General features: G+C 45.2%; 1 protein-coding gene across 11 annotated transcripts; it reads right to left on the bottom strand.

Moving 5' to 3' along the window:
* Positions 1–27,292: 27,292 nt before the first annotated feature.
* Positions 27,293–94,100, bottom strand: LOC122929100. Of its 11 annotated transcripts, XM_044282558.1 has the most exons (10): positions 94,060–94,100; positions 93,785–93,931; positions 81,055–81,238; positions 77,317–77,349; positions 63,770–63,811; positions 60,658–61,025; positions 59,120–59,192; positions 42,641–43,002; positions 32,469–32,550; positions 27,293–29,460 (listed from the first exon to the last, which is right to left on the bottom strand). In XM_044282558.1, the coding sequence occupies exons 3-10, from the start codon at positions 81,114–81,116 to the stop codon at positions 29,409–29,411; spliced, it is 1,074 nt and encodes a 357-aa protein (XP_044138493.1). In that variant the 5' UTR covers positions 81,117–81,238; positions 93,785–93,931; positions 94,060–94,100; the 3' UTR covers positions 27,293–29,408. The 11 variants fall into 11 exon arrangements, with proteins under 11 accessions (XP_044138493.1, XP_044138495.1, XP_044138494.1 ...); XM_044282560.1 differs by lacking the exon at positions 32,469–32,550 and having other exon boundaries at positions 93,785–94,094; XM_044282559.1 differs by lacking the exon at positions 77,317–77,349 and having other exon boundaries at positions 93,785–94,094.
* Between the last annotated feature and the right edge of the window lie 50,079 nt (positions 94,101–144,179).

The following is a 144,179-nucleotide window of genomic DNA, read 5'->3' as shown; positions in this document are numbered from 1 at the left end:
TAATAGAGATGTCGCGAACATAAAATTTTCCGTTCACGAACGGAAAACGCAAATTTTCGCAAATGTTCGCGATGGGGCGAACCGCCATAGACTTCAATAGGCAGTCGAATTTTAAAACCCACAGGGACTCTTTCTGGCCACAATAGTGATGGAAAAGTTGTTTCAAGGGGACTAACACCTGGACTGTGGCATGCCGGAGGGAGATCCATGGCAAAACTCCCATGGAAAATTATGTAGTTGACGCAGAGTCAGGTTTTAATCCATAAAGGGCATAAATCACCTAACATTGCTAAATTGTTTTGAATAACGTGTTTTAAAACATCCAGTGTGTGTATACGATCAGGTATGATGTTGTATCAATCAGGTAGTGCAAGGGTTACGCCCGCTTCACAATGACAGACCAAACTCCCCATTTAACGCACCGCAAACAACCGCAAACAGTCCATTTGCACAACCGTAACCTCAACATTTGCACAATGTTGGATACCAAGCTAGCCATGTCCCGTTCCTTGTCCTCACACTGATGTCATTGAAGGTCTCTTCCTCCACCCAGCCACGTACAACACCAAGGGTCCCTGAAAGGTGACAACAAGCCCCCTGGGACGCCTGCTATGGTTTGTCTTCCACCTCCTCAAAGCCACCTTCATCCTCTGACTCCTCTTCTTCAGACTCCTCTCTCTGCGTTGCCGCAGGTCCAGCAATCTACTACGACAAGGCTGCTTCTGGTGGTGATGGTGACCACAACTCTTCCTCTTCATGCTTATCTACGGCCTGATCCAGCACTCTTCGCAGGGCACGCTCCAGAAAAAACGCATATGGGATGAGGTCGATGATGTTACCTTGGGTTTGACTGACCAGGTTTGTCACCTCCGCAAAAGGACGCATGAGCCTACAGCCATTGTGCATGAGCGTTCAGTAATGCGGCCAAAAAATACCCAGCTCCGCAGAGGCTGTCCTCTTTTTTTTAAATTAAAAACAAAATCTGTTCTTACTAGTTTAATCTCTGTTTTGTCCCCTATCAGGGGCCGGTGTATGGAATAGATTTTAGGAACCGAGAGATGGAAAAATATGCTTGGTCGGTCATCTTACTTCCAATTTGGGGCACTGCGCGTGCGCCGTGCAATGTACTGTGCAGTCCCAATATGAGTGGTGTGTTCAGTAGTACTATTCCTATCAGTTTAATCCCTGTTAAATCCCCTATTAGGGGACGTGTATGGAATAGATTTTAGGAACCGGGAGATGGAAAAAGATGCTTGGTTGGTCCTGCTACTTCCAATTTGGGGCACTGCGCGTATGGCTTGCAATGTACTGTGCCACCAGATATGAGTGGTGTGTTAAGTAGTACTATTCCTATCAGTTTAATTCCTGTTACGTCCCCTATCAGGGGCCGGTCTATGGAATAGATTTTAGGAGCAGGGAGATGGAAAAAGATGCTTAATTGGTTCTCCTACTTCCAATTTGGGGCACTGCACGTGCGCCGTGCAATGTACTGTGCCACCAGATATGAGTGGTATGTTAAGTAGTACTATTCCTATCAGTTTAATTCCTGTTGCGTCCCCTATCAGGGGCCGGTCTATGGAATAGATTTTAGGAACCGGAAGATGGAAAAAGATGCTTGGTTGGTTCTCCTACTTCCAATTTGGGGCACTGCGCGTGCGCCGCGCAATGTACTGTGCCACCAGATATAAGTGGTGTGTTAAGTAGTACTATTCCTATCAGTTTAATCCCTGTTACGTCCCCTATCAGGGGACGTGTATGGAATAAATTTTAGACAACCGCAAAGAGTTGTCAATAGTTGACACACTCATGACATAAATTTTATTCCTCTATGCGTCAATCTTGGTGTAGTGATGACTGTGCTCGTGCGCACGTTTGGGAGATTGCAGGCGATGGCGGTTTTTCAAAGCCTATGGTCGTGCTGAGGTAGTTCAGTGACAGTTAAGTGACCCAGAAAACAATGATTCTGCAGTGTGGGCCCATTGTTGGCCTAGTAGGCTTTAATGATCACCTTAGATGATCACAAAGAAAATTAATGTTTTTTCTATGCAAAATTATCCAGCCGATCGCTTTTGGTCTGTTCACAATGAAGCAACGACCTTATCATCTGGGGTGTGCCAACATTGCCATTGCCAACACACTCATAGAGGTGGTCGCTTCATTGTGATACGCAAGCCCCTTCACCACAACAAGGTAACGATCACGAAGGGGAATTGACACATGTATGTGCCTTTTTTTTGTTTTGTTTTTGCAGCCACAGTGCAGCACCAGAGGCCAGAAAAATTAGGCATGTACACATGCCCAAAAAATTAGGTATTGTTGCAGCCGCGGCCAGAAAATTGTATGTTTTCGAGGCAGAAAGTGCACTAAAACATTGCGGCTTGAACCCTAGTTGGTGGCGAATAAGTCACGCAAGTCATCCGGCATGCAGAGATAAAATACAGCAGCGTGTGGACCATTTTTAGGCAGCTCATCTCATCAGGCCTTTTTTAGTCAAATGTATCGCCCACTGTCAGTCCCTTCGGGATCCATGCCTCATTCATCTTAATAAAGGTGAGGTAATCTAGACTTTTTTGACCTAGGAGACTTCTCTTCTCAGTGAAAATACCTCCTGCTGCACTGAAGGTCCTTTCTGACAGGACACTTGAAGCGGGGCAGGCCAGAAGTTCTATCGCAAATTGGGATAGCTCAGGCCACAGGTCAAGCCTGCACACCCAGTAGTCAAGGGGTTCATCGCTCCTCAGAGTGTCGATATCTGCAGTTAAGGCGAGGTAGTCTGCTACCTGTCGGTCGAGTCGTTCTCTGAGGGTGGACCCCGAAGGGCTGTGGCGATGCGTAGACTTAAAAAGCTCTGCATGTCCTCCATCAACAACACGTCTGTAAAGTGTCCTGTCCTTGCCGGCGTGGTCGTGGTAGGAGGAGGATTACTTTCACCTCTTCCCCTGTTAGATTCCCATTGTGCTGTGACATCACCTTTATACGCTGTGTAAAGCATACTTTTTAATTTATTTTGGAACTGCTGCATCCTTTCCGACTTCCGGTAATTCTGTAACATTTCAGGCACTTTCTGCTTATACCGGGTGTCTAGTAGCGTGGCCACCCAGTACAGGTCATTCTCCTTCAACCTTTTTATACGAGGGTCCCTCAACAGGCACGACAGCATGAAAGACCCCATTTGCACAAGGTTGGATGCCGAGCTACTCATGTCCCATTCCTCATCCTCACTGATCTCACTGAAGGTCTGTTCTTCCCCCCAGCCACGTACAACACCACGGGTACCAGATAGGTGACAACGAGCACCCTGGGATGCCTGCTGTGGTTGGTCTTCCTCCTCCTCAAAGCCACATTCCTCCTCTGACTCCTCTTCCTCAGACTCCTCTTCCAGCGTTGCCACAGGTCCAGCTAGCGATGTTGATAAGGCTGTTTCTGGTGGTGATGGTGACCACAACTCTTCCTCTTCACGCTCATCTACGGCCTGATCCAGCACTCTTCGCAGGGCACGCTCCAGGAAGAAAACAAATGGGATGATGTCGCTGAGTGTGCCTTCATTGCGACTGACTAGGTTTGTCACCTCCTCAAAAGGACGCATGAGCCTACAGGCATTGCGCATGAGCGTCCAGTTACGTGGCAAAAAAATTCCCAGCTCCGCAGAGGCCGTCCTAGCACCCCGGTCATACAAATACTCGTTGACGTCTTTTTTTTTATTGGAGCAGGCGGTCGAACATTAGGAGTGTTGAATTCCGTGTCGGGCTGTCGCAAATCAAGCGCCTCACTGGCATGTTGTTTTGCAGCTGAATATCTGAAAAGTGCGCCATGGCCGTGTAGGAACGCCTGAAATTGCCACACACCTTCCTGGCCTCCTTGAGAACGTCCTGTAAGCCTGGGTACTTATGCACAAAGCGTTGTGCAATCAGATTCAACACATGTGCCATGCACGGCACATGTGTCAACTTTCCCAAATTCAATGCCGCCAACAAATTGCTTCCGGTGTTGCACACCACTTTGCCAATCTCCAGTTGGTGCGGAGTCAGCCACTGATCCACCTGTGCGTTCAGGGCGGACAGGACTGCTGGTCCAGTGTGACTCTCTGCTTTCAGGCAAGTCAACCCCAAGACGGCGTGACACTGTCGTATCCGGGATGTGGAATAGCCCCTGGGGAGCTGGGGGGGTGCAGTTGATGTGGAGCAAGACGCAGCAGCAGAAGAGGACTCAGCCGAGGAGGTTATGGAAGAGGATGGAGTAGGAGGAGTAGAGGAGGTGGCAACAGGCCTGCCTGCAAGTTGTGGTGGTGTCACCAACTCCTCTGCAGAGCCACGCATTCCATGCTTGGCAGCCGTCAGCAAGTTTACCCAATGCACAGTGTAGGTGATATACCTGCCCTGACCGTGCTTTGCAGACCAGGTATCAGTGGTCAGATGGACACTTGCCCCAACACTGTGTGCCAGACATGCCATGACTTCCTTTTGCACAATAGAGTACAGGTTGGGGAAGGTCTTTTGTGAAAAGAAATTTCGGCCAAGTACCTTCCACTGCGGTGTCCCAATAGCTGCAAATGTTTTGAAGGCCTCAGACTCCACCAGCTTGTATGGTAAAAGCTGGCGGGCTAAGAGTTCCAACAAGCCAGCTGTCAGACGCCGGGCAAGGGGGTGACTCTGTGACATTGGCTTCTTACGCTCAAACATTTCCTTGACAGACATCTGACTGTGGGCAGATGAGCAGGAACTGCTCAAGGCGAGAGACGGAGTGGCGGATGGTTGAGAGGGGGCAAGGAGGACAGCAGTGGTAGACGAGGCTGAAGATGCTGGACCAGGAGGAGGATGGTGGCTTTGAGCTTGTGTGCTGCTTGTACTCGATCTGTTGATCCCATAGGCGTTTGTGATGTGAGATCATGTGCCTTCGCAAAGCAGTTGTACCTAGGTGGGTGTTGGATTTCCCATAACTCAGTTTCTTTTGGCACAGGTTGCAAATGGCATCGCTGTTATCAGAGGCAGACACACAAAAAAAAGCCACACTGCTGAGCTTTGCAATGACGGCATTCTGGTGGTGGCAACAGCATGCGTTGATTGGCATGCTGTCTGGCTGACCCCGGGTGCCGATACATGCTGTCTGACTGTGCCACTAGCTCCTTGCGACGACCTCCCCTGCTTCCAACTCGTCTCCTCCTCCTCTCTGTCTCCCCTTCTGAACTTTCCCCCTGTTCTTCTTTTCTTCGAGCAGGCACCCACGTGACATCCACGGACACATCGTCATCATCAACCGCTTCACTTGTATCTGACAACTCAGCAAAGGAAGCAGCAGCGGGTACAACATCATCATCATCACACCGTACGTCCATGTGTGTAATGCTGCCTGACTGAGACATATCCCTGTTATCTACATCCTCTGGCAATAATGGTTGCGCATCACTCATTTCTTCCAACTGATATGTAAATAACTCCTCTGACAGATCAAGTGAAGCAGCTGTGGTGCTAGTGTTGGTGGTGGCGGCAGGCGGGCGAGTGGTAACTTGAGAGGTGCCCGAAGCTGAGCTGGAGGAGGATGGTGCAGTCAAGGTTCCGAGCGGAAGCTGTAGAAGATTGGGTGTCCTGTGTTAGCCAGTCAACTATGTCCTCAGAACTTTTCGAGTTCAGGGTACGTGGCCTCTGAACACTGGGCATTATTCTAGGGCCAAAGGGAATTACAGCACCACGACGGCCCCTGCGGGGTGGCCTGCCTCTGCCTGTCATTTTTTTTAGATTGGTTTAGTTGTACTATGCGTGCAAGCTACTGTGACACCAGATATGAGTGGCACTGGCAAGTTGGCAGAGTAGACGCTGTAGGCCTGACACACACGCTTGCAGACAACTAACTGCTATTATATTACAGTCAAAATTGTTGTTGTTTTTTAAATGTAATGTACTATGACACCAGATATGAATGGCACTGGTGACACTGGCAGAAGTTGGCAGAGTAGACGCTGTAGGCCTGACCCACATGCTTGCAGACAACTAACTGCTATTATATTACAGTCAAAATTGTTTTTGTTTTTTTAGATGTAATGTACTATGACACCAGATATGAGTGGCACTGGTGACACTGGCAGTAGTTGGCACAGTACACGCTGTAGGCCTGACACACACGCTTGCAGACAACTAACTGCAATTATATTACAGTCAAAAAAGTTTTTGTTTTTTTTAAATGCAAGCTACTGTGACACCAGATATGAGTGGTGGCACTGGGCAGGTGGGCACAGTATACGCTGTGAGCCTGACACACATGCTGGCAGGCAACTGCAATTAGATTACAAAGGGGAAAAAATAAATAAAAAGCAGACTGATGTACTAGCCCTAAAAAGGGCTTTTTGGGGGGCTGTCAGAACGCTGTCCTTACAGCAGAGATCAGATGAGTCTTTCAGGACTGGAGTGGACACTGAATACACTGGCCTAACTATCGATTTCCCTATAAAATCAGCAGCAGCTACACTGTCCCTCCTCTCACTAAGAATGCAGCTTCCGAATGAATCTAAAATGGATGCTGTCCAGGAGGTGGGAGGGTCTGGGAGGGAGGGTCTGCTGCTGATTGGCTGCAATGTGTCTGCTGACTGTGAGGTACAGGGTCAAAGTTTGCTCAATGATGACGAATAGGGGGTGGACAGAACATCGCATATGTTCGCCCGCCACGGCGAACGCGAACAAGCTATGTTCGCCGGCGAATAGTTCGGGACATCTCTACTGCCTAATCCATTCAAAAAAATGGGAGTCCACGCACAAAGACTGCACTTTATTGATAAGCCTTCTGTGTGGGACAGTATCTAAAGCCTTACTAAAGTCTAGATAAGCGAAGTCTACTGCACCTCCGCCATCTATTATTTTAGTCACCCAATCAAAAAAATCTATAAGATTAGTTTGACATGATCTCCCTGAAGTAAATCCATGCTGTTTTTCATCTTTCAATCCATGGGATTTTAGATATTCCACAATCCTCTCCTTAAGTATGGTTTCCATTAATTTACCCACTATTGATGTCAGGCTTACTGGCCTATAGTTGCCCGATTCCTCCCTACTACCTTTCTTGTGAATGGGCACAACATTTGCTAATTTCCAATCTACTGGGACGAGTCCTGTTGCCAGTGATTGGTTAAATAAATCTGTTAATGGTTTTGCTAGTTCACCGCTAAGCTCTTTTAATAGCTTTGGGTGCATCCCATCAGGCCCCTGTGACTTATTTGTATTAATTTTAGACAGCTGACTTATAACCTCTTCCTCTGTAAAGACACATGCATCAAAAGATTCATTAGTCTTCTTTTCTAACTGAAGTCCTTTTCCTTCATTTTCTTTTGTAAAAACTGAACAAAAGTATTAATTGAGGCAGTCAGCTAGTTATTTATCTTCTTCCATATACCTTCCTTCTTTTGTTTTTAATTTGGTAATTCCTTGTTTTAGTTTCCTTTTTTCATTTATGTATCTGAAGAATGCCTTATCGCCTTTTTTCACTGACTAGGCTAATTTCTCTTCTGCCTGTGCTTTAGAAGCTCTTATAACTTGTTTGGCCTCTCTCTGCCTAATCTTATAAATTTGCCTGTCATCCTCGTTTTTTTTTTTAATAATTACTAAATGCTATCTTTTTGTTTTTAATGATTTTGGCCACTTCTGCTGAGTACCACAGTGGTCTCTTCCTTTTTTTGCTTTTACTGACAAGCCTAATGCAATTTTCTGTTGCCTTCAATAGTGCCACTTTTAAGTAGTCCCATTTCTCCTGGACTCCAATGAAACTGTTCCAGTCTGATAGGGACTCGTATACCACTAATCTAATTTTAGTAAATACAGTTTTTCTAAAATCTAAAACTTTTGTTTTTGTGTGGTGTGACTCAGTCACTGTACTTATAGTAAACCACACTGACTGGTGATCACTAGATCCCAAGCTTTCTCCTACAGTAATATCAGATACCAAATTCCCATTTGTGAATACTAAATCTAAAATGGCCTCCTTTCGGGTTGGCTCCTCAACTACTTGCTGTAGAGATAATCCCAATAGCGGATTTAGAATATCTGTACTCCTGGCAGAACTAGCTATTTTGGTTTTCCAGTTTACATCAGGAAGATTGAAGTCTCCCATAATGATAACTTCCCCCTTCAATGTCATTTTAGCTATTAGATCATCTAATTCTTTGACTTGGCTAGGTGGTCTATATATCACACCTGCACGAGTTACCTTATGATTATCAAGCTGCAAGGTAACCCAAACTGGCTCTAAATTGTTCCCCCTAACTTGTATCAAATTTGATTTTATGCCATCTTTCACATACAGGGCCAGCGCTCCCCCTTCTTGCCTTCTCTCTCTTTCCTGTATAGAGAGAACCCTGGTATTGTTATATGCCAGTCAATACTCCCATTGAACCACGTCTCAGTAAAAGCCACTACATCTATATTCTCAGATGCCATTATAGCCTCAAGTTCATTGATCTTATTCCCTAAACTGCGAGCATTTGTTGACAAGAATCTGAGCTTGTCATTTCTTAACCTTTGTGCTACTGGCATCTTCTGGCATTGTTCCGGGGGGCAGTTGGACTGCTGGATTATCACTCTTTTGCCCCCCTTTCCTAGTTTAAATGCTCCTTAGCAAATACTTGGAACTGTTCACCGAGGACATTTGTTCCCTTGAGAGAAAGATGCAAACCATCTTTCTTGTACAGTTCTTTTCCATTCCAACAAGAGCTAACATGAGACACAAAGGAAAACCCTTGGTTCAGACACAATTTACCAAGCCATACATTGAATTCCTTAATGCGCATCTTCCTGTCCATGCTGAAGGTTATACATAGGCAAAACTGCAGAGAATGAAACAGTTGATGCAACCTCCCGTATATCCTTTCCAAGTGTTTGAAAAGCTTCTTTCATCTTTGAAACCTCATTGCAAGCCAGATCATTTGTCCCAAGATGGACAATAACATCCACCTCCCTTGTCTGCTTTTCTTGCCTAACAATATTAAGGATCCGCTGTCTATCCCTGCTAGCGGTAGCACCAGGGAGACATCTCACAACACTATTTTCCTCTTAAACTTCACACCTCTTATGATGTCTCTGCTGTCTCTGTCCACTGTATGAAAACCCAATATAATAATATTTACAAAGACAGGTGCACTCTGCGGTCTTACTAAACCCTCAAACTGATATTAAAATTGAGAGATGAGCCAACATGTTCTACTATGGAGGATATGTCTGAGACTGAGCACTGCGCCACGGTTTCTCAAGTAGATCGGGTCCTAACACTCACCTACCTGTGCCTTATGGGCAATACCAGGGGCAAGTGGGTGAATTACAGGAGCGTGAGGTCCGACTCACAGACAACTCACCAGTTACCTCCAACATGTAGCCATGCTAGCAATGGGAGGAGGGAGGAGTCTGTGAGTCCCACTCAAGACTGGCTTCTAGTCACAGCAAGACCTCAGCACACGTCTTATCAGCGGCTTTTGAGGGTGCACGTCCCCTTTCAGACCCCTTCCACTCAAGGTGTCGGTAAATAACTTGTATCAGTAGGTTGGAGACAGCACTCTAAGGACAGCATATAGCTTCAATTCAATATTTATTTTACCAGTGGTACAATCTCATAGTAACATTTTTTGCTTATTGCAATGTTTCGGGCCCAATTTGGTGCCCTTTATCAAGCTATAAATGTAAACACAAGAAATATATCAATACAGATATTCAAAAAATTCATTAATCATAGTGTGCAATATTTCATCCATGGTATTTTTCATTTAATTACAAACCGGATTCCAAAAAAGTTGGAACACTATACAAATCGTGAATAAAAACTGAATGCAATGATGTGGAGGTGCCAACTTCTAATATTTTATTCAGAATAGAACATAAATCACAGAACAAAAGTTTAAACTGAGAAAATGTACCATTTTAAGGGAAAAATATGTTGAATCAGAATTTCATGGTGTCAACAAATCCCCAAAAAGTTGGGACAAGGCCATTTTCATCACTGTGTGGCATCTCCCCTTCTTCTTACAACACTCAACAGACGTCTGGGGACCGAGGAGACCAGTTTCTCAAGTTTAGAAATAGGAATGCTCTCCCATTCTTGTCTAATACAGGCCTCTAACTGTTCAATCGTCTTGGGCCTTCTTTGTTGCACCTTCCTCTTTATGATGCGCCAAATGTTCTCTATAGGTGAAAGATCTGGACTGCAGACTGGCCATTTCAGTACCCGGATCCTTCTCCTACGCAGCCATGATGTTGTGATTGATGCAGAATGTGGTCTGGCATTATCTTGTTGAAAAATGCAGGGTCTTCCCTGAAAGAGATGACGTCTGGATGGGAGCATATGTTGTTCTAGAACCTGAATATATTTTTCTGCATTGATGGTGCCTTTCCAGACATGCAAGCTGCCCATGCCACACGCACTCATGCAACCCCATACCATCAGAGATGCAGGCTTCTGAACTGAGCGTTGATAACAACTTGGGTTGTCCTTGTCCTCTTTGGTCCGGATGACATGGCGTCCCAGATTTCCAAAAAGAACTTCGAATCGTGACTCGTCTGACCACAGAACAGTCATTCCATTTTGCCACACTCCATTTTAAATGATCCCTGGCCCAGTGAAAACGCCTGAGCTTGTGGATCTTGCTTAGAAATGGCTTCTTCTTTGCACTGTAGAGTTTCAGCTGGCAACGGCGGATGGCACGGTGGATTGTGTTCACTGACAATGGTTTCTGGAAGTATTCCTGAGCCCATTCTGTGATTTCCTTTACAGTAGCATTCCTGTTTGTGGTGCAGTGTCGTTTAAGGGCCCGGAGATCACGGGCATCCAGTATGGTTTTACGGCCTTGACCCTTACGCACAGAGATTGTTCCAGATTCTCTGAATCTTCGGATGATGTTATGCACAGTTGATGATGATAGATGCAAAGTCTTTGCAATTTTTCGCTGGGTAACACCTTTCTGATATTGCTCCACTATCTTTCTGCGCAACATTGTGGGAATTGGTGATCCTCTACCCATCTTGGCTTCTGAGAGACACTGCCACTCTGAGAAGCTCTTTTTATACCCAATCATGTTGCCAATTGACCTAATTAGTGTTAATTGGTCTTCCAGCTCTTCGTTATGCTCAAATTTACTTTTTCCAGGCTCTTATTGCTACTTGTCCCAACTTTTTGGGATTTGTTGACACCGTGAAAATTTGAATCAACGTATTTTTCCTTTAAAATGATACATTTACTCGGATTAAACGTTTGATCTGTCATCTACGTTCTATTACAAATAAAATATTGACATTTGCCATCTCCACATCATTGCATTCAGTTTTTATTCACAATTTGTTTAGTGTCCCAACTTTTTGGAATCTGGTTTGTACAATGTACAATATTTCATATAAAGAAAAAGAGAAAAAAACATAGTATGTCTGTGCGGGTAACATGGTCCAAAGGGTAAAAGTGAATGAAAATACATGATTAAATGAATAGAAGACAGAAAATTCTAATTACATAATTGGAAGACATATATAGTGAATACCATAATTACAGGAAACAACTTCAGGATACAATCTAAAGATGGGCAAACAAGTAGTCAGAGAGGATAGTATCAACTGGCCTGCATGCTAACAGAGGGAAAAGACTCTGATAAAAGCACCAGGTCAGCCGAGTGGCCCCCCAGAAAAAGATAAACAATTGACAGGCTGGAGTCACTATGTAGGGTTAATGTGTTATATTTTAGGGGTTAATGTATTATATGCTGATCAGAGGTTAATGTATTATATGCTGATCAGAGGTATAATGTAAACGGTGCCCATACATATGTAAACATCAATCACACATATATAAACCAGATGTAGTCAGTAGGGTAGTGAGGGTATACACACTACCAAATACCCATCCAAGTGCACTGCGCGGTCAAAGGTGTCATAAGGGCAATGGCGATGCCTTACCTGAGAAGGCAGGTCATAAGACTTCCACGGCGTGCAGTAAATCAGAGGCACGCCTGTGGGGATTTATCAGGAGGTAGGCCGGCCACATGTGGGGCAGGATATTCGGCTCAGCTAGAGTGTAATGAGTCGCAGTATTCGGGCATAATAGAGGGCAGTGCGCTGTCGTCCGGCGCATGCTCCCTAATGCATCTTGAGTTGGTGGCGCCATATTGGATTACTGGTAAGACAGGAAAGAAGCCGACACATGCTCAGTGTCTGCCGCGAATTTATAGCGGCCATCTTGGGAACTGGAAATATCTACAATTTGCATATTATTTCTAAAGGACTAGTAAGAAGGTTATGCCAGTTGATTACACAGCTATTTTGGCGTGTCCCTCAGTATCTAGTGGATTATGGGGACTAGCTATATAAAGTACATCTGGTTTTGTGTGTTTGGTGTAGCATATAACTAAGAATATTGACATCCAGGGAGCCGATACACTCTTGGTTACCATGGATGTCTCCAGTCTATACACTAACTATTCCCATAGAGGATGGTATCAACAGTGTCATAGAGGTCCTGGTACAACACCAGGAATACTCAATTGAATAAAACCTCTTCATCAGTAGAACTATTGAGATTTGTGTAAAAAAAAAAAAAAAAACTACTTTCTGTTCGAGGATGATTTTTATTTACAGCTTTCATGGTAGCGCAATGGGATGTAATGTGGCACCGACATTTGCAGTCATATACATGAATGCCTTTGAGGAACGTTATGTCTATACTCATCATCTGTTTCATAAATATGTCAAGACCTGGCTACGATATATTGATGATGTCTTTTGTTTGTGGCAGGGGTCAATGGAGGACTTGCAGAATTTTCATCTTGACCTGAACTCATCGAATGGATCCATTGCTTTTTCCTTGGAAACATAGCCAGACTAAGATTCCATTCCTTGATGTGCTACTCCAGGTAGAAAATTACTTCCTACACTATGATCTATACTCTAAACCTACAGACAGGAACAGCCTACTGTTATGTAATAGTTACCACCCACCAGGTCTGATTAAATCCCTCCCACTATCACAATTGATAAAGGGGTTAAGAGAATTGTATCCAACCCCAAAACAGCCGAAACAAGGATACTACAAATGAATAACAAATTCTCTAATCGCAGGTTCCCATCAGAAGTATTAATGGAACACACGCACCGCGTTAATAATATCAACAGGGACGACCTCCTTAAACCTAAGCCCATATTTGGGAATAAACAGAACATCAGGATCCCTTCCGTTACCACCTACTCCACTTGGAGTCCCTCCATAAAAAAAATCATAAACAGACACTGGCGGATTCTACAGAGAAGTGCCCCCAGTGTCTTTCATTGTAGACCTCTTATGTCTCATTATTCACGATCGCTTGGTGAGATCCGACTTCAGATCTGGAAAAAACGACCCACAACGCACTGTTGGGTCACCCAACTTGGGAACATACCCATGTTTGGGATGTGCCCAATGTGGCAAAAGGTAACATTTTTACCCATCCGTCATCAGGTAGAAAATACTACATTAGAGGCCACTTCTCATGCACCACTAGTTTCGTCATCTACCTCATCAAATGTCCTTGCGGACTGGGGTATGTGGGTGAGACCACACAAAAAATCAAGGACAGAATCTGTCAACACAAATGGAATATTCATACCATTAAGAAGGAAACTCCATTAGTGCAGCATTTTCAGGAATATAAACATACACCCAGCCAACTTTGTGTCCAAGTCATTGACTGGGTCCCGACCCCCTGCAGAGGGGGTAATCGCGAGGAAATGTTACACTCAAGGGAAATGCAATGGATCCGCTGCCTGGGTACTTTGGGCCCTGGAGGCCTCAATAAGGATAAAAAAAATTCTTAAATTGAAATAGTTTTACTGTGTTCTATATTCTGACTCATATGCCTATTTATGTTCTTTCCAATATGTCTTTCCCTTGCATCATAGTCTCACGATCCCAACTAGAATTAACTATAGACAGCCCTCAATCATCATCCATTGTCGTCAGTGACATATTGAGGCTGGTGGGTATAGTACCTTGTCCTGCTCCCAGGGAGGTATTGGTGCCCTACTGCATTTAGAGTATATAATTCATAAAGTCAATTATCATATATATGCTACAAACAACACACACAAAAACCAGATGTAGCTTTATATAGATAGCCTCCTAATCCAATAGATGCCTGAGGAACACGGGACCCAGAAATAGCTGTGTAATTAACTGGCATAAAACTTCTTACTAGCCCTTAAAGAAATAATCTGGAGTCGGAAAGGTTGTAAGATATTTCCAGTTCCCTAAGATGTCCGCTATAAATTTCCTGCAACACTGACATCGACCGCTTCTTTCCTGTCTTACCAGTATCCAATATGGCGCCACCAACTCAAGATGCATTAGGGCGCATGTGCCGCACGAACGCGCACGCCCTCTATTATGCCGAATATGTGCGACTTGATTACACGCCGGCGAGCCCCCACGTGACGGCGACTCTGATAAAACCGGCCATACTGCTGCCGTGGAATCTAAGAGCCTCTCAGGTAGCCGCATGCCCTTATGACACCATTGACTGTGCAGTGCACTTGGATGGGTCGCACACCTTTTGGTATTTGTATAAGAAACCTTTTGGTATTTGGTAGTGTGTATACCCTCACTACCCTACTGACTACATCTGGTTTATATATGTGTGATTGATGCTTACATATGTATGGGCACCGTTTACATTATACCTCTGATCAGCATATAATACATTAACCCCTAAAATATAACACATTAACCCTACAAGGTGACTCCAGCCTGTCAATTGTTTATCTCTTTCTGGGGGGCCACTCGGCTGACCTGGTGCTTTTATCAGAGTCTTTTCCCTCTGTTAGCATGCAGGCCAGTTGATACTATCCTCTCTGACTACTTGCTTTGCCCATCTTTAGATTGCATCTGAAGTGGTTTCCTGTAATCATGGTATTCACTATATACGGTCATGTCTTCCAATCATGTCATTTAAATTTTCCGTCTTCTATTCATTTATTCATGTATTTTCATCACATTTACCCTTTGGACCATGTTACCCGCACAGAAATACTATGTTTTTTTCTCTTTTTCTTTATATGAAATATTGTACATTGTAAATAAATGAAAAATATCATGAATGAAATATTGCACACTATGATTAATGAATTTTTTGAATATCTGTGTTGATATATTTCTTGTGTTTACATTTATAGCTTGATAAAGGGCACCAAATTGGTCCCGAAACGTTGCAATAAGCAAAGAATGTTACTATGAGATTGTACCACTGGTAAAATAGATATTGCATTGAAGCTATATGCTGTCCTTAGAGTGCTGTCTCCAAACCACTCAAAACAGGCGGATATGGCCCAGGCTTCAAAAAGCTTGAGGTTTGACCTAATTGTCCTGTAGAGGGGGCAAATGAGTGGACAGATACCCTAAGACCAAGATTAAAAAAATTGTCCAGTTCTGCAAATTCACAAACAGCAATAGTTCTTTATTCAACTCATTGAATGTCACACAAAAAAACGTGCTTAGATATTTAGAATGCCTACTTTTTTGAGTGATGTTTCCACAGACAGATTTATTAAATGTTAAATACCAGTCTGTCGAGGAACGGGGCAGTAACATTCTTCACCCAGACTATACGATTAGTGCTGAGCGAATCGAGCTTCAGATCATAGACCCAAAGTCGATTCACTCGAAAAACTTCATCTTCGCACAGCATTAAAATGTATGGGCTCCGGCAGGGACGGATTGGGAACAAAGTGGCCCTAGAAAGTGGCCCTGGAAAAAAATACCTAAAAGTAGCCCCATATTGTAGGAGGGTCTAAATTGACAGGAGGTAGGGCAACAAAAGTATGGGGGGGGGGGGGGCAGCAATACTATAGCGCAAAATACCACATACCACAGTGCCACAAAATATATTGCTCCAAAAGCTGTCCTTCTGAATTGGCCATCAATAGCTCCCATTTTCTCTTCTCCTTCTCCGCCTTCTCCAGTTGTTTCTGATTAAGATATGGAGCAGGGTCTGTCTCTGGACGGGGGCATGAGTACCTGAGTCTCATCGAGCTTATTATGTACCAAGCCAGTGGCAGAGATGGGGGCTTGAGCGGCTCCCTGGGCATCGGCCCACCGGGAAATTTCCTTGTAAGGTCAATGACCAATCCGCCCCTGGGCTTTGGAGAGTTGAAATTAGTTATCACCAAAGTCTCATGACACTTAAGTACCGCAAGACTTCAGTGATAACGAATTTCCCCGCGCGCTGGAGCCCATACATTTGAAATGCTGTTCAGAGATGAATCTCCGTACAGCATTCAAATGTTTTGAGCGAATCGACTTCGGATCTTGGATCGGAAACTTGATTAACTCAACACTATATATGATCCTTGCACTGGATTGGGAGGGCGTCAGTGGGATCTGTGAGCTGGTTAATCTATGTTATGTGAGAAGTTCTTGACAGTGGAGTACAAGAGATGGGTGTGGATTAGTGTGAAGCAGCACAGTCCTGGGTGTGGCCCTTGTGGAGTCAACAGGGACCAAGAGTTGAGTGTGATGCAGTTAAACAGCCCTGTTTTGCTGTTGCTTTTTTGCTACTGTCGCCTTGAGTACAAATAACCATTATGCTTTTGTGCCTCATCTGAGAACTAGAACCAACAAGAGTGGCGTGCCTGTTGATGTAAAGAAGCGTTCAGTAAAATTATAGTAACCTGTCAGTTCACTCAGAATATTAAACATATCATGGGGAATGTATAGTACAAGTACCTGTTGCCTTCCAACGGACACCAACTTCTCACACTATCCAATGCGCACCATGCTTCGGTGATGATTTACTACAGCCAGTGGGGTACATAGAGAAGTAAGGGCCCCATAGCAAGGATTAAACCAGGCCCCCAACACAGGACAGAAGGGTTTCTGCCTAAACCCTATTCAATGACCCTTGGGACATTTTTTCCGCTGCCTCATTTGCTAAAAGTTGTTCCTTTAGAGGGTAGAGTCCTGCATAGGCGTGCGCACGGGGTGTGTGCCTTGGCACACCCTAATCAAGCCGAATCGAGGTTCTGTCAGGGCCGGGAAGCGCTGAAAGCGCGATACTCACCTCTTCCTTCCTGGTCCTCGGCGCTCCACTGTGAAGGCTGCGCACACTGTGAAGGTACTAAATTGGTAGTTGTAATTACGGAATATATCCCAGAAGTAAACTACCTAAAAATTTACTTTTAATCAATAAGCTAAAAGGTAAACATATATGATCCCTCAATTGGGGATTGATAAACAAACAGAAGACATACACAGAAACAATAGAGCCATTTAAAGGACCAGGTAAAGGAGGGCCAAACTACTGATGTGGTGGGGCCAGACACACATGGGTCACTATAGGTATCCCTGTGATGTCCCTGTGTTATTCTCAGCCCGGAGATGATCCCTGATGGTGGGAACACTCCGTCCCCGTGCCTAACCTAATTGTCCTTGGTAAGCCCTAATCACAGAGAAGGACCCATATGGATGTCCGGGTCCTGAGATATCCTCTATACAAACAGGTAATGTCCTATCGGACAATCCAGAAGGATATCTGGATGAAAAAAAAAAAAAAAAAAAACAGAGTCACAACTTGTACGGATGCCTAATAAGTGGCGCTCTTATACAGGGTCTCGACGCGTTTCCCCACAACTATATGGATCATCAGGAGACCAATAACATTATGATAGTTTATGATAGACGCACAATGTATAGAAATGATGTTGCCTTGTAGATCAAATGGCAACTGGTTTTTCAAGACAGTGACCACACCAGGACTAAGTCCAGATAAGTGGTCAGACCAACCAAGATAAAGAAAAACCAAAATAACTGGGGCACCTCCATGCGGCACCGCACTGTCTGAATTAAACCGATTAACATCGCATAGAGGGAACAATGATAATGATACAGTACTTATCCATTCTAGTCGATCTTCAGCAGGCAGTGAACAGCAGCATGGGGTGCTCCAGGGGGCAAGAAAGATATGGCTCCATATCTTTCTTGCCCCCTGGAGCACCCCATGCTGCTGTTCACTGCCTGCTGAAGATCGACTAGAATGGATAAGTACTGTATCATTATCATTGTTCCCTCTATGCGATGTTAATCGGTTTAATTCAGACAGTGCGGTGCCGCATGGAGGTGCCCCAGTTATTTTGGTTTTTCTTTATCTTGGTTGGTCTGACCACTTATCTGGACTTAGTCCTGGTGTGGTCACTGTCTTGAAAAACCAGTTGCCATTTGATCTACAAGGCAACATCATTTCTATACATTGTGCGTCTATCATAAACTATCATAATGTTATTGGTCTCCTGATGATCCATATAGTTGTGGGGAAACGCGTCGAGACCCTGTATAAGAGCGCCACTTATTAGGCATCCGTACAAGTTGTGACTCAGTTTTTTTGTTTTTTTTCTCATCCAGATATCCTTCTGGATTGTCCGATAGGACATTACCTGTTTGTATAGAGGATATCTCAGGACCCGGACATCCATATGGGTCCTTCTCTGTGATTAGGGCTTACCAAGGACAATTAGGTTAGGCACGGGGACGGAGTGTTCCCACCATCAGGTATCATCTCCGGGCTGAGAATAACACAGGGACATCACAGGGATACCTATAGTGACCCATGTGTGTCTGGCCCCACCACATCAGTAGTTTGGCCCTCCTTTACCTGGTCCTTTAAATGGCTCTATTGTTTCTGTGTATGTCTTCTGTTTGTTTATCAATCCCCAATTGAGGGATCATATATGTTTACCTTTTAGCTTATTGATTAAAAGTTAATTTTTGCGCACAGTGTGAGGCTGCGCTGTGACCTCACACTGTGCGCACCCACATAGCAGACTGTACAAGGGAGTTACCGAGAGCGGTCGGTGAGGAGTGACGGCGTCCGAAACAGGAACGGTAAGTGTTTTTTTATTTTTATTTGGGGGCTGATGGAGGCACTGGGGGCTGAAGAGGGGCATTGGGTGCTGATATAAGGCACTGGGGGGCTGAAGAGAGGCTGCTGGGGGCTGAAGAAGGGCATTGGGGGCTGATATGAGGCACTGGGTGGCTGAAGAGAGGCTGCTGGGGGGCTGAAGAGGGGCATTGGGGGCTGATATGAGGCACTGGGGCTCTTATCTGAGGTCTGAATGGGGGTCATTTACATTGGGGTCTGATCTGAGGTCTTATTGGGATCTTATTAACATTGGGGGGTCTTATTGGGGCTCTCAGCTGAGGTCTGATTAACATTGGGGGTCTGATTGATGGTCTGACCAAAGGTATAATGAAAAAAAAAATAATCTTATTGTCCCCCTCTAAAACCTAGGTGCGTCTTATGGGCCGGAGCGTCTTATAGGGCGAAAAATACGAGTAAGTTTAAAAATGATATTTTTTTTCTCCCTTCATTATATTGATAGTGCGGGTCTGTATGTATGTATGCAGAGTGTATTTGTGTATATATATGTGTGTGTGTATGTGTATATAATATATACATACATACACGCGCGCTGCGTGTGTGTTTGTGCTTTAGGGTGCACACCCTAATTCAATAGGCTGCGCATGCCTATGGAGTTCTGGACAAGTTTTCACCTCCAGTAGAAGAGGAGATAATCCCAACTAAGACTCGGGCCCCTCTTGCCCTGGACCCCATAGCAGTCGCATGGTCTGCCGCTATGGTAGTTATGCCTCTGACTCCAGCCTGCTCTTAGATTGATCAGCTTTGCTTGTTGATTGATGCCACCCTCCAGAGCAAAGGGCCTGGATCGGAAAAAAACTACAAACGCAGCCTGTTTAACTCTTTTAACGATTGCGCACAAGGATAGGACATGCTCTATATTTTTTGCGGCCCGCGGAATAGAACATGGTGTGCTGTCTACATCTTTTGCGGCCCCACACGGTCGTGTGAATGAGCCCTTAGAAAAATGTAAAAGCCTCCTAAAAAAAGTTAAAAGTAATTCATTTTGCAATTAAATAAAATACCAGCACAAATGAAAAAAAAAAAAAAACACAACAAACTGTTTTGACTTGTTATTTAATCCTTATTTTTACAAAATATATGGCTTGTTCCACAAATGTAAAAAACAGGGCCATTCACCTCTCCTGACATGTGTGTTAGTAACTACTTGCATCTCCCATGTAATAACAATTCTGGAACATGTATTCATATAACTGTATGTTGTGCCATTCCTCTATTATGCCTACTAGAAGTTTATAATATAGGAGTGTGCCCTTGCATAGTCTATCCAATCAGTGCTGCCGGTGTCAGACTCTGCAGGGACACACCCACAACAGTCATTCATAAACTCCTAGCAGGAATATTAGCGGAATGGCACAGCATCGTGTCATAAGGATAGATGTAACGTAGAATACAAATATTTTGTGAAACAGGCATATCAGTAGAGGTGACATGAGCTTTTTAAGGCCAAAATTTGGTTGAGTCCTTAAAGTTTTTTTTTCCACCACATTAAATGGGTCTTAGTGTACCTAAATCTTGAATACATGCCACTTACTAATTGGCAAGTGCAACGTGCGGGCCCCCCCCAGGGTCGATTGTGTCCCAGATTTTTAGGAATGCTGATGTCACGGACGTTCCGAGACATACGGACGTTCCCGCGGCAGGTGGCAGGAGATCTGTGAGACTGGCAACATGTGGTTTGATCTGACATGTTTTCCTTTTGGATCAAATGATGTCTGTGATGTTTCTGGTGCTTGCCGCTCCTTCTTCCCCAGGTGTGGCTATTAGGGTCATTTTACCTTCTCTATTTATTTTTGTTTCTCCCATTGTGCTATGCGGTTTATAGCTTCTGTTGTACTTGTGGTTAGCTTGTGTTTGGTTCTCGGTTGAGTTCCACTGAGCTTCATTGAAGATAAGTGTTCCCTTTCACTTTTGTATTTTGTTATATATATATATATATATATAGATATATATATATATGTGTGTGTGTTGCCTTTCTCTGTTTGTCATTAGGCCTGAGGGAGACTCCTGTTTGTCCTTCCCTTTGGAGGAACAGCTAGACTCAGTCCTGACATTAATTCCAGGGTCGTATAGGGTGATATAGGATTCTAGGTATCCGGTGTATGAACTTGCCTACCTTTGGGGCCTGTTCATACTGGTAGTCTGTCAGGACTGGAGTTAGGGTTTTCTCTAAGAGGTGTCCTATTTTCCTTTCCTAGTTTCCAGTCCTTATTCCGGTGGTGTCCCCTTTTCCCTCCTATGATCGGTGTGGCGTTTTCCTCCCACACACGAGAGTGACAGCTGAGTGGTGATGCGGCCTTATTAATTCTGTGTGTCACGGTGCTCCTACCTGGATACCACCGCTCCCCAGGATTAGGCTCCGAAGCAATAAAGAGGAGAGTAATGGTTGGTGGAGTAAGAGTCCAGACTTGATAAAAGTTTAACAGTTTTATTTGAATAAACTTACATCCAGACAATATTTGGTCTTTCTCTTGGCTCCAGCAGGTTTTAGGGGTAAACTGGCAGGCAAAATTGCATACCTCGCTTTCCCTGCTGTGCTAGACTCTGGTTTCAGTCTGATAGCTGGACTTTCTGACAGTTCTGGTACCCTTTGAGTGGGGTGCCTTTGGCTGTTGACCCCCTCGTAATACTCTGTAAACTGTAAGGAGTCAGGATTCTTTGCAAGCTGCTCCCTCTGGAAGACTCCTGCTGCAGGAGGGGGAGATCCCCTCACTGCGACATGTCTTCTCTCCTTCCAATTCTCAACTTCACTGTCACTATAGCTTCCTGCAATTACTCCCTTGGTAGGAAGCAGGACTAGCCCACTTCTGCCCAAAAGGAGGAGAATGGAATGGTAAGTTACATTGTATCTAAAGATCTGTTTCTGCTAGATACACTGCCACCTGCTGGACAACCAGACACAGTGCAAGTAATAAAAACACATAACAGTTACATAACAATATTATTAAGGCACAGTGTAGGAGGACCTGGAATAAATCCACAGATTATATTATTTGTTAGGTATTAGAGACAGTATCAGGGTGTAAGAACGGTAGTGCCCGCTCTGGGATAGTACACATCTATTATCACAAGTTTGTCCTTAGCTCCTTTTTTCTGTATCTTCCACCTCTTTTCCGCTTGCTCGTTGTCACATTGTGCTTACAACCACTTCTTAAAGCTAGCAGCGGTGGTTGCGTATGCTCAGTGCAGGGAAGCGGGCTTGCATATGTGGTGACTGGGATTGCAGGAGCCCGCACACATGCGCACCAGCATCCGTCCAGGCCACCTTGCATCAGTCTGTGCAAAACAGCTCCATGGCACGTGCAGAAGCATCCCACTGCGCCAAAGCAGCTAAGGAAAATGCTTTACTCGCAGCCAGAGGAACACACTTAGTACATAGGCAAACAACACGATGATGTCATCACAGTGCTGCTAGTAATTACTATTAATCAATAGTCACTGCTCTTACATCAATCAATAAATCATGTAGTGCCTCAGCCCTGAACAGGAGAGATTGGATAACCCCTTTAAGGCAAACCTGGCACACTGAAAATGCAGTGCAGTCTATAGGCAGCATGCTGTAGAGCAGATCAATCTATAGTTTTATGGGAAATGATTCAGTATAACTTGTGTTTCATTCGTTTAACGCCTTCTCAACATCCGTCGTACATCGAGTGAAGCAAGCACCATAGCCGCCGGGTGTCTACTGTATGAAACTGCAGCTAATGTCCGCGATCATCGGTAATGCCAACCGAGGACATTTAACCCCTCAGATGCTGTGGCTAAAACCTGCGCTTCTGGGTCAGGAGTGCTTTTTTCCAGCAAAGATTGGGGAAAGTGCCCTATTCTAATACTGAGCCTGAGTACTAGGTTTCCAGGCTCATTATTAGTATATTCAGGTTCAGGCCAGCAGATGGCAGCGCTAAACTCGGATATAGAAAATTCAATACAGAAGTTGTGTATCTGACGATTGCAAGTTGTGGTCCATTTGAGGAAAAAAATAGTTTTTAAAAATATAAAAAATCCACCCCCTTCTCTAAAATCAAAATCAAAATCAACAATTTAAAAAAATAACATAATGGGTGAAAAGGCCTGTACTGTTACAATATAAAAAATGTAGCCCATTTGGTGAATGGTGTAAAGCAGTGGGGCCCAACCATTTTTCGTCTGAGGGCCGCACTAGACTTGGTATAAATTTCGCGGGCCGGAACCAGGTAGCTTTACCAGAAAGAAATGCAAACGCTGTGAGGGGGCACGTGTGAGCATTACTACTGTGAAGAGGGCACATATCTGGCATAACAACTGTGAGGGGGCACATATCTGGGGATAACTACTGTGAGGAGGGCACATATCAGGATATAACTTCTGTGAGGAGGGCACATATCAGGGTATAACTACTATGAGCTGTGAGGAGGACACATATCAGGGCATAACTACTGTGAGGGGGCACTAGTGAGCATTACTACTGTGAGGGGGCACTAGTAAGCATTACTACTGTGAGGGGGCACATATCTGGGCATAACTACTGTGAGGGGGCACATATCAGGGTATAACTACTGTGAGGGGGCATGTGTAAGAATTACGTCTGTGAAGAGGGCACATATCTTGGCATTATTACTGTGAGGGGGCACATATCTGGGCATAACTACTGTGAGGGGGCATGTGTGAGCATTACATCTGTGAAGAGGGCGCATATCTTGGCATTATTACTGTGAGGGGGCATGTGATGTATACATGTGTGTAATGTATGTAGTGCAGTATGTGATGATCACACACTTCACTACATACATTACACACATGTATACATCACATACTGCGCTGTAACCTTCTTCTGCGGGTCTACCTTGATGTCTGGTCTTTAGGCTTCAGTCATATCCTCCACCGCCATGCTTGCGCCGTGTGCTTGACGCCACCAGGAGCTGGCCCCTCCTCCTTTCATCTCCCGCCAGCTTCTCCTACAGCAGGGCGCTTTAGTACCCGCCCAATCTTAACAATCAGGGGCGTAGCTATGGGCCCCAAAGCAAAAAAAATTATGGGCCCCCCCCTCCCGGATCTCCCACCCCCACATACCTATCGGACCTCCAACCCCTTCCAGAGCTCCCACCCAAACACCCCTCCAGGACCTCCCACCCTAACATCCCCACACCCCTCCCTAGATCCCCCTGTGTCGTCCACAGATCCCCCCCTTCAGTGTCGTCCACAGATCCCCCCCCCTTCAGTGTCGTCCACAGATCCCGCCTTCAGTGTCGTCCACAGACCCCCCCCGTGTCGTCCACAGATATCCCCTTTTCAGTGTCGTCCACAGATATCCCCTTTTCAGTGTCGTCCACAGATATCCCCTTTTCAGTGTCGTCCACAGACCCCCCCCGTGTCGTCCACAGATATCCCCTTTCAGTGTCGTCCACAGATATCCCCTTTTCAGTGTCGTCCACAGATATCCCCTTTTCAGTGTCGTCCACAGATATCCCCTTTTCAGTGTCGTCCACAGATATCCCCCTCTTCAGTGTCGTCCACAGATATCCCCCTCTTCAGTGTCGTCCACAGATATCCCCCTCTTCAGTGTCGTCCACAGATATCCCCCCCTCAGTGTCGTCCACAGATATCCCCCCCTCAGTGTCGTCCACAGATATCCCCCTCTCAGTGTCGTCCACAGATATCCCCCTCTTCAGTGTCGTCCACAGATATCCCCCTCTTCAGTGTCGTCCACAGATATCCCCCTCTTCAGTGTCGTCCACAGATATCCCCCCCTCAGTGTCGTCCACAGATATCCCCCCTCAGTGTCGTCCACAGATATCCCCCTCTTCAGTGTCGTCCACAGATATCCCCCTCTTCAGTGTCGTCCACAGATATCCCCCTCTTCAGTGTCGTCCACAGATATCCCCCTCTTCAGTGTCGTCCACAGATATCCCCCTCTTCAGTGTCGTCCACAGATATCCCCCCCCCCCACCCAGCGCCGCCTCCTAGCTAATTTATTCACTGCACTTGCCTCTGTTAAATTGAAGAGAAGCGCCGTAATCTCGCACAGGTGCACTGGCAGAGGCCAGGAAGATGGTGCATGTGCACTTCGATGCCTCTGCCAGTGCACCTCTGCGAGATTACGGCGCTTCTCTTCAATTTAACAGAGGCAAGTGCAGTGAATAAATTAGCTAGGAGGCGGCGCTGGGCGGGGAGATTGCAGGCGGAGGCAGCATTGCTTTGCTGCCTGCGCCGTTTGCAGCGCGCCTTGCGCTGATTAAGTCCGGTCACTGCGCGGGCCGCATAACACGGCCGTAGGTTGGCCATCACTGGTGTAAAGGAAAAATATATATAATATATATAAAAATGACCGATACATACTTTCTTTATCTCTCAAAAAATGTACTAAAAAGTGATCAAAAAGTGATACACACCCCTAAATAGTATTATCAAAAACTACAGATTGTCCTGTGAAAAATGAGCCCCCATACATCTCCGTAGACATAACTATAAAAATGTTATGGTGGTCAGAATATGGCGATTCATACTGATCTGGAGAATAAAGGCCACAGGTCAGTTTTACTACAAAGTGAACACTAAAAAAAAAAAACTTAAAACTGTGGCGGATTTTTTTTTTCCATCCAATTCCACCAGATTTTTTATTTAATTTTTATTTTTAGCTTCCCACTACATCCTAAGCAATATTAAATGGTTGGCTTAGACAGTACAACTTGTCACACAAAAAACAAGCCCTCATACGGCTGTGTGAAGGGAAAACTAAAAAAGTTATGGCTCTGGGAAGGTAGGGAGCGAAAAATGAAAACACAAAAATGGAAAATTGCCCGATCAGGAAAGGGTTGGGCTCAGGAGCGTAGCTATAGTGGGTGCAGAGGTAGCAGTCGCTACCGGGCCCAGGAGCCTGAGGCGGCCCAAAGACCCTTCTGCCGCATAAGAAGACACTGGCATTATAGAAAGTGCACGCTGGTCAAGTTACACCTCTGGCTGGAGGGAAGGGGTTGGGTCAGAATCTGGCATTTGGCGGCAGGGGAGGGTTAAATTTTTGCCTCGAGCAGCACGGAGGCCTATGTGCTTCCCTGCCCCTGGCCACAAAGCACTGAGGGAAGGGACCCAAGCTGAACTCTTGAACCAGGGCCCATAAGCCTTTAGCTACGCCCCTGGTTGGGCTGTTCTGTTGGCAGTGATTGGCAGCTATGCAGTCATCCAGGGAAGGATGCCAATCACCGATAGGACCATCCACTGGACTCCTAAGCCCAGAAGAAGCAAGAATTTAAATGGGTAAATGACAAATTATACAGAATTATATCCCACAAAACTATATACCAATCTGCTCAGTTCCTCCTTCTTTCAGCTCAGGCACCATGTTCAATGTGACCAGTTCCCTATAAAGGACTACGTTTCAATAAAACAAAAACAATTGAGAAATTGGAAATATATAAATATGACGCACAAAATATGGAAATACATTCTTGACTCTCAAGACCTGACATTAACACTGAGAAAAAGAAGAAAAGGCACCGGAGGTGCTCCAACACTGTTGAGCTTTGGGCATCATCAGCAGTAAACCTCAGTATCAAAGTACAGTACATTACAAGTCACTTCTAATATACAAAAAATATAATAATAATAATAAGTGCCTTTCTAATTTTTTCCACCATTTCAAGTTTTTCAATGACAAAATTTATAATATATATAATATATAGTAATACATATTATAATTAGACATGAGCGAATTTAATATTTTGAAATTCGTTCATACTTCGTTTGGTGGTAAAAGGTGAATTGCGTTATGGATTCTGTTACCACGGACCATAACGCAATTCTATGACGGAATGCATAATGGAATGAGGCTTAGAGGCTTTCTGTTATTCATTCCGTCATAGTAGAAGTCTATGGGCTGCATAACTAATCCGCCCCATTTCTATTATGCAGGGGAGTCCTCTCCTGCATAACGGGACGGATGCGTTTTGCAGCCCATAGACTTCTATTATGACAGAATGAATAACGGAATGCCTCTAAAGGCATTCTGTTATGCATTCCGTCATAGAATTGCATTATGGTCCGTGGTAACAGAATCCATAAAGCAATTCACCTTTTACCACCAAACAAAGCGTGAACGAATTTCTTAAGCGGAAATTCGCTCATCTCTAATTATAATTGAGTCGCTGGAGCTCTATTTTTTGCTGAGCACCAAATGTCCTATTTCACACAGCCATATAGTACCTGCAGACACCACAAGGGGGAGCTTAAGACAGGGGTGTAGCTATAGGGGTGCAGAAGTAGCAGTCGCTACCGGGCCCAGGAGCCTAAGGGGGCCCAAAGACCCTTGTGCTATATAAGAGGACACTGATATTATAGAAAGTACATGCTGGTCAACTTACACCTCTGGCTGAAAGGAAGAATTTGGATTGGGGGGGGGATGCTGTTTCAATTTTTTCCTCAGGTGGCACGAAGGCTATGTGTTTCCCTGTCCCTTGCCACAAAGTAGGGGGTCCAAGCTGAACTCTTGCACCAGGGCCCATGAGCCTTTAGCTACGCCCCTGGCTTAAGACCTTACTGTACACATCTCTCATCGAACTTCTAAATAAATCTGTATGCATCAAGCTCCTAAGCTCCCCCTAGTGGTGGTTGCAAGCTGCTAGAAAGTTATTATTTAAATCTATGTAACATTAGAAAACTATCAGAAGAAAATAAAACTACATAGATTTACACCGACAACATGGCATTTAGGTTTAGCAAGTGGTTAAAAAAGCATTACGAATGTTTCAACAATTTTGTAATGCGTGTAGTAAATGCAAAAATAAATATGTGATTTGTAGAGTGAGGGCTCAGCAGCCATTTTTATCTCCTAAGAGCTATTGTATGGTCACAAATTCACAGACACCCGAGAGCAGTAAACTACATTAGCACCTCTTACCAATGTGACTATATACTCGTATTACTGGCTTATTTGCTTTCTTAGTTTTAAAAGCAGGTAATACAATGTTTTGAAGTTAAACCTGCAATAATGATTTCTGCCACTAGAGGCCTCTGTAGTGGTGCAGAAATGGAAGACTGTAAGAAAGGGCCGATTACAGGAAGTGTGTCAGTGTGTGGCTCAGGCACATGGCAGACAGGAGTCCCCTGTATTGTGTAGAGCAAAGAATAAGGCTGGAAGGCAGGATAGGGGTGACACCAATAAGGAAGAGGCGAGAAAAGGCTAATTTACCACAAAGGTGGGCAGATTAAGTGCTTTCCAAGGGCTGGAGTTTAAGTGTCACTAATTTTATTGGTAACTATGGAATCCGTGGAATTTTATTACATGTCATAGTGTGATAACCTAAAAGTGGGAACCTGAGGAGGTTGTTGCATGAGCAAAGCTGGTTAAGACACATGGGGGCGGCCATTTCTGATTTCCTCCCCAGGGTGCTCACATATGAAATAAAAATGGAGGTTCTGCACACAAATGTACTGCTCCCGAGTGAACCACTGAAACAGGAGCTGGATGTAAACTCACAGGTGGGCTTTACTTGTCACAAACCTAGTAATACATTTCTGCTTCACGGAGGACAGTTCAAGCTTGGACGTTTCACATCTGCTCGGTACAATTCACAGAATTCTGAAGGGGTATTCTGGTTATAACAAGTTATCCCCTATCAAATCGGTGGGGGTCCTACTGATGGAAACCCCACCGATTATGAGAACAGTGTAGCCCCCTTGAAATGGACGGAGCATTAGAAATGTGTACTGCTGCTCCATTCATTTCAATGGCAGTGACGGAAATAGACGAGCACTGTACTCGGCTACCTCCGATGCTCCCATAGAAACTAATGGAGCGGTGGCCGCTGGGGCCCCCCACCAATCTGATAGTTATACCTTATCCTGTGAAATACCCCTTTAATGCTTTGCATCAACAGCTTGCATCAAACTGTGGTCCACGGTGGTGGTTCCTTCCCTTGCTCTCTATATCTCTGCCTGCCTTGTAGACCTGACAGGCCCTTAACGCTACACTAGGAAGGATTGCTCTCCACAACCCTGCTTAATCAGACAAAACACAGACAGTATTTATCCTAGTATCTGCTACCCTATCAAATCATCATCTATATACCACATATGCAATTAAAATATATTGACAACTCAAACAGTTCAAGTACTATTGTAACAATAGTGGAGTAAGTCCCATGTAAGAGAACTGAACCCAAAAATGTAGGGACAATTTCTTCAGCAGCTCTGGTAGAAACGGTTTTACCCTTTACTGCACTGCTAAGTGTTACTCCAATGATAACCATTCCTATTGTAATTTCTAAACATACACATTAATAAAAAGTGGCAATGAGCACTGCCATAAACTTATAAAATGCCTTCTACGGTATTTGATCTAATAGTCTAAAATATGTAAAAGAGTAACTACAAGCAAAAACTCTAAAACCAGTAACTTGGACATAGGGGGCTGTGGTGGAGTTCTCCTTCTACACATCAATAAAGACGGAATGAAGATCTGTTGAGGTGTTTCCAGCAGTCCAATCAAGTCACGTAGCTGAGATACAGGAGGCTGTTTGGTGGAGTCCTCCCTCTACACATGGATAACAATGGAACGAAGATCTTCAGATGTGTCTCCAGCAGTTCTAAAAATTCAAAATGATTATTATTAAGCACAAAACACCAGGGAAGTTATTAAAACTCTAGAAATTGGAATACAAAAGTCATACATTTTGTCTCAAGTGCAATGTGACAAAATTTGCATCTTTTTAGACACCCTCAGCACTTTTCCAAAAAATGGGCTTTGCATGGGCAGGAGGAGGTGGGTTGCAGACGGGACCCTCATAGGCAAGCTCATTAGAAATGTATCTAAACTTTCACTTTAATTTTATTAACATCTATAATCCATATTTGTAATATACTTTTTTATCTTATTTTTGCTTTTCCTAGTGAAATAGGCACCTGAAGCTCCTTTCACCCGTAAACCGCTGTGTATGGGAGTACAGACTCCACTGCGGCCAAACTGAGTGCTGTACAGGCAGGGGCATACTGTACGTTGCCGCTAGGGATGAGTGAAACATCCGAAGTCGATTCGCATGATACTTCATTTGAATACTGTATGGAGCAAGCGCTCCGTACAGTATTAGGGTTCATGCACACGAATGTATTTTCTATCCGCTTCCATTCCGTATTTTTTTGTGGACCATATGCAGAACCATTCACTTCAATGAGTCCGCAAAAACAACGGAAGGTACTCCGTGTGCATTCCTTTTCGTATTTCCGTTCTGCAAAAAAGTAGTGCATGTCCTATTAATGTCCGCAAATCACGGTCCGAAGCCCCATTCAAGTCAATGGGTCCGCAAAAAGTACGGAACGCACACGGAACACATCCGTATGTTATTCGTATTTCATCCGTATTTTGCAGATCCATACTGTAGAAATGCTATGCCCAGTCTATATAGCTCATGTGTTTGGTGATTAATAAGTTACTGTTTCAGTTTCCGATCTGCAAAAAAACGATCGCATACGGAAACCATACGGATATTATTTGTGGAATAGTGGAACGGAAGAGGACTTAAATCAGAGAAAAAAAACCTCAGATACGGAACAACGGATCCGTAAAAAAAAGGACCGCAAAACAACAACGGTCGTGTGCATGAGCCCTTAGAATGTATTGGCTCCTATGAGCCGAAGTTATTACCAAGTGGTACCTTGGAACCGAACCCGAGTTCGGGAAATGTTTTTTTACAGTAAAAATTGATTTATGAAATTATGCGAAGTCTCGCGAGACTTAGTGAAGTAATAACTTCGGCTCATAGGAGCCAATACATTCTAATACTGTGCGGAGCGCTCGCTCTATACAGTATTCAAACTAAGTATTATACGAATCGACTTTGGATGTTTCATCTGAAGTCAATTCTCTCATCCCTAGTTGCCGCCCCTTCCAGTTCCAGCGTTGCTCTTCTCAAGCATGACATCGAGGTGTCTGAAAATGTTTAAGGACAAAACAACGAACAATTATTACAAAAACCTCTGGAGATGTTTGACCCGTCAGCTGCTGCCCTGCACTTGCGGCGCTCTGCTAATAGCCTGCATTCCACATTGGTACAGCGGAGTGGAGGAAGCTTAGGGTAGGAGCTGACATAAGACATCACTCTCCTGCCTGTGCCCACTCTGCTAAAACCTCAAATGTTGAGGGATTCACCAGGGAGCCAGCGGAGGTGACGGGTCAAACACCTCCAGAGGTTAGGGTCACAGTCTTTAAACACTTCCAGGCACCTTCATGCCAGCCTTGAGAAGAACAGCGTTGGTCCTGGCATCTGAGGGATTAAACGAGGGGGGCGGTGCAATCGCAGCCACCCGTCATTGCACCCGCTCCATACAATGGAAAGCGATTCCCGATTAAGTAATTTGTAACAAATGGAATTTCTTGTCAAAGTTCGTCGAAGCAGTCAAATGGAATTTTTCAAAACTTTGCTTATCTCTAATGACAGTGTCTGCTCCACAGGACTAGCACGTAAGAAATGTGGCTCCCAAAACTATAGACCTGAAAGTTTAACTTCTTGTGGGCAAAAGTCTTGAAGGTTTCTCAATGATAATAAACTTATCACCCAGCTTCAACAGGGGTTTATGAAGGACCAGCTTCAACAGGGGTTTATGAAGGACCAGCTTCAACAGGGGTTTATGAAGGACCGGTCCTGTCAAACTAATCTGATCAACTTCAAGGTAGAGGTAAGTTCCAGATTGGACCAGGGTAAGGCTGTGGATATTGTGTATGTGGACATAAGGTTAGTAGATAAAATAATAAAATATTGGGACTAGGGGAGAATATGTGTTACAAGGCTTTGGGGGTTCTCTGAGTTATTTTTTTGTTCTTTGTATGTTTCTAACTAATCAAATGTAAGGGCTTTACAATGCACATACTTTATCTGCAGTGGCTCCTTTCTCGGATTTCACTGAGGGTCGCATGACCTGTGATGTCAGCATCCCTCCCTGCTCTGATAATGTCTGGTACACAAGCCTGAGAAAGCAAGTCTGTGTCTGTTCTGGCCACGCCACCTGCTGCTGTCGGCCCTGTGTCTCCCTCCCACTGGATTGTTTAGGAAACTTTAACCCCTTTAACAGCACACACTCAGGGTTGGTGGCTTTGCACAGCAGCTGCAGGCAGTGAAGAGACACAGGATCTGCCCTTCTTAACCTGCAGACACATAGCTGGAAGACTGGAGGAGTTCTGCAGAGCATTGCACAAGAACAGGTAGTGGGAAGATCCTGTGTGTATCAGCAGTGTCATTGTACAGCTGGGACTTGTAGTCCTACACATACAACATGCTGCTGAGTATCCCAGCAGTCAGACATGTCACTCAGGGCAGCACTTTTACTCAATCACTTTGCAGAGCAGGGGGGGGGGGGGGCACAAGTATTCATGAGGAAAACTTCAGAGATTGTTGTTATTGCAGGTAAACAAAGGGCCAGAAGAAAATCTGGAAAATTAAGAAATATATTTTTTTTTGCTTAAAACTTGCTTAGCTTATGTATATATGGCTGACCATCAGATTTACAGTGCTATATTTAATTATTTCCATAACTCGTAACAGCAATTTATGGCAAAGCAAAACTAACTTCAAAAATTCCCCCCATGATGGTAAGGACTTACTCTTGCAATGGCTTTTTTACTCGGTGGAAAATTTTCTCTCTAAGGCCAAGCAGAGATGAGCAGACTGATAGGACTGTGTGAGCTAAAAAACAAATTTTTATCAGCTTTGTTTTAATCATTGCAATTAGTGTTATGCGAGTCGGGTTTGGATTGCTTTACAATAAGGCTGCTTTCACACTAGCGTTCGGGTGTCCGCTCGTGAGCTCCGTTTGAAGGGGCTCACGAGCGGACCCGAACGCAGCCGTCCAGCCCTGATGCAGTCTGAATGGAGCGGATCCGCTCAGACTGCATCAGTCTGGCGGCGTTCAGCCTCCGCTCCACTCGCCTCCGCACGGACAGGCGGACAGCTGAACGCTGCTTGCAGCGTTCGGGTGTCCGCCTGGCCGTGCGGAGGCGTACGGATCCGTCCAGACTTACAATGTAAGTCAATGGGGACGGATCCGTTTGAAGATGCCACAATATGGCTCAATCTTCAAGCGGATCCGTCCCCCATTGACTTTACATTGAAAGTCTGGACGGATCCGTCCGAGGCTATTTTCACACTTAGCTTTTTTTTGCCATTTTAATGCAGACGGATCCGTACTGAACGGAGCCTCCGTCTGCATTAATATGATCGGATCCGTTCAGAACGGATCCGATCGAACGCTAGTGTGAAAGTAGCCTAATTACAATCAATCTCTCTAAGTGTAAGCAGAGGAATTAACGGCAATCAAAGCACAGAATAAGAACTTCAGAACTCCAGCATAGCATCAATTCGCTACAAACAGCACTCACAACATTATGTAAAAAGTGCACGGATTTCGTTTGCATGTTTTATGAAGATCATCTCACTACCAAGGCAATAATGTCTCTTTAGTTCCACCTACTGGGGGGTAAAGCCTCATTCACACGTCCGTGCTCAAATCCGTGAGCAAGTGGTCAGTGATGCGTCTGTGAAGCTGTCCGTGAAGGATCCGTGTTGGGTCTGTGTATACGTTTTTTGCTGTCCGTGTTGCATCTGTATTTCACTGACACTGAACAGCTGAAAAGTAATTTTCAAAGCATCTCTTGATCCGTGAAACAGGGGATTGCATCCGTGTTACATCCGTGATTTTCACCGACCCATAAGACTATAATGGACGTTCATGCTAAAAACACTGACCCACGGACCGTGCTAAAACACTAATGTGTGAATACACACATTAAAATGAATGGGACATGTGCTGTCCGTGGAGAACACGTACAGTACACGTCTGTGAAACACTGACGAGTGAATGAGGCTTAACTAGTGGTTACTGAAACGTCCAACCTTGAGTCAAAAATTTGGAGAAATCCATTTCTCCGTATTTTTGTGTGAAGATTGGTACATCCGATCCAGGTGTTATCCGTGGTTCTGGGAATTACCCACTGGTGAACTGGGCTTGTGCTTTATATTTACACCACCTTGAGTGTATTGCAACCGCTAAGCTCTTGTGCCCTATATGAGGTTTGTGTCTGATCAGCATTGATGTCGTGTGACTTCATCTGTTTAAAGAGGAGGTGGCGCTCAATGCGAGTGCTACTTCGTCTTAATTACACAGCCCATCGTATTGAAAGTGCAGTGTATGAATGGAGCAAGTACTTGTAATTACATTACACCGCGGCGCCAAGGGAGGCGACGCGTAAGAGGAAGCAGTGCTCGCAAAACAGCGGAGGTGTCAGGTGTCGGACAACCACCAATTAAATATAAACAGGCTGCACAACCGCTGTAAGGAATATCCTTTTTACTTTGATATACAGTTGGCGATTATTTTGGGGGTCACATTTTTGTGTTTGTCGGTGATGTAATGTGTCCTTGGGCATTAGGTCAGGTTTGATAGGTAATCTTTTTATTATTAGTAGATGTATATTGTATTTCTTATTGGGATAAGCAATTATGCTTCATTTTAACTCTCCTGTGGCTTTACCATTAGTATGCGACCTCATTTATTATACTGGGTCAATTTTCATGTTACTTTCTTTCATTTGCTATATTAGTGTGGAATTGTCTTCTATACGAATTTCAGGAAAATAGTTATTTGCCGCAAAGCCGAATTTCCTCACGCTTGGTGGTAACTAATCAATTTTCCCTGAAATGGCGGTAACCCCCCCCCCCCCCAAAAAAAAATATACAGACTTACCTCTGCAGTGTCCCACTCCGTGTTGGAAGTGGGCCCCTTAAATCTCATGTATGTCATCCTATGCCATTGTATTTTTATTATTATTTATGTATTTCTATGTATTTTCTGCAAATTTCTTAAAACAGGCTGGTAGTTGCATCCATTCACCACTAGGTGGTTCTGGCACTATATATATATATACCATAGGGTGTGTCAGTTCTGTGTAGAAGGAAGGAAGTTAGCTGAGGAGTAAGGAGAGAGGTAGTGATGCATGAGGAGCAGGAGAAGAAAAGTCCAATATGTAGCTGCTATCTTAGCCCCTTGGCCCTGGCCAAGCTGAGGGAGTGGGAAGAACATCCTTACAGCTACCTAGCACAGACCAGAGTAAATTGTGGATATAGAGAAAGTCTAGTGGAGATAGAAGCAGCATTAGCTTATAGGACTACACAGCACCAGTGACCGGGAGAAGCCTAAAAGCACCTGGACACAGCCGGACGACTAGGAGCAAAGTTGTCGATTACCACATGCCTCTATGGACAATGTACATATAGTGAGATTGAGGCACACTGATTTTAAGTGTTGCAATTCAAAGTATTTATTTAGTTTCACAGTAGTTTCATCCAATTGCCCAATATATGGAAGAAGATAAAGAACTAGCTGACTGCCTCAATGAATACCTCTGTTCAGTTTTTACAAAGGAAAATGAAGGAGAAGGACCTCAGTTAGGAAGGAAGACTAATGAATCTTTTGATTCATGTGTCTCTACAGAGGAAGAGGTTCTAAGTCAGCTGTCTAAAATTAATACAAATAAGTCACAGGGGCCTGATGGGATACACCTAAAGCTATTAAAAGAGCTCAGCGGTGAACTAGCAAAACCATTAACAGATTTATTTAACCAATCACTGGTAACAGGAGTCGTCCCAGAAGATTGGAAATTAGCAAATGTTGTGCCCATTCACAAGAAAGGTAGTAGGGAGGAATCGGGCAACTATAGGCCAGTAAGCCTGACATCAATAGTGGGGAAATTATTGGAAACCATACTTTAGGAGAGGATTGTGGAACATCTAAAATCCCATGCATTGAAAGATGAAAAACAGCATGTGTTTACTTCAGGGAGATCATGTCAAACTAATCTTATTGATTTTTTTGATTGGGTGACTAAAATAATAGATGGAGGAGGTGCAGTAGACATCGCTTATCTAGACTTTAGTAAGGCTTTTGATACTGTCCCACATAGAAGGCTTATCCATAAAGTGCAGTTTTTGGGCTTGGACTCTCATATTGTTGAATGGATTAGGCAGTGGCTGAGGGACAGACAACAGAGGGTTGTAGTCAAATGAGTATATTCAGACCAAGGTCTTGTTACCAGTGGGGTACCTCAGGGATCTGTTCTGGGACCCATATTGTTTAATATCTTTATCAGCGAAATGGCCTCAGTGGTAAGGTGTGTCTTTTTGCTGATGACACAAAGATTTGTAACAGGGTTGATGTTCCTGGAGGGATACACCAAATGGAAAAGGATTTAGGAAAACTAGAGGAATGGTCAAAAATCTGGCAACTAAACTTTAATGTTAATAAGTGCAAGATAATGCACCTGGGGCGTAAAAACCCAAGAGCAGAATATAAAATCAGTGATACAGTCCTAACCTCAGTATCTGAGGAAAGGGATTTAGGGATCATTATTTCAGAAGACTTAAAGGTAGGCAGACAATGTCATAGAGCAGCAGGAAATGCTAGCAGAATGCTTAGGTGTATAGGGAGTGGAATTACCAGTAGAAAGAGGGAGGCGCTCATGCCGCTCTACAGAGCACTAGTGAGACCTCATTTGGAGTATTGTGCTAAGTACTGGAGACCATAATGGATCTATTTGTTATAAATATTGGGCACCTATATAAGGGTGCATGCGGTCCATACTGATTATATGTTAATAACAGACAGTATATAGACAAGCGCAGACGCCTTTCCACAGCCAATGTGGACAAGCTCACGTTTATTAAAATGAACCAGGCATGGATCCCTCAGGACTTGTCCGTACCTTGTGCAGAATAGACATGTATACCGGCCTTACCCAGCCATTGTTATACTCCAGCGCACTTGTTCATTGTTGTATTTTTTATATGTCATACTCTTTCGGAGAGTACCCTAATTTAAACAAAAAAATTAATAAATATTAAAACCAAAAAACAGTGTTGGCTACCTCCTCCTCCACCTACACCGCTATGTCCACCGCCTTCTCAACCTACTACTCCATATGGACCTCCACCTCCTAGATAAAGATTATTATTTAAATTTTTACGTATTTTATTTTATTTAAGTCATTTCACTAATTTGTGTGATACATTGTCGGGTGACATATCCCAAATTTTTGGCTGTGATATACCCCTGCTCTACATTGTGGACAGGGAAATAAATTTCACTAATTTGTTTAATACATTGTCAGGTGACATTCACCAATTTTTGGCTGTGATATACCCCTGATTTACATATTGGACAAGGAAATACATTTCACTAATTCGTCTGTTACATTGTTGGGTGACAAATGCTCCTCTTTTGCGCTAGAAAGTACATTTGCGGCCTACACTGCATTTAGGGCAGTACGAATGGTGAGGCCAGAACAAGTACAGGCGATAGTAGATTGGGTGGCTGACAGTGCCTCCAGTTCCTTCACATTGTCCCCCACCCAGTCTCCTGCTGAAAGATCAGAGTTGGCACCTACAGTCCATGGCCATCAGTCTTTCACCTAACCCCTTTGCAAATCAGCCAAGCAGTCTGAGCCCCAAGTCATGCAGCAGTCTCTTCTGCTTTTTGATGACTCTGCTGGCAGGGTTTCCGTGGGCCATCCACATAGCCCTGTACCGAAAGTGGAAGAGATTGAGTGCACTGATGCCCAACCACTTATGTTTCAGGATGAGGACATGGGAGGACCATCGCAGCACGTCTCTGATGATGACGAAACACAGGTACAAACTGCTGCAGCTTTCTGCAGTCTGCAGACCGACAAGGAGGGCAGGGGTAAAGAGTGGGTGGAAGATGATGTGGAGGATGATGAGGTATTAGACCCCACATGGAATCAAGGTCATGCGAGTGACGTGTGCAGTTTGGAGGAAGAGGCGGTGGTCGCACAGAGCCACCAGCACAGCAGAAGAGGGAGCAGGGTGCAAAAGCGTCTTAAATTCTTGGGTGACATTTTACCAGTTTTGCCGTGAATAAACCCCTGCTCTGCATAGATGACAGGGACCGAAATTTAAAAAAATCGTCTGTTCCATTGGTGGGTGACATTAACCCATTTTTGCCGATGAAAAACCCCTGCTCTGCATAGGTGACAGGGACTTAAATTTCTAAAATCCATCTTTAATTGACGCGCGCCCCCTCCTTTCATTCGATCCTTCCGCTTTAATAACTTGTCCCACATTTCAGCTCGATCACATTGCAGCTATTGACCTTCCTTGGATGTGGTCTCTTTCTCATGCTCCCTCTCCGGCGTGGAACCCTGATTCGCCGCTACCCGTGATCAACATGGTAGGCGCAAGAATGTTTTCAAATCCAAAATACCCCAGTGACATTCCCTATAATTTTTTATTAATCATTCCAATAACAGGGCATCTTAAGAGTCCTGTATTGTTATTTATCGTCACTACCTTCATGAGTCAGGAGTGGGTAATTGCCGCGCGCCCCCTCCTTTACTTGGAAGCTTCTGCTTCTATAATTTATCCTACATTTCCGCTCGATCACATTTAATTTCATCAATTGACCTCCCTTGGATGTGGTATCCCTTTCTCATGCTCCGGCATTGAACCCTGATTCCCCGTTAACCATGATCACCATGGTAGGCGCATAAAAGAACATCGAAAGTTGATAGAGAAAATATCCAATTGGATCGTGGACATCACGGGGAAGTGTGACATGGTGGAGCAGTATGTGTGCACACGCCTACACGTACTGAATGACGGGTCTGCCCCCTTCAACTTCTGGGTCTCCAAATTGGGCACATGGCCTGAGCTTGCCCTTTATGCCTTGGAGGTGCTGGCCTGCCCTGCAGCCAGTGTATTATCTGAACGTGTGTTTAGCACGGCAGGAGGGGGTTATCAAAGAGAAGCGCAGCTGCCAGTCCACAGCCAATGTGGACAAGCTCACATTCATTAAAATGACCCAGGCATGGATCCCACAGGACTTGTCCGTACGGTGTGCAGAATAGACATGTATACCGGCCTCACCCAGCCATTGTTGTACTCCAGCGTACTTTCTCTTTGTTTTATTTATTATATTTCCCATTGTTGTGGGGTCTTCCCAAATTGAAACAAAAAAATATAAATAATAAAATAAAAAACAAAAAACAGTGTTGGCTACCTCCTCCTCCTCCACCACCTCTTCGACCTACACCGCCACATCCGCCTCCTCCACCTCCCCCTTTCTAGATCAAGATTATTATTTTTTATTTTTACATATTTTATGTTATTTGAAGTCATTTCCCTATCCCCATTTGTTTGCAGAGCACTTGACATGCTCTTAACCACATTTTGCTGCCATTTGCAGCCCTCTAGCCATTTCCATGACTTTTTTAGAGCCATTTTAGTGCTCCAAAGTTCGGGTCCCCATTGACTTCAATGGGGTTCAGGGTCAAGTTCGGGTCCCGAACTCAAACTTTTTTGTGAGGTTCGGCCGAACCTGTCGAACCCGAACATCCAGTAGTCCGCTCAACACTAGTCGTATCTCTTGCATATCTAGCAACATTTTGGATTGTCATATATTTCTATATTACTGAACGTATATACCACAATTTCTTCAGTGTTTCAATTCCAGCTCATTTACAGTTGCAAGAAAAATGTGAACCCTTTGGAAGGATATGGATTTCTGCACAAATTGGTCATAAAATGTGATCTGATCTTCATCTAAGTCACAACAATAGACAATCACAGTCTGCTTAAACTAATAACACACAAAGAATTAAATGTTACCATGTTTTTATTGAACACACCATGTAAACATTCACAGTGCAGGTGGAAAAAGTATGTGAACCCTTGGATTTAATAACTGGTTGAACCTACTTTGGCAGCAAAAACTTCAACCAAACGTTTCCTGTAGTTGCAGATCAGACGTGCACAACGGTCAGGAGTAATGCTTCACCATTCCTATTTACAGAACTGTTTCAGTTCAGCAATATTCTTGGGATGTCTGGTGTGAATCGCTTTCTTGAGGTCATGCCACAGCATCTCAATCGGGTTGAGGTCAGGACTCTGACCGGGCCACTCCAGAAGGCGTATTTTCTTCTGTTTAAGCCATTCTGTTGTTGATTTACTTCTATGCTTTGGGTTGTTGTCCTGTTGCAACACCAATCTTCTGTTGAGCTTCAGCTAGTGGACAGATGGCCTTAAGTTCTCCTGCAAAATGTCTTGATAAACTTGGGAATTTATTTTTCCTTCGATGATAGCAATCCTTCCAACCCTGACGCAGCGAAGCAGCCCCAAACCATGATGCCCCCACCACCATACTTCACAGTTGGGGTGCTGATGTTGGTGTGCTGTGCCTCTTTTTCTCCACACATAGTGTTGTGCGTTTCTTCCGAACAACTCAACTTTGGTTTCATCTTTCCACAGAATATTTTGCCAGTACTGCTGTGGAACATCCAGGTGCTCTTGTGCAAACTGTAAACGTGCAGCAATGTTTTTTTTTGGACAGCAGTGGCTTCCTCTGTGGTGTCCTCCCATGAAATCCATTCTTGTTTAGTGTTTTACGTATCGTAGATTCGCTAACAGGGATGTTAGCATATGCCAGAGACTTTTGTAAGTCTTTAGCTGACACTCTAGGATTCTTCTTCACCTCATTGAGCAGTCTGCGCTGTGCTCTTGCAGTCATCTTTACAGGATGGCCACTCCTAGGGAGAGTAGCAGCAGGGCTGAACTTTCTCCATTTATAGACAGTTTGTCTTACCGTGGACTGATGAACAGCAAGGCTTTTGGAGATACTTTATAACCCTTTCCAGCTTTATGCAAGTCAACATTTCTTAATCGTAGGTCTTCTGACAGCTCTTTTGTGTGAGGCATCATTCACATCAGGCAATGCTTCTTGTGAAAAGCAAACCCAGAACTGGTGTGTGTTTTCTATAGGGCAGGGCAGATGTAACCAACACCTCCAATCTCATCTCATTGATTGGACTCCAGTTGGCTGACACCTCACTCCAATTAGCTCTTGGAGATGTCATTAGTCTAGGGTTCACATACTTTTTCCACCTGCACTGTGAATGTTTACATGGTGTGTTCAATAAAAACATGGTAACATTTAATTCTTTGTGTGTTATTAGTTTAAGCAGACTGTGATTGTCTATTGTTGTGACTTAGATGAAGATCAGATCACATTTTATGACCAATTTGTGCAGAAATCCCTATCATTCCAAAGGGTTCACATACTTTTTCTTGCAACTGTACATTATTGTATATTATTGCAGATAAAATGTGACCGCTGATGAAGGTCTAATGTGACCTAAACGTCCGGTCTAGAGATTCTGTTTGTACCTTGGAAACAAATATTGGGCAATTGGATGAAACTACTGTGAAACTAAATATATACTTTGAATTGCAACACTTAAAATCTGTGTGCCTCAATCTCACTATATGTACATTGGCTGCTCTCAGCCCTTGATTGGCACCAGAGCCTATTGAATAAAGTGCGGTTCTCCACTTCATCACATCTATGGACATTGTGGACCAGTTTTTCTAAAACCAAGCAGTGCAAACAATGGAGCAGAGGATTCATGCCTGCCATTAGTGAGACCGCCCTGTGGGTTGCCAAACAGAAGAATGAGTCATTATTATTTCCAGTATCTGACGGCTAGAGTGTGGACAAAGGGAGGACAGTTAGAAAGGAACTCTCTCATACCAGCCAAAGGAAAATCTCAATGCACCTATTGTCAAGCCTGTTACTAGGATTGTAGCTAAACCGATCATATGGGTTGTCACCCTTGCCATGTAAATGTACTGCACTAACTACTTCAAGAAAATTGATTAAGTAAAAAGTTCAGTTGTTTACAATCATTGACTCCTCATCCTTTCTACCACCTTTCTTTGCACCTAACGGTGCTGGCATCAGAAACACCAGGTACCTTGCCTCCACTGCACCTTAAACCATTCCACCTAGGGCATCTCAACCACCATCTGGTGGGAGTCCCTGGGCAACAGAGTGTGCCCCGAAGGAACTGGTGCTGTCCTTCCATTCACTGCACACCGGCCCAGGGAGCTCTACAGAACAGTGAGTAAACAACTACCACCCCATCAGCCCACCAACACTCGCATATTGCCCCTGTGGACCGGCCGCTGCACCTCATCCATTTGAGCTCGAAGAGGCTGTTGCAGGAATCTTGATTGAAGATACCATGCAAAATCTCACACGTGGTGACCCATGATGAGATTTTGCGTAGTGTCTTCAATCAAGATGGCCGTTGCGGCCTCTATGCAATCAAATGGATGGAGGTGAGTATTTTCTTTACCCTGATTAACCCTTAAAAAGCTTAAATGGTAGCCTCGATCAGTGATGAACGCAGTATCTGAGGGGTTCAAGGACAGGGGGTGGCGCAATTACCGTTCCCCATCATTGTTCCCACTACATATAAAGAAATGCACTTTGTGATAAAGTAATTAGTCACAAAGCGAATTTCTTTGTGAAATTTGGTGATGTCATCTGCGTGCTTTCATCCGGCCGGCACTCAAATTACAGAACCTGTCCTATTCTTGTCCATTTTGTGTACAAGAATAGGCTTTTGTCAGTAGTCCCTGCACTAGTTGTAGAATGCACAAGGACCACATTCGTATTTTGCGGATCCGCAAATGTGAATACCTTGTGTGGCATTGCTTCAACAAAAGAAAAATACTATTTTCATGTGCTGACCCCTTGTTGCGAATACAATTTTGAAGATACTAAACCTACTGCAGGAAGGATTACCTGGGACGGAAACCACACAAGAGAGATAGGCAGTGTCGGCGCAATTGTACAAATAGTGAATATCATGAGACATGTGACATCATAAATGACAATGATGACATCATAACCCTTGAAAATACTCACCACAGCAGAAGAGGATATAAATGTATGTGATTATGACTAGTATTACTGCCCATTTTAAACAACGCCAGAAGTTGACGGTCAGCAGAAGCAGAGAATCCACCACATCCAGATCTTGGAGGAAATGTTTGCAAATAGGATGGAGAATATAGCAAAGAATGAGGTACATCTGCTGGAAGTTCTCAACTAGTTTTCTCCATATTTCTGATAAAGTCTGGTCTAGTGGTTGAGTCTGATTAATCCATCTATGGGTGGGACGAGATGGTTCCTCTCCTCCCTCACTTGCTTCGTGGACATTCCTTTCTTTTTCCGTTTGTTTTCCAGATAAATCAATATAGCTATCAGTTTCCTCAACGCTCAACCTGCTGCTCCCAGAGACAAAAGGTGAAGAAGATAGTAATTTAATTTCTCAATTTACACAAGGAAACTTGAAATTAGTCAAGAAGACGGTGTACATGAATCATGGGAACACACAGCAAAAGTCAGCATTTTAGGCTGGAGCGGAGCCATAGTAGCAACTATGATTTATTAGTTCTTGCATTAGATATGTAGTACCCCAGACCTGGGGGGACTACAATAGTTTAGTATTGTTCTGTATTTTGTATTGTGTTACATGGCCTTATTAACAGAAAGTTTATCGATGGCAAGAGTTAACAAGGGGTTAAAAAAACAAGGGTTATTCAAATCTTAAAGGGGTTCTGCACTTTCATTTAACTGATGATCTATCCTCTGGGTAGATCATCAGCTTCTGATCAGCGGGGGTCCGACACCCGGGACCCCCGCTGATCAGCTGTTTGAGAAGGCAGCGGCACTCCAGCAGCGCCGCGGCCTTCTTACTGTTTACCGCCGGCCCACTGACGTCACGACTAGTATCAACTAGCGTGGGCGGGGCTAAGCTCTGTTCACTTGAATGGAGCTTAGCCGCGCCCCCACTAGTTGATACTAGTCGTGACGTCAGTGGGCCGGCGGTAAACAGTGAGAAGGCCGCGGCGCTGCTGGAGTGCCGCTGCCTTCTCAAACAGCTGATCAGCGGGGGTCCCGGGTGTCGAACCCCCGCCGATCAGAAGCTGATGATCTATCCAGAGGATAGATCATTAGTTAAATGAAAGTGCAGAACCCCTTTAAGAAACAGTTATCCGAAAGATAAGAAAAACTAGAGGCATTAGTGGAATAGGAGTCTTTGTGATCACTGTAAAAAGTGTTAAAAGAGAGATAAAAGACGGAAAGCAGCTACTGGGGAGACAACGTAGATTACAATCTATGTGTGAGCAGAATTAATAAGAAGTGGACAGAGACGTTACATGATGGGTTCATAGACTGTACCCATTGTAGGGAGGCGCAAGGGTCTGTCATTGACGGAAGGTACATGTCACCGAGGTTCCTGGTCTCGGTGAGATCAGAACCTGTAATTTTGTGTGTCAGCAGCAGCTAGTGCTCGCTGACACTGTTTTACTTAGTGTGCCTGTAAAGCCAATTCGGGCCATTACTTATAGGAAGCAGCCAAAGAGCAGAGTGGGTGGCTGTTCCCCACATCTAGGCCAGGTTTTGGGCTGGATTTAAAAAACCCAGCCAGCAGCTCATCTTGGTATGGAATGTATCCTCCATCTGACAGTGGAGCTCGGTCAGGCTCTGTTTTGGGACCTAAACATTTGGTACCGTGCTGGAATGACACTGCTGGGAATCAGGCGCTCTAAAGCCTGCTGTGGACGGCTGTGGACTGCCGTGGACAAATCAGCCTGCCAGGTGACATCTTTGTTCTGTGAACTTTGTGCGGTGTGAATTAACACCAGGACTCTGCAAAGTGTTTGTTACTTTTTTCCTTTAGTGAGAATAAACACTGAACTTTTTGCTTTACTACCGTGTTCTTGCCTCTGTACTGTGCCGCTTACCCTGCCTACCAGAGCAAATCCCTACTTTGGTTGCTTGGAGCGGGCAAGCGCAGTGAGGCTGGCGTGATCGCCGAAATATTTTTGGTTTGCACATGGGTGTATGTTGTTTATCAAACCTGCTAGATTTAAACCTGTGTTACGTGACAAAATTGAGTTCTGTAAGTCTTGCCCGACAGGCCAGGCAACTAGCCCCCAGCACCTTTTTCGCAGTCCCTTGGTGCCTCTCCTGATTATCGAGGTACCGTTCGAGCGAATCGCTATGGACCTAGTAGGCCCAGTACCGAAGTCTGCTAGGGGACATCAACACATCTTGGTTGTCCTTGATTACGCCACTCGGTACCCGGAGGCAGTGCCACTGCGACATACATCGGCAAGACTTATAGCTAAAGAGCTAATGTTCTCCCGAGTGGAGGTACCTTAAAGTGGTCCTGACTGACCAGGGGACCCCTTTTATGTCCAAGGTCATGAGGGACCTCTGTAAGTTACAGCGTATTAAACAGTTACGGACGTCCGTGTACCATCCACAAACTAACGGACTGGTTAAAAGGTTTAATAAAACTCTAAAAACCATGTTAAAAAGGGTGGTGTCTAAAGATGGAAAGGATTGGGACCTTTCCATCTCATGTTCGCAGTGCGAGAGATGCCCCAGGCCTCTACTGGGTTCTCGCCCTTCGAATTGCTATACGGCAGACATCCTCATGGTTTGTTGGACGTAGCCAAAGAGGCGTGGGAACAACAACCCACTCTGCATAAAAGCGTCCTTGAATATGTTACCAAGATGCAACAGCGGATAGACACCGTTTTGCCTCTTGTCAGGAAGCATATGGAGGCCGTTCAGCGAGCCCAGAGTCGGATCTATAATCGTCAGGCCCGGGTCCGGATCTTTAACCCGGGTGATCGGGTTTTGGCTCTGGTGCCGACCGTGGACAGTCAGTTCTTAGCCAGGTGGCAGGGGCCCTACGAGGTACGTGAAAAAATTGGAGAGGTAAATTACAAAGTACACCAGCCGGGGAGGCGAAAACCGGAGCAGGTTTACCATGTTAATTTACTAAAACCTTGGAAGTATAGGGAAACCTGTACGGAAGACAGCCCGCGGCTGGGCTTCCTAGGGCAAGAGGTTCCGGCTCCTCTGTCTGATGCAAAGGAAGCGGTTGCCACAATAAAAATTGCTGACAGCCTCTCCTCTAAAGAGGCTCAGGAAACCAGGGAGTTCGTTAGTCAGAACACGGATGTGTTCTCAGACCTCCCTGGACACACTTCCGTAATCCAACATGACATTGTCACTGAGCCTCAAGCAAAAGTCCGGTTAAAGCCATACCGGGTACCCGAGGCTCGGCGAAAAGCCATCTCGGAGGAAGTGCAGCTCATGTTGCGGCTTGACATCATTGAGGAGTCTAAAAGTGAGTGGGCCAGTCCTATAGTCCTAATTCCCAAGCCAGACAGGACGTTGCGATTTTGTAGCGATTTTTGGAAATTAAACTAAATATCTAAGTTAGATGCATATACCATGCCTCGGGTAGATGAGAGGTTAGGCCAAGCCAGAGAAAACTGCCTTCATTACACCAGAGGGTCTGTACCAGTATAAGGTGTTACCCTTTGGCCTGCATAGCGCCCCCGCCACTTTCCAACGTCTAATGAATATTGTACTTCGTCCACATCGGCGGTACGCCTCGGCTTACCTGGACGATATTATAATTCACAGTACCGACTGGGAAAGTCACTTGCCCAAAGTACAGGCCTTAGTGGACTCCCTTCGAAAGGCAGGACTAACAGCTAACCCAAAGAAATGTGCGATAGGGTTAGAGGAGACTAAATACCTTGGGTATGTCATTGGGTGCGGAGTCATTAAACCCCAAGTAAGCAAAATAGAGGCGATACGGAATTGGCCCCGACCTGCCACCTCTAGACAAGTAAAGTTCCTGGGAATGGTGGGCTATTACATGAGGTTTGTCCCCCATTTTGCCACTTTAGAGGCTCCGTTGAAAGGGCTTTTAAAGGGATGGAAGTCCGTGATAGTCTGCTGAAATGACCAGGCGGAAGAGGCTTTCTCCGCTTTTAAGTCGGCCCTGTGTGGGTCCTCGGTTTTGGTGACGCCCGACTTCAAGAGAGAATTTGTGGTACAGACTGATGCCTTTGAAGTAGGCGTCGGTGTGGGACTGTCTCAGTACTTCCTCAGCCGTAAGCTCACTCCAGCGGAGACCCGGTACAGTATAGTGGAGAGAGAGTGCCTGGCCTTCAAGTTAGCACTCGAGTCTCTCCGCTATTATCTGTTGGGGAGGAAGTTCCGTCTGGTGACCGACCAGTCCCCTCTCAAGTGGATGAGCCAGGCCAAAGAGAGGAATTCTCGGGTCACCAGGTGGTTCTTGTCTCTGCAAAACTTTAAGTTCACAGTAGAACACAGGGCAGGCCGGTTACAGGGAAACGCGGATTCCATGTCCCGAGTACACTGTCTGGCATGTGTTCACCCCCTAAGGGTTGAACAAAGCGGGGAGGTGGCTGTTCCCCACGTCCAGGCCAGGTTTTGGGCTGCGTTTAAAAAACCCAGCCAGCAGCTCAGCTGGGTGTGGAATGTTTCCTCCATCTAACAGTGGAGCTCGGTCAGGCTCTGTTTTGGGACCTAAACATTTGGTACCGTGCTGGAGTGACACTGCTGGGAATCAGGCGCCCTAAAGCCTGCTGTGGACGGCTGTGGACTGCCGTGGACAAATCAGCCTGCCAGGTGACATCTTTGTTCTGTGAACTTTGTGCGGTGTGAATTAACACCAGGACTCTGCAAAGTGTTTATGTTACTTTTTTCCTTTGGTGAGAATAAACACTGAACTTTTTGCTCTACTACCGTGTTCTTGCCTCTGTACTGCGTCCGCTTACCCTGCCTACCAGAGCAAATCCCTACACCATACATATCTGTTTCACCATTTCTGTTTTTGTTTTGTACCCAGAATTTATTTATTTTTTTAAAGAGAGAGTCATGATTTGAAAATAATAGCGTAATACGTGACCAATTAAGTGTAAATGATGGGATAGTCGGTAGGTACAGTCAACAGGCAGGATTTTTCACCGCAAAGAAATATAGGCTGTAATAGTTTTTTTGTGTCAACCTTATTAAGCCAAATATAGGCTTCTAATAGGAAATGTTAAAGAACTTAAATAAAAGTAGGAAAGAATATATACAATTGTTAACTCACTTCACAGGGGGGTGGTCCGCAGAATAAACTCAAGACACCTATGCAACCTGATACTCCTCTAGCCAGAATCACCAGAAGAATAGTAGATATTGATGTCAGCACAATCCGTGGTGGCTTCTGATCAATCTCTTTATTTAGAGATGCTTCCCAACGCGTTTCGGGGGTTAATACAAAGATCCCCATTTTTCACGAGCAATAAAAATATAATAAAAACAAAATATAGCACAGCCATAAACAGACAATGCTACCTTGTCTCTTTAAATAGTGGTATTCTGCCGCATGAAATACAATGTAAGCGGGAATGAGGTTGTGCGTTCTACCTTGGAACGCAAGTGGATTTCAATAAAAAACTATGGGGGCATCTCAAAATGTTATACAAATACATTGATGGCAGTGGGGTATTGTTCTAGATATAAGCACTGCTTATTTCGGGGGGACAGTGTATGTGAAAATAGGCCTCCGGGCCGTGATCCACTGTGGAACACATATGCATTCCACGTCAGACCAAATAGGCGTAAGCGGAAGTTGAAGTGGAATGCTGTTTGCGTTCCACGCTATTCATCTATGCGTTCCATCTGGTTAATTTGTATGGGCCGATCTGAGGTTTATGGTTAAAAACCTTGTTAGTCTAACTAAGGAAGTGAATTATGGTCTTTGTAAGTGGGGAAAAAGTTTTTTGGGGCAAAAGGAATGGGAGAAGAATATCAGTATGGATAAACATAAACATAAGATCTTCTGATAATGACTGGCTGCTATTAGGGGTTTTTAAGGAATACAATCTCATAAGGGCGCTCATATTTGTTAGTATACTAAGTTCAAGATTGTGGTGCCCTTAGATACAATACTGCTGTATGGAAATAAAAATACATAAAAATACATATATGAGATGCAAAAAGAAATATATATATATATATATATATATATATATATAAATTATCTTGGGTGGAAAAGAATAAGATATACATATATATATATATATAAGATATAGCGGTGGTGGATATATCTAAAAGTTATTAAATAGGGGTAAATACAGAACATACCATATATTGTCTTAGACTCATTAATAATTTACGTATTCTTGTGATACATCGATTATATTATTTTAATATGAGATGGAAATAGTAAAGATTTAGAATCCTATATAAAGGCGGTTAATTCTAACGACTGGAATCTGAATCTTACACTAGAATGTCATCCCAGAGAAGCCATCTTTCTAGATCTCCACCTTAACAGTTCCAACAATCGTATTTCCACGAGAACTCAATTTAAAAGCGTAGACGCCAATAGCTATCTAGACTTTAATGGCTGTGACCATCACAAGTGGAAAACCAATATCCCCTTCAGCCAGATGAGGAGGATTTGAAGGAATTGCTCAGAAGATGCTGACATGAGAAAACAGATAGACATCTTGATTACTAGATTCACTGAAAAAGGTTATCCTTCGCAACTCATCAAAGAATCCAGGAATAGAATCCTAAGAGAAAACCAAAAAGACAGCCTTAAAGGAAAAACCAGCCATATTGACATCTCACGCCCTCCCCCTTTTTACACGGTATAATTCCAAACACAAAATAATTTGTCAAATTCTAACTAAACATTGGTCCGTTTTACAAAAAGACCCTATTTTATGGAAAGACATCCCCAAACTACCCAAATTAACTTTCCGTCAGGCCAAAACTCTAAAAAAACATGCTGGCCCCCTCATGTCCAAAACGGTCTAAAAAAATCCTGAATCAGACATTGTCCTGCAAAGAAACCTGGAAAAAGGGCTCTTATAGATGCGGAGCTAGTAGATGCAAATGCTGTAGGATGATTAACCATAGGATTGGGGAATTTCAACATGGTTATGTTTAATCCTGGCCTCATTTTTCAGTTCTCCATTTCCACTGCACCGATCCTAAACGGAGCAGGAGAACGGAAAGGCTGAACGGTGATGTGAACGAGCCCTTACAAAGACCATAATTCACTCCCTTAGTTAGACTAACGAGGTTTAGAACCATAAACCTCAGATCCGCCCATACAAATTAACCAGATGGAACGCGATCCACCTATATTGTAAATGAATAGCGTGGTACGCAAACAGCGTTCCACTTCATCTTCTGCTTCAGCCTATTTGCTCCAACGTGGAGGCTTTTTTCACATACACTGGCCCCCCGAAATAAGCAGCGCTTATATCTAGAATATTCCCCCACTGCCACCAATGTATTTGTACAGTATAACATTTTGAGATGCCCCCATGCTCCTAAAGAAGGGGGATGTTTGTATTAAGCCCCGAAACACGTTGGGCAGCATCTCTAAATAAAGAGATTGATCAGAAGCCACCACGGATTGTGCTGACATCAATATCTACTATTCTACGGGCGATTCTGGCTAGAGGGGTATCAGGTTCCATAGGTGTCTTGAGTTTATTCTGCAGACCACCCCTCAGTGAAGTGAGTTAACTATTTTATATATTCTTTCCTACTTTTATTTAAGTTCTTTAACATTTCCTATTAGAAGCCTATCTTTGGCATAATAAGGTTGACACAAAAAACTATTATAGCCTATATTTATTTGCTGTGACAAATCCTGCCTGTTGACTGTACCTACCGACTATCCCATCATTTAGACTTAATCGGTCACGTATCACAATTTTATTTTTAAATCACGACTCTCTCTTTAAAAAGGGGTTGGCGCTTTTTAACTGGAGACAAAACAAATACGGAAATGGCGAAACATATGGGTACAGTCTATGAACCCATCATGTAACGTCTCCGTCCACTTCTTATAAGAGTTAAAAAAGGAACAGGTTTAACCACCCTGTCCCCCCCTTTTTTTTTTTTTTTTTTTTTCTTCATTGAATCATTTTATTATTATTTTTTTTATTTTATTGAATAAATCAGTACAATACAAAAATAGAGCAGAAGAGAAGTAAACAAACTCCTCTACTCATATATATAAGAAAATGGAATACAGGTCTGTCAAATATCAAATATACAGTAAGTATGATAAGCTAGCATCCAAGGGGTTAATCGGTATAGAATATCTCATGGAACATATGGAAAGTACACTTCAGAAAAAGCACATTTAAGAGCCAGGTAGCAATTATTGATCCAAAATGTCTGTTAGATACCTTAGGTCTTAATGATACGTTCCATCCGAGACGGTCCCGAGCGGGAACAGCAACACCGTCTGAGCAACTCAACGTCCAACAATCCAAGAAGGGTTAGGAGATAAGTGGATGGGGAGATAGACGGAGTAGGCCCTAGATGCTGTATATCTAAGGATAATGTTGATAGTGCTAAACTCTGTCTAATAGCCCCTAAAGGAAATCCATTGCCTCCAGTTCTTTAGAAACTTTTGATGAGATCTCAATTCCCATGAGGATAACTCCTCTAATCTGTAAATTTGATCTATTTTCTGATACCATTGATCCAAAGAAGGAACTTCGGAGGATAACCATAGTGTAGGGATCAGCAATTTTGCAGCATTCACTAGCTGTTTGAAAAGAAGTAGGTTAGGGGGGGAGGGGTTACGAGGATAAAGATTCAGGAGGGCAACTTCCGGAGATGGAGTAATATTGGAATTGCAAATCTTGTTACTGATTTGAAAAACCTTTTCCCACCAATTAAGTAAAATTGGGCAGGTCCACCATATGTGGATAAAAGCGCCCCTTTCTTTTGAGCATCTCCAACATGTGTCAGATGCTGTAACTGAATATAAGCATGTCTTGTCGGGGGTTTTATACCATCTTGAAATGATTTTATAGTTATTCTCCTGAATCCTGATACATCTTGAAGATTTGTGTGAAGAGTTATATATGATGCCGGTATCTTCCGGTGAGAGACTTATATTTAGGTCTTTTTCCCAAAGTCTTATGAAAGCAGGCGTTAGTGCTTCAGGAGGAGTTCTCAGCCTGTTGTACCATTGTGAGATCAGTTTATGTGGGGTGGAATCACGAGAGATAATATGTTCAAGCCAGGTAATAGGGCGTAACAATGTGTGTAAATGTACGTTTTGAGACATGTATGCCCTTAAGAAATGGAGCCCATTAAAACTTGAAAGAGGGCTTTTTAGGAGATCACATATCTCTTTTATGGAGAGTAGTTTGCCTTCTTTGTATAAATCCATCAGTCTCAGATTAGACTGAGTAATTTCAGTGGGAAGGCTGCTTTGTAAGGCCTGGGGGGCTAGGTGAAAAATATCTTCTATTTTGAGGACAGGAGATGGGAGTGGGGAGCTTAAGGGCGATTTTTGTAAGGTGTACCACGCATTCAGAGTGGCTTTCATAACTGGAGTAATATTAGGATGAGGGGGCAGTGGAGACATGCGTCCCAGTAGGGCCGCTCTGAACTGGAAGTTCCAACAGGGACTCTTCCATTGGGACCCAAGATTTCTGCTTGGGGGCCGTTAACCAGTCTACTACTCTTGTGAGTAAAATAGCTCTGCCATAGAGTTCAGGGTCTGGTAAAGCTATTCCTCCCCTCTCTCTCGGATAAGACAAAGATTTGTAAGACGTTCTGGCCTTTTTCTTGTTCCATATAAAGGAACGGAACATGGACTTGAGTTTAGAGTAATATGTGGAAGGAACGGGGATTGGTAAGGTTTGTTGGAGGTAGGTAAGTTTAGGGATGATGAGCGACATTAATATGTTTTTCCTCCCGAACCACGAGAGTATAGGGATATCAAGAGAAGTTAAATCTTCCTCCAATTTATTTTGGAGAGGGATATAGTTCAGGTTAAAGAGTTGATTGGGATCTGTACTCATTTTGATGCCTAGATAGGTTAGATAAGGAGAGGACCAGTTAAATGGCGAACACGCTTCTAGCTGACTTTTCAAAGACTTTTTAAGTCCTGTGGATATTATTAGTGATTTATTGTGATTCACCTTGAAATTAGAAAGTAATCCATATGTTTCAAAATGGTCATAAATTTTCGGGAGAGCCATTTCGGGGTTACTTATTATTAAAAGCAAGTCGTCCGCGAATGCGGCTACTTTGTGCTGTTGGTCTCCCAAATTTATTCCCAATATGTCAACATCCATCCGAATAGTCTGTAGAAGAGGTTCTAAGGCAAGAACGAACAGGAGGGGAGATAGAGGGCAGCCTTGTCGGGTGCCATTACTAATTCTAAAAGAATTTGACAGGGTATCGTTGACCCTTACTGAAGCTGAGGCATGTTGATACATTGCTTTTATTGCTGCTATAAAGGGGAGGGGGAAATTACGAGATTGCAGCGCCGCATACATGAAGGACCAGTTGACTCTGTCAAATGCCTTCTCAGCATCTGTGCTGAGAAGGACCAAAGGTATGCCTTTCCTCTTGACATAGTGTATAATGTTGAGGATACGAGCCGTGTTATCTTTCCCTTCTCTTTTTTTCACGAAACCTACCTGGTCTCTGTGGATTAATGAGGGGAGAAATTTTGATAATCTGTTTGCGAGCATCTTAGCTAGAAGTTTTAAATCAATATTGAGAAGAGAGATGGGCCTATAGTTGGGACATATAGAATGATCTTTACCTTCCTTGGGTATTAAGGTGATGTGAGCTTTGGTCATGTCCGTCGATAATGGTATACCCCGCAGGGCGCTATTGTATACTGGTATAAGATGTGGGATTAGTACTTCATGAAAAGACAAGTAGTAGGGTATGGGGAACCCATCCGGGCCTGGGCATTTCCCTTTGGGGGAGTTTTTGATGGCTTGTAGGAGTTCATCTGAAGAAAATGGTGAAGCTAAGTGAGCTTTATCCTGTTCCGAGAGAGAGGAGAGGGCCAAACCGCTAAAATATGAAGTAAGAGATGGCGGGACCACTGTATCATCGGAGGAAGATTGCATTGGATTAATATTATAAAGAGATTCGTAATAGTCTCTAAATAATGAAGCAATTTTACTTGGTTCAAAGGTTAGAGCACCCTCTGGGGTCTTTAGTTTATGTATGTAATTATTTAGTTTTCTACGTTTAAGTCTGGACATCATATATCGAGAAGCTTTATTTCCGTGGGCAAATATTTTATATTGTGAATGTAGGTAAAGTTTGGCAGAGGCCGTGTTTAACAGATTTTTGATAGCAGCCCTACATGAAGAGAGTTCCATTAAGTGTGATTCTAATTGGGATTTTTTGTGGACACTCTCCAGGTGACTAATTTTTTCATATAGGGCGTCTAACTGTTTTTGTCTCTCTTTTTTGAGATGGGCCCCTAAACTGATACAGTGGCCCCTTATAAATGCTTTATGGGCATCCCAAATTGTTTGAGGCGAAACCTCAGGAGTACAGTTTGTTTTAAAATATTCTTCAAGAAGGTCTTTTAGTTTAGATTTAGTGGCTGGTAGATTGGTGAGTTGCTCATTGAATCGCCAATGACTGGAGGGTTTATGGTTAAGGGGAGATTTCATATGTAAATATATGGGGGCATGATCCGAGAGGATTATAGATCCTATATCAGCTCTAGAGCATAAATGGAGATGTTCCTTTGAGATGAATAAATGATCTAGACGTTGATACGATCTGTGTAGTGATGAATAGAAAGTGTAATCTCTAGAATCCGGATACATGGTGCGCCAGACATCTATTAGGTGGGCCTTGGCTAGTGACTTTAATAGAGAACGGATTCCCTTTTGGGATTGGGCTGATTTGTGTGAGGAGGAGTCAATGAAGGGGTTTATGACTAGGTTAAAATCCCCCCCAACTACTGTAATGCCATCCCTAAAAGACTCTATTTTTAGTAGAATTGACTTGAGCCAGGATATCTGACGCTTGTTTGGAGCGTAGATATTTATAAAGGTATATAGGTGTTGGCCTATCTTGCCCTTAATCATAATAAAACGACCTTCCGGGTCACATAGCTGATCATCTAAGATGAAGGGTATCTTGCTCTGGAAGCCGATACTGACTCCTTTAGAGTTTGACTTGGGGGAACCACAATGAAACCACGTAGGATAAAATGAGAAGGATAAATTGGGGAAGTGTTGGGACTTAAAATGTGTTTCTTGTAAAAAGATTACGTTCACTTTGTCTCTCCTCAACATCCCAAAAATCTGGCTCCGCTTAGAAGGTGAGTTGCAGCCCTTAACGTTATAAGAGGCAATGCTAATAGCCATTATGGGGGTGATGAGGAGTGGCAGAGCAACGAGTCAAATACTTATGAAAGAATTTAATGAAAGTGAACTGCTCAGAGTACTTAACGTTTAAATGAGACGACAGTGTTGGAAGCCGCCGACTCGGAGGTAGGATGGACCGCCTCGGATGGACATACCACTGCATATTGAGAGACCTGTGTAGAACAAAATAAGACAAATACAAATTGAACAAAAGAGAAACTATAAGAACCATACTCAATGGGTCTTGAATGATTTATCAAGTGGGGGGAAGTGGCAAATGCCATTTGTAGACCCGGTTCACAACACTAATTAACATCTTAGCTAGTGATTACAATTAGTTATTATTATTAAGGGTAAATAGGATTAAATTAAATGGGCTGTGCCTTGAGCACATAAGGTTTATCCTCACCGGTGAACCAAAATGAAGCCAGGGGCCGCTGAATACATAAAAGTATAACAAAACTTAAGCGTTAGTAAAGCAGTGTGACATTATGATACCGGCCACACATTAAATCATCGCAGAGAAAGAGAACACGGCGCTAATGCGTGGTCGAGAGCACCGTCAGTGACCCACCAGTATATGATCAGGTCTCGTTAAACAAGGGATATTTGAGGGTCATATTTCAAACATGTTGTAACTATAAGCCTAAGGCCGCTGAATACATATGAAATAAAACCTAAATAGAGCGAATAAAGTATGATCCTATGTTGCCGGTTACACACTGAATCATCGCCCAAATAAGAAAGCACATAGACAGTGTGTCGCCGGGAGCAACGTCAGAGACTGCTGAAAACAGACCTCAGCTTCATTGCTCTGAAACTAGCACCCAAAGGTGATTTCAACTATGGTGTAGGTATAAGCTCACGGTCACTTGGTACATATAGGATAGATCATAGACAGTATGAATAAGCATGACTGTACATTGCCGGCTACCCACTGAATCATCGCATCAATAAGAAAGCACTGAGACACTGCGTAGCCGGGAGTGCTGACAGGAATCACTGTCTACCAGTTAGAACTACAGAACCCTAAAAATACTGTCTATAAGTGGTTTTCAAAAGAGGCTTATGTATAAGCTTAAGGCCACTGGGTACACAGATGATAGAGCATAGGTAATTCGGATATGCACAACATCCCACTGCCGGCCACACACTGAATCATCGCATAGAAAGGTAAGCACAGAGTCACTGTGGGACCGGGAGTAACGTCTAGGATGCCTGGATACACGACAAAACCACCCTGCTTTAAAAATAGTATCTGGACGTAATTACACACACGGCATATAAATCAGCTTACGGCCGCTTGATACATAAAGAATAAGGCACTGGCAATGTAAATAGCAAAGATATTTTGCTGCCGGCTATACACTGAGTCACCGCATACACGAGCAAGCACAGAAGCAATGTGTAGCCGGGAGCAACATTAGAGACTACTAGGTGCATATATAAAGAAAGAGAAGGAAGAGGAAGTTAAGCAGAGTATTTCAGGGTATAGATAATGGAGTCGAGGGTAGAGATATAGAAATAGAGGATTTTGCATCTTATACTCAGCATAAGTAACTAGAAGATACAAGAAGAGTTCTTTTTGTGTCTCATGCGACATCCGTAGATATACGCCTTGGGGTAAGAGGTTGATTTCTCTTCTTCTCCTTTTGTCTTTGGGCTTTAGGTGTGCCTCTCAATTCAAAGGGCGGAATCCTAGGAAGCTCCGGTAGCAATGCGAGTTCTTGTACTGTATCCCAGTCCTCGATTTCTATGGGAGCGATATCCAGGATGTCAAATGCAGGCCCTAAGTCCTGATGAGATTTGATGGAAATCTTCCTGCCTTGGAAGGAGAAGGCTAAACCAAATGGAAATTGCCAGCGGTATAATATCTTTTGGTTTCGGAGCCAATCTGTGAGGGGCTTGAGGGCCCTTCTTTTCTGAAGGGTCATTGGGGCTAAATCTTGAAAAATACTTATCGGCACCCCATTGTGCTTCACTCCATTTGGCAATCTTGCTTTGTTGATTATGGCCTCCTTGTCTTGGAATTGGAGGAAACGGCATATAATGTCTCGAGGGGGCTCATTGCCTTTAGGTTTTGGGCGCAAAGCTCGGTGAGCCCGTTCGATGATAATTGAGGCAGAGCGTTCTGGGCCTAAAAGGCTTTCACAGATCTCTTTGATTATATCGGTAGAGTCCTGTGGGGCTTCCGTTTCTGGGATCCCTCTGAAACGTAAGTTGTTTCTTCTCCCACGGTTTTCCTGGTCCTCCAGGGCGTTAAATGCAGCATTAAGGTGCGTTTGGCAGTTCTGTAAGCTTTTAGTTGTAGCCATCTGAAAGTCCAGAATTGCGGCCTGGTTAGATTCAAGGGCTTCTACCCTACCGCCCACGTGCCTAACGTCCTGTCTGAGGGAAGAAAGCTCGCTCACCAGAGGTTCCATTGCTCTTTGAAGAGCTGAATCCAGGTATTTTCTGGAAATCGGGAGGTGTTTACGATGTTTCTGATCCTCTACCTCGCTGCCATCAGCTTGGCATTCTGATTCGCTCTCCTCAGTTTCTTTATGAGAATCTTGCGCCATTTTTGCTTCTCTTGCCGCGCAAATTGCCGCTGTTTTTTTAACAAACTTATCCATGTCTCCGCAGTTTGTAGTTTGCTTGTGTGAAAGGGACGAGTCTCCCGTTCTCTGCTGGCCTATTTTTCCCATTTTTAGAGCTTAGTAGCCAACATTAGCTGATGTGAAGCCGGGTCTGATCTGCAGAGCTCAGCCACGCACGTCCATTCCTGTTCGGCGCAAGCTCTTTCCCCCCAGGTTCAGACTTTTAGAACATTTTATGAACGTGGGGGATTACTGCTGTAATTTTAGGACACCGTCCCTTTAATTCTGCCGACTTCACCTAGGGGATATCTTTATATTGAAAGGTCAATGCTGTAATCCACCTTGCAATGCAACTTGTAATATTATCAGCAGGAGTGTGTCTCCAGTTGGTAGCTTAAGCAGCTTTTCTGGCTGTAGCTAAGCTCTGTAATTAATGGAAGCACAATATACAGTTCAAATTTCGCTCCTCTCAGAGCCGGCGGAGTGATCCGTTTGGTGATGCGGCTGCCAGGTCCTGCACAGTAACAATGGCGATCCCATGTAACAGGGAGTACAGCTGCCAAGGTTCTATATGTCACTGCCGCTTGGTAAGGACAACTCTGGGCACTCACCGCCTCTATGATCGCTTGGGCAGGGATGTCCTGGGTGATCCTCGTCGGTTTTCTAGTTTCAGAACGGCCGCGATAACGGCCGGATCTACTTTCTCCGGCTCACAGCTCCATCTGACCGGCTGCAAGCGACGCTGCCGAATCTCCTTCTATCCGGCGGGTCCCAGATACTGTGGCCTCACACCCAAGTACGACCTCACGTCCGTTGAGGGCCCCTGTTAAATCCGGCGGCAGGTGGTAAAAAACAAACCGCGGGGCACGGCTTCTGTGGCCCGGGTGAGCGCGCCAATAAAGTCCGGTGCTCACCAAGTTCTTGTAGGCCGCAACTCCCCGCCGCCTCAGATCTGTGAAAAGATTATATCTCCTTGATCCAGACGATGATCTGAGCAAGGATCTGTTGTTTCAGGCGTATATAAGCCTTAATTTGCCGAGTTATGACGGTTTGCATCGATTTTTTCTGCAGAGCTCCTACACTCCACTTCTGGTCGGCTCTGCAGCTAGCTCCGCCCCCCTGTCCCCCCCTTTTTGATACGAGTGGGCTGGTTCTGTTTGAGGGGTACCCTATGAGGACTTTGTGTGGAGAGGAAGAACAAGTCAGAGCTCCTGCTCCTTTCACTAATTCTCCAGAGAGATCATTTATTAAGTTTGACAGCAGAGTGAATTGCTTCTGCAAGGTGAGGGATTACAGTAAAGACACCCAGTATGACCAGTATGACCTAAGTGTTAAATTGCAGCAATCCAACCTGCCTCCATCATTTTTACTGGTTACAGAGAAGGTTTGCATTTGAAATCTGCTGCTACTGAATGTATTCAGAGTTCTACATGGTTATGTTTAATTCTGCCCTCATTCTTCAGTTCTCCATTTCCACTGCACCGATCCCCAGGAATCAACAGCCTAATGGAGTGCACTGTGACGCAACACTGTGATGCAGGACTACTACCACTTCTATCCTCTGCACTGGCTCCTCCAGGACTTGCTGCAGATGTAACAGATTGTTTCCTCTGTCCTATGGATTTCCAGCAGTTAGAAAACTAACAGTATGCTGCATGCTGGGAGTTGTAGTTCTGCAATCATGAAAAAGGCAGGGGCCGGTGATCAATGATGTAGGGTATCTTCACGATATTGCATTGGTAGGAACTTACCTGTACGATTTCTGTTGGCAGAAAATTTTCTTTGCAAAACGAGACAAGGATGGAGACAATCGAATGTGATCAACTAAAAAAATAAAATAAAGAGCCTAGATGAGATGTAAGGAGAGGAATGGACGGCAGGCACAGAACACATAAGAACACTTGGAACACAGCAGAATCTGGAACAACATGCCGTGAACAGGCGAGGCAAAGATAGAGGCCTCCTCACTGCTCTGATGACTGGGGCCCAAGACACCAACTGCTCATGGGACAATTCCACCTTTGCTGCCGCATGGCATGTCATTGGAGCAGTGAGGTTGTCTGGCAATGACAATCAGTGAAGAGGAGGGTCAGCAGTTGAGGAGAGGAGAAGGTGAAGCAGGTGCTCCAAGGTCCTGGTAAACTCCTCGGTGTTCTGAGCACCTCATTAACATAATAACAAAAGTATGAATTTTGCAGCATTGGAACATCTGCAGCTGTAAGAAGTTTTGTTTTTTATGTGGAAGATATTTTATTAGTTTTTGATGTAGTTTGAAGGTATATATAAGTTATGCTGTCTTTTATTGATTTTTTAAAATCTCGAAAATAAATTCTGCATTTAATTTTATTCGATTCACACTAATTAACCTGATAAATTATATTTTTCAGGGTTTTTTTTGTCATATGGATGCCTAATATTTGTAGGTGTTTTTTCCTCATGTGAGCACGATAACATTTATTTGAGCCTAAATTTACTTTTTGTGGGTTTCACACACTTTGTTTTTATTATAATTGTTTTATTATCTATAGGTCCTCAGGGCTAACTGCAAATGGCTTCTCCAGTCTTCGATCAGGTCATTAGAAATATCTAGTGATCTTTCTAAGATGGTGGGGTCCCCATTGATCATGTTGTGGTAAGGGGATAAAGGTTCTTCTGTGAAGCAGGAGCCTGTGCTAAGAACCAAAAGTATTAACAAAAGTCGGTTCTAAGAGACAGAGAGAACATTGAGCCACTAATCCCTCTCTACTGCAGCAACGCCAAAAGACATGTACCATCTAAGGCTGTGAAGGCTAACCTCCGGCACTCCAGCTGTGGTAAAATTACGACTCCCAAGATGTACACTTGCTTTGCTGTTCTTAGAACTCCATAGAAGTGAATGGAGCATGCTGGGAGTTGTAGTTTCACCACAGCTGGAGTGCTGGAGGTTAGCCATGACTGGTCTAAGGGTTTTGACCACCCTTTTAGAAGATTATCATCAGATGAGAGGTGGCTGAAGTGTCAGAAGATTACCCAAAGTTCTACCACCTAGAAATGACTGTAAAAAAAGAAATGCAGGGTTTTTGAGTGGCCAAGTTAAAGCCCAGATCTCAGTGATATGCTGTGAAGAGGGTTGTGAAAAGTAAAACTGTACATGAAGTGTCATTAGTTTTTCACATGACTATGAAGCCCCACTAGGTGCAGAAACAGGTGAAATATTGGATCCATGATATGGGGAGAGATCTTGGTTTTGATGCTTATGATGAGGCAAAACAAGCCATATAAAACAACAATAATGACTCTCAAAACTTACCATGGTACAGAACAGTGCGCTCTAGTATGTCTGTAACTATTACGAATGACCACTTGATGAAACGCCAAAGTTGGGTCAAGAGCTGCAGCAGCAACTCCACAACATCTGGGTCTTCCAACATATAAATGTACAGCAGTTGGAGAATCGTGTAACTTATCAGGCATATCTGCTGTACGCTCTCTTTGACTCTTGATATCCCTGAAGAAGGCTGGTCTTCTGACTGGTCTTCTCTCGTATGGGGTGTGACCTGTTTATGGGTGGGGTCAGGTGTTTCCTCTATTTCTTCCCTCCCCTCTTGAATTCTTCCTTGCTCATACACTCCTTCAGATTCTTCAGTAGATCTACTGCTACCTTCCTGTCCATTCATCCTGATGTTCATGGAGACAAGAAGTGAAGAAAATTGTAGATATCCTCAGTTAGCACAAGAAAATTCATCACGAAGGTCATGTGCATGAGTAAAAGCAGCCCAGAGAAAAAACGTAGAATGTGAATTGTGCAGGTTCACCCAGTGATCAACTATGATCTCATACAAAGTGTTCAGTTTCCCCGTAGGGCCACCACAGGGAAAATAAAGAATTACATACTCATTCTGATCAGTGGGCTATGTAGTACAGGACAGGTCGGGTCCTCCAGAATGGTAGACGCCCTTTGTAACCCACTCTTCACTCAGACCAAGAGGTGAGCATCCTGAACAGAGGAACCCCCTTCCCCCAACCTCTAATAACTAAACAGTTAGGGGGTCATTTATTATTAGATATACTCCAATTTTTGGCTTATATCTGTCGCCAGTTCTAAAAAAGGGGTAGTGTGCAAGTGGGCCAACCCATCTCATTCATCATTTTCTACTCCTGTTTTAGGCGTAGAAAATGATATAAATCTACACCAGCAAGAGAACTGGCGTAGATTTAGACTTTGGCGCATCCACTGACAGCAGGGAGGGGGCTAAGATGTCTTAATAAATGACCCCATAAATGTGCAGTTTCTCAGCAGTGCCCCTACTGGAAAAGCTAAACATTACAAAGCAGGAGTCTCAGAGAACATGGCCTCCGGACAGTCTGCAGCATGGACCGTGGAAGCTCCAACCACGAGATCTTCACCAAGAAGCAGAAATAAAGAATAAAACATTATGTTGAAATGGGTTTTATGATTTTATGGAAAAAAAGCCTTAATGGGGTTGGTCACCCCCCAGTGGTCTTTTGGGCAGACCTCCCTGTGGCAGGAATAATATTAACCTCATCCCCACCTCTAGGTTCTGGCTCTTTCCCTTATTCACCTTCAATTTCTGGTTCTAGTACCGCTTAGCCTAATCATTTTAGTTTTTTTTGTTAATTGAGACCAGAGATCTGCAGCTTTGATGGTTGAGCAAAGGAGTCAGTACCTGGGGCAGGGGTCAAGTAAGTATGATTACCATTGCAAATACAGCCAAACTGGTGTGGGGAAGGGGTGCTGCCTAAGAGTCCATTATGGGAAACACCCATTTTAATTGTTCTGTAACCTTTCTTTAGTTTATCACTTTTTTATATTACTACTTACTATTAGTGAATAGGCTAAAAACTTGTTCTGAATTAAAACTATTTACTGGGCAGTAAAGGTAGCGGTCACACTCGGGCCCTGGTTTGTCTGCTGCTTAACACCTTCAGGACAACCACCGTACAGATACAGCAAAAGTCTGGGAATTTATAATAGCTACCACTCAAAAGAGGAGCAGGTGCCATAGCTACCAGGTTTCTGTTGTTTTTAATAGCAGAAACCTGGAGAAAATGTCTGTGGTCGGCGATAACGCCGATTGTGGACATTTAACCCCTTAAAAGTCATTGTCAATTGTGATTATGGTATTTGAAGTGGCTTTCTCCAGGAGCGCTGCAATTGAAGAAGCCGTTTGTTGGTGGTGATAAGCTGTAGACTGTTAGAGGCTTCCATACTTATCATAAGTATATTCCAATGTAAAGCCTGCAGGTGGCAGTGGAGCATTGGAATATACTGAATCTGATACACTAATGTTTTACATTAGTAGAAGGAGGAAGCAAAATGACTGCACATTCAGATTTACAAGGGGAGCTTTAAAAAGTACGAAAAAGGTTTTAAAAATATTAAAAAAAAAACATAAACATTTGAATCCCCAACCTTTTCCCTTAATAAAAGTAAATAAGCAATAAAAGATCATTTGCAGCATCACAACTCAAAATGCTTGAGCTATTAGAATTTAAATGCATTCATCCAGTAGGGTAAATGCTGTAATATAGAAAAAAGGCTCATTTGACATTTTTTGACCGCTTCTTCTCCCAGAGAAAAATTTAATAAAAAGTGATAAAGAAGTCATACACACATAATTATAAGCTACAAATACAAAACAAGTTATGGTGGTCAAGAGAGATGCTAAGAAAAAAATCAAGATGAAAAACCACAGCAAAATTGCTGCAATATGTGAATAAGTCTTTAGGTTGTTCATGTTGTTGGAAAAAAACGGATTACTGCCCAAACTGTGGGCTCCTCCTGGTCATTGGCAGTGACTGGGGATGAGCGAATTTCATATTTAGAAATTTGTTTTCGCTTCGTGTTGTGGTATTTACTGAATTGCGTTATGGATTCCGTTACCACGGACCATAACACAATTCCATGATGGAATGCCTTTAGAGGCATTCCGTTATTCATTCCGTCATAATAGAAGTCTATGGGCTGCAAAACGGATCCGTCCTGTTTCCGTTATGCTGGAGTCCTCTCCTTATCCTGTGACCTCTCCTGCATAACGGAAATGGGACGGATCCGTTTTGCAGCCCATAGACTTCTATTATGACGGAATGAATAACGGAATGCCTCTAAAGGCATTCCATCATGGAATTGTGTTATGGTCCGTGGTAACGGAATCCATAACGAAATTCAGTAAATACCACAACACGAAGCGAAAACAAACTTCTAAATATGAAATTCGCTCATCCCTAGCAGTGACCTTAAGTCAAAATGGTCAATTTACTTCTCATCTAAAGTCTGCGGATACGATGTAACGGTGAATGGGGACAGTGGGAAAGCTGCTCTAGATGCATCTGTCAGCCTCCAATGTAACCATCCCAAAAAACTATAAAACTAGAGCTGTAGTTATAAAATATATACTTACTCATTGCAATCTAATGCCATCCTCCTCGTACACCACCTGGAACTGTAGAGAAAAATAAGATAATGAGGAACATTTAGCAACAAATGTAATCAAAATGTTGCAAGTACATTATATATTTGGAGTAAGGCATCTTTCAGACAAGTGTATTCAGGTGTTTCCCCTCCCTGAATGCTGCTCCTAGAACATGAACCCCCAGCATTATAATGATTTGTAATGCTGTGTGTCCCTGTCCAACCTCAACTCTTATGAATTATACTGACATCAGTACAAATGGTAAGAGTTGAGGTTGGGCAGGAACACACAGCATTATAAACCATTATAATGCTGGGGGTTCATGTTATAGGAAGAGCATTCAGGACATGGAAATTCCTCTGGCACATGGAGCATATTTCTCCAGATGCTCGTGTAAAAAACTACAATAAAAACTACAGTTTGCTCTGCAATAATCAAGCCATCACACAGTTCTTGTAGTAGGAATAAGGAAATACAATAAAGTTGGAGTGTCAGAATATGGCGATTAGGGATGAGCAAATCGAATTCCACGATAAATTCGATTTGCCTTGAAGCCAAATTTCAGAAATTCCGTGCCGGTGTCGGCCAGTATGACGTAATCTTGCGCTAGATCTTCAAGCAAGATGGCACGGCCGGCCCGTCGCGAGCAAATGGAGGCAGTAAGTTTGATTTATTAATTTTTTTATGTTAATTTTACACTGTTTTTACACTCAGATGCCGCGATCATGTATGAGGGGTACAATGACGGGGGCGGCGTTATGGCAGCTCCCTGTCATTGCACCCACTGCTTACAAAAAAATGCACTTCGTGACGATTAAGTACAGTAATTCGTCACAAAGCAATTTTTTTTGTAAAATTCGTCGAATCAGCCGAATTAAACTTTAGAAAAATTCGCTCATCTCTAATGGCGATGCAAATTTTTTTTTAAAAGTAGTAAACAACAATAGAAACTATATTATTTTGCTATAGCCGGAATCGTACTGACTCTCAGAATAAGGTCATCATGTCATTTTTAGCACACAATAAATGGCGTAAAAACAAATGCCAAAAACCCTAGTGGAATTACATGTATTTTTAATTTCTCCCCTACAAAGACTTTTTTCCCCCATTTTCCAGCACAATCTATGGTAAACTAAATAGTGACATTAAAAAAATGCAACTCGTCCCGCAAAAACATAAACTCTTATATAACAAAGTGAAGGGAAAATTTTAAAAAAAGTTATGGCTCTTGGAAAGCAGAAAGGAAAAAAACAAAAGCGCAAAGGCGAACATTGGCCATGTTTCTGATGCACACAGGGTGAACTATCACATGCACTGACTATTTGTGTGTGTGTCAAATGAATTTTACATATAAAAAAAAAAAAAAAAGAATTTCCAATTTAATTAGCAGGGATGATATTTTCCCTCCCTGGCCCCGTGAATCAATCTGCAGAGGGTGCGGCATATGCTGTATATACTGTATATAAACCCCTACAGGAGGGCATTATATATATATATATATATATATATATATACTACCAACTCAGCAGAGAACATTAGATATATATATATATATATATATATAGTGATAAAGTGCACAGTAGAGGTATGGTGGGGGTTGTATTTCACCCGGTGGTTCAATTTAGCTGGGTGAGAAAACTGTTTCAGCAAGGCATAGCTTGCTGGAGATTGTTTTGTTTTAGGGTCCATTAACACGTCCGTAGAATGGGTCCACACCCGTTCCACAATTTGCGGAACAGGTGCAGACCTATTCATTTCCGATGAGGGAAGGAAAAGATGCGGACAGCCCACAGTGTTGACAAGAATAGGCATTTGTATGGGGGTGCCGGCCAGGCCTTTTGCGGATCCACAATTTGCGGATCTGCTAAACACTACGGACGTGTGAATGGACCCTAAAGTTGTATGGGCTGGATTTCTTTACACTAGGAGATAGGTTGAGAGAGAGTGGTGTTGTCACTCCTACACCCTGCTACTGTCCTTAGTGGTCTAACATAAAGTGATCTATGCATTATGTTTCAGGTCCTCTCCATAATGTGCATCTATAATAATGTTTGTAACTGTTTATAACATGTAATATGCCTGGTTCACCAGCAGGTGGCAGCAAATATGGCAGAGCTGTACTTAGGTAGAATGGAGCGTTCCATTCCATCCTAACCCCCCTCTGTAGGGGAGTGGGCAAGTCCTATTTCCTGCAGGAAGGGTGGGGACCGGTTAGAACTGGTTCTACTGCTAGTGGTGGTGTGTGTGCTGGTAGGGACTCTATGTTGGAGCTCACCGGATTCTACCACAACCCTTGGCTGAACATAAGCCCGACCAAAGAGTGACACACAGCATCACGAAGAAAGCAAAGACACTAATTAAGCTCGTCAGAACAGCAGAGTCAGATATAGCAGAGTTGAGTTTGCCTGCCATTTTAATGCTTAAGCCTGCTGGAACCAAGATAAAGCTTAAAATCTGTTTTGGAAAAACATTTACTCAAGTTAAGCTTCTATTGAACTTCATCTCAAGGTCTGGACTCAAGTTCTTCCTTAATCCCTCAATTATTCCCTTTATTTATTTATTCGGAGCCAAAGCCTAGGGTCCAGCGGTATCCAGGTAGGAGCACCGTGACACACATAAAGAGACATTTGGGCTGCACCATTACACCACTCGGCATTTCCTTCACCTGGGACGCGTCAAATAGGGGCCCTGGGGGGAGACGCCCATTTCAGGAGTCTCTCAGTCCACACCCCTAGTCCACTACAGATATTACCTTTAGCTGAGGAGATCAAAGGTGAGGTCAGCTGGGCTGTAATCAAGGAGGGATAAGACAACCCCCTGCGTATGACTGGAGGGAGGAAGCGACCCTACTGAGAGGGTTGGAGCCAGAGACCCTGCGTTGTTTGAGGTGAGTCAGGGAGAAGACCTCTGTGCTAGGTAGAGCCCAGAAGGGCAGGTGTTTATTTTGGTTTATGTATGTTTGTGATGGTGCTGAAGAGCCAGAATAAAGCACTATTTGGACTTGAACCCCGTTGTCTGAGGAGAAATCTGTGATTGCGACTCTGTGTGAAAGAGCGATCCCTTACAATATATATCTATACAGTACATACATTACACAAAAAGTTAGGGATATTTGGCTTGTGGATGAAATTTCAGGATGAACCTAAAATGCACTCTAACCTTTACATGTGAACTTAATGTGACCTTCTCTAAACTTTTGAATGCACATGTCCCCAAATGTTCAAGGTTTCAGTACTTTTTGCACAACTTGCTGTTCAATAGTACCTCACGATTGTGAGGCTTCAAGCGGTTGACCGCTTCATTGTGAACAATGTTGCGCAGAACTAGATGATCAATGCCACACAACTCCAGGCACATTTAAGGGAGGTGAGAGGCACCCAAGTGCTACATCAGACCACTTGAAACCGTTTACATCAGTGTGGTCTGCGTCCTAGATGACCTGCAAGGGTACCTGACCTGCACCACCAGGCACAGTCATCATTGTCTTGTCATCTACGCTGGAACCAGTGGGCCTCAGTGCTGTTCACTGATGAAAGTTGATTTACGCGGAGCAGAAATGAATGGCCGCCAACGATGTTGGAGACATCAAGGGGAGCACTATGCATCAGCCTCTGTTGTCACCAGACGAGCCTTAGGTGGTGGTGATGTTACAGTGTGGGCAGGTGTGTCTAGTCAATACAGAACTGCCCTACACTTTGTGAATGGTACAGTGACAAGCCCATACTACTTGAAGAACATCATTAATCCGGTCATTGTGCCTCTGCAGGAACAAGACAGACCTAATTTCACCTTCTTGGAGGACAATGTGCCAGCTCATCGAGGTTGCATCATTAGGGAGCGGCTGCTGGACACTGGAGGACCTCAAATAGAGTGGCCTGCACTTTCTCTAGACCTGAATCCCATTAATATCCTATGGGATCAGCTGAGTCGCCATGTAGAGGCTTGTAACTCTGTACCCCAGAACCTCAATGACCTGAGGGCCCCCCTTCAAGAACAGTTGTCTGCTGAGCCATGTCTCAGCAGACAATAACTTGTGACTAGTTTTTGAGACACTTACATTTTTCTTGGGGTATACCCACCACTGGTGTGGGCTTTTGTTTCAATAAATTGTTTGAGGTGAGGAAATCACCACTGCATGCTTCTACTTAAATGCCCGACTTTCATGATATAATATCACTGGAGCGGAGCGTTTTCCATAAATTTTACACGAAAGGCAAATATTCCTAAATTTTTGTGAGTGGTGTGTGTGTGTATATATATATATATATATATATATATATATATACATATATAACTAATACTTGGGTCCATTATATATATATATATATATATATATATATATATATAGATATACACTGCCTGTCCAAAAAAAAAGTCGCCACCTGTATTTAACTAAGCAAATAGTTATGAGCCTCCTATTGGATAATTACATGGGCGATTATCTTTCAGCTGGCAATATGTTATTTAACCCCAACTGGTGCAATGAGTTGCTTCTCATTTCTTAAACAACCATGTCGAGAGACACATCTCGTGGTCGTGGAAATGATGTTAGTCTGTTTGAGAAGGGTCAAATCATTGGCATGCATCAAGCAGAGAAAACATCTAAGGAGATTGCAGAAACTACTAAAATTGAGTTATGAACTGTCCAAAGTATTATTAAAAACTGGAAGGATAGTGGGAACCCATCGTATTCGAGAAATAAATGTGGCGGGAAAAAAATCCTGAATGATCGTGATCGGCGATCACTTAAAAGTTTGGTGAAATCAAATCGAAGAAAAACAACAGTAGAACTCAGGGCTATGTTTAATAGTGAAAGTAAGAGCATTTCCACACGCACAATGCAAAGGGGACTCAAGGGATTGGGACTGAACAGCTGTGTAGCCATAAGAAAACCACTAATCAGTGAGGCAAACCAGAAAAAAAGGCTTAAATTTGCTAGGGAGCATAAAGATTGGACTCTGGAGCAATGAAAGAAGGTGATGTGGTCTGATGAGTCCAGATTTACCCTGTTCCACTGTTCCAGAGTGATGGGCGCATCAGGGTAAGAAGAGAGGCAGATGAAGTGAAGCACCCATCATGCCTAGTGCCTACTGTACAAGCCTGTGGGGGCAGTGCTATGATCTGGGGTTGCTGCAGTTGGTCAGGTCTAGGTTCAGCAACAGTATGTGCTCCAAGAATGAGGTCAGGGGACTACCTGAACATACTGAATGACCAGGTTATTTCATCAATGGATTTGTTCTTCCCTGATGGCACGGGCATATTCCAAGATGACAATGCCAGGATTAATCGGGCTCAAATTGTGAAAGAGTGGTTCAGGGAGCAGGAGCCATCATTGTCACACATGGATTGGCCACCACAGAGTCCAGACCTTAACCCCATTGAGAATCTTTGGGATGTGCTGGAGAAGGCTTTGCGCAGCAGTCAGACTCTACCATCATCAATGCAAGACCTTGGTGAAAAATTAATGCAACACTGGATGGAAATAAATCTTGTGACATTGCAGAAGCTTATCGAAACAATGCCACAGCGAATGCGTGCCATAATCAAAGCTAAAGGCTGTCCAACAAAATATTTTTGGTGGCGACTTTTTTTTGGGACGGGCAGTGTATATATACAGATTCAGCCGAGCTAAACTTGATGGTTAAGAAAAAGATAACTAACTTTTCAATGGATTTCAATGGCTTTTGTCAGGAGATAACTGATATAACACTGTGCCATGTGTCATCAGAGTCAAGTTTAGCTTGGCTATATATATATAGTATATATATACTACCACTACAGAGAGAGTCATTATATATAGTACCAATACAAGGGGTCATAATGTATATGCTACCACTACAGGGGGAGAATTATACAGATGTAGCCAGCGCCAATATCATTTCACTAATGCGTTAGCTAGACATTGCATCATAAAGAAAGTAGTGATGTGCGTGTCTGCGCTGTAAAAAAAAAAAGAACAGTGAGAATCATGTTTAACCACCAGATGGCGCATGTGATTTACTGCTGAAGAGAGAAGCCTTCATTCCTGCACAGTGGCCGCTGTGTGTACTGGGGGACACTGAGCTCCCGCTCTACTACTATGAGTAATATCCTTCCATCCAGGTCTCTGTCTATCTGTCTGTCCACTCTGGGGTCTGCACCCTTCCGGGGTCTGCACAGCTCACACTATTCTATGTAAGGCAGAAATGAGTCATATTTGGATAATGTGCTCTTTATTAACTTCAGTCGGGGTCTGGGAATGCCAGCGCTGCAGGGGTTAACTTCCCACAGTGTCCGGAAAAATTGCGGCCGTAGAGAAAGTTTCTGCGCTCAGTCCAGGTGCTACATAAGTAAGAGTCTCTACACAGGGAAATCTGGAAGTGTCTTAGGCGAGGTTCACATCCTGTTGCGTTTTCCATTCTTCTGATCCCAATGGGGCCTTAGTAGCAGCCACGTGACAGAGAATATAGATGTGGGGGTAATCGGGATAACAATAGGATTGGACAATGTGTCATGAAACAAAAACATGATGCAACATGTTCTGTTGAAGACTTTGTCGCTTGTCGTGGACATCGCCATTCCAAGGGTTCCAAGTTGTTATTTTGTCATAAGATACTCACCTCCTGGATAGTCACTGAGTCTGTCATCCCTCGGTTCAGAAATTATTCTCCCCTACAATTTCTAGACAGTGGGGACATTTAAATGTGCCCCCTCACTGGACTGCATTAAAGGGGTTATTCCATGAATAATGTAAGAAATGAAAATCAGACATCATATAGTACATGACCAGCTCTTACTAACAAAGCTAGAAGCCAGTCCCTGTACCTCACATGGATCCAGAGATCTCCCCATTCATTGCTCTACTAGGTTTATATCAAGCTGACCGCTCAGGGGGAGTGTCTTTTCTGCTGCAGCTCAGGGGGCGTGTCTCAGCTCCCCCTATCACAGCTCAGGGTGCATGTCTATGCTCTCCCTATCACAACTCAGGAGGTGTGTCCATGCTCTCCCTATTACAACTCAGGAGATGTGTCCATGCTCTCCCTATCACAACTCAGGAGGTGTGTCCATGCTCTCCCTATCACAACTCAGGAGGTGTGTCCATGCTCTCCCTATCACAACTCAGGAGGTGTGTCCATGGTCTCTCTATTACAACTCAGGAGGTGTGTCCATGCTCTCCCTATCACAACTCAGGAGGTGTGTCCATGCTCTCCCTATCACAACTCAGGAGGTGTGTCCATGCTCTCCCTATCACAACTGAGGAGGTGTGTCCATGGTCTCCTTATTACAACTCAGGAGGTGTGTCCATGCTCTCCCTATCACAGCTCAGGAGGCAGTTGGAGGATGAAACTGAGCATGTGCGGCCGTCTCAGTGAGCAGGACAAAGAAATGAGAAAAATACAAAAAGCAGGTGGCGCCATACAGACACATTTTAATTAATAACTTAGTGGCTAGACAAATTGTTTAATTACATGCTATCACAAAGGTAGTCAGATCCAGGTGCTGGTTTGAAAACTGTAGAACATATTTTGTGGGACAACTCCTTTAAGGGTATCGTTACCATGCGGCTGACCGCTGGGTGACATCCTTACCTAGCACTGTAATCATGTATTGTTTGATATGTTCCTCTACAGGTATTCTGATGTGGTGCCGTTTTGTACCCAGTGTGGGGACATCTAGTTGTGCCCCCACAATGGACTACATTGTCGCCTAGTGACCCCTCCACCCGCACTGCCTCTGACCTCTACCGCAGATAGGGGTGGACAGGTCCCATTTTGGAACTTTCTTTATTCTATTACCCACAAGATGTCACTTAGTGGTGGCTTATTCTCCCCACTATGTGTCCCTGATTCCTGAACCTTGTTACAGCAGATACCTAGAAGTAACGAGATGGCCAGTTACCAAAGTATATTGTTTACTGTTACCATGGCCACCGCTTATTGAATGCACTGGGAAGCTTGTGCGCATGCGCAATTGACGTACGTTGCGTCTGGAGTGCCATGTGACATGTATGCGCATGGTCGTTCTAGACACGCTAAACATAGCCTTGGGGACCCGGATGGTAGTCCCACGCTACCCGATTAAGTATCGAAACATGCTGTCGATTAATCATGCAGATATTATCTGCATGTTTTTATTTTTCCCTATGGCCAACACTGTTAGCGCACTTCTAGATGACTGCATTGATTCTTTTGTATTGATCATGCACATGCCACATGGACCAACTATGATGACTGTGATGATGGCAAATGATAGATTTCTGATTTTATTGTTGCACAATCATGTAATTGTTTCATTACATGTTGTCCAGTCCTGTTGTGTCCCCTTAACCCCACATGTATATTCTCTGTCACATGGCTGATACTAAGGCCCCATAGTGCTGGGGTGAAACTCTGCAGGGGAATAAATAGAGGCTAACACCCTCCTACATTGTCCTGTGGACGCTGCCTCATTTTTCATTTATTGGATATTATTCTATCTATCTATCTATCTATCTATCCATCCATCCCTGAGTTTTAACACTATGGAGTGGTTATTTCCTGCAGGGCCAACATACACAAGAGGCATTATTCCTGGCCCTGCCCGCGGCGGCCCACCCATTCTGCTGTTTTACACTAGAGAAAGCTTTTTTCTGAATCTACACACATAAGACATGTGTCACGTCTAGGTGTGGGAAGGATACACCACACCGAACATAGGAGGGAAATGGGTAAGGGGATAAGGGCTGGAAACTAGGGAAAGGAGATGGACACCTCCTAGTAAAACCCTGACTAACTACAAGTATGAACAGACCCCAGAGGTAGGTGAGTTCATACACAGGAATACCTAGTGTTCTAACTCACCCTATAGGACCCTGGTACTAATGTCAGGACTGAGACAACCTGTTTCTCCAGAAGGAAGGACAAACAGGAGTCTCCCTCAGGCCTTAATACAAATAACAGGGAAATGCAACACAGAAAATAACCAATACAAAAGGGAAAGAAAACACTTAACTTCAAGTGACTATGGCAGCACCAGGAACTCAGCCGAGATCCACACACCAGCTATACACAACTCAAACAGAAGCTATAAACTGTACAGCATGGTGGGAGAAACAACAATACATAGAGAAGGTTAAATGACCATAGAAGCCACACCTGGGGAAAGAAGTTGTGGCAAGGACCAGAAACAACACAAACGTCATTTGATCCAAACGGAAAACATGTCAGATCAAACCATGTGTTGCCAGTCTCACTGATCTCCTGCCACCTGCCACCGATCTCCTGCCACTAGTGGTAGTAGTAGGCTTCAGAAAGGTACAACATTTTCATTGAGCACAAAGGGGATGAAGATTGTGGATTGGACTGCCAGGGCCTTTTTTGCTTTGGGATCTGGTGATGCCACTGACACTGTGGATGGATTTGGCCCAAAATGTGCCAGAGCTAAGCCAAGCTCGGCTGACTCTAGCTCTGCACGAGTAACTGGTGCAGCTTTTTCTCCACACTGCCGGAAGGCAGAAGCATTTCCCTGGGCAAGTTCTGCAAGAGTAAAATAAGCCGTGGGCAGTCAAACACAAATATAGGCACCACAGATGTATTGTTCCACATGAAGCAGCATCACCCTATCCCGTAATCCTCCTTCTCTCGGTCATCCTTGTGGCAACCAAGCCACATCCAAAGGCAGTATGTTGTCTTTCATATTGTCGTGATCACTTTCTGCTTCTCCCACTGAGACTCTACCTCCACTCTGTCGTCAGCCATCAATAACGTAATGCATGGCCAGGAAACAATTTACACGCCCAACAATTTGAAGGTGCCCAAGCTTAATTCCAACCTGGCCAAGTTGCCGGCGGTGCAGTCGCTGCCATATCATTTAGTAGAGTCTGCTTTTAGAAAACTGATGGCCTGTGCTCAGCCTTGCTGGAAGATACTTAGTCAGCATTATTTTCCCCAAAAAGCCATCCATGCCTTGTACTCTTACATGGTGGAGAACGTGGGACGGTCCTTGAGATTGTTACTGTGGTTCAAGGTGTCCTCTAGGTGTAATGGCAATGCCCTTATTGCTCCTAGAGGCTCATTTGCATATAATAAAACATAATTTTTGTCAGCATTGAAGGCATGTATGACCATGGGACCAACACAGATGCCTTCAGCTGCCAAGCACACATGTAACAGGTCAGCCAGTGTCATAGGTACAAATCTGCTGACAGACACTCTTTAAGCTAGCAAACATCCCATGAGCTGTCACCCTGCCAACTCCAACTGGGCATTGATGTCCCTATATGTTTTGGCCAACAGATGATGCCAGAGGCTGGGAAATTAAAGTCTGCACATGTGCAGCACTCTAAGACAGCAAGGTCCTCAACACCACAGAGTAAAGGTCCATTCACATGTCCGCAAGTGTTTTTTGCGGTCCACAAATTGCGGAATGCACATGGCGGATGTCCACAATACACGGACAACCGCCATGTGCATTCCGCATTTTGCGGACCGCACATGGCCGACACTTTAAATAGAAATGTATTTTCTTGTCCGTGTCTGCTGACAAGAATAGGACATGTTCTAATTTTTTGCATGAAACGGAAGTGCGGATGCGGAATGGAAATGGGTTCCGAACCCATTTTGCGGACGTGTGAATGGACCCTAAATTTGGTCATTCCTCCCTTGTCACTGTAATTTACATTATATTATTCAATATGTTTTTAGCATTTTATTATGACTTATCTCTCATAATGAAGTTTATTTTTTATATTTTTTATTATGTGATTCCTTTACTAAACTTTTCCTGATCTTCAGCTGGTTTGAGGGGCAGGGGCTATATTCGAATTTGCGATACGTTATTTCACTAATATTCTGTAGAATATTTGTCATATATTCGCGAATTCGAGATTATTTAATTGAATGCAAAAAAAAATGGCAATGTAAAAATCGCATAATGCGAATTTGTAACTGCAAAATACAGGCGTGGGTCACTTTTGCTACATTTTCCAAGCTGCTAGAAGTTTACTGAGACTGGAAAAAATTATTGGCACGGCAGAACATTACAATAGCTTTATATGCAGATAGAGTCAAGTGCTCTAATATATTCACTTTTTTGGAATCCGGTTTGTATTATTTTTCTGTGATATAATCCCAGTTGCAAGCCAGTGTGTGTCTGGCCCACAGACTGTACTGTGGCCACTTGCTGCTAGGCTACCACTGATACCGTTACAGGGTGTCACTCACAAATACCTTGCAGATAAAAAAAATTAAATTTATTATTTTTCTGTGATATAAGCGCAGTTGCAAGCCAGTGTGTTTCTGGCCCACAGACTGTACTGTGGCCACTGGCTAGCACTCCACTCATACCGTTACAGGGTGTCACTCACAAGTACCTTGCAGATAAAAAAGATTCAATGTATTATTTTTCTGTGATATAATCCCAGTTGCAAGCCAGTGTGTGTCTGGCCCACAGGACTGTACTGTGGCCACTTGCTGCTAGGCCATCACTCATACCGTTACAGGGTGTCACTCACAAATACCTTGTAGATAAAAAAAATTATATTTATTATTTTTCTGTGATATAATCCCAGTTGCAAGCCCGTGTGTGTCAGGAGCCCACACATACTGTATGTGCCCACTGCCCACCACTTATATAGGGTGGCACAGTACCTTGCACGCATAATACCACTTATCTAAAATAAAAATGACAGGCAGAGGCAGGCCACCCCGCAGGGGCCGTCGTGGTCGTGGTGCTGTGATTTCCACTGGCCCTGGAATAATGCCCAGTGTTCAGAGGCCATGTACCCTGAACCCCAAAAATTCAGAGAAAATAGTTGACTGGCTTACACAGGACACCCAATCTTCAACAGCTTCCGCTAAGAACCTTGACGCACCATCCTCCTCCAGCTCAGCTTTGGTCACCACTCTCCCGCCCGCTGCCACCACCACCACAGCCACCACAGCTGCTTCACGTGATCTGTCAGAGGAGTTATTTACACATCAGTTGGATTAAATTAGTGATGCGCAACCATTATTGCCAGAGGATGTAGATAACAGGGATATGTCTCAGTCAGGCAGCATTACACAGATGGACGTACAGTGTGATGATGATGATGAACCCACTGCTGCTTTCTTTGCTGAGGTGTCAGATACAAGTGAAGTGGTTGATGATGACGATGTGTCCGTGGATGCCACGTGGGTGCCTGCTCGAAGAGAAGAAGAAGAGGGGGAAAGTTCAGAAGGGGAGACAGAGAGGAGGAGGAGACGAGTTGGAAGCAGGGGGAGGTCGTCGCAAGGAGCTAGTGGCACAGTCAGACAGCATGTATCGGCACCCATGGTCAGCCAGACAGCACGCCAATCAACGCATGCTGTTGCCACCACCAGAATGCCGTCATTTCAAAGCTCAGCAGTGTGGCATTTTTTTTTGTGTGTGTCTGTCTCTGATAACAGCAATGCCATTTGCAACCTGTGCCAAAAGAAACTGAGTCGTGGGAAGTCCAACACCCACCTCGGTACAACTGCTTTGCGAAGGCACATGATCTCACATCACAAACGCCAATGGGATCAACACATGAGTACAAGCAGCACACAAACTCAAAGCCACCATCCTCCTCCTGGTCCAGCATCTTCAGCCACGTCAACCACTGCTGTCCTCCTTGCCCCCTCTCAACCAACCGCCACTCCGCCTCTCACCTTCAGCAGTTCCATCTCATCTGCTCACAGTCAGGTGTCTGTAAAGGAAATGTTTGAGCGTAAGAAGCCGATGTCACAGAGTCACCCCCTTGCCCGGCGTCTGACAGCTGGCTTGACGGAACTCTTAGCCCGCCAGCTTTTACTATACCAGCTGGTGGAGTCTGAGGCCTTCAACAAATTTGTCGCTACTGGGACACCACAGTGGAAGGTACCCGGACAAATTCTTTTTTCAAAAAAGGCAATCCCAAACCTCTACTCAGTGATTGAAAAGGAAGTCATGGCATCTCTGGCATACAGTGTTGGGGCAAGGGTCCATCTGACCACTGATACCTGGTCTGCAAAGCATGGTCAGGGCAGGTATATCACCTACACTGCGCATTGGGTCAATCTGCTGACGGCTGCCAAGCATGGAATGCGTGGCTCTGCAGCGGAGCAGACTACCTCGCCTTAACTGCAGATATCGACACTCTGAGGAGCGATGAACCCCTTGACTACTGGGTGTGCAGGCTTGACCTGTGGCCTGAACTATCCCAGTTTGCGATAGAACTTCTGGCCTGCCCCGCTTCAAGTGTCCTGTCAGAAAGGACCTTCAGTGCAGCAGGAGGCTTTGTCACTGACAAAAGAAGTCGCCTCGGTCAAAAAAGTGTTGATTACCTCACCTTCATTAAGATGAATGAGGCATGGATCCCGAAGGGACTGACAGTAGGGGATACGTTTAACTAACAAAAGGCCTGATGACATGCCTTGGCCTCAAAATGGTCCCCACGCTGCTGTATTTAATGTCTGCATACCGGATGACTTTCGTGAATTCTCCGCCACCAACTAGGGTTCAAGCTGCAATGTTTTATTCACCTTTCTGCCTTGAAAACATAAAATAACATTATTTTTCAGGGCATGTGTACATACCTAATTTTTCTGGCCTCTGGTGCTGCACTGTGGCTGCAAAAAAAAAGGCACATATAAGTGTCAATTTCCCTTTCGTGATCGTTACCTTGTTGTGGTGAAGGGGCTTGCGTATCACAATGAAGCGATCATCACCTCTATGAGTGTGTTGGCAATGTTGCCACACCCCAGATGATAAGGCCGTTGCTTCATTATGATCAGACCAAAAGCGATCGGCTGGATAATTTTTCATAGAAAAAACATTAATTTTCTTTTTTTTTTTAAGTTGTATGGGTGGGTTTTTAATACATAAAATAAAAAATCATAATAAAGTCTCTTAATAGTTTATTAGAAATAATGCAGACAATTAAAAAAATCCCCATCAATTCCAATACAAATCAAGTACAAAGCTCAGAACTAAATTATTCCAGAATGTCGTAATGGTTCGTTAATTCGACAATGGTTAATCAATTCGACACACGTCCCCGGATAGGGGAGATGTAACAGGGATTAAACTGATAGGAATAGTACTAGTTAAGACACCACTCATATAGGGTGTCACAGCACATTGCTCCGTGCACGCGCAGTGCCCCAACTTGGGAGTAAGAGGACCGACCAAGCTGCTTTTTCCATCTCCCGATCCTAAAATCAATTCAGTTTGGTGTATCAGAGTTTGGTCTGTCACTGTGAAGGCAGTCGAAGGTACCCGGCCTAAATTTTTTTTTCACAAAAGGCAATCCCTGATATGGGACGTAACAGGGATTAATCTGATGAGAATAGTACTACAGAAAATACCACTCATATCGGGTGGGACAGTAAATTGCACGGCACAGACGCAGTGACCGTGGATTCAAACAAAGGGAAGGGAGCCAGCGTTTTTTAACCATCTCCCTGCTCGAAAAATCAATTAAATTCACCTTTCGGGGACCCTTGGTGTTGTACGTGGCTGGGTGGAGGAAGAAACCTTCAATGACATCAACGGGACATGGCTAGCTTGGTATCCAACCTTGTGCAAATGGGAAGTTTGCGGTTGGGCAAATGGACTGTTTGCGGTTGTTTGCGGTGCATTAAAAGGGGAGTTTGGTCTGTCAATGATAATATTGTCCACTTCGACTGTTCAGCCACGCAGCCAGGCAGAAGTCTGTTCAGAGGGTCTCGGGTGGGAGCAACTGTATATTGGGGATCAGAACACCCCTATTGAATGGAAGGAGGGTGTCCTGAAGGTTGTTAAGGAAAATGAGGCTGCTTTCAGTAAACACCCCACTGATTTTGGGAAAGTAGAGACGATCCAACACACCATCCGGACTGGGTCCCACCTACCCATTAAATAAAGCTACAGGCCCATAGTACCAGCCATGTACCAACAAGAGAAACAGCTAGCGAATGACATGAAAGCCTCTAATGTCATTGGGGACAGTCATAGCCCTTGGACCGCACCCTTAGTGCTTGTGCGTAAAAAGGACGGTACAATACGATTCTGTGTGGACTACCGCAAATTAAATAACATCACCCATAAAGACGTCTACCCTTTGTCAAGAATAGAAGAGTCCCAATCATCCCTGGGCTCTGGAGCATTCTTCTCTACTTTAGATTTAACTAGTGGGTACTGGCAGGTCCCCATTGCAATCGAGGACCGGGAAAAGACAACTTTTACCAAACCTATGAGGATTTATGAGTTCAATTATATTCCATTTGGCCTGTGTAATGCAGCAGCCACCTACCAGCATCTCATGGAGTATTGCTTAGGTCACAAAAACTTTGTATCTGGATGATATTATCGTATAATGTAGAGAGAATCTGAATCGCACCTCCTCATTCCTATACTAATGACTACTGTACGTACTTTGCAGCATTTCTATTGATAAAACATGGCTATACAGCACAAGTATCAAACATTTGCTGTGCCCTAAAAGAGGCATTAGTATACAGTTTGATCAAAAAGCATAGGCCCACTTACCGCGACAAGGTTGCCTCTTGTTAAGTGGGAACCTACTCTATCCATAGCGCGGTGCTGTGCGGCTACCACCGCGCCTCCACACCGCACCAGCAGGCAATGGGATCCAACAGCCACAATGCAGCCCCACCGTGAGGCAGAGCCACCTAGGCCTCGGATCCCATCACTCCACCAGCACGGCAAAGAAGCAGCGGCAGCCACCGTCCAGCGCCGCATGTGAACTGGTGCAAAGGGATCACCTGTTCACAGCTTCTCAGGAACTTCAACTGAGATGGGGTAGGAATTATTTGACCCTTTGCAGACAACTGCTAAATTAAAAGCACCTGTGCCACATCCTACCCCATCTCAGTTGAAGTTCCTGAGAAGCTGTGAACAGGTGATCCCTTTGCACCAGTTCACATGCGGCGCTGGACGGTGGCCGCCGCTGCTTCTGTGCCGTGCTGGTGGAGTGATGGGATCCGAGGCCTAGGTGGCTCTGCCTCACGGTGGGGCTGCATTGTGGCTGCTGGATCCCGTTGCCTGCTGGTGCGGTGTGGAGGCGCGGTGGTCGCCGCACGGCACCGCTCTATGGATAGAGTAGGTTCCCACTTAACAAGAGGCAACCTTGTTGCGGTAAGTGGGCCTATGCTTTTTGATCAAACTGTATACTAATGCCTCTTTTAGGGCACAGCAAATGTTTGATACTTGTGCTGTATAGCCATGTTTTATCAATAGAAATGCTGCAAAATACGTACAGTAGTCATCAGTATAGGAATGAGGAGGTGCGATTCAGATTCTCTCTACATAATACAATTTATCTGGATGATATTATTATATAACACCAAGACTATTTACAACACCTGTCTGAGGTACTTGCTGCACTCATAACACAAGCCATCCAAGTGCCACTTATTGCAGTCTGAGGTGCACTATCTAGGGCATGTGGTCAATGCTCAAGGAGTCCTCCCTGACCAAGATAAAATGGCTGCAGTTAAAAATTGGCCCGCACCTACCATTATCTATGACAGGCATCCTCAAACTGCGGCCCTCTAGCTGTTGCAAAACTACAACTCCCAACATGCCCGAACAGCCTACAGATATCAGCCTACAGCAGGGCATTGTGGGAGTTGTAGTTTTGCAACAGCTGGAGGGCCGCAGTTTGAGGATGCCTGATCTATGAGGTCAAGAAATTTCTAGGCTTTTCTGGATATTACAGGCGATTTATTCAGGACTTTACTAAGATTGCAGTCGCTTTGCAGGACTTGTTAAAAGGCCAGCCTAATAAAAAAGGTACAAATAAGATGACTATTGCGTGGACTGATGCTTAGGCAAAAGCTTTTAATGATCTGAAATGTAAACTTACCGAAGCCCCTATTCTTGATTACCCAGACTATACTTAACCCTTTAGACTGTATACCGATGCATGTAAGAAGGGCTTGGGAGCAGAGTTGGCTCAAGTGCACGACCAACACGAGCGAGTCATTGCATACCCCAGTCGCTCACAGGCCTACTGAGAAGAATGACTAATTACAGCTCTTTCAAGCTAGCTCTCGTTATACTGTATGTCGGATAACATAGAAGGATATAAATCAGCTAGCACAGAAATACAGAAAGAAATCCTAATAAAACATACTTTTTAATTGGTTCATTAAAAATGTATTCCCTACACAGAAAATATATGAATAAAAGCCAATAAAATGTGCTAAATATACCAAGATTGGTCCAGAATAATTGCAGCAGTTATTAAATCAAGACACCCGGAACTCTTAAGATGGGGCTCGAGTGCCTGTGACTCCTCCAGCCCGTCTTTACTCACGGTTCAGCTGTACCTGTGACTAGTTGACTCCTCTTGATTCAATTTGAGAAGTAGGATCGTGACAATCAAGTACATCCAGGTTCAGGACTATCCTTCACTGCCCCTTTCTGTATCTCTAGACTACAAGCAGAGCACCTGCCCCTACAGGGGAAACCCAACTTCTCGGTGGCTAATCCCTGCAAATCACTGATACAGACCTACAATAAGAAACACCAATCTTTCTGGTTCTTCAGGGGATCAAAAATAGGTTAAGTTAATAAAAACATGTTGGCAGTCTCTGATGTCTGGGCGTTACCATAAATAGCTATCTCTTGTCTCGATATGTTCTCAGTTTCCTGTATCGTGGCACTCCAGCCACCTTTCCTTCCTGTCTTATGCAGTAACCCGATGCGTTCCAGCATGGAACGCGTGTAAACTTCCGGTCCTGACCAATTGCTCTTGTGTTCCAGTGTGGAAGCATCTCACTTCTTGGATCATAGTTTGTCTCTTATACTATACTGGGGCAATTCCATGCAAGTCCAGATATACATAACAGGAAGGGATGCAGATACAGGTATAAATCACAACTAGGATGGATACTTTTTAGTTTGTTAATAACCAAATTGTGATAATTAGAGATGACCAAAGTTTTCGAAAAATCTGATTTGGACGCTTTGCCATATTTTCCCCAAAAAGTTGATTTGATCCAAATTAATTTGTGACAAAGCTTGTTAAAAATCTGCTATTTCCCAGCTACAGGGAGCGTGTATATCGGTATACATCACTGTCCATTGCAGAAACACGCATAGGGAGTCCGCTGTGGTAGAGAAACAGTTACCGTGCGTCAGTATGACAGGCAGGTGATAGACGTTCTTAGAATCAGTTCACACTTCACTTATTTGGGCAAAACTGACCAAATAACTCAAGTTTGAACTTATCCTTACTGGTCAATGTTAGTGTCAGGTATAAAGAACCTGGCCCAAGATTCTACTATAGAGTGAAAGAGCGCAGTCCTTTAAAGAGGACCTTTCATGTTTTTTTTTATTCTAGATAAATACCTTTACTTAGGGGGTAGCCCCCGCTGATGATGCTAACCTGCCTGTTTTTTCAAAATATTGCTCCGAGTCCTACGCCCCGCTGTGCCCCCCTGCAGTTTTCGCGCTCAGTATGTTGATACTGAGCATCGGTACATGGAGGAGGAGACGCCAGGGTTTCTCAATGGGCGTCTCCTTCTCCCTGGCTGTGCCGCGGTCCGATCACAGCGGAGAGTGTCACAGTCAGGGAGAAGGTGAGGTTTTTTTTTCTCTCTGGCTGTGACACTCTCCGTTGTGATTGGATCAGTGGATTCCATATAGATTTCTACAGAACCTGTTCTGATACATGCTGATACAAGTAGTGTCCCCCTGACAGAGTGGAGAGGGTGTCAGCAGTAAGTTTGTGTTGACGCCACTGTTTATTTTTCCCTTCTTCTCATCCGTCACAAGAAGAAGCTCAAAAAAAGGGATCCTGTCATTTGAGCACCCGCCTTCACATGGTCAGCATTTGGTCAGTAATCCATTAGTATTGCGAAGGCCAAAAAATACAGGAGTGGATCCAAAACAGAGATGCCATGTGATTGGAATATTTGCATGTCTTCTGTGTTTTGGACCCACTCCTGGCTTTTGGCTTCCAAATCATGAGCAAATCCTGATGCAAAATATTGACCGTGTGATAGAGCTATCATGCTCAATTTGCATGAGTTTTGGCTGTTTGACTCTGAAATTGGTTTGAATCAGATGGAAAAGAAGTCCTGCATGCAAGACTTTAATGGCCTCTATCACACTGTCAGTATTTGGTCAGTATTGGTAAGACAAAAAACAAGAGTGGGTCCAAAACAGAGATAACATATGATGGAAATATTTGCATGTCTTCTGCGTTTTGTACCCACTCCTGCTTTTAGCTACCAAATCATGATCCAATCCTGATGCAAAATAGGGACCATGTGATACAGGCCTTGCGGCTGCTCCACAGATAAGCTCTGTTGTGTTTTTCACTTTTCAGTTCTTCTGACAGATTATAAGAAGGGTAAAATAAATAGTGATGTCAACAAGGCCAAACAGGGACACTAGTGGCCCCGTCACAGAGTGGTGAGGGTGGAAACAGCGAGAGGAGTCAACATAGTGGCCCCATCAAAGAGAGGGGAGGGTGGCAACCGCATGAGGAGTCAACACAGTGAACCAGTCACAGAGTGGGGATGTGGGGGGAAACAGCAGTGGAAGTGACAGCACAAGATGGTAGGATTCTGAGTAGCAGACCCCCAGTCAAATTTTGGCGGGGCAGTAGCTGCTGAGTGCCCTCAATAAGCTCGTCCACGCTGAAAAGTGGAGCAGAGCCGACAGCATACAATACTTCCCAAGCAGAAGGAACAGAAAATGAAAGGGCAGGTTTAGGACAAGTGGGGGCACAAAGCTTGTTCCTGGGCCATGCCAACTAAGCGTGGTGTCAGAGGAACCCACCGACTCCGGGCTGGGGGTGTCTGATGTTAGTTGAGAGGATGTTGAAGACCGTGCTGGGTTGCTGGTCTAAACGACTGCTGCATGACACTGGCAGCTCTAGCTCTACTGCTACCACCACCCCTTCTTCTGCTGCTACTTTTATTGTTCAAATTCTTTTATTAGAAAGAGCCAATATAAGAACATTACAATGAAAAGCAGCCCGATTGCAAGTCGAGGCTGAGTACAGTATTTGTATACATTCACACGATAACATTTACTATATGCAAATACATTTTAGAGAAATGGATGTGGAAACATAACTCGAGATCCCAACTTCCATTGTAAAGGACTCTCATAATCTCAGTTACGGGTGGAGAGGTGTAGAAAGCTCCAACTTATACTGCACAACAAAAGATAACAAACAAGGACAAGACCACATAGGGAAAGGAGGGAAAGGGGAGGGGATAAAACAAGTAGTGGTATAATAAACAGTGTGGAGTAATTCCCAAGATGCACAGACCTCAGGTGGAATACTCCCTAGCTTAGACGAAACCATTGGCGCAGGCAAAGATAATGGAATTCTGCATGAAAGGTGTAGTCTCCCTAGGAACTGGCGACATCTCTATTTAGCCAAGTGACAAAATCTGGAGATCCCTTGAACAGGATCCAAGGAGTCCAAATTTTTAAAAACTTGGTGGAGTTACCCATGTCCTCCGCTCAGAGCTCCTCCATTCTGTAGATTCAATCTCAATGCCCCAAAAAACGCTAGTGAAAAAGCCAAGCGGAACAAACGAACCTCCCACAACAATGTACACACCTCGAAACACAGAGAGAGAATGCACCAAACAGATATAACACTGACTATGCTGGCAAGACATAAATGAAGGTATTAAAAGCTGAGACTTTTGCCAATATACACTACGTGCAGAATTATTAGGCAAATGAGTATTTTGACCACATCATCCTCTTTATGCATGTTGTCTTACTCCAAGCTGTATAGGCTCGAAAGCCTACTACCAATTAAGCATATTAGGTGATGTGCATCTCTGTAATGAGAAGGGGTGTGGTCTAATGACATCAACACCCTATATCAGGTGTGCATAATTATTAGGCAACTTCCTTTCCTTTGGCAAAATGGGTCATAAGAAGGACTTGACAGGCTCAGAAAAGTCAAAAATAGTGAGATATCTTGCAGAGGGATGCAGCACTCTTAAAATTGCAAAGCTTCTGAAGCGTGATCATCGAACAATCAAGCGTTTCATTCAAAATAGTCAACAGGGTCGCAAGAAGCGTGTGGAAAAACCAAGGCGCAAAATAACTGCCCATGAACTGAGAAAAGTCAAGCGTGCAGCTGCCAAGATGCCACTTGCCACCAGTTTGGCCATATTTCAGAGCTGCAACATCACTAGAGTGCCCAAAAGCACAAGGTGTGCAATACTCAGAGACATGGCCAAGGTAAGAAAGGCTGAAAGACGACCACCACTGAACAAGACACACAAGCTGAAACGTCAAGACTGGGCCAAGAAATATCTCAAGACTGATTTTTCTAAGGTTTTATGGACTGATGAAATGAGAGTGAGTCTTGATGGGCCCGTGGCTGGATTGGTAAAGGGCAGAGAGCTCCAGTCCGACTCAGACGCCAGCAAGGTGGAGGTGGAGTACTGGTTTGGGCTGGTATCATCAAAGATGAGCTTGTGGGGCCTTTTTCGGGTTGAGGATGGAGTCAAGCTCAACTCCCAGTCCTACTGCCAGTTTCTGGAAGACACCTTCTTCAAGCAGTGGTACAGGAAGAAGTCTGCATCCTTCAAGAAAAACATGATTTTCATGCAGGACAATGCTCCATCACACGCGTCCAAGTACTCCACAGCGTGGCTGGCAAGAAAGGGTATAAAAGAAGAAAATCTAATGACATGGCCTCCTTGTTCACCTGATCTGAACCCCATTGAGAACCTGTGGTCCATCATCAAATGTGAGATTTACAAGGAGGGAAAACAGTACACCTCTCTGAACAGTGTCTGGGAGGCTGTGGTTGCTGCTGCACGCAATGTTGATGGTGAACAGATCAAAACACTGACAGAATCCATGGATGGCAGGCTTTTGAGTGTCCTTGCAAAGAAAGGTGGCTATATTGGTCACTGATTTGTTTTTGTTTTGTTTTTGAATGTCAGAAATGTATATTTGTGAATGTTGAGATGTTATACTGGTTTCACTGGTAAAAATAAATAATTGAAATGGGTATATATTTGTTTTTTGTTAAGTTGCCTAATAATTATGCACAGTAATAGTCACCTGTACACACAGATATCCCCCTAAAATAGCTAAAACTAAAAACAAACTAAAAACTACTTCCAAAAATATTCAGCTTTGATATTAATGAGTTTTTTGGGTTCATTGAGAACATGGTTGTTGTTCAATAATAAAATTAATCCTCAAAAATACAACTTGCCTAATAATTCTGCACTCCCTGTATTCCATATTGTCATGGAGATATCGGAGCCCATCATGCACCACGTCACGGTTCTCAGCATGGCAAGGGGTCCTAACCGCTGCTCTAACTGTGGTGTGAACACGGTCTGAAGGTGATATAATTCAGCTCGCAGCCAAGCTCCCACACAAATGCCCAGCATGAATACTGCGGTTGTACAATGTGAATGAAGCCAGGCCGCGAGCCAAACCCACACCAGACCATGTGATGGAGGTTACCAGGTGCAAAAGAGTGTTAGAATGCCAGGTAAAGGCAAACGCACTCAAATCTAACAAGGCAGAAACCAAAAAACAAAAAAAATATATAGTGGCAATTCTGGAGGAGCTGCCAACTCAACCAACTCCCTACCTAACCGCAACAACAGAAAAAACGACACCGGGCGGCGAAAATCCTTCCCCGTACCAACCCTGCGCCACCCCTTTAACGCCCTCCTCACCAAAAAAGCCTTCGTAACGTCGACCATGCCCCATAAACGAAACCCAAAAGCCAATCCCGGCTGCGCCGCTGAGTAGGATTCCTCCCACGCCTGGGCGTACGGGGAGGCACAGGTACCGTCGGCTCCAGGCGTGGAGGGTCCCTTGAGGGGCTCCTTCTTCGGCGCTGAGCCCTAGGGGGCGCCATCTCAGGGCTGAGGCGTGCTGGCGGTAGAGACCGCCGCGGCCGGGACGCCCGAGGCAGAGACACAGCGGGAGCCTCTGCCACCCCCTGCAGCAGCTCCTTGACCCGACCTTGAAGCCAGTCTTCACCCTTCTCGGCCGCCGCTGCTCTGAGCTGGGAGATGATCTGCTCCATGATGCGACTGGATGGCGGTCAGTAAGCGCAAAATGGCCCCTCTAACTTGCCTCGCTCCCCCTTTTAACCCCTCTGGCTCCCCCCACCTAAATCAAACCCTCCAATCCCTAACTACCCGCGGGGATTGGTCTCCTTAAACCACCCCCTGTCATGTTCGCCTCCCCCTAAGCAGCGCCCTCAGTCCGGCTCATTTTTAGTCTGGAAATGGTATACGAGGAAGCCCCCACCCCTTCACCTGCGGTGCCCTCTAGATAGATAATGCCACAGAGAATTTTACCCCCTGAGATGCCCTGCAGTCATACAATAGTCAGTCCCCTTATAATGACTATCCTGCAGAACATCTCATAAATAATCCCCATATTATTATTGTCTCTGCAGATCATGATAATGGTATAGGTGAAATACTCTGCAGGGACGTGTAATCATATAAAGTTGTATTTGAGAGTATAACAGGGGTTAATAGCTGTATAACACTCCTGTCATCCTGCTGCCATACAAGCTTGGGGAGAGCTCATTCAAAGGTCTGCAATGGAGTCCAGATATTTCTATTTATGCCCCTGATTCCACTAGAAACTAGGTAAGTCCATCATTGGGCTGGGTTTACATGTTCAGGTTTTTTTAAGCCGTCTCTTTAGCCAAAACCAAAAATGGATCATAATAAACAGAGGACATACAGTCAGGTCCATAAATATTGGGACATGGACACAATTCTATTATTTTTTTTTGGCTCTATACTCCACCACAATGGATTTGAAAAAAAACAAACAAGATGTGATTTAACTGCAGACTGTCAGCTTTAATTTGAGGGTATTTACATCCAAATCAGGTGAACGGTGCAGGAATTACAACAGTTTGCATATGTGCCTCCTACTTTTTAAGGAACCAAAAGTAATGGGACAGAATAATAATAAATCAAATTTTCACTTTTTAATACTTGGTTGCAAATCCTTTGCAGTCAATTACAGCCTGAAGTCTGGAACGCATAGACATCACCAGACGCTGGGTTTCATCCCTGGTGATGCTCTGCCAGGCCTCTACTGCAACTGTCTTCAGTTCCTGCTTGTTCTTGGGGCATTTTCCCTTCAGATTTGTCTTCAGCAAGTGAAATGCTCCATCGGATTCAGGTCAGGTGATTGACTTGGCCATTGCATAACATTCCACTTCTTTCCCTTAAAAAACTCTTTGGTTGCTTTTGCAGTATGCTTTGGGTCATTGTCCATCTGCACTGTGAAGCGCCGTCCAATGAGTTCTGAAGCATTTGGCTGAATATGAGCAGATAATATTGCCCGCAACACTTCAGAATTCATCCTGCTGCTTTTGTCAGCAGTCACATCCTCAATACATACAAGAGAACCAGTTCCATTGGCAGCCATACATGCCCACGCCATGACACTACCACCACCATGCTTCACTGATGAGGTGGTATGCTTAGGATCATGAGCAGTTCCTTTCCTTCTCCATACTCTTCTCTTCCCATCACTCTGGTACAAGTTGATCTTGGTCTCATCTGTCCATAGGATGTTGTTCCAGAACTGTGAAGGCTTTTTTGGATGTCGTTTGGCAAACTCTAATCTGGCCTTCCTGTTTTTGAGGCTCACCAATGGTTTACATCTTGTGGTGAACCCTCTGTATTCACTCTGGTGAAGTCTTCTCTTGATTGTTGACTTTGACACACATACACCTACCTCCTGGAGAGTGTTCTTGATCTGTCCAACTGTTGTGAAGGGTGTTTTCTTCACCAGGGAAAGAATTCTTCGGTCATCCACCACAGTTGTCTTCCGTGGTCTTCCGGGTCTTTTGGTGTTGCTGAGCTCACCGGTGCGTACTTTCTTTTTAAGAATGTTCCAAACAGTTGTTTTGGCCACGCCTAATGTTTTTTCTATCTCTCTGATGGGTTTGTTTTGTTTTTTCAGCCTAATGATGGCTTGCTTCACTGATAGTGACAGCTCTTTGGATCTCATCTTAAAAGTTGACAGCAACAGATTCCAAATGCAAATAGCAGACTGGAAATGAACTCTAGACCTTTTATCTACTCATTATAATTGGGATAATGAGGGAATAACACACACCTGGCCATGGAACAGCTGAGAAGCCAATTGTCCCATTACTTTTGGTCCCTTAACAAGTGGGAGGCACATATGCAAACTGTTGTAATTCCTACACCGTTCAACTGATTTGGATGTTAATAGCCTCAAATTAAAGCTGACAGTCTGCAGGTAAAGCACATCTTGTTTGTTTAATTTCAAATCCATTGTGGTGGTGTATAGAGCCAAACATGTTAGAATTGTGTCCATGTCCCAATATTTATGGAACTGGCTGTATATAAAGGACAAGGCTGAATCTTCTCATCTTTTTGAATAAACGCTTGCCTTTGGTTTTAGAAATGGCATACAAAAAACCCTGAACCCAGCCTTACATGGTGAGGGTATTACTTCATTAACGCCACAATGCTATTTTTAAAAAAATCTTGCCACACCACAACACTCAAATGACAAAATACAGGACAAAGACATGCAATCACTGAACGAGTACAAATCAAACATAGACTAATATTAGACGTATGATCAGCTGGATGAGATGTCGGGCCGCTGCCGCTCCCTGACCTACTGTCAGTATGGGATCTGCATCTCCACTGCAGGGTGGCAGATCGCTGTCTACACATTGCAGCACTATGGGTCCCAGTACTGGCTTACCTTGTAGGAGACGCAGGTGCCCGCCAGCATACCGTCGCATCCGTCCTCTTTGCCAGGTGTCATCTGATGAGCTATAGCACGCGCGCGCGCACCTCTCCCTTTCTTATAGGAGTAGGCAGCTGGTTCCTGATTACCATCCCCACCCGGAGGCGGGACTATTTGTATTTAAGGCAGCTTCACTCATCATGAAGTGCCCAAGCGTGGTTGTTGTACCTCTTGACTCCCGCTGAAGCACTCCACTGTGTCTGTTTATTGGATTTCCTGGATTCTGACCTCCGCTTCATTTGACTACGCATCTGCCTGCTGTCTGTTTATTGGACCTCCTGGATTATAGACCTCTGCACTGCCTGACAACGCATCAGTCCGTCTCTTCCTGTAAGTCTGCCTGGATCCAGACCCTGTGCTGCCTATGAGACTGCTTATACCTGCACTGCCTGATTATGCATCTGCCCATGTAAAGTCTGCCTGGATCCAGACCCTGCGCTGCCTATGAGACTGCTTATATCTGCACTGCCTGATTATGCATCTGCCCATGTAAAGTCTGCCTGGATCCAGACCCTGCGCTGCCTCTGAGACTGCTTATATCTGCACTGCCTGATTATGCATCTGCCCATGTAAAGTCTGCCTGGATCCAGACCCTGCGCTGCCTCTGAGACTGCTTATATCTGCAGGCTATATTGCTCTGAACTTTGTGTTGCCTGTATCTGTCAAGTGACTTTTTGAATACTGTCTGCCAGTAAAGACCATCTGTTACTTTATTCTGCCTTTGTTGGACTCTGTTCACACTACTGCAGGTAGCTGCATTCAAGGTAACAGGTGCAGACACCAGGGTCCTGTCTCTGAGAGTCAGCAGTCTGCGATATTGGACTAATTCCAGTCCTCTATCAGCTGACACAGAGGATCCACATCCTCTGGTCGTAACACCTACCTTCCTATATACCCAGACCTTCAACCAGGATTGGTCAAGATGTGGGGTGTGTCACTGTCGTGCGCACGGATTGGTTGCCTGTCATGTTCTTTCTCACACCATTTTCTGCATTGTCACTAGTGGCGAGCAGCATAGGCAATATTCGAATTTGCAATATTTCGCGAATTTTTGGACTAATATTTGCCATAAATTCGTAAACTCGTGATCTCCAGTAATTATATTCTTGATTGCGAAAATCGCCAATGTAATATGCGCACATTGAGCGCGCAATACAGGCGTGGGTCACTTTTGCTACATTTTTCAAGCTGCTAGAAGTTTCCTGAGACTGGAGAAAATGGTTGGCACAACTTTCGTAACTACCTGATCACTGTAAGTCATTTTACATTACAGCACTGTGCTCCCATATATTCGCGATTGTGGAAATCGACACTAATGATGCGCATATTTTTGGCCCAATACGTGCAACTTCACATTTTATCAGGTCTGAGGAGATATTACTGATTGGTGCACTAAGTATTGTTGTGACATCACAGCACTATGTCTGTAGCATGTACAGTATGTATGGACAGCAGAGAAACAGTAATCCCTATCACACTACCTAACACCCTGCACTGGAACCATCAGCTCCACTATATCACTATCTAACCTACACTGACTATCTGTATTATATAGAGGAGCTAACTAACTATCTAATGTAATTGACAGAGCACAATAATGACACTGCTCTCTCTCTCTCACAACTGCAGAAAATGGCTGCTGGGGAGGTTCTTATATAGTAAGGGGTAGGCATCTTTCCTATTGGTTGCTAGGGATGCTGCTAAGCTCAGACAAAGACATTGCTGCCTTCTCATTGGAAAAATAACTGAAATAAAGTCACCTAAATGGGAGGAAATGCTCAAAAAACCCAAACACTGTAGCGTGTTTATAACCGGGGGAGCAATTCCTCCGCATGTGATCCGTTGCTAACGGCGATTCCCAGCAAAAATGCATACAAGGGAGGATGTCGGCAGCGGACCACATGCACCACAAAAGCATCCTACACAAGATGGGATAATGTGTGGATGCAAATCTAAAAATACATAAATCACTGCGAAAGGTGCACCACAACGATATGCAACTGACAACTCTGGCAAATCCCTACAGTTGATGTTAAGAACTGAGACTGTAGCCAATGTATTCCTGTGAGGAACACATCAGAGCCCTTTTGCACCTCCGTCAATGTATCTCAGTGTGGCATGGGATCCTACCACTAGACTACCTACGGTGTGTGAACCTTCTCATTGGCCGACAAGCAAAAAGTGAGGTTACTGATGAAAAAAAAAATCAGGAATATTCGTGATTACGAATATATGTCACTATATTCTACATCTTTGCGAATTCTCAAAGTGCCGATATTCGCGATTAGAATATTCACAATCAACACTAATTGTCACACAGGTTCTAAGAGAAAGGGAAACAATGAAATGGACTTTCACCAGCTCCATTCCTTAGCGATGCAGAGCTACGTCATCCAGGATCTCATCGGGGGGACCACATCTACTGGCCATCTATAAAGATTTAGATCTTCTAGAGCAGTGGTGCCCAACCATTTTTTTGTCTGAGGGCCGCACTAGACATGGTATAAATTTTGCGGGCCAGAACCAGGTAGCTTTGCCAGAAAGAAGTGCAAACACTGTGAGGGGGCACATATGAGCATTACTATTGTAAAGGGGCAAATATCTGGGCATTTTATCTGTGAAGGGTGCACATCTGGGCATTACCTCTCTAAAGAGGGCACATCTAGGCATTACCACTGTAAAGGGGGCACATCTGGGCATTACCTCTCTAAAGAGGGCACATCTAGGCATTACCACTGTAAAGGGGGCACATCTGGGCATTACCACTGTGAAGGGGGCACATCTGGGCATTACCACTGTGAAAGGGGGCACATCTGGGCATTACCACTGTGAAAGGGAGCACATCTGGGCATTACCACTGTGAAAGGGGGCACATCTGGGCATTACCACTGTGAAAGGGGGCACATCTGGGCATTACCACTGTGAAAGGGGGCACATCTGGGCATTACCACTGTGAAAGGGGGCACATCTGGGCATTACCACTGTGAAAGTGGGCACATCTGGGCATTACCACTGTGAAAGGGGGCACATCTGGGCATTACCACTGTGAAGGGGGCACATCTTGGCATTACCACTGTGACAGGGGGCACATCTGGGCATTACCACTGTGAAAGCGGGCACATCTGGGCATTACCACTGTGAAAGGGGGCACATCTGGGTAGTACCACTGTGAAGGGGGCACATCTGGGCATTTTGTAGTAATAATGCCCTCTGTGCCCCCTTCACAGTAGTAATGTCCTCTGTGCCCCCTTCACAGTAGTAATGTCCTCTGTGCCCCCTTCACAGTAGTAATGTCCTCTGTGCCCCCTTCACAATAATAATGCCCATTATGCCCCCTCCATACTAATAATGCCCATTGTGCCCTCTTAATAGTAATAATGCCCTCTGTGCGTCCTTCACAGTAATATGCCCTGACACACACACACCACAGCGGGTGTTTTTAATTTTTTTTCTAACTGAAGCAGCAGCAGGCTACACTACAAGGCACACAGCAGTTTTCGGGGGGACTAGAGAGGAGCACTGGATCGAGCGAGCGGCTGCAAAGATGGAACGTTTTTTCCTACCTGGAGTAGGGTGAGATGCAGCCGGCGGCGAGCACAGAAGTGAGTGAGATAGGTGCGCGCACACTCCCTGACTCAGAGCACGCACGCTACTTCATAGGCTGATCCCCCTGCTGCGGCCCTGCCCACGTGACCTCCCCTCCTCTGTCTGTCACTGCTGGCTGCACTCATCCCTCATGGCAATGGCCGGCCGAGATGAGCGCTCACACATAGATTCGCTGCCTGATGCCGGCGGCACTGCACGGGCCGCATGACACAGCTTTGCAGGCTGGATTTGGCCCGCGGGCCGTAGGTTGGGCATCACAATCTAGAGCGTACACTAGGTCTTTAAAAAGTGGTCACCTAATACAGAAAACCCCATTAAGCACTATCTAAAAATAACACATTTTAAGACCTTTTGCACCTAATTAGAGAAGTGAACAGAAAATGGAGCATGGTCTAAGGTCCTCCAAAGTGGAGGAGAAATTGTAGTTAAAAAGGTTGGTATAAAGTAAGCCAACCAAGAGATGGCAGAAGGACAAGTTTAAGAAGATGTATGCACTCTATCACACAGCTTGACAAATTTGGCGCACCTTCTGACTGTCTTACCTAAGTTTAGGCTACCGAAATTTTAGAGATGAGAAAGTCGGCTACATTGTGTCCTCATCTGCCCAGACACTGCTCGAAACTGTGAACTACACCCAGTATAGAGTTATACGTTACTTTAGGCTCTTACCGTTAGGCTCTCAGGAATTTGGAGGCAAAAACATCTTCAAAGTAGAATAACCAGGATATAAGTCCAGACACTCAATCCCACCACTACTAGCTATTGTAGAGAAGATCCAGGTCACAATTTCCATTCCAGATACCAGAAGTTTAAAGACTATAAACAACAGCAAGACAAAAAAACAAAAATATCAAGATCAAGTTGTATCCTGAAATAGGTGATGACGTGTGACAAATCCATTTCTAAATTCTTCTCCCAGAATATTTTATAAAAATCCTTCATACAGAATTTCTTTGACCATGGAGAAGTCAGGACCTGAACGTTTCTCTGTTCTGCAGCTGGAAGAATTTGTAGTCATGTAATATAAATAGTTTACTTTCCACTTCCTTCTCTACTCCTCCCTGGCCTTTAGAATTCTTATTCCTTTAACTCTTACATCTCTAAGTCATATGAAGCATGCTGGTATAACCCGGGTATCTCCTGTATATAATTATATACAGTTGCAAGAAAAAGTATGTGAACCCTTTGGAATGATAGGGATTTCTGCACAAATTGGTCATAAAATGTGATCTGATCTTCATCTAAGTCACAACAATAGACAATCACAGTCTGCTTAAACTAATAACTCACAAATAATTAAATGTTACCATGTTTTTATTGAACACATCATGTAAACATTTACAGTGCAGGTGGAAAAAGTATGTGAACCCTTGGATTTAATAACTGGTTGAACCTCCTTTGGAGCAATAACTTCAACCAAACGTTTCCTGTAGTTGCAGATCAGACGTGCACAACGGTCAGGAGTAATTCTTGACCATTCCTCTTTACAGAACTGTTTCAGTTCAGCAATATTCTTGGGATGTCTGGTGTGAATCGCTTTCTTGAGGTCCTGCCGCAGCATCTCCATCGGGTTGAGGTCAGGACTCTGACTGGGCCACTCCAGAAGGTGTATTTTCTTCTGTTTAAGCCATTCAGTTGTTGATTTACTTCTATGCTTTGGGTCGTTGTCCTGTTGCAACATCCATCTTCTGTTGAGCTTCAGCTGGTGGACAGATGGCCTTAAGTTCTCCTGCAAAATGCCTTGATAAACTTGGGAATTTATTTTTCCTTCGATGATAGCAATCCGTCCAGGTCCTGACGCAGCAAAGCAGCCCCAAACCATGATGCCACCACCACCATACTTCACAGTTGGGATGAGGTTTTGATGCTGGTGCGCTGTGCCCCTTTTTCTCCACACATAGTGTTGTGTGTTTCTTCCAAACAACTCAACTTTGGTTTCATCTGTCCACAGAATATTTTGCCAGTACTGCTGTGGAACATCCAGGTGCTCTTGTGCAAACTGTAAACGTGCAGCAATGGTTTTTTGGACAGCAGTGGCTTCCTCTGTGGTATCCTCCCATGAAATCCATTCTTGTTTAGTGTTTTACATATCGTAGATTCACTAACAGGGATGTTAGCATATGCCAGAGACTTCTGTAAGTCTTTAGCTGACACTCTAGGATTCTTCTTCACCTCATTGAGCAGTCTGCGCTGTGCTCTTGCAGTCATCTTTACAGGACGGCCGCTCCTAGGGAGAGTAGCAGCAGTGCTGAACTTTCTCCATTTATAGACAATTTGTCTTACCGTGGACTGATGAACAGCAAGGCTTTTGGAGATACTTTTATAACTCTTTCCAACTTTATGCAAGTCAACAATTCTTAATCGTAGGTTTTCTGAGAGCTATTTTGTGTGAGGCATCATTCACATCAGGCAATGCTTCTTGTGAAAAGCAAACCCAGAACTGGTGTGTGTGTTTTATAGGGCAGGGCAGCTGTAACCAACACCTCCAATCTCATCTCATTGATTGGACTCCAGTTGGCTGACAAGTCACTCCAATTAGCTCTTGGAGAGGTCATTAGTCTAGGGGTTCACATACTTTTCCCATCTGCACTGTGAATGTTTATATGGTGTGTTCAATAACAACATGGTAACATGTAACTCTTTGTATGTTATTAGGTTAAGCAGACTGTGATTGTCTATTGTTGTGACTTAGATGAAGATCAGATCACATTTTATGACCAATTTGTGCAGAAATCCCTATCATTCCAAAGGGTTCACATACCTTTTCTTGCAACTGTATGTACAGCTGGTATAAGTTATACATCTTCTTGTATATAGTGATATGGAGCATGCTGGTATAACCTGGGTATCTCCTGCATATAATTATATATGTACAGCTGGTATAGGTTATGCATCTTCTTGTATATAGTGATATGGAGCATGCTGGTATAACCTGGGTATCTCCTGTATATAATTATATATGTACAGCTGGTATAAGTTATACATCTTCTTGTATATAGTGATATGGAGCATGCTGGTGTAACCTGGGCATCTCCTGTATATAATTATATATGTACAGCTGGTATAAGTTATACATCTTCTTGTATATAGTGATATGGAGCATGCTGGTATAACCTGGGTATCTCCTGTATATAATGATATATGTACAGCTGGTATAAGTTATACATCTTCTTGTATATAGTGATATGGACCATGCTGGTATAACCTGGGCATCTCCTGTATATAATTATATATGTACAGCTGGTATAAGTTATACATCTTCTTGTATATAGTGATATGGAGCATGCTGGTATAACCTGGGCATCTCCTGTATATAATTATATATGTACAGCTGGTATAAGTAATACATCTTCTTGTATATAGTGATATGGAGCATGCTGGTATAACCTGGGCATCTCCTGTATATAATTATATATGTACAGCTGGTATAAGTTATACATCTTCCTGTATATAGTGATATGGGCCATGCTGGTATAACCTGGGCATCTCCTGTATATAATTATATATGTACAGCTGGTATAAGTTATACATCTTCTTGTATATAGTGATATGGACCATGCTGGTATAACCTGGGTATCTCCTGTATATAATTATATATGTACAGCTGGTATAACCTGGGTATTTCCTGTATATAATTATGTATGTACAGCCGGTATAAGTTATACATCTTCTTGTATATAGTGATATGGACCATGCTGGTATAACCTGGGCATCTCCTGTATATAATTATATATGTACAGCTGGTATAAGTTATACATCTTCTTGTATATAGTGATATCGACCATGCTGGTATAACCTGGGCATCTCCTGTATATAATTATATATGTACAGCTGGTATAAGTTATACATCTTCTTGTATATAGTGATATGGAGCATGCTGGTATAACCTGGGCATCTCCTGTATATAATTATATATGTACAGCTGGTATAAGTTATACATCTTCCTGTATATAGTGATATGGACCATGCTGGTATAACCTGGGTATCTCCTGTATATAATTATATATGTACAGCTGGTATAAGTTATACATCTTCTTGTATACAGTGATATGGACCATGCTGGTATAACCTGGGCATCTCCTGTATATAATTATATATGTACAGCTGGTATAAGTTATACATCTTCCTGTATATAGTGATAAGGACCATGATGGTATAACCTGGGCATCTCCTGTATATAATTATATATGTATAGCTGGTATAAGTTATACATCTTCTTGTATATAGTGATATGGACCATGTTGGTATAACCTGGGTATCTCCTGTATATAATTATATATGTACAGCTGGTATAAGTTATACATCTTCTTGTATATAGTGATAAGGACCGTGCTGATATAACCTGGGCATCTTCTCTATATAAATATAATGATGAGATATTTCTAAGTAATTACAATATTACAGCGAAAGGAGAAGTTTATTGGAGAAAACTGTACAATAGTCAGGAGGCTCCAGGATCCTGTTGAGTTGCCTCTAGCCTGGATACAAGATAAAATACTGTTGGGATGGAGGCATACATGTTCTGTATGGTATCCTCTTGGACCTTTGCCCACTGATGTTACATCTGGGCCTGTAGATCCTGCACACTTGTAGGTTGTTGATGCTGGCATCCCAGCTGGTCCCATAAGTGCTTGTTTGGCAAACAATCTGGTGACCGGGGAGACAAAGAAAGTTTTGCATTCTTAAGGAGACATTCTTGGAAAACCCTTGCTGTGTGTGGGTGAGCATTATCCTTCTGAAAAATGCCAGTTGGAAGCCCTGCAAAGAGAGGAACACATGTGGCCAGAGGATATCCTGCACATATCGCTGAGCTGTTAGTGTCTCTCATATCATTATTAGGAGTGACCAACTGTCGTATGTGATGGCTCTCAGATCATCACACTAGTAGTGGTTGGGGCATTGTGTTGCTCCACAGCAAAGGCAGGATAGAAGTGCTCACTACAAGTCTTCCATACTCCATACCAACTGTTGTGGGATCCAAAAAGAGAACCTAGATTCGTTGTTAAGGATGATATGGTTCCAGGTGTTTCCTTCACAACACTACTGCAAACCAAGGAGATGGTGGCCGTTGTTAATAGCAGGACATGTAATGGACACTGTGTCACCAAATTTCCTTCTGCTAAGTGCCAACAAATGGTCCAAGCAGAGACAAAGGTTTGTAATGATGGCGCCACCTGTATCTGGATGGTAGACAACAAAACTATGGGAGCTGCTTGAGATTGTGAGCAGATCAAGCAATCCTCTCTACTGGTGGGCTCTGGCTGGACCGTCCGAAGCTTGTTCATCGTGTGAGGGCTCTCACATAATCACTGCTCCCAACACCTCCTAACAGCTAAGTCAGAATGGCCGAGATGGTGGCAATTCACCTAAACAAAAAATCTTGATTTTCTCAGTCCATTGATGTGCTCCCTCTCAAGGTCTGTCAACTGTGCAAAATGTCTTTGAATGTGTTTTAGAGGCATGTCTAGCAGTCAACAATCTTTCACTAAAGGGTACACTACCCAAAAGTAGCCTCTGAAAACCTTTTTATTGAGTAACACTCTGCCCTCTTGAGGCAAAACCCATTGTCTAATCACACCACATCTGTAATGATTTACATAAATGCCTGAGACATATCTGCATGCCATGTTCTGCAGCAATCTGACATTTCTATCTCGGTTCTGTATTTATTTTTTATTTTTTTATTCTGTCAATGAATGTATAGATGTACATCTGGGAAACTCCCTGGAATCCCCTTAAGTTTGTCTTCACAGTAAGTGCCTGATATGTAACTGATGTACATTCAACTTGATCATGTGGAAGAGCTCGTTAGGAGATTTCATAAATCCCCATGCACTTTTTTTGGCCTTCACTGTCAAGTATATGCTGCTTTACCATGAGAAAAGCATATGGAATAGTGTAGTAGAGTATGCTACATCATAGAAAGTTATGCCCTCAAAAAAAATGTACGGCATACAGTAAACAATAATGTGGGGCTGGTGGCGGGTTTGGGACTGCTTGCTGTCTCACAGCTTGGATGCCTTGTGATCATTGAAGAAACAGCAAATTCAAAACATTTTACATGAGAAAGTAAGGACAACATCCATGTCCTCAAACTGAATACCAAATACGTTGGTTGATGCACCAAGACAATGACCAAAATCCCTCAAGTAAATTAACTAAACAATGGTGGGAAAAGAACATTTATGTTTTGGAATGGTCACGTCAGAGACATGACCTCAAAGGGGTTGTGCAGTATACATTGGTGACCTATCCTCAGGATAGGTCATCAATATCTGATCGGCGGTGGTTCGACACCCAGCACCTCCACCGTTCAGTTGTTAGAAGAGAAGGCAGCGCTCCATGCGAGAGCTGTTTCCTGTTCATTACACTGCCCCTAGTCTCGGAAGATTCGGCGGTGCGATGTAATGACAAGTACTCACTCCATTTACCAGAGGATAGGTCATCAATATACACTGCCTGCACACCCCTTTAACCCTATGGAGATGTTGTGACATGACCTGATCCCAGAAATATTGATGAATGGAACCACATTTGCAGGGAGGAATGAACCAAAATTCCACCTCAACATTGTACACATTTTCAGCTACAAGATGTCCAGGTGGCTCGAGGAGAACGGGAATACGTCCACAAAGGAACTGGTTTTGTGGGTGATCATGATCGGCTCACTTGAGGGCCCATTAGAGCATATTGCAAGGGCCCATGACAGTCAGCAGGGGCACCATCCTCTTGAAATGATAAAAGAGTTATTTTTTGGGTGGGCTGCAGGGGTGGGCTGAGGACTCAAAGGGGTCGTCACATGAAAAATATTCTATGGTTCGAATACTTTTGTAATTGCATGTATTTAAATAATGTAGTGCAGCCATTGAGTTATTCACTCAAATCTAGCTGTATAGCGCCACCTACTTTTTGTTTTTTACTTATTTCTTTGTCCGACTCACTGAGACGGCCGCACATGCTCAGTTTCATCTTTCAACTGCCTCCTGAGCTATGATAAGGAGAGCGCTGAAGAATAAAAAAAGGACACGTCTCCTGAGCTGGAGCAGAAAGGACACTCCGCTTGAGCTGCCAGCTTGATCTCGGGATCCATGTCAGGTACAGGGCTGGTTCTAGCTGTGTTAGAAAGAGATTCTCATGTACGGCCTCTGGCTCATAGGCCTCAGGCCGCTGATGAGACATGTATCTAATTCTATCATGCGTGATACTGTCTACCGAGCTGATGCATCTAATACTGTAATGCTGCCTGACGAGACTGTAATGTATTGCAGTATCTAATCTCACCGTGTGTGATGCTGTCCTCTAAACCAATGTATCTAATGCTATCACGTGTGATGCAGTCTGCAGAGCCTGTGTATCTAATCTCAACATGCGTTATGCTGTCTGCCCCCTGTCACGAGGATGTCAAGAGCCACGTCTGACTCTGTTATACCCGGGGTCAGGAAGTCGCAGCGGGTGGCTGCGCGCTCTATGTCTAAAGATAGTGCTGTTTCTTAATGGTAGCTTTCTGGGTTTGCCTTACAATCCTTTTTGTCTCACTCAGGGATCCGTAGCTCCTTCTCCTCAGCTGTTCCTTGTCCAGTCACTCCCAACCTCCTTATATTCCCCTCTTCCACTTCTCTGGTTGCCAGATATAGAGCTTCCTGCCTGGACTTCTATACTGACCCACTGGAGCTGTGTAGCTGTGATTCCTGGTTGTCGTACCAGAGCATTACCCTCCGGATCCCTGTTGGTTGTTTGTTGTCGCCCACCTGAGATTATATGTTTTGTCTGTATTGTCTGTCCTCTCCTTGATGTTTTCCTTTAGTGCTAGTAGTGCGGACTAGTGTTCCCACCTCCCTATTCACTACGTAGGGCTCATCACAGGGAAAGCCTAGGGTTTAGGCACGTGATCGGCGTACGGGTGAGGAACCCGTCTAGGGACGTCAGGGCAGTCAGGTGCCAGCCTCAAGGTGAGTTAGGGGTCACCACCTTTCCCTCTCCCTTGGACAGGGCCTTCCCATTTCCCCCCCTTTGCGTCACGTATGTGATCGGCACGCCGGTCATGATATTATATCTGGCCCTTATTTTGTGTAGAAAGAGAGAGAAAAAAACAAACAAAAAGAAAACTACTTTTTCTTTCTGCCTATTTAGAATCCATTATGGATCCTATTGCTGCTTTGACAAAGCAACTTCAAGGCCTGTCTTTGGAGGTGGTAGGATTGAAGGCGTCGGTCCTCCGGCAACAGCAGCAATTGCAGCAGACCGCAAGCCCAGCGGTTGCTATGGGTAACCAGGTTGCTGCGAAACCTAAGGTTGTTCTTCCTGACAGATTTTCTGGGGGAAGGGACAAATTTGTGACGTTCCATGAGGCCTGTAAGTTATATTTTAAGCTGCGCCCTTACTCCTCTGGTAATGAAGAACAGCGGGTGGGGATTGTTACTTCCCTGCTTCAGGGGGACCCGCAATCCTGGGCGTTCTCTTTACCCACTGATTCCCAGGCTCTCCGGTCAGTGGATGAATTTTTTGGGGCCTTGGGTCTCATATATGATGACCCTGACCTAGTCGCCCTGGCTGAGTCGAAATTACGGAGACTCCTACAGGGAGAGCGGCCAGCAGAGGAGTATTGCTCAGAGTTTCGTAGGTGGGCTACAGGATACCCAGTGGAACGACCCGGCTCTCAGGAAGTCAATTCTGCTCTGGGTTATCTGAAAGGGTTAAGGATGCGCTTGCGCTGTATGAGACCCCCTTTTCCCTTGATGCTGTTATGTCCCTTTCTATCAGAATAGATAGACGTCTTAGGGAGAGATTGAAAAATCCTGAGCAATCGGTAACCCCTCCCAAGCAGCAGTTAGTCTGTACGGAACTAGATGAGCCTATGCAGCTAGGAGGAACTTCTCGTCAGGTCCGTCCTCCTGAGGCTCGCCGTAGGCGTGGGGTTTGTTTTTTCTGTGGGGGGAGGGGTCATTTCATTAATGTCTGTCCTTCCTTTCGCAAAAACAAAAGACCGTTGGAACTACTAACCCCAGGCTGTGTGGAGGATGTCAGCCGGGGGGTATACGTTTCCTCCATACGAACATCTCAATTTGTGTTGCCAGCGGTTGTTCTTTTTGGTGTTAAGACGGAGACTATTTCTTTCTAGACAGTGGAGCAGGGGTAAATTTGATAGATGCCCATTTTGCCCGCACTATGGGTTTGTCTCTCTGTACGCTACAGAGACCTATTCCCATATTCGCTATTGATTCTGCTCCTTTGTCTCAGAGAAACCTCACTCCCATTGTCCCTAACTTACACCTTCAGGTAGGGGACCACCATAACGAGTGTCTATCATGTTACGTTCTGGAGGGCCTTCCCTCTCCTGTGGTATTGGGTCTTCCCTGGTTGGTAGCGCACAATCCAGTGGTGGATTGGCAGGCCAGGGAGATATTGGAGTGGAGTGAGCATCGCTGAGAAAATTGCTTAGTCGCCTCCATAGCTACTCTACCTACATTTGTTTCTGACTTTGAGGACGTTTTTTCTGAAAAGGGTTGTCAGAAGTTACCACCTCACCGTCCTTATGATTGCCCGGTTAACCTGATTCCCGGTGCAAAATAACCTAAGACCAGGTTATATAATCTTTCGGGTCCCGAGAGACAAGCCATGAAAGATTATATCTCCGAGAGTCTGGCTAAGGGACACATCAGACCCTCTTCATCACCCGTGGCTGCAGGGTTTTTCTTTGTTAAAAAGAAAGATGGGGGCCTGCGTCCTTGCCGAGATTTTCGCGAATTAAATCGGATAACCATCCGAGACCCATACCCTCTTCCTCTCATTCCTGACCTGTTTAATCAGATTGCGGGTGCTAAGTGGTTCTCCAAACTTGATCTTAGGGGGGCCTACAATCTGATTTGTATCAAGGAAGGGGATGAGTGGAAGACAGCTTTTAACACCCTTGAGGGGCATTATGAAAATCTAGTCATGCCTTTCGGCCTGACCAATGCTCCTGCTGTCTTCCAACATTTCGTTAATGAAATTTTTAGTCATCTTATCGGCAGGTTTGTGGTGATATACCTAGATGATATTTTAATTTATTTGTCTGATCTGAAAACACATGAGGTACATATCAGACAGGTACTGCAGGTCCTACGGACGAATAAATTATATGCGAAAATTGAAAAGTGTGTCTTTGTCGTTCAGGAAATACAGTTCCTGGGATATCTATTATCTGCTTCAGGTTTCCGTATGGATCCTAGGAAGGTCCAGGCAATTTTAGATTGGGATCTTCCTCTGAGAAGCTTAAAGCACTGCAACGGTTCTTGGGATTCGCAAATTTCTATAGAAAGTTCATTAAAAATTATTCAGTGATTGTCAAACCCCTTACTGACATGACTAGGAAGGGGATTGATTTTTCAAAATGGTCTGACGCCGCTAAAATGGCATTTTCATCTCTAAAAGAGAGGTTTACCTCGGCACCTGTACTAAGTCCAACCTGATGTCTCCCAGCCTTTTATTGTCAAAGTAGATGCGTCAGAGGTGGGAGTGGGGGCTGTACTGTCTCAGGGTCCGTCTCCTGGCAAATGGCGTCCTTGCGCTTTCTTTTCTAACAAACTATCTGCAGCGGAGAAGAACTATGATATTGGCAATATGGAACTATTAGCTATTAAACTAGCGTTTGAAGAATGGTGTCACTTTTTAGAGGGGGCAGTCCACCCCCCGTCACTGTGATTACGGCCCACAAAAACCTTCTGTACCTCAAATCAGCTAAGCGTCTCACCCCTAGACAAGCTAGGTGGTCGCTATTTTTTACCAGGTTTAACTTTTTCATCACCTATCGTCCTGGGGCAAAGAACACCAAGGCTGATGCACTATCTCCTTGTTTCCCTGGAGGGGGTAATGTGAGTGATCCGGTACCCATTCTACAAAGAGGAGTGGTTGTCTCTGCTGTACACTCTGTTCTAGAGGGAAAGGTGTTAGAGGCCCAGGGGGACGCCCCGGTCTCTTGCCCCTCAGAGAAATTGTTTGTACCGTTAAACCTGCGTCTCGAACTATTAAAGGAACATCATAATTCGGCACTTGCTGGGCACCCGGGTAGTAAAGCAACCTTGGAGCTATTGTCTCGTAGTTTTTGGTGGCCAAGGTTGCGTCAGGATGTAATGGATTTTGTGTCTACTTGTTCTAGTTGTGCACGCGCTAAAGTCTCTCATACACGTCCCTGCAGGGTCTTTATTGCCACTTGTCATTCCCAATAGGCCATGGACACATCTGTCAATGGATTTCATCACTGACTTACCTTTGTCTGCGGGTGAAACTTATTTTGGTAGTAGTGGACAGGTTTAGCAAAATGGTACACTTCATTGCGTTACCCGCACTACCTAATGCTAGACTCTTGCTCAGGTATTCAGTCAGTGAAATCGTGAAGCTTCACGGGGTCCCTTCCGATGTTGTTTCGGATCGGGGAACCCAGTTTATTTCTAAGTTTTGGAAAGCTTTTTGTTCCCGTTTGGGGGTACACTTGTCCTTTTCCTCAGCTTTCCATCCTCAGTCGAATGGGCAGACTGAGTGTACCAACCAAAACCTTGAGACATATCTAAGGTGTTTTGTGTCTGAAAACCAAGAGGTGTGGTCATCATATTTACCGTTAGCCGAGTTTGCTATAAATAATCGTCGTCAGGAATCTACTGGTAAGTCACCATTTCTTGGTGCATATGGTTTTCATCCCCAATTCTGTACTTTCAAAGAGGGGGGGGTCTTCTGGGGTTCCCGAAGAGGAACGGTTTTCGTCATCTCTTTCATCTGTATGGCAGAAGGTGCAAGCTAACTTGAAAAATATGGGAGGTAAATATAAATGCATGGCTGAGAAGAGACGGTCGCCAGGTCCGGACCTAGGAGTGAATGACTGTGTGGTTATCTACTAGGAATATTAGGTTAAAGGTTCCCTCTTGGAAACTGGGTCCTAGGTTCATTGGTCCTTACAAAACAGTAGTCCATCATTAACCCTGTGGCTTTTCGCCTGGAGCTACCTCAAACTTTTAAGATCCATAACGTCTTCCATAAATCGTTACTCAAAAAGTATGTTCCACCTCTAGAACCGTCAGCGCTGCCACCCCTTCCTGTTGTTGTGGATGGTAATCTAGAGTTTCAAATATCCAAAATTGTTGATTCTCGTCGGGTCCGCCGCTCTCTTCAATATCTGGTGCATTGGAGGGGTTACGGTCTCGAGGAAAGAATGTGGGTTCCAGCGTCAGAGGTAAACGCTGACAGGTTAGTTCGGGCTGAGAGACCTAGTCCTGAGTGTCCGGAGGCCCCTCGTGGAAAGGGGGGTACTGTCAAGAGGGTGTCATCTAAACCAATGTATCTAATGCTATCACGTGTGATGCAGTCTGCAGAGCCTGTGTATCTAATCTCAACATGCGTTATGCTGTCTGCCCCCCTGTCACGAGGATGTCAAGAGCCACATCTGACTCTGTTATACCCGGGGTCAGGAAGTCGCAGCGGGTGGCTGCGCGCTCTATGTCTAAAGATAGTGCTGTTTCTTAATGGTAGCTTTCTGGGTTTGCCTTACAATCCTTTTTGGCTCACTCAGGGATCTGTAGCTTCTTCTCCTCAGCTGTTTCTTGTCTGTCACTCCCAACCTCCTTATATTCCCCTCTCCCACTTCTCTGGTTGCAAGATATAGAGCTTCCTGCCTGGACTTCTATACTGACCCACTGGAGCTGTGTAGCTGTGATTCCTGGTTGTTGTTCCAGAGCATTACCCTCCGGATCCCTGTTGGTTGTTTGTTGTCGCCCACCTGGGATTATATGTATTGTCTGTCCTCTCCTTGGTGTTTTCCTTTAGTGTTAGTGGTGCGGACTAGTGTTCCCACCGCCCCATGGGCGTAGGGATCACCATAGCAGCCATAGCAATGGCTATGGGGCCCAACGCCACTGGGGGCCCGGGCCGCCGGCTAAGGATTATTATTATTTTTTTATTAATGTGGCGTAGCTACAGGGGTCGCAGGCCCCTCCGGGACAGACAGAGAAAGCGCTATCTGCAGGGCCTGCAGGCTGTGGGCGGTGCGATAGGGCGCGGCCGGAGGCAGAGAGGAATACCTGCAATGAGGAGATGGAGTGGTCCCGCTCCCAGTCTGGGCGGCAGTCCAACTGGCCGGAAGTGGAGGAGGCAAAGCGTACAGCGAAGCTGCGTGCTGCTGGGCCTGGCAGCGCTGCTGGAGTGTGGGCGCGCAGACGTTCAAGTGGCTGTGAGGTGAGGGCTGGCTGACTCTGGGTCTGGTAAAACTTACTCTGGAGTCCTGGACCATTACATCTGGGGAGGAGGGGGGAGCAGCACCCTGGTGGCCTGGACCAGTACATTTAAGGAGAAGGGGGGAGCAGGACCCTGGAGGTCTGCTCTGGACCATTATATAGGTGGGGAAATCACACTGGAGGTCTGGACCATTATATATGGGGAGGAGGGGGGAGTGGGATCCACAAGGTCTGGAAGAGGGGAGCAGAATCCTGGAGGTCTGGACCATTATATAGGGGGGAACAGGACACTGGAGGTCTGTACCATTCTATTTAGGGGGGAGCAGGACCCTGGAGGTCTGGACCATTATATAGGGAGGAGGGGGGAGCAGGACCCTGGAGGTCTGGACCATTATATATTGGAAGTAGGGGGAAGTAGGATCCTGGAGGTCTGGACCATTATATTTAAGGAGAAGGGGGGGATCAGGACCCTGGAGGTCTGGACCATTATATTTAAGAAGGGGGGAGCAGGACCCTGGAGGTCTAGACCATTATATTTAAAGAGAAGGAGGGAGCAGGATCCTGGAGGTCTGGACCATTATATAGGGGGGAGAAGGACCCTGGAGGTCTGGACCATTATATTTAGGGAGGAGGGGGAAGCAGGACCCTGGAGGTCTGGACCATTATATAGGGAGGAGCAGGACCCTGGAGGTCTGGACCATTATATATTTGGAGTAGGGGGAAGCAGGATCCTGGGTGTCTAGACCATTATATATGGGGAGTAGGGGGAAGCAGGATCCTGTAGGTATGGACCATTATATGGGGAGTAGGGGGAAGCATGAACCTGGAGGTCTGGACCATTATATAGGCAGGAGGGGGGAGCAGGACACCTGATGTCTGGACCATTATATCTGGGGACTGGCGGTGGAAGATTTAGGGTGGGAGGTCTAGGAGGGGTGTGGGGATGTTGGGGTGGGAGGTCCTGGAAGGGTGTTTGGGTGGGCGCTCTGGAAGGGGTGGGGGTCTGAGAGGTGGGTGGGGGTCTGAGAGGTATGTGGGGGTGGGAGATCCGGGAGAGGGGGGCCCATAAAAATATTTTGCTATGGGGCCCAGTCATTTCTAGCTACGCCCCTGCACCGCCCTATTCACTACGTAGGGCTCATCTCAGGCAAGCCAGGGTTTAGGCACGTGATCGGCGTACAGGTGAGGAACCCGTCTATGGACGTCAGGGCAGTCAGGTGCCAGCCTCAAGGTGAGTTAGGGGTCACCACCTTTCCCTCTCCCTTGGACAGGGTCTTCCCATTCCCCCCCCCCCTTTGCGTCACGTATGTGATCGGCACGCCGGTCATGATACACCCCCCCCCCCCCATGCATTGTTATAAGCAGGTTTGCCTGGTTTTATTTTATTTGAGGCTGTGATCACCCAGAACACTGCGGTCGTGCAGAATGGGAACAGAGTGCTGGTTGCAGTGTGCGATTGCATTTTGTGTTTTTGCGTTTGTATCTGTATTTCGCCATAGCAATCTGCACCTGCTAGGGGTTGTGCGGGCTGAATCCCCCATATTTTTTCTTTGTAGTATATATTGGAGGCGTGGCGATCTCCAAGCAGTCATGCACACCTGACCAGTTAGTCTGCCCTGGAGGCTGGTTTTAAAGTCAGTATAAAACTGAGTCTGCTTATATAGCACCTACCAGTAGCCATTAGGCTCCAGGAGAAGTATATAGTGGGCTGAGCATGCATGTTGGTACTTGCATCCCTGGATCCGATGAAAGCTGTAATGGCACCGGACGGGGTTAAAAGCAGAGTGTTCTTGGCGTGCATGCTGTACCTGCGCTCCCTGGACTTTGTGTGACTGTCATGGCCCATAAAAGGTAGGAACTAGTGTTAGGGACTAGGGATGAGCGAATCCGAACTGTATAGTAAATTTTCGTAAAAGTTCGGGTTCGGGGTTCGTCGCTTTCTTGGCGCTTTTTGAAAGGCTGCAAAGCAGCCAATCAACAAGCGTCATACTACTTGCCCCAAGAGGCCATCACAGCCATGCCTACTATTGGCATGGCTGTGATTGGCCAGTGCAGCATGTGACCCAGCCTCTATTTAAGCTGGAGTCACGTAGCGCCGCCCGTCACTCTGCTCTGATCAGTGTAGGGAGAGGTTGCAGCTGCGACGTTAGGGCGAGATTAGGCAGTGATTAACTCCTCCAAAGGACTTCATTCAGAGATCGATCTGCAGCTGTGGATGATTGAACTGCTGCTATTCAATTGCTCACTGTTTTTAGGCTGCCCAGAGCGTTTTTATGTCACTTTTTTCTGGGGTGATCGGCGGCCATTTTGTGTCTTGTGGTGCGCCAGCACAAGCTGCCACCAAGTGCATTTAACCCTCAATAGTGTGGTTATTTTTTTTTGCTATATCCTACATCAGGGGCTTGGCTGTGCTTGCTATTTTATTGAGGGGTGAAATACAATTGCCAAAATAGCTGTACCCAAAATCTGATGTTTCAGCTGTGGCTAGCCAATTGTAATACTGTCTGCTGTCTGGCAAAGGATATATTTTTGTTCTGGGTTGAAATACAATTCCCAATTTTGCAATTTCCTAAATCAGTGGTTTCTGCTGTATCAGGCCTACTTTAAATCTATCCATAAAAGGGTATATTAGATTGAAGGTGCAGATAGGGTCATTCTCAATAACTTCACACACATGCTACCGTGCATTTCCAAGTCTAATTCTGTCCGTAAACGTATACCTGTCACCCAGCGCCTAAATACTAGGCCTACAATTTATATTCAGCTAAATCTGTTGTTATTGCTGTGCCTGTATTAGTGTAATACGGACCTAAATAGATAGCCAGATAGTGTTAGGTGCCTGTAAAATAAGGCCTGAATTTGAATACAATACATTGGGCCAAATAATTTTTTTCTTATTGTGGTGAACAGTAACAATGAGGAAAACATCTAGTAAGGGACGCGGACATGGTCGTGGTGGTGTTAGTGGACCCTCTGGTGCTGGGAGAGGACGTGGCCGTTCTGCCACAGCCACATGTCGTAGTGAACCAACTACCTCAGGTCCCAGTAGCCGCCATAATTTACAGCGATATATGGTGGGGCCCAATGCCGTTCTAAGGATGGTAAGGCCTGAGCAGGTACAGGCATTAGTCAATTGGGTGGCCGACAGTGGATCCAGCACGTTCACATTATCTCCCACCCAGTCTTCTGCAGAAAGCGCACAGATGGCGCCAGAAAACCAAGCCCATCAGTCTGTCACATCACCCCCATGCATACCAGGGAAACTGTCTGAGCCTCAAGTTATGCAGCAGTCTCTTATGCTGTTTGAAGACTCCTGCTGGCAGGGTTTCCCAAGGGCATCCACCTAGCCCTTCCCCAGCGGTGGAAGACATAGAATGCACTGACGCACAACCACTTATGTTTCCTGATGATGAGGACATGGGAATACCACCTCAGCATGTCTCTGATGATGACGAAACACAGGTGCCAACTGCTGCGTCTTTCTGCAGTGTGCAGACTGAACAGGAGGTCAGGGATCAAGACTGGGTGGAAGACGATGCAGGGGACGATGAGGTCCTAGACCCCACATGGAATGAAGGTCGTGCCACTGACTTTCACAGTTCGGAGGAAGAGGCAGTGGTGAGACCGAGCCAACAGCGTAGCAAAAGAGGGAGCAGTGGGCAAAAGCAGAACACCCGCCGCCAAGAGACTCCGCCTGCTACTGACCGCCGCCATCTGGGACCGAGCACCCCTAAGGCAGCTTCAAGGAGTTCCCTGGCATGGCACTTCTTCAAACAATGTGCTGACGACAAGACCCGAGTGGTTTGCACGCTGTGCCATCAGAGCCTGAAGCGAGGCATTAACGTTCTGAACCTTAGCACAACCTGCATGACCAGGCACCTGCATGCAAAGCATGAACTGCAGTGGAGTAAACACCTTAAAAACAAGGAAGTCACTCAGGCTCCCCCTGCTACCTCTTCTGCTGCTGCCGCCTCGGCCTCTTCTGCTGCTGCCGCCTCGGCCTCGTCCTCCGCCTCTGGAGAAACGTTGGCACCTGCCGCCCAGCAAACAGGGGATGTACCACCAACACCACCACCTCCGTCACCAAGCGTCTCAACCATGTCACACGGCAGCGTTCAGCTCTCCATCTCACAAACATTTGAGAGAAAGCGTAAATTCCCACCTAGCCACCCTCGATCCCTGGCCCTGAATGCCAGCATTTCTAAACTACTGGCCTATGAAATGCTGTCATTCAGGCTGGTGGACACAGACAGCTTCAAACAGCTCATGTCGCTTGCTGTCCCACAGTATGTTGTTCCCAGCCGCCACTACTTCTCCAAGAGAGCTGTGCCTTCCCTGCACAACCAAGTATCCGATAAAATCAAGTGTGCACTGCGCAACGCCATCTGTGGCAAGGTCCACCTAACCACAGATACGTGGACCAGTAAGCACGGCCAGGGACGCTATATCTCCCTAACTGCACACTGGGTAAATGTAGTGGCGGCTGGGCCCCAGGCGGAGAGCTGTTTGGCGCACGTCCTTCCACCGCCAAGGATCGCAGGGCAACATTCTTTGCCTCCTGTTGCCACCTCCTCCTTCTCGGCTTCCTCCTCCTCTTCTTCCACCTGCTCATCCAGTCAGCCACACACCTTCACCACCAACTTCAGCACAGCCCGGGGTAAACGTCAGCAGGCCATTCTGAAACTCATATGTTTGGGGGACAGGCCCCACACCGCACAGGAGTTGTGGCGGGGTATAGAACAACAGACCGACGAGTGGTTGCTGCCGGTGAGCCTCAAGCCCGGCCTGGTGGTGTGTGATAATGGGCGAAATCTCGTTGCAGCTCTGGGACTAGCCGGTTTGACGCACATCCCTTGCCTGGCGCATGTGCTGAATTTGGTGGTGCAGAAGTTCATTCACAACTACCCCGACATGTCAGAGCTGCTGCATAAAGTGCGGGCCGTCTGTTCGCGCTTCCGGCGTTCACATCGTGCTGCTGCTCGCCTGTCTGCGCTACAGCGTAACTTCGGCCTTCCCGCTCACCGCCTCATATGCGACGTGCCCACCAGGTGGAACTCCACCTTGCACATGCTGGACAGACTGTGCGAGCAGCAGCAGGCCATAGTGGAGTTTCAGCTGCAGCACTCACGGGTCAGTCGCACTGCGGAACAGCACCACTTCACCACCAATGACTGGGCCTCCATGCGAGACCTGTGTGCCCTGTTGCGCTGTTTCGAGTACTCCACCAACATGGCCAGTGGCGATGACGCCGTTATCAGCGTTACAATACCACTTCTATGTCTCCTTGAGAAAACACTTAGGGCGATGATGGAAGAGGAGGTGGCCCAGGAGGAGGAGGAGGAGGAGGAGGAAGAGCGGTCATTTTTAGCACTTTCAGGCCAGTCTCTTCGAAGTGACTCAGAGGGAGGTTTTTGGCAACAGCAGAGGCCAGGTACAAATGTGGCCAGCCAGGGCCCACTACTGGAGGACGAGGAGGACGAGGATGAGGAGGAGGTGGAGGAGGATGAAGCATGGTCACAGCGGGGTGGCACCCAACACAGCTCGGGCCCATCACTGGTGCGTGGCTGGGGGGAAAGGCAGGACGATGACGATACGCCTCCCACAGAGGACAGCTTGTCCTTATCCCTGGGCAGCCTGGCACACATGAGCGACTACATGCTGCAGTGCCTGCGCAACGACAGCAGAGTTGCCCACATTTTAACCTGTGCGGACTACTGGGTTGCCACCCTGCTGGATCCACGGTACAAAGACAATGTGCCCACCTTACTTCCTGCACTGGAGCGTGATAGGAAGATGCGCGAGTACAAGCGCACGTTGGTAGACGCGCTACTGAGAGCATTCCCAAATGTCACAGGGGAACAAGTGGAAGCCCAAGGCCAAGGCAGAGGAGGAGCAAGAGGTCGCCAAGGCAGCTGTGTCACGGCCAGCTCCTCTGAGGGCAGGGTTAGCATGGCAGAGATGTGGAAAAGTTTTGTCAACACGCCACAGCTAACTGCACCACCACCTGATACGCAACGTGTTAGCAGGAGGCAACATTTCACTAACATGGTGGAACAGTACGTGTGCACACCCCTCCACGTACTGACTGATGGTTCGGCCCCATTCAACTTCTGGGTCTCCAAATTGTCCACGTGGCCAGAGCTAGCCTTTTATGCCTTGGAGGTGCTGGCCTGCCCGGCGGCCAGCGTTTTGTCTGAACGTGTATTCAGCACGGCAGGGGGCGTCATTACAGACAAACGCAGCCGCCTGTCTACAGCCAATGTGGACAAGCTGACGTTCATAAAAATGAACCAGGCATGGATCCCACAGGACCTGTCCATCCCTTGTGCAGATTCTCTGCTATGACATGAAGCCTGAATCTCTGCTATGGGACCTCTCTCCTCTGCCTGGGTGCCGGAGCCTAAATATATGCCAATGGACTGTTACAGTGGTGGCTGACGTGAAGCCTGATTCTCTGCTATGACATGCAGACTGATTCTCTGCTGACATGAAGCCAGATTCTCTGTTACGGGACCTCTCTCCTCTGCCTGGTTGCCGGGGCCTAAATATCTGACACTGGCCTGTTACAGTGGTGGGTGACATGAAGCCTGATTCTCTGCTATGGGACCTCTCTCCAATTGATATTGGTTAATTTTTATTTATTTTATTTTTATTTTTATTCATTTCCCTATCCACATTTGTTTGCAGGAGATTTAACTACATTTTGCTGTCTTTTGCAGCCTTCTAGCCCTTTCCTGGGCTGTTTTACAGCCTTTTTAGTGCCGAAAAGTTCGGGTCCCCATTGACTTCAATGGGGTTCGGGACGAAGTTCGTGTCGGGTTCGGATCCCGAACCCGAACATTTCTGGGAAGTTCGGCCGAACTTCTCGAACCCGAACATCCAGGTGTTCGCTCAACTCTATTAGGGACCACTCATTAAGGCGACCTTGACGCGGTGAGTGGCTTATTACGCTTTGGCCAAAATGTACACCAATGCCTAATTCAACATCCAGCATAAAGGCAGGGCAGTGTGCAATTGCATTTTGTGTTTTTGCGTTTGTATCTGTATTTCGCCATAGCAATCTGCACCTGCTAGGAGTTGTGCGGGCTGAATCCCCCATATTTTTTCTTTATTTTATTTGAGGCTGTGATCACCCAGGACACTGCGGTCGTGCAGAATGGGAACACCCGTCCTGTCAGCTGAGTCATTTCCTTGCTCTTTGTTGTTTCTTTGCTTTCCTCTGCTTAATCTTTTCTTATCTGTTTATCTGTTCCTGGGAAAGCTGGATGACAGCATGATTATCAGGAGGATTGCCACGGCTCCTGACTGACTGAACCTACAAAACCTATCTTGCCCCCCCCCCCATACACAGGCTGAATAATACATTACCAAATCCTATTAACATTTATATCGTGTCTCCCCCTTAGATTAAACTGCTCTAGAGATGTGATGGGATCCACACCCGCACGCTCACTATAATGTCACGCTGACATCAATTTCATTTTTTCCCAGACAGAGCACCACCGCTATACATGTGGCTGTGCCTGGTATTGCAGCTCAGCCCCATTCATTCTGCTGATTGGGAGGTGTCCTGAGGGCTGAACAACCACCAGTTGTTCATTGACTCTAAGGATAGGCTTCCTAGAAATCCCTTTTAAAATCAATAGGGGGAGGGGGCAGCTGCAAAACTTAAACCTAAATATATATTTTTTTATTCAGCCGTGAGTGTGGATGAAAAACTCCTCGTTGACAGGAGACACGTGTGTATGCATTGTATAATGTCATTCATACGCCCGGCCTTACGGCTACACATAGGAATACATGCTTCCCGGTACATAATTGGAGCCGTTAGGCCTTTGCTTCTCTCGACATAAATACCAATTAGTCATTAGTCACCTACAGAACTCTTCCTCCCTGGGGTGTATACAGATATTATTGTACAGCGTCATGTACAGTACTATAGGAAGATGTCTGATGTCTGGGATGACCCCTTCAAAGTGGCCTAGAGCAAAATAAAATAAAAGTGGACCCATATTGTAGACTGGTCAACAGTAACAAAAGGCGGGGCAAACACAAGTAAGCAGGCAGGTCTAAGGCACAAAACACCTCCCCAGAAGCTGCCCCACTGTGGTGGCCAGCACCAGCTGCCATGTTCTCCACCACCTCCAATAAGATACGAAGGAGGGTCTGAGGAGGTGAGACATGGCCACAGCCCCGGGTCAGCCCTGCCATCATCATGCTGCTTAGTCATCCAGGAGAATAAAGCACCCAATACCTCTTACAATCAGTGATGTCTCCTTGAAGGTAGACAATGTATGCTCATCTTCTCCATTTGGCCCAGACCGCCATGACGACTTATTTCAGCCATGTCTTGCCTTTGCAGAGTTTGTTACACAGACATCATCAGTTTCTCACTTTTCTATTATCCACTTTGCAGTATGCAGACCTGCAGAGTATTGCGATGTGAGGTCAAGGTTAATGGGCAAACGAGGGTTACTCACAGTTTGTAGGGAGACCCTGGGCAGGCGTACAGCAGTGATGGAGAGGCTGACACAGGGGTCCTCTGGGGCACTTTCTGTATTTAGGGACCAGGCCTGATGGTGGATGAGGTGCCCTGGATGTTGCAGGTGTTTAATGTGCCTAGGGCAAGGTCCCTTTAAGATTCGTGACGCCAGTGCCTGTAACGGTGGCACACTGATTTGATAGTGATAATAAGTGAGGAACACGGTGTTGTGGTGAACCAAACTTTCTTTTACTGGAAACAGTTAACTTTATACAGTCTTTTGCAAGTTCCAGGTAATGCAACAGTAATAAGCAGGCTTTCACATCAATGGCAGGTACAATGTTCTTTGAAAGATACTAAGGGTAAAAACAACACTTACAGACCAGGCTGCACTATTCCTCAGAAATCCTGGCTGTCTCAATCCCAAGGCCCGTATGCCGTAATGCTGGCTTTATCCTTGGTAGCAAACTTCCTCAGGTATTTATCCTTGCTTTGGGTAAATCCTTCTGCCCTTCAGCTCACTTGTCTAGCTGGAATAATGGCTCTGCTCTGCTCTGGTTTGGGAACTTGGTTTCACCCAGGAGGCAAACTCTTCTCCTGGGGTAAATCTTCTGAGCTAACTCTGGCTCAAGAACTTCAGGCAGGCTGGAATCCTTCCACTAGCCTCCTGGTGGCAACTAGAAGCCTGGGCTGTCTAACTGCATGTCAGGAGGAGGCCCTCAGCTTGTCTCTGGCTGGTGCCCTCTCACTTCTGTCTCTCCACAGACTCCTGACTACACAGACTCCCCCCTCCCTGTCTGGGCCTGAATATATATACTAGGGGGCTCCCCATCTCCCTCTAGTGTCAAGGATGATGAACTACACCCTAATAGGCCTGCTGCACACATCACAGGGAAGAATACACATCAATACATATAAAAATACATTAAAATGGACTGTTAAATACACTGCCACTGTCCCTCAGGAGTAGGAGTACCACGTGGCCCAATTGACCCTTGTGTAGTGCCCACATTTACCTAGTGGGACACTACAACTTCACCAACTCTGCCCAAACCTCTTGGCGCCCCACTTATTCCAGTACTGTGCTAGCAGTACTCTACAGTGCCCAAAAATATACTACAGAAATAGTGTTCCCGGTAGTAATAATGAACCCAATAATAACAATGCCCATATTGTACTTTTGATATTGGTAATGCCCCCCCCCCCACCCCACCCCAGTTAAAATAATGCCTTCTTTAATGCTCCAAATATTAATAATGCCTCTATAGTGCCCCACGTATTAATAATGGCCTTATAGTACTGTCACGGCTGAGGATGGGGGAAATCCTCAGCTGTGCGATGATGTAAGATGTCCGGTCGCTACTAGGCCAGGACCACAGAATTAGGGAGCAGGTCACCTCCTAATGCGTCCCTAACGCTGACCCTGTCTCCTGTCTGCATGAGCCGACCTTGATGGTAGGAGGGCTCATACGCTGGAACCTTATAGTCCCTACAAGCCCTCAAGTCGGCCCTGAACTAGAGACAGAGTAAGACAACCCACTCCTCCTAGACACGGAGGAGCAGGAGTCTCACTGGCCAAGCAGCATGAAGAAAGGGGACATAAACAGGTCTATGGATAAGACAGGTGAACCCACACAGTTCCACACCTACCTGTCTCAGCCTAGCTGACTGGATCCCTGTGCTGGCATGCTGAAGATCACCACGCATCCAGACACAGGGACGCAGATCCATAGCTGCACTAAAACACAAGGAAAGATGGGACATCAACAACACATCAAAGGAAAAAAACTTAAACTTATGACCACAGTGGTGGCTCTCACAGGCAGATCAAATACACAGGAGGCTGCTCCAGCTAGCAGGGCTGAAGCAACCTACTGAAGCCTGCAAGAGACTCAGGCTATATAGGCCAAAAGGCCACACCCACCGGTCAACCACACCCAGTGACATCACACACACTGGGAAGGAATTTAACCCTTCCAGCACACAGAAGGGAAAACACACATATAAGGGGAAGTGCACACAAAACATAATACACTGTGCACACAACACACACACCTAACAAAAAGGGAGTCAGGTGAGACCGCATGCCAGGGCAGCAAGCTGCCTAGCGACGCTCAGGCTGCTCTGCTGCAAAATACCACGCTAGTTGCCTGCGGCAACCACAAGTGAGGCCACACACCAGCGGCCCTCACCCATGGTTGAATACCCATAGAAAACCGCAGGCAACCGCATGCGGTCAAGGAGTCACGGTCATGGGCATGGCCGTGACAAGTACTTCCAACAATAATAATGTTATTGTTATTATTCCCCCAGTAATAATAATGCCCCATAATGTCACAGTATTAAAAATTCCCCAGGTATTAATAATACCCCCTATAACGCTTCCAGCAATAATAATTCCCCATACTGTGTCCCTAGTAATAACAATACCCCCAATAGGACCCTAAGCAATTACAATGCTGCCTATAATGCATCCATCAATAATAATGTCCCCACTTATAATAGTGCCCGCAGTAATGCCTTAGTGTCCCTAGTATTAAACCTGTCCCCATAGTGCCCCTGGTAATGCTCCTTATAGTACAGTAACAGACCACCCATTTTTACAACAGTCACAGGTCAGCCGTGCAGCGAAGAGCAATGGCTCGGCTCTTACATGTCTGGACAGTCCGGACCAGCAGGAGCGCCAATCTGGGCTGTTTAACCCCTTACATGCATCGGACAATGGCGGCCGCTGCCCGTAAGCAGTTATAGAGTGAGTGGACTGTGCATGCAGGCCAGGGCCTAATGTAGGCCTCAGGTCTGCCTCCAGCGTTTTGCAGCAAATTGTGCCTCTGTGGTGTACACTGCTAGTCAATGTCAGTATAGCACTGACATTTAAAATGCATTGCACTATAAGGATAATGCATTGTATTTTAGAAGCTATCAAAATATCACCTATTATAGTCTCCTTGTGGGACAGTTAAATGGTAAAAAAAAAATATAAAAAAAAAAAAGCATTAAATAAATATAATTCCAATAAAAAATAGCTTTTTTTCTCCTTTAAAAAAACCTTTTTCAATGAAAAATTGAAATCTCCATATGCTTGGTATCGCCGTGTCTGTAACAACCTACACTGCACAACGTGAACGTAAAAAAAAAACAACAAAAACAATGTCAGAATTGCATCCTTTTGCTTATTCGCGCTTACATTTTTTTATGTTCCCCCAACTGATTCTAATGTAAATTACAAGGTGTTCAATCACAAAAACAAGCTCTCCAACAGCTCAGAGGAAAGACAAATAAAAAAGTTTTGGGTCCTGGGATGCGGTGATGCAAAAACATTTTCTTCTTTTTATTGCGCAAAAGTATTCAAATGTAAAAATGTTAAATGCAAAAAATTAATGCCGCTAAATTTATAACGTAATTCCTCCGTGGCCGTATTGCTGTTGTTTTCCCATCCGGCTCCTAGAAAGAGTTAATACGTTTTAAAGTAAGTTATGTGTACCCCAAAATAAAGCACTGAAAAACTACAACTTGCCCCACAAAAAACAAGCCTCCAGACGGGAAAATAAAAAGTTATAGCTTGGTCAGTTAGGCTGGTGACTAAGGGGTTAAAGAGGAGCTGTCACTTTTTCCTGAATTGTAGCCTCCTCGGAAGCCTCTTAGTATTTCCTCGTCATCTACTGTAGTAGAAGGGTGTGCCCCCTGCACAGTCAGCAGCGGCATATGAATCCAGATCACACCAGATATTAGCTACGTGCAGAACGTGAACGCCCGACCCACCAAGATTAACTCCTTGTAACCTCTCTCCTGTCATTTTGTTTATTCAGTTATTCTTCTTATCTGTTCCCGGGAAAGCTGGGTGACGAACAAATGATACAGTTTTATATTATCTATCCTGTAGTTGTCTTTTTTTCACAGTTGTTCCCTGTTCCCTCTGGTCTTTCCTCCTTCCTTTACATACCATCTCCTCTCTTATAATATCTACAGTCATATTATATGATGATTGCGCACAAACACATCTATAGCTATGTGCTGTATGCAGTCACTGAGATACCTGTATACTATTATCTAATACAATAACCATCGGCTGCGGCCCCTGTGTAAAGGGGATTGTAAAGGGGATCAGACCCCCAAAAGTCCCAGAGTGGAAAAAAAAAAAAAAAAGTAAATTTAAGTTTTACCCAATAAAAAATTAAAAGTTTCAGGTAGAGGTGGGACGAATCCAATTTTTTTCGAATCCGAATCCGAAAAGGTTCTCGAATCTATCGAATCTCGAATCCTGTACATAAGAATTGTGTGAACGGTGTAAGAAACAAAGTGATCCAAACACTTATGTGGGGGGGGGGGGGGGGGGGTCTGTGGATGACACTGCTATAGGGGGGGTCTGTGGATGGCACTGTTATGGGGGGGGGGTCTGTGGATGGCACTGTTATGGGGGGAAGGGTCTGTGGGTGACACTGTTATGGGGGATCTGTGAATGGCACTGTTATGGGGGATCTGTGGATGGCACTGTTATGGGGGATCTGTGAATGGCACTGTTATGGGGGATCTGTGGATGGCACTGTTATGGGGGATCTGTGAATGGCACTGTTATGGGGGATCTGTGGATGGCACTGTTATGGGGGATCTGTGGATGGCACTGTTATGGGGGATCTGTGGATGGCACTGTTATGGGGGATCTGTGGATGTCACTGTTATGGGGGATCTGTGGATGGCACTGTTATGGGGGATCTGTGGATGGCGCTGTTATGGGGGATCTCTGGATGGCACTGTTATGGGGGGATCTGTGGATGGCACTGTTATGGGGGATCTCTGGATGGCGCTGTTATGGGGGATCTGTGGATGGTGCTGTTATAGGGGATCTCTGGATGGCACTGTTATTAGGGATCTATGGATGGCACTGTTATGGGGATTTCTGGATGGCACTGTTATTAGGGATCGATAGATGGCACTGTTATGAGGATCTCTGGATGGCACTGTTATGGGGGATCTCTGGATGGCACTGTTATGGGGATTTCTGGATGGCACTGTTATTAGGGATCGATGGATGGCACTATTATGAGGATCTCTGGATGGCACTGTTATGGGGGATCTGTGGATGGCACTGTTATGGGGATCTCTGGATGGCACTGTTATGGGGGATCTCTGGATGGCACTGTTATGGGGGATCTCTAAATGGCACTGTTATGGGGGATCTCTAGATGGCACTGTTATGGGGGGATTTGTGGGTGACACTGTTATGGGGGATCTCTGGATGGCACTGTTATGGGGGATCTCTGGATGGCACTGTTATGGGGGGGATCTGTGGATGACACATATATAGCATCTTATGCTATGTGATGTGCCATCCACAGACCCCCCCCCCATAACAGTGTCCCTGCAGTGGGAATGACCCCCAATACAGGGGCTGGGGGCCGGCATCTGGATTAGGAATGACAGCGGGGATCGGTGCAGTCCCTGTATTTTAATGCACCGGCCCCGCTCACTGTAGTATAATCTTATCTAACCTGCATTGTTAAGATGTAATAATTATGTGTAATCCATCTGTATTACTTACAACATTAAGTTCCATAGCAGAGAGGAGGGAGGAGGCAGGTCAGGAGGGCAGGCAGGCGGCGCGTCACTCGCTACGTAACACGCCTGTGGGTCCTGCTTCATTCATAAATTGGGCGGCGCAGGCGCATGATGTAGTGAGTGACGCGCTGCCTGCCTGCTCCCTCCTCTCTGCTATGGAACTTAACCCCTTAGTGACCAAGCCTGTTTGGGCCTTTATGACCAAGCGTTTTTCTTCCTTTTTTCATGGTCTCGTTCCAAGAGCTATAACTTTTTAATTTTTTCGTCTATATAGCTTTATGAGGGCTTGTTTTTTACGGGACAAGTTGTAGTTTTTAATGGCACCATTTTGGGGTACACATAACTTTCTGATTAACTTTTATTAACTCTTTCTGGGAGGGAGATGGGGAGAAATAGCAATACTGCCACTGCGTTTTTACATTATAAATTTTACGGTGTTCATTTTTCGGTTCAAATAACATAATATCTTTATTCTCTGGGTCAGTACGATTACAGTGATACTAAATACTTATAATTTTTTTTACGTTTTACAACTTTTCTTTCAATAAAACCCCTTTTATTAACCCCAAAAATTATTTTGCATTGCCACTTCACAAGACCCATAACTTTTTTTTTTCTTTTTCTATGGAGTTGTGTGAGGGCTTGCTTTTTGAGGGACAACTTGTATTTTTCATTGGTATCATTTTGGAGTAAATGGCGCTTTTTGATCGCTTGTTATTACGTTTTTTTCAGTGGAAACTAAGAATAAATTAGAAATTCTGTCTTTTTTTTTTTTTTTTTTACGGCATTCATCATAGGGGATAATTAATGTAATATTTATATAGTCCGGGTCGTTACGGACGCGGCAATACCAAACATATGGGGGATATTTTCTTTTTGCAATTTTTTTCATTGAAAAGCGTATTTTAAATGGAAAAAAAAAGCATATTTTTTTATTTTATGGATTTTTTTTTATTTAATAAATGTGTATTTTTTTTTCAAGTTTTTTTACTACTTAAAAGTCCCACAAGGGGACTATAATATACAGTATTTTGATTGCTTTTAAAATGTAATGCATTATCTCTATAAATGCATTACATTTCAATAGCAATGCATTTCAAACATTGACCAGCAGGCTGCGCCAGAGAGGCACAGCCTGCTGGAGAGAACTGAAGACAGGCTCGGGGCCCTGAACGGAAGCGAGGTAAGCTTCCGAACACATCAGCACCCCGCGATCGCATTTTCGGGGTGCTGATGGGAGACAGAGGGAGTCTCTGTCACCACTTTACATGCAGCGGACGCCATTGCGCCCGGCATGTAAAGGGTTAAACAGCCCAGATTGGCACTCCTGCCAGTCCAGGCTGTTAGAGCAGGGCCCCGGCTCTCATGTGAGAGCAGGGCCCCGGCTCTCATGTGAGAGCCGGGTCCGCTCTCCCCGCTGCACGGGGGAGCCGTGCAGCGCTTAGACCGGGCCGCCGTCAAAAACGCCGCGCCCCAGCCTAAGGCCCCTTAGTGGCCGCCGTAAAAACACGTATGGGTGGTCACTAAGGGGTGATTGTTGTAAGTAATACAGATGGATTACCCATAATTATTATATTTTAACAATGCAGGTTAGATAAGATTATACTACAGTGAGCTGGGCCGGTGCATTAGAATACAGGGACTGCACCGGTCCCCGCTGTCATTCCTAATCCAGATGCCGGCCCCCAGCCCCTCCTCCCTCTGTTGATACACCCGCCCACCGCGCTATGCGGCATGGTGGTGGATATCGGGATTTGTCGGATTCGAATGTGATTAAATTAGGTCGGGATTCGAGTCCACGAAACCCTCGAATCCAACAAGAAGCACTTGTTCCCGTTCTTACAGCAGGCAAAATTGTTGTAGCGTAGTCTTAGTCTAGAAAACACTACACCCAAATGTCAGTAGTTGATGTATTGTTAATTGATGTATGGTTAATAATAAGGAAGAAGTACAGTCCAGTGCCCGTTTTATACTTACTCCCTTAACATCACCTATTGTGTAAGTATTAGTTCGCCCCACAAGATAAGCTGGGATCGATACTTTACCGCTCCACGTAGCTTGTCGGGAAGTATCACAGTTGGTACCTCACTGAGACCTATCGGGCGTACACGTGGTCTGTGGGCATCACTGTGGCATCCCACTTGGCCTAGAGGTTATCTTCAGATCGGCTGTGTGTTTTTCCTGACTGTCGGAAGGTACTGGGTCCTAGTGTCCGGACCAGACGATACCTGTCCTTCGGAGTCTTTTTCTGACAAGTCCATTCGTGACTCATTAGATGAATATAGGTCACTGTCCCTTGCCAAACCAGTGAGCTATATTCATCTATTGATATTTGATCCAACACCAAGTACGCTATTATTTGGAGACACGAACTGACTTTTTGTCAGAAAAAGACTCCGAAGGACAGGTATTGTCTGGTCCGGACACTAGGACCCAGAGTGCCCCTCTCTTTTACCTTTTTTCATTTCGCTAAGGACGAATGCACACAGCCGTGGATCATACGAGTGTATTACTTTGTAGTGCAGCGGCGGCATGAAGCACACGGCGTCATAGCAACCAATGACGCCCTGTGCGCTCCGGCTGTCAGCAGGATGCCAGGCTGGGATACCATGGACCGCTCACGTCCGTGTTCCACGGCTGTGTGCATTCGGCCTAAAGCAACATTTTATTGGAAGAAATGAAACTTTTCATTTTTACAGCCAAGTGTTTCCAAATTTCGTAAAAGGCTTAGGGAGTCAACGTGCTCAGTACCCCCCTTAATATAATCTTTAAGGGGTGTAGTTTCCAAAATTGGGTCACTTTTTGAGGGTTTCCACTGTCCACATCAGGGTCTCTTCAAATACAAAATGGTGCCTAAAAACCATTCTAGCAAAATCTGCCTCTAAATCCATATGGCGCTCCTTTTCTTCTGACCACTGCCACGTGCCCATAGAGCAGTTTAACGCCACATATGGGGTATTTCTGTAAACCGCAGAATTAGGCTACATGCACATGTTTTGGTCCGCATCCAAGCCGCAGTTTTTGTAGATTGGATGCGGACCCATTCACTTCAATGGGGGCCACAAAAGATGCAGACAGCACTCCGTGTGCTGTCCGCATCTGTTGCTCCGTTCCGTGGTCCGCAAAAAAAATAACCTGTCCTATTCTTGTCTATTTTGCGGACAAGAATAGGCAGTTACATTAATGGCTGTCCGTGCTGTTCCGCAAATTGCAGAACGCACACTGACGCCATCCGTGTTTTGCAGACCGCAAAACACACAACGGTCGTGTGCATGTAATCTTAGAGTAATGTATATTGAGGTTTATTTTGCTGTTAACCCTGTGTTGATTAACATAAAAAATCTACCAAAACAATCAAATTTTTAAATTTCACCTCCATTTTCCTTTTAATCTTCTGAAACACATCAAGGGTTAACAACGTTTGTAACATCAGTTTTGAATAATTTGAGGACTGTAGTTTCTAAAATGGGGTCATTTATGGGTGGTTTCCATTACGAAAGCCCCTCAAAATCACAATATAACTGAAATGGTACTTAAAAAAATTGTTTTGGAAATTCTTTTGAAAATTTGAAAAATTGCTTCTAAAATTCTAAGCCTTCTAACGTCCTAAAGAAATAAAATTACATTTACAAAATTATGCCAAAATAAAGCAGACACATGGAGAATGTTCATTTATAACTATTTTATGAGGTATCACTATCTGTCTTAAAAGTAGAGAAATTCAAATTTAGAAAATTTTGTTTTTTCCCCCAAATTTTTGCTAAATTTTGGTTTCTTTTATAAATAAAGGCGAAATATATTGACTCAAATTTACCACTGTCATGAAGTACAATGTGTCACGAGAAAACAATCTCAGAGCGGCTTGGGTAAGTAAAAGCGTTCCAAAGTTATTAGCACATAAAGTAACGCATGTCAGATTTGCAAAAATCGCCCTGGGATTTAACGTGAAACGGGCAGATTTTCCTATCCTCATTTCGTGCAATCTGCCCATTAAATGGTGCAGCTGATCACCAGATGAAAGAGCGTTCATGCAGGCATTTCTGGGCAGCAGATTGTGTCGTTTAAATCTGTCCAGAAACAAATCAGCTCATTAGGACGAGCGAATGCAATAGCGATCACTTGCCCTCCTACTGTAGAGGAGATCACTGCATGTAAATGTGTCTCCTCCACTGAACAAGCAGCCGACTGTCAGCTGCTCTTGAGCTGAGACACCACAATCTGCTGCCGGTGCGACGCACGACAACGGCAAGGGGTCCCTTTAATAGAAATATTTGTGATGCTTGTTGCAGTGATGGAAAAAGGGCACATGGCCCCTTTTAGTGAAATAGTGGATGGTACCCAGGTGTAGGAATGCCAGAATGGTGTAGGGTGACCTGAAATGTCCCTTTAGGTTGTGTGCACGTGTCATGGTGCTCCTACTTGGATATGCTAGAACACAAGGCGTGGTCGTCTGAAGCAGACAAATGGGGTAGTTAACTTGGGGAAGAATAAATAAATTGAGTCCAGACCTTGTAGTTCAATAACAGCTTTACTTTAGTAAACATTCTCCAAAACAGTTTACAGTCTTTATCTTTGTTCCCAGCAGGCTTTAGCATTAACTCTGGTAGGCAAACAAACTCAACTCTGCTATGTCGGTTGTTCTCTGGCTCTGTTGTACTGTCAGGGTAGCTGTATAACTTAGCTTTTGCTGTATGCTGCAACTTCTCTCTTGTAGTCTGACTCTAGACTTGTCCAGGAATCTTTTCCTCCTGGCTTCAGAGGCTTTAAGCTGTGGCCTCTGTGTCCAGCATAGCTGAAGGTGCTCTGGCTGGCCAACAGGAACGTGCACCTGCTGCACACCTAACCCCTAGGAGGGGGTAAGCTGAACTTTCCCCTAGCAGGAGGAAAGCTGAACTGACCTCTAACTAGTCCCCTCCCCTCCTTAGAGGGGGAGTTAGAATGGAAAGAAGGGTTCCATTCTCTGTAAATGTAGCACTGCCATGCTAGCTGCCACCTTCTGGTGAACAAGGTAAATTACATGAACAATAACAGTTACAAGAAATATGCACAGTGTATAGGACCTGAAATAAATGCATAAGATGACATTGTATTAGCCCATGGGAGACAGTAGCGGGGTGTGGAGTGCTAATGGCACTCTGGGACATTACACCGGCAAACAATGATTTAGGCTACTTCCACATATGCGTTTTGGTTTTAGGTTTTGAGATGCTGTAGAGGATCTGAAAACCTGACCATAACAGATCCGTTTTGATTTAGACATCAGGATGCATCCGCTCCGTTGGGATGCGGTTTTGTGAAATAAAAACGGAACAAACCGGATCCGTCACTAAATACATTAAAAGTCAATGGGTGACAGATCCAGGTTTTTTAGGTTCTTAACCACTTCAACCCCGCTAGCTAAAACCCCCTTAATGACCAGGCCACTTTTTACACTTCTGCACTACACTACTTTCACCGTTTATCGCTCGGTCATGCAACTTACCACCCAAATGAATTTTACCTCCTTTTCTTCTCACTAATAGAGCTTTCATTTGGTGGTATGTTATTGCTGCTGACATTTTTACTTTTTTTGTTATTAATCAAAATGTAACGATTTTTTTGCAAAACAATGACATTTTTCACTTTCAGCTGTAAAATTTTGCAAAAAAAACGACATCCATATATAAATTTTTCGCCAAATTTATTGTTCTACATGTCTTTGATTAAAAAAAAAATGGATTGGGTAAAAGTTATAGCGTTTACACACTATGGTACAAAAATGTGAATTTCCGCTTTTTGAAACAGCTCTGACTTTCTGAGCACCTGTCATGTTTCCTGAGGTTCTACAATGCCCAGACAGTACAAACACCCCACAAATGACCCCATTTCGGAAAGTAGACACCCTAAGGTATTCGCTGATGGGCATAGTGAGTTCATAGAACTTTTTATTTTTTGTCACAAATTAGCAAGTCTCATATTCCACTAACTTGCGACAAAAAATTAAAAATTCTAAGAACTCACCATGCCCCTCACGGAATACCTTGGGGTGTCTTCTTTCCAAAATGGGGTCACTTGTGGCGTAGTTATACTGCCCTGGCAATTTAGGGGCCCAAATGTGTGAGAAGTAGTTTGCAATCAAAATCTGTAAAAAATGACCGGTGAAATCCGAAAGGTGCTCTTTGGAATATGTGCCCCTTTGCCCACCTAGGCTGCAAAAAAGTGTCACACATCTGGTATCGCCGTACTCAGGAGAAGTTGGGGAATGTGTTTTGGTGTGTCATTTTACATATACCCATGCTGGGTGAGAAAAATATCTTGGCAAAAGACAACTTTTCCCATTTTTTCATACAAAGTTGGCATTTGACCAAGATATTTATCTCACCCAGCATGGGTATATGTAAAATGACACCCCAAAACACATTCCCCAACTTCTCCTGAGTATGGCGATACCAGATGTGTGACACTTTTGCGCATCTAGGCTGCAAAAGTGCCCAAATTCCTTTTAGGAGGGCATTTTTAGACATTTGGATCCCAGACTTCTTCTCACGCTTTAGGACCCCTAAAAAGCCAGGGCAGTATAAATACCCCACATGTGACCCCACTTTGGAAAGAAGACACCCCAAGGTATTCAATGAGGGGCATGGCGAGTTCATAGAAATGTATTTTTTTGGCATAAGTTAGCGGAAATTGATTTTTTTTTTTTTTTCTCACAAAGTCTCTTTTTCTGCTAACTTAGGACAAAAATGTAAATCTTTCATGGACTCAATATGCCCCTCAGCGAATACCTTGGGGTGTCTTCTTTCCAAAATGGGGTCAGTTGTGGGGTGTTTGTACTGCCCTGGCATTTGAGGGTCTCCGCAATCATTACATGTATGGCCAGCATTAGGAGTTTCTGCTATTCTCCTTATATTGAGCATACAGGTAATGAGATTTTTTTTTCCGTTCAGCCTCTGGGCTGAAAGAAAAAAATGAACGGCACAGATTTCTTCGTTCGCATCGATCAATGTGGATGAAAAAATCTCTGCCAAAAAAAAAAAAAGGAGGGGAAAGGCGTCTGCCAGGACATAGGAGCTCCGCCCTACATCCATACCCACTTAGCTCGTATGCCCTTGCAAACCAGATTTCTCCATTCACATCAATCGATGTGGATGAATAAATCATTGCCGGGATTTTTTTTTTTAACATACAAAGTGTTTGCCAAAGCATAGGAACGCCGCCTCCTCCTCAGCTCGTATGCCTTGGCAAACGTATCTTTTACTGCAGAGTAGAAATCTCGTCTTGCAGCGCCGCATACACCGACTTGCGTGTAATCTGACAGCGACGCAATGCTTCTGTCAGAATGCACATCAGTATGTGTATACTTTCAGGGATTTGAGATAGTGATGACCTTTATGTTGTTGCTTTATTTCGTGTTGGAAAACAATAAAAACAATTTTAAAACAAACAGAATGCACATCAGTGCTGCAGCTGGTCGATCGGTTGGTCCACCTGGAAGGTAAAAAAAAAAAAAAAAAAAAAAAATAAAAACCAGGCCGCAACAATTTTATTAACTTTGGAACAGAACATATAAACTTTAACTTTTTGAACTAAACATTAACCTTTTTGCTTACTGGTGTTTTTTTTTTGGTTTTTTTACCTTTATAGAACAAACCTCTCCTTCCCCATGGGTCAATGTGCAAAGCGCAAATCGTCCAAAGATGTGGCGAAATGCGTTATATGCACTTTGTCCCAGGTGAAAGGAGAGGTTTGCAGCAGCTGTATGTGAATGTGCCCTAATAGCCCTGTGTGCCTGTCCTGGTGAGATGATCCCTATGCTAGGTGTACCTGTGTGTGGTACTTCCGGAAACACTCTCCAAAGCATAGGGCAGGGTGGTCAGGACAGTCAGGATAGAAATAGCGGGTGTCACGCCTTATTCCACTCCTGCTACAGACACAACATTTTTTTCGGGGTGGCGGTCGGTTTGAGGTACCAGGAACGACACAGGGGAAATGTCGCTCGTGTAGACGGCTAACTACACTGGTGGATGGGGCCACGGAACCTCCTGGGTACAGGAGGTTCTCGATGATCTCTTCCTGAAATTTGAGGAAGGATCCAGTTCTCCCAGCCTTACTGTAGAGAACAAAACTATTATACAGAGCCAATTGAATTAAATATACAGACACCTTCTTATACCAGCGTCTGGTTCTGCGGGAAACTAAATACGGAGCCAACATCTGGTCATTGAAGTCCACCCCTCCCATGTGAAGGTTATAGTTGTGGACTGAGAGGGGCTTTTCAATGACACGGGTTGCTCGCTCAATTTGTATTGTCGTGTCTGCGTGAATGGAGGAGAGCATGTAAACGTCACGCTTGTCTCTCCATTTCACCGCGAGCAGTTCTTCGTTACACAGTGCGGCCCTCTGCCCCCTTGCAAGACGGGTGGTAACGAGCCGTTGGGGGAAGCCCGCGCGACTAGTTCGCGCGGTGCCACAGGCGCCAATCCATTCTAGAAACAAATGCCTAAAGAGGGCCACACTTGTGTAAAAATTGTCCACATAAAGATGGTACCCCTTGCCGAATAAGGGTGACACCAAGTCCCAGACTGTCTTCCCACTGCTCCCCAGGTAGTCAGGGCAACCGACCGGCTCCAGGGTCTGATCTTTTCCCTCATAGACACGAAATTTGTGGGTATAGCCTGTGGCCCTTTCACAGAGCTTATACAATTTGACCCCATACCGGGCGCGCTTGCTTGGGATGTATTGTTTAAAGCCAAGGCGCCCGGTAAAATGTATCAGGGACTCGTCTACGTCTATGTTTTGCTCAGGGGTATACAAATCTGCAAATTTCAGGTTGAAATGGTCTATGAGGGGCCGAATTTTGTGGAGCCGGTCAAAAGCAGGGTGGCCTTTGGGACGGGAGGCGGTGTTGTCGCTAAAGTGCAGGAAACGCAGGATGGTCTCAAATCGTGTCCTGGACATAGCAGCAGAGAACATGGGCATGTGATGAATTGGGTTCGTGGACCAATATGACCGCAATTCATGCTTTTTAGTTAGACCCATGTTGAGGAGGAGGCCCAGAAAAGTTTTAATTTCGGAAACTTGGACTGGTTTCCACCGGAAAGGCTGGGCATAAGAGCTTCCCGGGTTGGCAGATATAAATTGTGTGGCATACCGATTTGTTTCGGCCACGACTAAGTCCAAGAGCTCCGCAGTCAAAAACAGCTAAAAAAATCCCAGGGCCGAACCGATCTGAGCTGTCTCAACCCGAACTCCAGACTGGGCGGTGAAAGGGGGAACTACAGGTGTGGCTGAAGTTGGGGACTGCCAATCAGGGTTTGCCAGCACCTCAGGGATTCTAGGGGCTCTACGGGCACGTCTTTGCGGTAGCTGCGACGGGGTCACTACTGCTCGTGCCACCGTACCAGCTTCAACTGCCCTTCTGGTGCTCGCCACTTCACCAGGTTGTACGGCAGTGCTGGTACTAGGTCCAGGGAGGGCTGGGCTGCTGGTGTATGCCTCACCACGTAATCCGACAGCGCCAGCCCCACTCTGCTGCTCTTGAAGCGGATCCTGCGCAACCTGCGGTCTAGCGACACGGGGCCGGGTACGCCTGGTGGTATCAGGGACCTCAGCCTCCTCGTCCGAACTTTGGGTCAGAGAGCCACTGCTTTCTACAGGTTCGTATTCTGACCCGCTGGATTCATCAGATGAGGGTTCCCACTCCTCATCCGACTGGGTCAGAAGCCTGTAGGCCTCTTCAGAGGAATACCCCCTGTTAGACATGTGGGCAACTAAATTTAGGGGGTATTCCCTGAGACTACCCAAGAAAAAAAAGCAAGCCTGTCTTACAAAGGGGAGGCTAGCGAAGTACCGGAGGCCGCTGCGGTTGATAAAAAATATCAAAACTGATTTTTTTATCGCCGCAGCGCGTGTAAAGTGAATGTGCCGTGATCAAAAAATAATAATTTTTTGGTCACTGCGGTGGGGCGGGCGTGGGTGAACGCACGTGTGGGCGACCGATCAGGTCTGATCGGGCAAACACTGTGTTTTGGGTGGAGGGCGAACTAAAGTGACACCAATACTATTGTACTATAAAAGTACAAATGCTGATTAGCGATACACTAATCAGCGAATCAGTGACTGCGGTGCGGTGGGCTGGGCGCTAACTAATCCCTAAACTACCTAACCAAGGGACCTAACCTATACCTAAAACCTAACGGTCAATAACAGTGAAAAAAAAAAGTGACAGTTTGCACTGATCACTTTTTTCCTTTTCACTAGTGATTGACAGGGGCAAGAAGGGGTGATCAAAGGGTTAATTGGGTGCTGGGAGGTGATCTGGGGCTAGTATGTGGTGTTGGTGGGTACTCACAGTGATGTGTGCTCCTCTGCTCCTCTGCTGGAACCAACCGACCAAAAGAAGGAGCAGAGGAGCAGGCAGCCATATAACAGATCATATTTACTAATATGATGTGTTATCTGGCTGCTGATTCGTTTTTTTTGAAAATCATCAACCTGCCAGCCACGATCATTGGCTGGCAGGTTAATGACGAACTTGTCCTTTGAATTTTGCCGGCACGCGATGCGCATGCACGGGCCGGCTTTCCCCGAAATCTCGCGTCTCGCGAGAGGACGCACCGGCGCGTCCACCCAGAACAACACGACCGCCGAGAAGACGCAATCCTGCGTACGGCGGTCATGAGCAGGTTAAACAACTGGATCCATTAGCAGTGACTTACATTGTCTTTAGTGACGGATCCGATTTGTTCCGTTTCGATGGACTGCAGCTTGCAACGGTTTTGTTTCCGGTCACAAAACTGAATGCTGACGGAACGGATCTCTTTCTATTCAGAATGCAGGGGGACTAAACGGAACCATCTCGGACCAGTTTTAACATCCTCTGCTGGATCTAAAAAACGGAATGCCAAAACACAGATGCAAAAGTAGCCTTAGGTGACTGCAGGAACAATCCAATCACCATATTTTTATCGAATAATCTGCGGTATCTTTACACCGCCAGATTATCGCTGCGATGGCTTGTTAGCGATGATCTGCCTGATATTGGTGCAGTGTAAAGTGACCTTGTACCCAGAGCATGGGCCAGACAGCAGCAGTAAAGGAGCCATGAAACCAAAATGTAGCAAAGAAATGTAAAAGAGCAACACAAATGTAACAAATAACAATGTAATTGATGCTACCGATGTATAAAAGCTAAACATACGAATAAACAGTCAGACATGAATAAAAAGGTGGAGGTTGCACACTGTCAAGAAAGCGGCTAAAGCAGGGGCGCACCACCAATGAGGCCAGGTGAGGCGATCGCCTCAGGCAGCACCAGGTATGGGCAAGAGGGGGGCAGCCAAAGGGCCATGGGCTGAAGGGAAGGGGTTAGGTTAAGAAATTGGCATTGGGGGGTTGGGGTGCGCCCCTGGGCTAAAGAGCAGTCATGTACAAAAACACCTTGACTATTAGGCCTTTTTCATGTGTCCGTGATGTAATCCATGACCAGATGGTCAGTGGCTCAATTGTGAAGATGTCTGTGGAGGATCCGTGTTTGGTCCGCGTGTCTGTTTTTGCCCTCCTTGTGTCATCCATATTCCACGGACAATGGTTGGCTGACAATGAATTCCCAGAAATCCATGGACCAAGTACAAATGGCGTCCGTGTTGTGTCCATGGTTTTTATGGACGGACAGACTATAATGTGCGTGAGGGATTCTCCCAGACAAAAGTAGGGTGTGCTTCCGTGGTGTCACCACAAACCCACAGTGCATGGTAAACCACTGATGTGTGACTACACACATTAAAGTCAAGAGGTAGGAGTGTCGTCTGTGGTCTGCGATGTCGTGATGTGTAAAAGAGGACTTAGGCCACAACAACAAAAGGGACAATTTACATAGAGGGAAGGCTTTTTGAAGATGGGTGTGATGGTAGCATGTTTAAAACAGGAGGGGGAGACACCAGTGGATATTGATAGGTTAAAGAGATGGTTTAGAGCTGGGATACACACTGTGGTGAGGTTGGGGTGAGTTGGGATGGGATTGGGTCAAGCAATGAGGTGGTGAGATGTGATCTGGCGAGTAGGGCCGAATGTTCTCCTTCTGTAATGGTGGCTGCAGCATTTGCATCACGTCAGAAGGAACAGATGGTTGGAAGTGAGGGACGAGATGTTTAAGGTTCCTACGAGGGTGTTCCAATTTGTGAAATGGGGGGCACCTGAAGTGACAAGTGAAGAGGACATAAGTAGTTGGATAGGGGGAGCAGTGAGTTAGAAAGGGAACAGAGGTGGGTACAGATAAGATCCAGTGTGTGGCTGTCTCTACAGTGGAGGACCACTGAGACAGGTCATAGGAGGTAGTAAGTGACAGCAGTCTAGAGGTAGCTGAGTGGAGAGTGTCAATGGGGATGTTGAAGTCACCCATGATGATAGTGGGGATGTCAGCAGAAAGAAAGTATAGGAGCCAGGTGTTGAATTGGGCAAAAAAGATGGTGGCCGAGCCTTAGGGGCGGTAGATAACAGCCACTTTGAGGTTGGAGGGAGTATTTGTTAACCCTTTCCACAGAGCCTTGCAAATGAACATGATATACACTCACCTAAAGAATTATTAGGAACACCATACTAATACGGTGTTGGACCCCCTTTTGCCTTCAGAACTGCCTTAATTCTACATGGCATTGATTCAACAAGGTGCTGATAGCATTCTTTAGAAATGTTGGCCCATAATGATAGGATAGCATCTTGTAGTTGATGGAGATTTGAGGGATGCACATTCATAGAAGCATAGAATGTGTCGGCAGATAAGAACCATTTGGCCCATCTAGTCTGCCCAATATACTGAATACTATGAATAGCCCCTGGCCCTATCTTATATGAAGGATGGCCTTATGCCTATCCCATGCATGCTTAAACTCCTCCACTGTATTTGCAGCTTCCACTTCTGCAGGAAGGCTATTCCATGCATCCACTACTCTCTCAGTAACGTAATACTTCCCGATATTACTATTAAACCTTTGCCCCTCTAATTTAAAACTGTGTCCTCTTGTAGCAGTTTTTCTTCTTTTAAATATTCTCTCCTCTTTTACCGAGTTGATTCCCTTTATGTATTTAGCAGTTTCTATCATATCCCCTCTGTCTCGTCTTTCTTCCAAGCTATACATATTAAGGTCCTTTAATCTTTCCTGGTAAGTTTTATCCTGCAATCCATGTACCAGTTTAGTAGCTCTTCTCTGAACTCTCTCCAAATATCCTTCTGGAGATATGGTCTCCAGTACTGCGCACAATACTCCAAATGAGGTCTCACGAGAGCTCTGTAGAGCGGCATGAGCGCCCCCTCTGTCTACTGGAAATGCCTCTCCCTATACACCCAAGCATTCTGCTAGCATTTCCAGGGCACAAAGCTCCCGTTCCACCACATCCCAAAGATGCTCTATTGGGTTGAGATCTGGTGACTGTGGGGCCATTTTAGTGCAGTGAACTCATTGTCATGTTCAAGAAACCAACTTGAAATGATTTGAGCTTTGTGACATGGTGCATTATCCTGCTGGAAGTAGCCATCAGAGGATGGGTACATGGTGGTCATGAAGGGATGGACATGGTCAGAAACAATGCTCAGGTAGCCCGTGGCATTTAAAACGATGGCCAATTGGCACTAAGGGGCCTAAAGTGTGCCCAGAAAACATCCCCCACACCATTACACCACCACCACCAGCCTGCACAGTGGTAACAAGGCATGATGGATACATGTTCTCATTCTGTTTACGCCAAATTCAGACTCTACCATTTGAATGTCCCAACAGAAATCGAGACTCATCAGACCAGACAACATTTTTCCAGTCTTCAACAGTCCAATTTTGGTGAGCTCGTGCAAATTGTAGCCTCTTTTTCCTATTTGTAGTGGAGATGAGTGGTACCCGGTGGGGTCTTCTGCTGTTGTAGCCCACCTTTCTTTCCCATTCTGACATTCAGTTTGGAGTTCAGGAGATTGTCTTGACCAGGACCACAACCCTACATGCATTGAAGCAACTGCCATGTGATTGGTTGACTAGATAATCGCATTAATGAGAAATAGAACAGGTGTTCCTAATAATTCTTTAGGTGAGTGTATATCACAGCAAACATATAAAATGTGGCCACACGGTATTTTGGGCAGGTTCTCGTCGGCGTTAGGAATTCCGTTACAGTGTTCCGTTGTAACAGAGTTAAGATAGTGGTGCTTTTATATGTGCATTTTATTATCACGTTTTTTTTTTAGCATTTTCCAGATACAAATCCACGTGGTGTTCCTACGGTATACCCTAGGGGTTCCTGCACACATTGCAGATCTCATGGACACTTTGCTTTTTACTTCCACGCAGAAATTTACCTCGCAGTACATCAAGTCTTTGTGTTTTTTTTTTTTTATTTTGTGTGTGGATTTCACTGTTTTCAATCCAAGAGCGAGATCTGCAGCAAAACCACATGAAACCGCCATTAAGGCGACTTTCACACCAGCGTTTTTGCTGGAATCCGTCATGGATCAGCAAAAACGCTTCCGTTACTGATAATACAACAGCCTGCATCCATTCTGAACGGATCTGGTTGTATTATCTTTAACATAGTCAAGACGGATCCGTCTCTAAAACCATTGTAAGTCAATTTTTGCGTCTGAGAAAACGGATCCGCCACCATTGACTTGCATTGTGGGTCATGGCACCACATCGCGGACAGAAAAACGTTGCTTGCAGTGTTATTCTGTCCGCAATGGGGATGCAACCAAACGGAAGGGAATGCATTCTGTTGCGCTCCATTCCCTTCAGTTCCGTTTTGTCCACATTGACAATGAATGGGGACAAAATGGAAGCGTTTTCCTCCGCTATTGAGATCCTGTGACGGATCTCAATAGCGGAAAGGGAAAGCGCAAGTGTGAAAGTAGCCTAACACATGCGGATTTTGGTGCAGAAAAACCCAGAAATCGGTGCACCCATGTGCAGGTCGCCTTAGACCTCATTCACACGAGCGACATTTCAGTCTGGTTGTGATGTATCTAGTGAACGCACAGCATCCGGACTGAATCCTTCTACATTGTACGTTTTTCACGCGGCTCTGGTCCATAGAAGTGAACGGGGCTTGCGTGTAAAATAGAAAGTATCCGGAAGCAATGCGATTTTCACTGATAGCTGCTAGGAGATGCTGAGGGTTCGGCTACATGCACACGACCGTATGTGTTTTGCGGTCCGCAAATTGCGGATCCGCAAAAAAAAAACGGATGACGGATCCGTTTTTTTTCCCCTCCCCACGACAGCACCTTAGAGAGATGGCTCCGCCCCAGGACAGGAAACCTGCAGCAAAAAAAGGTGGAGCCGCTCTCCCACCTCAGTGAGGTTTCCTGTCCTGGTACGGGAGCCTGCAGTGTCGTCCTGACCTGGAAGTCCCGGTAGAAGCCGGAGGGTTGGGGCGGCATACGGTACCTGCCCGATTGTTTCCCCGCAGGTGCGGGGATGAAGTTCCGGAGGCACAGGGCAGAAGGTGCTGGTCCCTCAGGCGAGGAGGACAGCACCGGCGGCTGGAAGGGGGCCAGAAGGCCTTAGTGGTTATGCAGACTCGCCGGGACGCTGCCGGATGTAGACGCGGCGTCTAGGACCGGAAGTGCCATTCGTTCCACGGCCATGAGCTTCCGGTCAGGTGACCGGAAGTTCGGCATCCCGGCAATTTTAAACCGGCTCCAGGCAGGTATGATGAACTGGGTTGTTCTGGACGCCGATATCCGATATTCAGAGGCCAGAAAGTGGACCAGAGGGGTTCCAGTGCTATTTTGGCGTGGTGGGTCTGCAGGAGCTGTGATCTCTCAGGTGAGAGGAACACTTGGTGGCAGTATGTAACTTAGGCATTGTTGTATCAGTGCAGGTTGTTGCCCTCACTATGGACGAAGAGAGGAGGTCTGAAAGTGCGGATGTGGAGATCCTGCCACCGGTATTGTGAGTCCTATTCTCGGTTGTTAGAGAGGTCTGGACTGTTCCTCAGTGTTGGGTATGTTCCTTTTTTCTTAGACGGTGCCTAAGAAGGTGGCGGCAAAGAAAAAGAACAAAGAATGCCCTATCTGCAAGTGCCCGTTGTCTTCTTCTTACACTAAAAAGCTCTGTCAGAAGTGCAGTGAGAAGACGGTGGCTGAGGAGACTCCAAGTCTTTTGAAAGACCTTAAATCGATCATGTCTGAAGTTAAAAATTCCCTGAGAAGTAGGAAGAGGAGAAGAGCAGTGAGGCAGGAGTCCGACGTGGAATCGGAGGATAGCGATTCTTTCTCCGGGAATGAGGACTCTGATGATTCCCTTTCTTCTGAGGATAATATAAAAGAAGGAAAGTTCCTATTTCCAGCGGAAGATACGGACAAATTGTTAAAAGTTATCCGATCTACCTTGGAGTTGGAGGATACCAGAGAGGATAGGTCGGTAGAGGATGTTGTGTTTGAGGGACTTAGGGAAAGGAAGCGTAGGTGTTTCCCTGTCCATAGGTCTATTTCAGCTGTGATAGAAAAGGAATGGAAAAAAACGGATAAAAAGCCGTTCATTTCTAAAACCTTCAAACGGAAGTATCCATTCGAGGAAGAAGCGTCTACATCTTGGGACAAGGCCCCTAAGCTGGATGTAGCCATTTCCAAAATTTCTAAAAAATCCTCACTGCCCTTTGAGGACATGGGATTCTTAAAGGACCCCTTAGATAAAAGAATTGACTCTTCCCTTAAGAATGCGTGGGAGTCTTCCGCGGCTGCTTTCAGACCTAGTATAGCTGCCACTGTTGTTGAAAGGTCTATGTCACTGTGGCTGGAGAGGCTAGAGGGGCAGATTAGGGAAAAATGCCCTAGGGAGCAGTTATTGGCTTCTATACCGACCTTCCAGAAAGCCGCGGATTTTATTGCAGATGCCGCGGTGGACTCGGTGAGGCTGGAAGCAAGAACCGCTTCCCTTTCTAATTCTGCGCGACGTGCTTTGTGGCTTAAGAATTGGAAAGGGGGAGATCTGCCATCAGAGCTAAGGCTTTGTAGCATTCCCTGTGATGGCCAGTTTCTTTTCGGGTCGGAGCTTGACTCTTTACTTGAGAAAGCGGCAGATAGGAAGAAGTTTCCCCAGGAATCCTTTACGCAGTTTAGGCAATATAAACGGCCCTTTCGGAACCCGACAAGGTTCCAGAATAAGAGGCAGACGGGGGACAAAGAACAGGGAGCTAGGCCTAGATCAGGAAGTAAGGGTTTTTTGTTTGGATCAGCCACAGCCCGTACGTCAAAACAAGGTAAACAATGACGCCATGATCCCAGTAGGAGGAAGATTAAAGTTCTTTCTTCCTGCTTGGGAAAAGATGGCAGGGAAATGGTTAGTATGTCTTCTGCGGGAGGGTCTAAGATTGGAGTTCTTGAGTTGCCCCGCAGAAAGATTTGTGGTTTCAAGGTCTTCTCTCATCATGCTGCAAGAAATAAAAAAACTGATAAGCAAGAAGGTGTTGATTCCTGTCCCAGAGTCAGAGCTAGGGAAGGGGTTTTATTCCACCCTGTTTTTAGTGAAGAAACCGGATGGGTCGTACCGGACCATTATAAATCTCAGATATCTGAACAAATTCCTGAAGGCCAGAAAATTCAAAATGGAGACCATCAGGTCAGCAATATATCTTTTGTCTCCAGGGTGTCATATGGCGGTTCTGGATTTAAAAGATGCTTACCATCATATTCCGATCCATCCAGATCACCAGAGATTCCTCTGGGTGGCGGTGAGAACCGAGGTGGGACTTCTTCACTATCAGTTCCAGGCTCTTCCCTTTGGCCTCTCCATGGCACCTCGGATCTTTACCAAGGTAGTGGCGGAGATGGCTTCCTTCATCAGAAGGGAGGACATCACGTTTTTGCCTTACCTGGACGACTTTCTAGGTGGTGGCCCAGTCCCAGGAGGAGTGTGCCAAGTCTCTGGATCGGGTTATGGAGGTTCTTCGGTCTTTGGGTTGGCTGTTGAATATCCAAAAGTCCAGGTTGGAGCCGTCAACGAGCCAGGTTTTTCTGGGTCTGGTTTTAAATTCCAGGCTGGAAAGAATTTTCCTCACAGAGGAGAAGGTAGCCGGGGTTCAGGGAATAGTTCAGAGGGTTCAGTTAGAACGGAACCTGTCTATAAGAAAGGCTATGTCTCTGTTAGGAGTTCTAACTTCCTGCATGCCAGCAGTCCAGTGGGCTCAAAGACATTCCCGCCAGTTACAGGGAGAGATCTTGGCTGCCACAAGACGGGCAGGGGCATCCCTGGAGTCAGTGATGAGCTTATCAGAGGTGACTCTTTCATCCCTAGATTGGTGGAAGGAGGTAGAAAATCTGAATCAGGGACTTCCCTGGTCCTTCCCGGAACCGGTGGTGGTTACTACGGACGCCAGCCCCTGGGGTTGGGGGGCTCACGTGGAGGATCGGATCTTTCAGGGAGAGTGGTCCCAGGGTCAGAGACGGTTTTCGTCGAATGGAAAGGAGCTGTGGGCAGTTTTGCTGGCCTTGAGAGCAGTTCTTCCTATGATCCAGAACAGACATGTTAGAGTGATGTCCGACAATCGGACAGTGGTCTCATATCTCAATCGTCAGGGAGGGACCAGGTCAGATTCTTTACTGAGGAAGTCGAGGTGGATTTTTGAGGAGATAGAAGGGAGAGTGCTTCATCTCTTGGCCATTCATATCAGAGGGGTCGAGAATTCTCGAGCGGACTTCCTGAGTCGCCACAGATTGCGTCAGGGAGAGTGGTCTCTGAATCCAATTTTTTTTTCCCAGATAGTAAGGTTATGGGGTTTACCTTCGGTAGATATGTTCGCCACAAGAGAGAACAGAAAGGTACAGAATTTTTTCTCCCTCAGTCCAGAGGAGTGCCCATCTGGGGTAGACGCCTTTCTCCAGAGATGGGATTTTCCACTAGGCTATGCCTTCCCTCCGCTTCAGTTGATTCCACTGGTGATAAGGAAGATCAGGTACGAAGGAGCCAGGGTTATCCTGATAGCCCCCTTCTGGCCGAAGAGGGCGTGGTTTTCCCTGTTGAGAGCAATGTCAGTCTCGGATCCATGGATCCTGCCAGAAATTCCAGACCTATTATCTCAGGGTCCTGTGTTCCATCCGGAAGTAGGGTCCCTACATCTTTCGGCATGGAATTTGAGAGGTCATTTTTAGCTAGTCAGGATTCTCCGAGGAAGTCATTTCCACTTTGATGAAAAGTAGGAAGGAGGTGACAAATGTTATTTATGCACGAGTATGGAGAAAGTTCCTGTCCTTTATAGGCGCAGAAGGGGTTTCCTGGCCGTTAGAATTTTCTGTAGTTCAGGTGTTGGATTTCTTACAGAGGGGATTGTCCCTCGGGTTAGCAAAGAGTACACTAAGGCCCCATGCACACGGCCGTTGTTCACGGCCGTGTGCGGGCCGTGGAACCGCGGCCTGGATCCCTCCTGAGAGCAGGAGCGCACGGCGTCACTGGTTGCTATGACGCCGTGCGCTCCCTGCTGCCGGCACAGTACAGTAATACACTGGTATGATCTATACCAGTGTATTACTGTACTGTGCCGGCAGCAGGGAGCACACGGCGTCATAGCAACCAGTGACGCCGTGCGCTCCTGCTCTCAGGAGGGATCCAGGCCGCGGTTCCACGGCCCGCACACGGCCGTGAACAACGGCCGTGTGCATGGGGCCTAAAGGTGCAGGTGTCAGCCTTATCGGTTCTGGGGAGAAGAAGTTTGGCCATGGATCCTTGGGTGGTTAGGTTTTTTAAGGCAGTGGATAGGATTACGCCAGTAGCAGGCCCTAGGTTTCCTCCCTGGGACCTTAACTTAGTGCTTAATGCCCTTACCAGACATCCCTTTGAACCTCTAGCATCTTGCTCGGTTAAAATACTTTCCCTTAAGCTAGTTTTGCTGGTAGCTTTAACTTCAGCCAGAAGGGTTGGGGAGATTCAGGCCCTCTCTATTAACCCCCCTTTTATGTCCATCAGAGAGGACAGAGTGGTTCTCAGACCAGATCCTGGGTTTATGCCAAAGGTTCCTTCCAGGGTTAATAGGGCTCAGGAGGTAGTTCTCCCAGCTTTCTTTTCAGAACCAAAAGATGACAGAGAGAAGGAGTTGCATTCTCTGGATGTCAGGAGGTGTATTTTGCAGTACCTGGAGGTGACTAAAGACTGGAGGAAGTCCTCTGCCTTATTTGTTCTGTTCGGTGGGGCAAGAAAAGGTAATACTGCCTCTAAGGCTTCTATTGCCCGGTGGATTAGAGAAGCTATATCCTTGGCATATTCAGTAGTGTCTCCCCCTATTTCTGTGAGGGCTCACTCCACGAGGGCGGTGTCCACTTCTTGGGCAGAGAGGGCCAGCGTATCTATTGAACAGATCTGTCGGGCGGCCACCTGGTCTTCTCCGTCCACCTTCTATAAGCACTATAGGCTTCAGCTTGGGGGGGAGGTGGTGCAGGTGAAAGTTTCGAGATTTTGTGACAAATATCTTCAGTCTAAAAACCCACATCCTCTGAATGTCTGAAGAACTAAATCCCCAGGGAGAACTTATGATATTCACCGCACTAAACCACATGGGGCTTTACCATTTACTTCACACCCGTATTTAACCCGTCTTGTTTGGCGGTATTATCCGAGCCCTGATTTGAATTTACCATTAAAGCCATTACTATTTAGGTATGGTATGGCAGTATTATCTAGGCACTGAATGGACATTACCGTTCACCCCTAAACTATTTGAGCACTGTATGGCACACTGGATGGACTTTACCATCAATCCCTTCAATATTTAAGCATTGTAAGGCAGCATTTTTGGGCTCTGATTGGCCTTTACCATTAAAGGGGGTTTTCCAACCTTTTTGTTTATACTGATGACCCCTGGATAAGTCATCAATAGGATTTCGGTGGGGGTTCAACACCTGGGACCCCCTGCCAATCAGTTTATTGGTCCCAGGTAAGTTGACCGGCCGTGGCTCGGCTGGTTGGTATAGTATGGCAACCCATCTAAAACATATTACATGCTCCTGTATAATGCATTGTGCTTTGTGTCTACACATTTATATGGACAATGGTGACCAAAGAGATCATTGCCACGTGTAAACATTAGAGATGGCCTTGCGGTTCGCGCGGCGAACTTTGCACGTTCGGAATTCACCGAACATGCGTACATATGGCAATATTCTCATGGGCCATATTCTTTTGCATTGCGCCAAACTTTGACCGATGATCACACATCCATCAGGTGGGACAGGACAGCCAATTGGGACGTTTCAGCACATGGACATACCCCCACCCTATAAATGATCCCGATCTGGCCGCCATTTTACATTCAGTGTTTTGCCAGTGTAGGGAGAGGTTGCTGTGTGGAGCAGGGACAGACTGTTAGGAACACCAAACGCTAGCTAATAGGGCCACAAAAGTCCTTTTAAGGACTGGTATAGGTGTGCTATCGATAGGTGTGACTTACTGAGGGGTGTAATATACTTATAATATACTTTCTAACATAGAAAGTGTATTTGTCACAACCAGACAGCTGAGAAGCTCTGACAGAAGCCTTTCAGAACCTCCTCCTTGAGTTTTCTTTGTTTTGAATTTCAGTTCCTCATCTCGTTAGCCTCTCTCAGCTGTCATGTAGTTGGACTGATTGCATCCCTTTAAATTCCTCCCCATAATGCATTAGTGTGTGGCTTATACAACTTCCTGGAGTGTGTGTGCATGCTGATCCTATCTTCCAGCCTTCTACAAGATAAGTGCTGTACATTTATTTGTGATTTTCTGTTTGCTGGATCCCAGGTGACCCTGACTCCCTCCGTGTCTAGTGTAGGGAGCCGGTGGTCGTGTCCCCTCACTATTGTAGGGTGTTCAGGTGGTATATAGTCGAGGTACGTGGATATGCGATCATCCACCATTGGGATTTTTGCATAGGCTGAGCAGACAGGGAGAGAGCCAGGTCTGATGCAGGGGTCTCCCTTTTGTTCCTTAGTTTTGGATCCAGTGAGTCATATATTCATTTTGCATGGTCTTGTTTCCTGTACACCTTCCGTGACATTATAAGCCGCCAAAACCGTCTCAAGCATGGATCCGGTTTCACTTTTGACTGAACGTTTCCAGGGTCTTTCATTGGAGGTAGCTGATCTCCGTAAGACTCTTTCTCAGTTTCTAGTGACCGGTTCAGCTTGCGTTCATGGAGTTTGTTCTGAGCCTAAGATCTCGCTCCCGGATACGTTCTCCGGGGGTAGTGAGAATTTTGTGCGTTTCTGAAAGGCTTCTGTCAGAGCTTCTCAGCTGTCTGGTTGTGACAGTATTATAGTGCATTTGTATTGTGCAGCAGTTGTGTGCAGTTCTGCTGCGATACTGCAGGTATATAGAGGGACAAACGTTATTGGAACAAATAATTGCAATTGGTGTGATATACTGGCTCCCACAAAATACTGATTGAGGCCTGCGATACATCGGCTTCCACAAAATACTGATTGAGGGGTGCGATATAAATGCTTCTACAAAATACTGATTATGGTGTTTGATATACCTGCTTCCACCAAATACTGATTGAGGCCTGCGATATATCTGCTTCCACAAATACTGCTCTTCTCTAGGGACTTTGGCACAGGGTCATTTTGAAAATGACAGTCAAAGGAAGAGGCAGGCCGTTCCGCAGGGGTGTTAGAGGTCGGGCAGGTGCACCAGGCCGGAGCCTAAGTGGGAAGTTGGAGAAACCGCGTGTGATTACAGTACGTCAAAGGACGCACCAGAGTTGGTTGAGTGGCTCACTCAGCCTTCCGCTTCTGCACCCTCCTCATCCTCTGTATCTGCACCCTCCTCATTCTCTGCTATGTGCACCTCCAAAGACACCACCACCACCATAGCCCCTCCACTCGAGCCAGTGGAACTATTTTCCCATCCATTCCCAGAACTTACTGATGCGCAGCCATTCTTGGTATCGGATCAGAAAGAGGAGGTAGCAACGGCCGCCTCCCAGTGGTCTGACGACAGTACCCAGATCAGCCCAAGAAGGGTGGTTCCCGCTGTTGCTGCCTACTCCGAGATCTCTAATGTCAGTGGTGGTGAAGGTGACGATGATGACGTGTCGATGGACGTCACATGGGTGCCCACAAGAGAGGAAGAGGAAGGGAGTTCAGAGGGAGAGGCAGCAGATAGGAAGGAGGAGAAGCGGGCAGAACTCGCAGTGCACAGGAGGCAAAAAGCAGACTGCAAATGTATCTGGAGCGAGCCATCCACCATGCATGGTCACATCTTGTACTCCCAGGATGCCGGCACATGAATCCGCAGTGTGGGCTTTTTTTAACGTGTCAGCTGCTGACAATAGCCTGTGCTGTCAACGTATAAGTCGCGGTAAGCCCAACACTCACCTAGGGACAACCGCCTTAAGAAGGCACCTGGCCTCCCATCAACGAGCCCAGTGGGAGCAACGCAGTCAGAACCCACAAAGCCACATTCCCGGCGCGCTACACGTCCTGCCTCTTCTCCTTCTCTTCTCTCCTCCCATTTGTCCTCCACTCCATCTTCCACTGTGCCGTAGTTGCGTTCATCTGGCAAAAGGCAGACTTCCGTGGCCCAAATGTTTGAGCGTAAAAAGCTGATGACACCGGATAACCCTCTTGCCCAATTGCTGACCGCTGGCTTGTCGGAACTGCTAGCTCGCCAACTACTGCAATATAAACTGGTGGACTCGGAGGCCTTTAGAATATTTGTGGCCATTGGCACAGCACAATAGAAGGTCCCCAGAAGGAAATACTTCTCCTAGAAGGGCATCCCAGAGCTATATGGCTACGTTCAGTGGCAAGTGAATATATCTCTGGCAAACAGTGTCGGTGCCAAGATACATCTGGCCACAGACACGTGGTCTATCAAACACAGGCATGGAAGGTATATAACCT

Source organism: Bufo gargarizans, chromosome 2 (assembly GCF_014858855.1).
Source record: "Bufo gargarizans isolate SCDJY-AF-19 chromosome 2, ASM1485885v1, whole genome shotgun sequence".
Taxonomy (NCBI): domain Eukaryota; kingdom Metazoa; phylum Chordata; class Amphibia; order Anura; family Bufonidae; genus Bufo; species Bufo gargarizans.
This window is presented reverse-complemented; position numbering and strand designations above follow the sequence as displayed.

Bases quoted from the DNA above. Each gene is read 5' to 3' on its own strand.
- LOC122929100 (XM_044282558.1), bottom strand. From the start codon at position 81,116: ATGTACTTGATTGTCACGATCCTACTTCTCAAATTGAATCAAGAGGAG. The intron at 61,026-63,769 runs GTAAGTATATAT...CATGAACATCAG, and splicing joins ATGGCATTAGATTGCAATGA to GATGAATGGACAGGAAGGTA. The intron at 43,003-59,119 runs GTAAGTTCCTAC...CTCTGGGAGCAG, and splicing joins TGCCAACAGAAATCGTACAG to CAGGTTGAGCGTTGAGGAAA.